A 144,179-nucleotide genomic window follows, 5' to 3' on the forward strand; every position below is an offset into this window, starting at 1 on the left:
TTGCTTTGTTTTGCAGCTTCAATGGTTTCCTCTAAACTTATTGTAAATCAGCATTTAATAGCTCATTTGGAAGCTATTTGAGTGAGGGATTAGATGCTCCCACTTGGTATTCAATGTTAGTAAGCAAATGAGGTAGATATCCTTTAATTCTGAGTGACACAGTAACTGCTGCAGAATTTTCCAGATGATTGAAAACAGGAATAGTTTTTTATGATCCAGTGATTGATTTTGTGTGGATTATAAACAATAATTTAGCTCCAACAAGTGTACTCACCTTGTTCCTTGTGAGATGAGACACACTTTTTCAATTTACTTCACCTTAATCCGATCCCCTGTAGCGATCGCAATGTCCACTCCAATGTGATGCTATTTTTGTGGCTATGGCAGCACAAATTTTTTTTTCTCATAGACTTTTTCCATAGGACTTCAGTCCTCTCAAATGACAACTTGATGAACAATCTTTGATACCATGAAACAAAACAAAGAGAGAGGGACAAAGGTTATGCAAGAAGGAGAGCAGCTATGGTCCCTATCAAACTTCCATTATCTTCCACACTCTAACTTGTGTGCATACAACCAAACATACAAAAGCAAAGTGACCTAGATGCAATCATGGTTGAGTTAGTGTGACCCAAACCTTATTCAACTAAGATAACCAAACCAAACCAAAGGTACATGAACTTGAATCTCAACAAAAAGGATCCAAAGAAGTCCAAGGTTGAAGCATCCACAACATCTATGCCATTGGCCATGCTGGTAGTGACCAACTATAATGAGTATGTGCAAGAGCTCCTAGGCCAACTTGAAAGGATGAAGGAAGACATGAATACCACCATGGAAGAATTGGAAGAGGAAAAGGATGCATTCGCTGCCTACCAACAATAAGAGAAGACAAAGAAAATAACCATCTATTAGAGGTAGGTGAATGACCTAAAGGAGGAATTAGAAGCAAGGAAGAAAATGGAGTGGAGAGGGAAGGCAAATGTGCAAAAGAGCTACAAGATGGAAAATATAGGAGATGAGACAAAACAAACAACTACTGAAGGAGCTGCAAGAGGTTAAGGCCCAAAAAGAGCTACAAGATGGAAAATATAGGAGAGGAGATAAAACAAACAACTATTGAAGGAGCTGCAAGAGGTTAAGGCCCAAAAAGACACTTAATCAACAAAAAATCTATTGGAGGCAAAGAACTGACTCCTCGAGACCCTTCAAGACCAAGAACGGCTAAAAGAAGAGCTAAATCACCACAAACATGGCAAGGAAAAGATGTTGTCAATATGGAAAGAACAAGAAGAGGTGGTGACAACACTGTCATAAGAGCTGCAACAATTGAGTCAAGGTAAGATGGAGAAGAAGACCAAGGCCTGGGAAGAGAGGAACCTTGGAAGAGTCAAGGACCTGGCCAAACACCTTGCCCTAGCAGAAAGCAAGAGAATCATGGAGGAAGCAAGTGCAAAAGCAATGAAAGTAGGTCTTGAGGTTCAACAATCAGCCTTAGTGAACATAGCCCTCCATGTGACTCAAGTCGAGGGTGAAGATACCATGGAAGGGCTACGGAGGAAGCTAGAACTTTACAAGACAAGCACTGAGATATGGCCTTCATGAAAGAGTATTGAAAGAGAGCACTAGCCTAAGCACATAGCAACAACAACAATACATGAGGCATGCTGGGCTCTCGACAAAGGAGCTGGAGGATTTAGGGCTTAGAGAGCCATAAGAACCAACTCAACCACCTATTGTAGCTCCAAAGGAACCAGCAAGAGAAGAAGGGCTAGACTTTGAACAAGGCCAATATGAAGAAGAAGAACAACAAGTGCCAAGCCTAGCACAACAAGTGCAATCACACATGGAAGAGCAAGGTGAGGAAGCTGACCCTGAAAGGGTTGTGGAAAGAAAGCACAGGTAGAGAGAGCAAGTAGATCTAGCATGAAGGAGACTCCAAGCAAGGCTGTAGCAAGTTCCTGAGATCTAGGTCCCACAAAGAGAGGAATGCAACCCTGTAAACTAGGCCCAGGAACTGGCTATTTGGGAGCAATGTGAAAATTAAAGCTGACTCTTCGAGTTCTCTTTTCAATATCCTCTTTCTTTAGGTAGAGTTCTATCTCTAAGGGTGGTGGAGCAAGTGATCAGGCTTGTGCAATGACTAGGAAATAGGTGGATAGAGGAGAGAAGAAGACGCCCCACAAGGTGGCAAAGACAGACTGTAGATTATTGGCAAGACAAGGTTTGGGAGATTTTGAAGACCGTCAGCGGCAACCTTGATGCTTGGATGGCCTTCTGCAGCGCCATACTAGATGAGCACAACAACTCTACCTACATGCCATATCCATGGAGAATAGGGGTAGATTACAACTCAAAAATGCATGGCAAGTATGACTTCCCAAGGATCTACAATGTGAATGTAGAAAGCCCACAGGAGTGCCTAATCTTCACTGAGTGGGACATCCGCCCATCCATTATACGTTTTCTTGACCAATTCTCATCCTGCCCCGACCCTGCCTTTATTATCACATATAATTATCTTAGGATACTTAGGATTTTTCTCAAACAAAAGCCCATGGTAGAAGAGGCCCGACTCCCACCACTCTTTTTTGATCTAAATGCATGTATTGATAGCTACATGATGGCCAATCTAATGATGAGGGCCATGTTCCCACATTCCTTTTGTATGGCCATCTAGAAGATATGAATGATAGCCACTTCACCAGGTGTAGCCCCTTCCTATCAACGACACCGCTAAATGTATGTGTTAATATAAAAGGCTGCTTCCAAAGAGGATCAAGCTTGCTTGAGCTTGCACCTTGGATCATGGAGCTACCGGAGTGCTTAAGGGAGGGGGAAACTCAATCGAGCATGGAGGTAAGCTCACTACACTCGTAGGTGTGAGAGTGTGTATGGTTATGTGAGAGGTAGCCACCATTGCACTTACCTTGAAATGCTTGAAACAATAAGTAGTCATCTGTGGGTCTTGGCGGTCAAGCGAGAAGCTCCCACATTTGTAATAAGGAAGGATGCATGTCTACATCAAACTCATACAATGCCCACTAGCACCATGACAAGGCAAATCCTCTATTTAATCTTCTAGATTCTATAGAGATAAACCTCCTACATTATTCTTTCATATACAACAAACTCATACAATGCCCATCAGCACCATGCCAAGGTGGCTCCTCTATTCAATCGTCTAGATTCCATGCAGATAAACCTCATGAATTATTCTTTCATATCTCACTCTTACCCATTTAGGAATGGCCTCATTTTCCACGTATCAAAGTATGCCATAAGTGCTTTGGGGCCAACAAAATCAGTCTTTATCAAATGCATAATCGCTCCATGAATCATCTGATGTGGAGCTTCCTTAAGGATGGTAAATCCTTCAAAGTATACATCTTATGTGTGCATGTGGCATCTCTGAAATCATCTCTTATTTTCCTTGCCAAACATTTCCATAGCCTTGGATTTTCATTGTATGGTAGTATGAGAACTTCACCCATGAGAGTTGGGGTTAACTCTATAACACTATCTAATCAACCTTTTGACTCTTTGAGAGAATACATTTGCAAAGGTGTGTACAAGTTCCACTACCATTTTACCTAGGGAAGATTGGCATAGCACCAGTAAAAAGACCCATCTTCTTGAGCCATGCTTGGGTCTAAGTGGTAGGTAAATCGACCACATTACCTTAAAATCCTAAAATGATAAACGAATAGAGGGAGAATTAATAACTAGTAGCTCTTGACTTTTTTGAATCCTCCTCATCCTTTGTATTGGAATATGCAGAGGTTGCATCCACATCCTACTCACTCTCCATCTCTTTCACAAGAGGCAGATCCTACCACCTAGCTTTTTCTCGTGGGAGTTGATTCTTCCTCATTTTGGATCATGCACCAAATTCCATAGCCAACATGAGATCTCTTAAGTGATTCAAATGCTTTAAAGACGAAAACACAACCCTATGCAAAGAAGATAATGAGCTATGCTTCATTTGAGAAGATAGGTGACTCAAGACATCATGCAAAAGCACTTTAAAGGAAATCTACCTTGATTTGGAAAAGTTTTTTCTCAATTTGTGACCCCTCACACAATGAGTTGGAATAGATGGTGGGACTACTTTTTTAAGCCCAAATCCGTTAAGAATAGTCTCTAGGAGTCTACCTACAAAATCCTACAAAAGATATGTACCCTAGCCCACATCCTTAGTAATGATATAAGGACAAGAATAATGCAATTAGAGCTTACCAAGATGCTTGCCTAGCTTGGAATTGTACATCACTACACAATGACCCTTCTTAAAGTTTTTCTTCTTAATGTATTGATTCACACAAGCCAACATCTTGCACTACACCACTCTAGACATGCAAGCAAAAATTATCCAATCCTCATCAAGCTGTAGGAGCTTTTTTTTCATGGTCATATACATTCATAGCAATTTTCTTCTCTATAAGTTTGCAACTCTCAAAAGCAATAACAACATATTCATGTAACAATACAACACATATGTCTCTGCCAACTAGCATCACACTATATAGTAAACTCCTTAGAGAAGTTTAGGAAAACTAAAGTAGGAGCAAAAGTGAGTAAATCCTTCAACTCATTGAACCTTTTACCAATGATAATGTCCCAAAAGAAATCTTTCTTCTTCAATATATCAATCCAAGTGGCTACAATGATTGCATAATGCATGATGGATCTGTGATAGAATGATGACAGACCAAAAAATCCTCTAAGGGAAGTAGTATTTATAGGTTATGGCCAATCTCTAACACATGACATATTTTTAGAATCAATCTTAATACCCTCCTCATTGAAAAAGTATCCTAAGTATTCCACCTTTTTTTGCATGAAACAACACTTCTTCTCCTTAGCAAAGAGCCTATGGTGTCTCAACACATCAAATACCTTTGTCATGTGCAATAGATGATTCTCTAATGATTTGCTAGAAACAAGGATATCATCAAAGAATGTTAAGAAAAATTTGAAGAGAAATGGTGGCAAAATCTTATTCATTAAGCTCTAAAAAGTGGCTAGGGTGTTAGTCTATCCAAATAGCATAACCAAGAAATGGTAAAGCATGTAATCAGTCCTAAAGGATGTTTTCACCTCATCACCCTCTCTCATGAAAATCTAGTGCTAGTCTAAACTCAAGTCTATCTTTATGAAGTACTTCACCTCCTTGAGCTCATCCAATAAATCATCCACTCTAGGAATGGGATACCTATTATTCATTGTGATCTTATTAAGATCTGTAAATTCTATGCACATCATGAAAGAACCATCTTTCTTCTTTATCACAACAAGACCAATGAAGTGTAAGGTGAAGAACTAGGTTCAATGACTTCCATCTCCAATAGGTCCTTGATTTTCTTGGCAACCTCTTCATGCTCACATTTAGACCACCTATAGGGTGGCTTATTTACTAGTTTTGAGTGAGGCTCCAAGAGTCAATGGGGTGACCAACTACTCTCTTAGAAAAGATAATGTTGTAGGTAGCTAGATTAAAACCTTATACTCCTCAAGAAGAACTCTTAATGCTGAATTATTTGTCAACTGACTTAATACCTCTTTGTTTAGGTTCAATAATTTAAATATTGTGAGCACTTTTTGAACTCCTTTGTGAGCTAGTTTGTAGTAATAAGCTGAAAGTCACATTTATTATGGATTTCATGTAAATGAACAAGATGTCCATCACTAATAAGCTTCATATATAGCTTTGAGAAATCCACAATAATCTTGCCCAATTTCATTAGCCAATCACATCATAATACCACATCTATGGGTCCCATTTCCAAAGCAATCAAGTTCACTTTTGCCTCATAATTTTCAGCCAACTATATATGTGAAATTGTGAATACATTTGGATGATAATTTCTTAATGGGATGTTGTAAATATGGGAAGACATCTCAACCTATTGATGGCAGATGTATTCACAAAACTATGGGTACTACGATAGTCAATAAAAAAGATTTTTTTCCCCCCATGGATGCTACCCTCCATACCATGTGTATTTGAACTTCTAGAACCTATCCATGCATCCATATAGATAGAACAAAGTGTACTGGTAGTAGGTGCGAGTTTATCCCACACAAATCAAATGGGTACATTCCCACTTGGGTCAAAAGGAAAGCCATCCGATGGTTCATAAAAGTGATCTTGATCAAAATCCTTTTCATGATCTTCATTTTTAACATGCACTACAACATTTGGATCCTCAACTTATTCCTCTTCCACATCCTCAAGGTAAATCATATTATAGTTCTTTGTCTTTGCATTCTTGAAAGTACACTTTGAAGTATAGTCAACCCTATACCTTTCCCTATATTTAAAGCATATGCCATTTTTTTGTCTCTCTAAAGAGATCCATGGGTATGATTTTTTGTCCACCACTTGCAATCTTTCCAACCATTAATCCATTTGTTTTCTTTCTTCATATATCTCCAACATATGAGCAAAGCTCTCTAGGTGAAGAGTAGCAAGGTAAATCTTTTGATCATCTAATCTAGGATGTATATCAAAATAGGACTCAAGTTTGGATGTCCATTCATCTAGAAGATCAAAAGGGGAAGATTAATGCCCACTATACCTAGTCAATAAAATCTTATCACATAATTCTCTTTCGATAAAATATTACTGCCCATTAGAAACTTGGGGATGAGTGTCCAAATAAATTCCATTGGGGATAGGTTTCTCATTTGTATGAGATTGTTCTTCTATTTCATAGTCATCATTTGGTATCCCCTTGTGTCTAATAATTCCTAGACATGAATTCAAATTGGGGGGTTGAAATTGCAATTTTGGTTTAGTTTTTTCCCTAGTTTCTCTATCAACCATTTGCATAGCCACAAGCTATGAAATTTGGGCTATAAGCTTGTCCAAAGCATCCTTGGTGGATTGAGATATGTGTTCGATTTCCTCCTTCATTTGGACACCTGAGTGAACCATTTGCTCCACCATATGATCAAGTTTGGATAATCAATCAAGGTGCTTGAATGAATGCCTTGTTTCATGATTGCATAGAGTGGCATTAAGTATGTTATAAGCTGCATATTCTTGAGACTCACCATCCTCGTGTGGTCTCTTAGTCAATGCATCTCTAGAACATTTTATTTGATCTTGAACATCATCATTAGCTTTAGTTTTCCCTCTATTTCTTGCCATTTTTGGGTGCATCTAGATAGATCCCTACTAGGAAAATAGTGTTATCTTTTGAATCTAATATGTAAATTAATTTTTTATTTAAATCAAAGCCAAGGATGACATCTTTGATATGAGCTAATATATATGTAATTAAAATTAGCAATGAATATTTTGGAAATATTCTTTTGTGGCTATGTAGAATAGTCTAACAATATGTAATAGCCTTGGTTCAAAGATTTAACCACCTATGGGCCATATAAATAGTGTCTAAACCCTATAAGGATTATTGTAGGACCTTGGCGTGCTAAAAGTAACCTTGCATGACTTGTACCCAATATGTATATGCTCAAAAATATCATGTAGCACTTGGAAATGTCTAGAAAATACCCCTAAGAAGGTCTAAAAGGCCATGTTTCACCTATATCTCTTATGACATGTTATCCAAGGTTATGGCAATATGTAAACCACACATACATATTGGAAAAAACCATGTCTCTTCACTTCAACTTGTGTCTTCAATGCTTCTCTTACTATATTTACGTGAGAGACAAAGTAGTACTCAAGGCCTCCCTACAAAGGCATCAAATCATCAAGACATAGGAAAAGTTGCCACCACTAGGCCAGATTGTCATGCCCCTTTGGGTTCTTTGATAGTGAGGCAAGGTCATCTCTCTTTTGTCCAACTATCTTCCCTGTCATCATCCACCTTTTTCCTTGGTGGGTATCTTCCACATGGCAAGAGAATTTGCTTAAAATGAGGATTGGATTAGGGTCTTAATCTTGTAATTTAGTGACTGATTGCATTATTTTACCCTTTATAGTATATTTTGGGATCACACAACATTCCTTGCACTTAGGTTATCAAATCAATGCATAAGAATTTTGAAATGTATCTTAATCCAAATGAAAATGAAGCTAAGAATTGATTTAAAAGGTTTTAACAATCTAAGAAGAGGTATTTCTCTGATTCAATACGAAATCAAAGCCTATGGATGTAACAATACCTCATCATTAAGTGGATTAGGCAATTGGAATTAGAGTGATTTCAGAATTAAATGTATTAGATTATCTCTTCAAAGGATTGATGAACCATAAAGAATCAATCGTAATCCATAAGTATTAAGAAATTTCCCCCAAATTACTCCATATCCTCCATTGCTCTAATGTCAAGTGATCAATGAATCCCATTGCTTGTAGATTTAAAGAACTTCAAGATAGAAAAGTCTCTGGCATTATGGAACCAAGCCAAAAGACTAAAAAATCTTTAAGAAATCAAAGCTTCAAACTATTGACTATAGTTACCTTATTGTGTATTTAGGGTTTGAGAGAGAAATATCTCAAAAGGATGAAGAAAAAAGCTCAAAAGCTTGGAGAATAGGTGTCTTTTGCTTGTTTAATGCCTCAAGAAGCTTGCTTGCTAACTAATTAGAGCTATACTGGACTCACTTATACCTCCTATCCAATGCAAAATGTGCTAAAAACCATGCTGAATTGGCTGCTAGTCAGCTTCATTCAAACACTATAAGATGTGCTATCTACATTTTTAGGATCCTTGAGAATTCTCGCCACAAGGTTTGGAAGGAAGAAGAACCCTCTATTAAGCACAAGAAGAGATTGAAGGATTTCCACCATCAAGGCCACCATGGAAGCTTTGTGAAAAATCTTGAAGAAAGAAGAGAAAGAAACTCTTTCCAAAAAGTAAGTGGGACTTAGACCATTACATTGTAACGGAATACGACCCTAGTGATGGAGGGTCGCAAGACATTTTTCAACATCGCTATGGCTATTGTTATGATCATTGGTATTACCATCGCTATACGCATTGCTATATATAGATGGTGATACTAATTCTCATTCAATATGCATTTTGATGCACATTCCAATAGAAATAGAAATGGCATATAGTGCAAAACAAAAGCACCAAACATAGAGTGTGACAGTTTTAGCTTTGCAAACCGAGCATGAAGAAAAAAAGAAAGAGGGAGAAAGCATGGAAGAAACTAAGGAAGGTTGAGAGAGAGAGAGAGAGAGAGAGAGAGAGAGAGAGAGAGAGAGAGAGAGAGAGAGAGAGAGAGAGAGAGAGAGAGAGAGAGAGAGAGAGAGAGAGAGAGAGAGAGAGAGAGGAGGAGGAGGAGGAGGTGGAGGTGGAGGAGGAGGAGATGACCACAAAGGAGAAAAAGAAGAAAAGGATAAGGAAGGCCACGAAGGAGAAGAAGAAGAAGAATGTGAAGGGGTGCTTCTTTGAAACTTGAGGTAAGTCATTTCCTCTCTTCTTTCTTTTCTTCTCTTTATGCATTGTGCTCAAGGGAGAGAGGAGGAGAAGGGGAGAGGGAAAAGGATATGGAGACGGAAAGAGAAAGAGGGTTTTATGGTGCTTGTGAAAGAGAGCTTCAAAAGGATTGTGATGATGGAGAGAGTGAGAGAGGGTGGAGGGAGAGAAAAACAAAGAAAAATAGATATTGAGAGGGAGAGAGAGAGAGATGAGAGATGAGAGAACTAGAGAGGGAGGAAGAGAGAAATAGATATATATGTAGGGAGAGGGAAGGAGGAAGAAAGAGAAATAGAGATAGATAGATAGATAGATAGATAGATAGAGAGAGAGAGAGAGAGAGAGAGAGAGAGAGAGAGAGAGAGAGAGAGAGAGAGAGAGAGAGAGAGAGGAAGAGAGAGAGAGAGAGAAATAGAAAGAGAGAGGGGGAGGGCAAGAGAGCGGGAGCGGGAGGGAGGGAGAGAAATAGAGAGAGTGAGAGAAAGAGAGAGAGAAATAGAGGAATAGAGAGGGGAAGAGAGAGCGAGAGAAATAAAAAGAGAGAGGGAGAGGGCGAGAGAGGGGGAGGGAGAGAAATAGAGAGAGTGAAAGAAAGAGAGAGAAAGAGAAAGAAATAGAGAGAGAGAGGGTGAGAAATTGAGAAAGAGAAATAAATAGAGAGAGAGATAGAGAGGGGGGAGAGAGGGAGATAAATAGAGGGAGGGAGGGAGGGAGGGAGGGAGGGAGAGAGAAATAGAGAGAGGAGTTGATTACTCATGCATGAGCTTTAGAGGGTGGGGAGTGTGAAGCTAGGAAGTTGTTAACTAACAAGATTGACCAAGGAGATCGATGGAATCGACCAATGGGATCAACCTTAGGTTGAAATTGGGCTTTAGGCTAGAAATTTTGATTTTATCACAGTCCATAAACTAAAAATACTAAAAAATTAAAACACTCACTGGTCTATAAAAGGAAACACCCACTTTTCTATTATTAAATTTGAAAGTTTTTGTTGAAAATCTATTGGATTTCTTGAGTTTTACTTGGTTTAAGATGGATGATCTAATCATTTAAATAATTTATTACTCATAATATAGCAAAATTGACAAACAATGATGGCCATAATGTTGGAGATTGAGAGGCATATCTTAATCAATGTGTCCCATGTCCTTGCACTTAGTACAAGCTTGCAATCCATTGAAAATGTCATTTGCCTAATAGACCATGTGTGACACTATAGCAAGTTGCAACCAAAAATTATTGATCAAGTAATCATGTACTTTGAGTTAGAGGTAAGAAAAGTGTGATTTAATCATGCTTTACAATTAATATTTCATTGAAATAATTTTCAATAATATTATTTTTCTATCAAAAATCTCCATAGGGGGATGTCAGTATATCCCAAGCAATGGATATTTTTCATTTGATAAGAAGAGTTCATGGGCATATAATAGAAGGAGTATCTAAAATGATAAACCCTTTAGAAGTTTCTTCATACAGTGTGCCCTATGTTGGAGAAGATATTGGGGATCTACCTAACCTTCCTCAAATCTTAGAGACTAAGATGGAAGCAATGATTGAGGCATTACTATCCATGGGTGCTAAGTCATTTGATCCATTGAAAGAGGAGGCCTCCATACCATTATTTAATGGATTGTGGGTATCCTGCTGATGATACACACTCGCCTCCTAGTATATATTGTAGAAAAAGTGGGGATTTTAGGATGCCTAATGGATGTTAATTTTTTGAGCACTTCCATGAAAACCCTAAAAGGCTTTGTGTGATAGTGGGCTTGTCCAAAGGGTAGCATGTTTGAATAGACAATAGGATTCTATGGATGTTGAAGTATGATGATAGAATAACTAGTAATGTGGTAGTTGAAAATGGGATAAATAAGAGGATGGATGGAGCCATGGTGAAGAAGAATTTTTTTTGTATGATGTACCACGCATCCATGGACAAGTGGATAAATAGGTAGAATGTCACTAGAAGGCAATGAGAGGCAATGATGGGAGTTTTGATGTAGTATATGTCAACGACGTATTCAATACCTTAAGGGTATGGAGGAGTTTTCGTGGTTCATGCCTCTGAGGTGGTTACATAATATACTAACAACAACTTCACATGAAGGGAGGAAGTTACTAGAGAGAAGTGAGCCTCAAAGGGAGGGATGCAATCAAAAGGTAAACACGTGAAGGAGAGGAAGTCATTGCAGAGAAGTGAGCCTCCAAAGGATGTAGTCAAAAGGTAAACACATGCTTTCATTGTTGTTGTCTATGGCAGCTATAAGTGACATCTAACCCAAAGGTTTCAATGTATAGTACAATGTCATAGTGTAGCATGATTGTGTGGGTGATACTTTTGAGTAGATCGTATCAATCAATTGTGTTCAATGTTGGATTGTGGTGTCTTGGAAAAGTTTGAGTATGAAAGTCTACAGAAGGCCACATATACAAATATTGTAGTGGATGAGATGGAGTACTTTGACAACTTGCAAAGTGTGATTGTAGTAGATTATCATAGCTCCTCCATGATCATATTTGATGTACAATGGTTTAAAGTGGTAATAGAAGGAGTAGGGATAACCATCAATGAGGACGTTCTAGGTTCTTGAATGTAGATTCATAGAAAATATGTAACGATTTGCAAGACATGTTTTTCTTACGAGGTCATTATGAGCAAACACATGGTCTTTCTTAAATTTTAATTTAGCAAAATGAAGACCATAAATACATTTTATTTTGTAACAAGATCTCAATTGATACCAAATAGATGTTCTTCTATCCTAACCCACAACAACCTTATTAGTAGTTACATATTGTGCATGTAACACCACAGATGGCTCAAGTGTATAATAAAAGAAATGTCCCTAGCATGGACATGGAGAGTGTATAGGTAGGGAAGTCATTCTTGCAAGAAGTGGAGGATGAGGAGGGCTTGGGGCATATGGAGGAGACAAGTACAGGAAATCGAACAAAGGAGACAAGCATATAAGAATGCTTCAAGAGAAAAATAGACACTTCTTTTTGGAGACCCTTACATAGACATCCCAATGTATGTTGAGCTATGCCAAGATCTTGTTATGGAGCCATAGAGTTAATCATATTTATGTTCACTTATTATTGGAGTCATTAGCTATTCACTTATGTTGGTACTTTATTATATGTTTTGTAACTTGCCTACAAATCTATGGATATATGCTATTATCATGCTTCACTTTTACCTTTGTATTGCATATCCCAACATATAATTTTGGTTGTGTATGTCACTACAGATATTGTAGAGAGTAGGATGAGCCAATTTGGAGTTGATTTCTCTCAATTGACATCTAGGAATTTTGATAGTAGGATGAGCCCACGCAGATTTGAGTTCTCTTAACTAACATCTAGGAATTTTGAGAGCTCTACCTTAGCATGCTCTAATGCGTCGCTCTCCAATAGGTGGAGTTGATGCTCAAGGTTGGCTATGGAGAGTGGAGGCTTAGGTATGCCCACTCAATTGGTGGAGCTGGTGGCTAATTTGGGGACCCACAAACTCTCTTCTCCTTGTTCTAGTGGTGGTTTTGGGGGATATTACCAAGATACGTATGTTGTGACCCTCCAGCCATTACTCCTCGCTCCTATCACAGTTCCAGAGAGGGTGGCTCTTGTGCTTGCTAAGAAGACACTGATACAATGCCCCCCTCCTATTGATTGAGTGAATGTCCCTATCACCTATTGGGATGGCTACACCTGTAGTTGTTTACGCTCCTGTGATGCTAAGGTTTACACAGTCGCTTGTGGATACCACTCCTATGAGTTATATTCCAGAGGTGCCACTTGTGTAGGTATACTAGATGTACAAGGGTCTCCTAGTTATACTTTAGAAGCATAGTCATAGGTGGGAGATAACATACATTAGACCCACTCCGTCAGGTTACGAGTACTTGGTAGAGTCAAGCACTCATGCCATATACATGATTAATGAGGAGAAGAGATTGATTGAACTTATGCAAAAGTTGTACCGGCAAGTTTTTAGGTACAATACATTGGATCACTGGAAGAATGTACCACAAGATAGCAAGAACTATGTAATAGCATCCTTGCATGAGGAGCTTCTAGTACTTGCAATGACCAATCATTTCTCCACAAAATGTATGATGGAGCTTATGTGCACCTACATGTTCCACAAACAGGATCAAGTGCACAAAGGGAAGTGAAGATGAGTGATGTAAGGAAGCTTGAGTGGCTAGACCAAGAGGACTAGAGAATAATCAAAGAGAAGGTTGCGGACTCTTCAAGGAAATCATGAAAACAATAAGAGACAATAAAGATGCACTCGAAAGTGGGAGTTAAGCACCACCTTGGGAGTGGTAGCCACTAGATCTACCTCGAGGACTTTGCAAGTTCTCTATTAATTATGTTCACTTTCTTATTTTATGTGTTACTTGTAGTAATAACCTAATTTTAACAATGATACTTTGTCTTTTCTTTTTGTAGCACTCCATTATAAATCGTGATCCTATAGGCTTGGAGACACAATATGTAGAAAGACATCCTTTGACTATACTTCTCAACAACAAGCTATATGCACATGATGATGTGGTAAGTCATGTGTCTTAAATATTTCCAATTTTTAGTTCTTGTGAAATAATATCTACTCTAGATTCATCTTTGATTATGTTTCAAAATCCTTTCAATGGTTTGTTGTGTTAGCATGAGCTATTAGTTGTTGGTGAGCTTTGATTCATGAAGAACCCCTCTCTTTTTTGGCCTTGTGCTCCACATATAGTTTTGTGATTGATTGTATCTAGATTTATTCACTATTGTTTGTTCCCCTTTCCTATCATTTGATGTAGTACTATGGAATGTGATGTTATTATTATACTTATTTCTACATCACCTTCTTCATTGAATCCAACTAAGAGGCTTGTCAAAATCCTTAAGCAGTGATAGCAGAAGACTTTGATCTCCAAAACAAAGGTCCATTCCTCTTACTCAATCACTTTATAACCTTTTCTCCACCAAACAAGTCTTCCCTGATAGTATATTTGTTCCAAGTATGGGCATTCTAAATAGGAAATTAGCCACACCATTAACCAACTTTTAATCTCTCTTGTAGATCTCAAATCAATCCATCCTTGACTTGTAAGACAATTATCTCATTAGTATGCCTAAAGATAATAAGGTTTAATCTTATTTAGATTGACCTTGTTTTTAAACTCCACTCCCTGCAAAGCTGCTAATTCTTTGGACTTATTTTTCATGATTCTAAATATTTTGTAGGGACCATCCCACTTAAGCTCTAAATTCAAGAAACATCTCCCTACATGCATCATAATATAAAACTAACTACCCTTTCATGAAGGTATACATCTTCACTTTTAAATCATGAAGCTACTTAATTCAATGCTTAGCTATCTCTTGATGTAATAGGCTTTGTAATTTGAGCTCATCAAGGGTGTGCTAAGTTGTAAAGCACTCAAAGAGTGTATCTCCATTCCCCAAGTAATGATTAATTATAAATCATATAGTCCGTAACTTGATCTCTAGAGGTATTACACACTCCTTGCCTTAAATTAACTTGAATGGGGTATTGCTGGTAGCTTTGCTTAAAGGTCGTATTATACGCCCATACAACTGCACATACCTTCTTGTCACAATCTCTGTTCTTCTTTGATACTATCTTTAATAGAATACCCACCAGTTGTTTATTTTACTTTCAACCTACCCATTTTCCTGTGGATTATAAGGTGTCAATTTATTATGTTTAATCTGCCATGCTTCGATTAAACACTTAATCACTTGATTCAAAAAATGGATTCTGTGGTCCGACCTTAACTCCTTTGGCATACCAAATCCGCATATAATTTGCTCAAGTAAAAAGTTAGGAGTCTCCTTTTCATCGTCCTTCCTTGTCGCTCATGCTTTTGACCACTTTGTAAAATAATCAGTTGTTGCCAGTATGATATACCTCTTCTATGTAGAGGATGTCAGGGTAATAGGACCACAAAATCGATGCCCCACTTCTTGAATGGTAGTATATCCATAATAGGATTTAGTGGGCACTTTCTATTCTCCCTGCTATCATGTCTTTGATATATACCAATATCGGGCTCTTAAATATTTTTGTACACTCAACCGTCTAGTAAAATGTCCTCCACAAGCGAAGTCATGACACTCTTCCAAGTTAAACAAAACCTCATCATGCATAACACATTGGTGATAAATATTAACCACCCCTTGTCGATATAATGTTCCTGCAATCAAGGAAAATTTCAAAGCTTGCTATTTGATTTTCCTCTTCTTATCCTTCAACAAGGTGGCTCCAATCTCTCATGTGGATAGATAGTGCATTATAGCAGCACAACAAGATGGAATGGAGGCCGTATCAATTTTGAATAGACCCTCAAGGTCACTACCTTTAGCTAAAATTTCCTTTGGCTCCCCAAAATCCACAAGACATTCAACGATGCCCTACAACTTTGGTGGCTTACTCTTGGTTTCATAATCAAACTCCTACAAAGTGATTAACCACTTTGTTAGGTGGTCAGGTGGCTGCAACTTATTCATCAATAGTCTCAACCCCTCCACCTTTGTATAAAATCCTACCTTTTCATAGAGAATGTAATGCCTAAATTTCTTTGTCACAAATACTATCCCAAGACACAAATTCTCCATGTAGGTATCAGTAATCTCGGATATCTTCAATTTATGCCTAACAAATGCAATTGGATGATACCGCTTCTCCTCCCAAATCTGGGCTAAAGAGGAGCAGTTGATGCTATGCATTGTGACTATTAAAAATATATAGAAAACCTCCCCTCTTTTGGGTGCTTTCAAGACTAGTGCTTTCACTAGTTCTTGCTTTACATCCTCAAAGGATACTTAGCATGGGTCACTCCAAACAAACCAACAAATAAAAGATAGTAAATTTGTCATTGGCAATGTCCTCTTTCCCAGTGCATTGATAAATATTTGATAGTATCCCATTGATGAGGCAGAAATCTATGTTTTTCTTTAGGAATACATGGCGGACTCATAGCGATAATAACATTTATCTTTTTAGGATCAATCACAATACTAGCCGAGCTAACCACATGGCCTAATAGCAATTCATAGGGCACTTTAAAGACACACTTTCTTGGATTAAGAGTAATGCAAAACTACCTGCAACTCTTGAAACATTTTCTTAAAATAACTTGCTGTCTCTCCCTTGTGGTGGCTGCCCGCATCATCAATATAGTTTTTTAACTGTTCTAGGGAAATATCACCAAAAGTCTTATCAATTCTCTGTTTTCAAGAATTTGGCACATTACATAACCCAATACCATAACATGATATGCAAAGGCTCCAAATATAGTAATAAATATCATTTTTAACTTGTCTTCCTCTGCAATAGCCATTTGGTTACATCCAGCAAGGCAGTCTATGAATGAATAGATATCTCTACCCACTAACTAATCCAAAATCTAGTCAATGAATAGCAGCGGATAGTAATCTTTGACCTATCTATTTATTGAGCTCCCTAAAATCTACGCAAAGCCGGATTTGATTATTCTTCTTTTTCTCGATAACTACCAGTGAACACCACTCTATGTGTTGTACATGAAATATCATGCCGGTCTTACACAATTTTTGCAACTTCTCAAATAGGTCATCCCTTGGCTCAAAAGGCATATGCCTTACTTTTTGTTGCACATGGTAGCTACCTTCCTTTAAGGGAATGGTGTGCACAACTAAACTAGGAGGGATACCCCTTAGGTCATCATAGCTCTAGGCAAAGATATCACAGAAATCTTGGATCAAGGATAGAAAGTCCTTCCTTTCTTCCAGACTGAGCATAGGCCCTAATTTAATTGGTCATGGATCATTCAACGAATCGAGGTTCAACTTGATCACATCCACATCTCCTATTCTATCTTGAGCTTCTATCAGCTCATTTAGAGTCAGCTAGTAGACATCCTCCATAGTAGACCCCTCTTTTAATTCGTCACTTGATGAAGTCCCACTATTAGATGAATCCTCTAATGCATCTAGTTCTGAGAAAGATAAAGGTACTCTTTCATTTTGAGGAGATTCAGGATATTCATCCATTATCACACATCTGGGACCTCTACCAAAAATCAAACAACCAGTGGGTATATTAGCTTGGTAGTCGGATTGCAAGATCCATGGCCTTCCTAACAAGACTTGATAGCTTGGCTGCCCTACAAACCTGATAACCATAAAGTCCACAATGCTTTCCACATTAGCAACAATCACACAAACTTTGGTGATGTAACCTTCATACTGTCTCAAACTATCATCAACCATTCAAAGAATTGTGGAGGCATCCTTTTGAACTCATAATGTTGATGGAGGATCTCGTATCCACAATGGCATATTTCATTAATATGCCATCAACATATATTGCTACCCTTGGGCAATGCTTTTCATCATGTTCAAAACAACCATTTTCCACTCAAGCTATTCCCAAGGGATCAACAATATACCTAGTGCAAAGAATCTTCTTGAACTCTTTACGCACTCCTAGAGATAACCTGATTAACTGCAAGAGATTAACGTCAAGCTTTACCTCACAAAGAGAAATCGCTAAATCAAATTCACGATAGCTAGAAATGGTTCTTTTTTCCCACCAGACCATTCTTTCTCTTGGTTGTTGAATAGGCTTTGGTTCCTCTTTCTTAGCGTTTACCTTCTTCTTTAATAGTACCTTATTGGGATCCACTTTTCCTCAACTACTTTTAATGAACTGGCTTCCACATCAAGGTTAAGGACTTGTGTCCCCTTATCATTCTATTTAGGGTTTGTCTCAATAGGTTTTACATCATCCCTATCACCTTCTTTAACCTTTTTTCCTCTTGTAATGGCTCACGAATTGGAAGCCTCAGTGGCATTAACATGCACAACTTTGATATAAGGCTGATACCGCTACCACTGGGCAACTCCTCTATGGTAGCTTTTCCTCTTTGCAATATTTGTTTTGGTCCTTCATCTTGCTAAAGATTATTCTATTGTGATTCATGGTTCATTGGACATGGCTCCTTACTCCCTTGTTGAAGAGAGTTTATCTTACTTCAACAAGTACTAGCTAAATGGCCAAAATTCTCAAATATGTCACATTTGACATTAGGGCAGTTTCTTGGAAAGTGCTTACTACTACACAACTTACGACTCAATCTTGATGGACCACCCTCTTCAGGGCATCAACTTCCTATCAAGTTCTCTTGTTTCTTTAGGAAATTAACATCTATGGCTATTTATCTCTACTATTCTATTATCATATTAGTATAATGCTCCATCATGTCCTTGACTTCGTCAAGAACATTTGATGCACTAGACTCATAACCATGATCATCTACTTGCTACTCAATTGGTCTAACCAGCTAATTAGGGATCAGCTGCTTTGGTGATTAATTGGAATGTCATTAGGGTTTGTCATTTGACTTCCATTATTTAATGGATCTATCAAGCTAACTATCGGCATAGTCACATTAGAAGGAGCTGGTAACATAGGCACACTGCATTACACTTCCTCTCCCATTCAAATTGGCCATGGGTGTTCCTTAACTTCCACCAACACCATATTAGAGAATTTGGGAATCTCCCAAGTCCTACTTTCAAATAAGGGGTAAAGATTTGGCCATGTGGCTAAATCTTAATCCATGCTTTAAAGTGGGACTTGGAAAGACAATCTATATAGTAATTAGGGTAGACTCCACTTTCAAGTTGTCATGAAGGAAAATACAACATTAATATTTGCACCTTGGATTAATTCCAGCCTTTGTAAATTTAGCCCTAGCCTATGTGTACATGTGTGAACAGCCCTTAAGTTTGGAAAGAGGGTTAGAATAAAAAGGGACTAGAGGCCAAAGGCAAGACATCCTTTGATCATTCAATAATCTTGGCTTTACCATTTTCTTGGAACTAGCTTCTTCTTAGCCTATGAATCACTCAGCCATGGCCGTCATGTATTCTTGAATCCCCAACCATTAATACATGATGAGGATGTCTTGGTGCAATAGATTTGTTAAATTCTTTGTTGTAGCTTAGTTAATTTTCAATGTCAGTTAGATTTCATTCCATGGTTGATTGCTTTCTTACATTGGTATCAGAGCCGTAGCTTAGATCCTTGCAGAAGTCATTTTCAAGTACTAGATTCAGTTTCCTAGGCTAGAGAGAGCAAACCATAGTTAGAAATTTGAGTGACAGGACTTGACAGGACATGAAGGCTTCAAACCGGAGTTACATGTGAAGGTCTGCTACAAACAGGGATGAAGATGGTGATTCTTGGCATTACTAATGGAAGAAATGGAGGGCTCTAGCCAAAATAGCAGGACGTGATCAAGATTTGAGCCAAAAATTGGGGTAAGTGGACAAACTAATGGTTACAAGACACTTTAACTGTGGTTACTTTTGAGAAGGAAGGGTTTCTTCTTCTCTTTCCTCTTTCCTTCAAGCTTCCCTACAAACTACCATGGACATTTCTTCTCAGATCTTCTTCCCATGACCTCTAGTGCTCAAATGGCTTATGTAAGAATGTTGTATGGGTCTTGAGCTACCTATTGAATACCTATATGCTTCATATCCACCTCATTTTCATCACATGATGTAAGAGGACGCATTGCAGCAGTTTGCGCTGTTTTTACAGCCCCCCCTCTTGATCAACAAAACGTGATGCAATGGGAGGTTATACTCTTCATAGGATGATCAAATGGAATGCAACTATGGAGTATACATCATCTTCTACTTGATCTTTCACTCTTTTTGAAGATGGGAGCTTTCTCAAACCCTAGGTATGGAGCTTTATGACAGTTTTGGACAGCACTAAAATTTCTCAAATTTCTTCATCAAGATCAAAGGGTTTTTTCTCTATTATACTCCCTAAGGCTTCTACATACATCCTAGTACCAACATTGATTGATCTTGAAGCTTGAAGCTTTGATGGAGCATGGATATGGAGATTGCAAACCCTATGCATAATAGTTTGGGACAGCATCAAAGATTCCTGAAATTTTTGAAGCAAATCATGGGGCTTTTGTGGGCAAAGCATCTCTGAAGCTTCCTCAACCATTTCCCCTGAAGAATCCATCAACATTGGACCGACATTGAAGGAGATCGAAGCCAATGGAGGTCTAGGTATTCAATGGATAGCATGAAGCTTTTATGCCATTAAATTTTGGCATTCCCTCTCAAATTTCGGGATCTCTTGGACACATTGAAGCCCTCTCTATTACCTATTGCAACCTACTTCAAGTAGAGAAGGTAATCGGTCTTCATCAACCCTCATTTGGAGCATTCATGGAGTCATGGAGCTTTCATGGGATTAATGAAGCTGAAGCTTATCAAGGAAGGGATTATTCTTGAAGATTGAAGATCTCTTGGACTGATTTTAGAAGGATTATCAAGCTCAACTCACCTATGTCAAGCATTATGGATTTAAGGTCATTCCATCAACAATGCTCTTCTCCAATCAATTAAATGAGGTACTCTAATCACTTTTAATTTCTCTTTACATCCAATTGCTGATCTCATTTCCAATTGTTGAAGAGAAATAAGAGGAGTAATGAAGCTTTCATTCATAGCTTAATGCATTACATGAAGCCTATAGGTTATGTCAGTCATTGTCTTTACTAAACCTCTTCAGTTTACTGAAATGGCCATCCCTAAATGTCTCAAACTCTTCCTTAAAGAATGCGCATTACCCATCTACTTTCATTCACTGAAATCAGTAATTTCTTGAGCTTCATTACTCAATCTTTATTGCCTAACCCTGACATGAAATTGATTGCCTATTTTGCCTCTTGATCATAAGAAAATCATTACCCAATTGGTAAGTGAGAAAAGCTTTGTAAGCAGTGAGTCACTGCTGAGGTAAATACCTCTCCATTTCTCATTTACATTTCAGCCTTTTCAATTCCAATCTTGCATACCATGAAAGGGAAAATGAAAGGCAATTGTATTTCCTTCCTATTCCATGCATATCATACTGATTTTTAGAGCTAGAATTCACTTGCCATGTACATGCCCACGAGGAAAAGTGGATGCCGGGCAAGTCGATAGGACAAAAGAGAGGTGACCCTCCCCTACCGACGAGGACCCTGAAGGGGAGTGCAACCCGGCTCGAGAGGGAACTTTGCAAACCCCTCGGGTCTCGGATCCCACGCATTTTCAAATTTAGGTGCAGGTACAAATCTCAAAGGCACTTGAAATCAGCCTACAGCATGAGTTTATGGGCAGTGAGTTCTTGAGATATTTGCAAATGTATGGTACTCATGAATGTATGGCAAATGTATGAAGACATATGGCTACAGTAAAATGTATGCATCCTAAGGTAAAGACACTATGGTTCAACATTAAAAGTTTGGGACAGAGTATGCATGCATTCCCTCATTAAAGATTGCAGTCTACATTGAGTTAGACAGCCATTTTACTGATTATAGAGGTCATTTTCAGTATGGGCAGATGTATGAGACTTTCCTACAGGGTTATGAAGTTGGTACATGCTGGTTATTGATGGTACAAGTCATTAATTGACTAGAATAGGGTATTCACTACCTGCAGGAATTTTCAAACAGCAACAGAAAATCCCTTACAGAAATTTCTATACTCATCCATTTTCTGCACTTGATAGCTCGTTGGATAGAGGACTCTTCAAACTTCGAACATAGCCAAAGACCTCGTAATTTGGAGCTCTAGAAGTGAAGATAATCAAGTTTTTCTACTGCAGGAAATTCAGGACATAAATCAACCCATGGCTAGGAATAAGAAGAGAGACCCTGTTTTGGATACTATCAATGAAGAATTGAAGGAATATCAACAGGAAAGGGGTGAACATCAACAGGAAAAAGGTGAACATGACACTTCTCAAGATGCCATTTACCGAATGCATTATGAGAACGAAGAGATCGATGCAAGTTCCACCCACTCCCCTACCAATCAACCCATAGAGATGTCTCATATCTCAATGAATTCAAACAGTTTTCAACAATTGTAAAATGACATAAAGGATATGAAATCAGGTTTCGAGGGTATGAGGTTGGGTATTGACAAGCTTGTAGCACTTCTTGGTGAGAAAATGTTGCCTACAGCTGGTCTTAATGTCCCATATCCTCATAGGGCTGAAGAACCACCTAAACCACCTACTCCTAAGGTGGTAGGTCAATTTGAAGTTGGAGAGTCATCTAAAGCTAAGGATTTTGTTCAGCCCACTTCACTTCAGCCACAATTCCATCAACAAAAGGGTCACTTTCAGCCACATGGGCAGGATCGTCAAGAGAGAGTGCAAACAAACTCAAAGCATGATGAAGACATCCATGGGTGCAACTCTTTCTACAAGCAATTTTACCCTCAAGTAAATGTTGGTGGCTGTGAGCAAGGGCAAGTTAATTCAGCCCCAAACTCTTATGGGCAGCCACATGGACATGTGAATTCAGCCCCAAATGCTTTTGGACAGCCACAACATAATTTCTCTACTCAAGTGCAGCCCAATGAGCCAAGTCCCATGTCAAATCATGGTTGGAATCAGCAAAATAATGGGCAGCAACCACCTTTCAACTCATCTATGCATGGACAACCTCAAGGGAACCATGGACAACCTCCCAATGTGAGCAACACATACTTTCAGCCTCAAGGACATTATTTCCAGCCACCACAAAGTCATGGTATGCATTATGGACAGCAAACTCCTTATGCACAAGGGCATGGAAATAATGAATATTCTAGGCAAGAACCTTTTGGCAATTCTTTTGGGCCACAACACCATAGTAGGCAGCAGCACCATAATGGACAACCTCCTCAATACGAGAGAGAGTATAAGGAGAAAATAATTATCTCAAACTTCAAGGGAGAGAACCCTTCACCCACGGAGTTGGAGGAGTGGTTTGACAAGTTAGAGATGTATTTTTCCCTTTACCCAAGGCCCGAGAATGCCAAAGTAAAATTTGCAGCCCTTCATCTAGAAGGCTATGCTCACACTTGGTGGAGATATATGGCGAGGATGGGACATGACTTCTTGTCTTGGGATGCATTGAAAAATGCTATGATTAAAGTCTTTGTTTCCCCTATTGAAAAAGAGCGGTTAGAGAAGAAGTGGTATGCACTTGAGCAACGTGGTCTCTCGGTTAGAGAGTACTCAAATCAGTTTTTGAACCTTTCGATGTATGTTCATGGGGTTTCCGATAGTGCCAAGTTGAATAAATACATATTTGGTTTGGAAGCTATTCTTTCTTCTGAAGTTGGAGCCATGAATCCTACATCCCTACAAGCTACCATTCAATTGGCTGAACGTTATGGGCAGAAATACAAGGGTTTTCAGCCAAAAACAGGGCATTCTTTTCAGCCTATGCAGTTCCCAAGGACATCAGGCCATTATGGGCATGCTAAAACTGATTTTCAGCATATTGGGAAGCCATCAAATACTTTCAGCAATACCTACAGCAAGATACCCACTTTTCCTACTGTTTTTGGGTCAAAACAAAGCAGTAATTTCAGACCTAATGCTGAAAATAGATTTGATGGAAAGAGAACTGATATAAGTGCCAAAACTTTAGCCCCTACTCAAGGCAAACATGTATCGAATGACAAGCTCAAAGATATGTATGCTAAAGGACTATGCTACAAATGTGGAGAGAAATGGTCACCCGATCATAAGTCCAAATGCAAGGCAAAAATTTGAAGATTATCATCGAGGATGATTCCGATGTTGAATCTATTGAAGGAAGCTTGGCTCAGCTTGATGTCACAACAACACAAGAAGAGGCGCATGAAAATGAAGAGAATGTCCATGATGAGTTCTATGATCCGATGGATGGGTTTCCTTTTGACCCGGGCGGTCATTATTTGGATGATTCATGGATTGATTTACATCCATCACTATGTGCCATATCAAGTGATGCATGGAGTGGTTCAAGAGGGGATAATACCCTACGCCTTAAAGGTCAAATCAAGGGAAGGACCGCTCATATACTCATTGATACGGGAAGTACACATAGTTTCATTAATGCTAAGTCACTCAATGGGCTGAAATTGAATACGCATGAAATGCCTACATCACTCAAAATCCAAGTGGCAAATGGAAATTTTGAGAAGAGCAATCAATGCTGTCCAAATGTACCTATCACCCTTTCCCCATTGTGCACTACATCGGTGAGCCTAATTGCATTAGAAATGGGTCCCATTGATATAATACTTGGCTGCAACTGGCTGAAATCTTTGGGCAGATTTACCATGGATCTCAACAACATGGAAATGGAGTTTGAATGGTGTGGACAACAAGTAACACTACATGGAGTTGAAAAGAAAAGAATGGAGAAGATCAGTCCCAAGAAGGTTAAGAAAGAGATAAATGCAAAGGCATGTATGTTCACCATTCTTCTTTCCAAGATTGAAGAGGAACAACCCTCTTCTCCTACCAACAATATGGACCCATGTCTTTGTAAATTGCTGAAAGAATATGATGATATTTTTCACCCACCTACCTCTCTTCCTCCCAAAAGAGAAGTGGATCATCCCATTGACTTGCTACCCAATACAAAGCCCATCAACAAACCACCATATCGCCTCTCCAAAGTGGAAAGAGAAGAGGTAGAACGCCAAGTCAAAGAGCTTTTGGAAATGGGTCTCATTAAGGCAAGCCAATCACCTTTTGCTTCTCCAGTCCTTCTTGTGAAGAAGAAAGATGGCTCCTTTCGAATGTGCATTGATTACCGCGATCTCAACAAGGTCACTATGAAGAATAGGTATCCAATACCTAGAATAGATGATCTCTTAGATGAATTGAAGGTTGCCAAGGTGTTCTCCAAAATTGACTTGAGATCGGGATATCATCAAATACGCATGAAAGAAGGGGATGAATTTAAAACAGCCTTCAGGACGGAGAGGGGTCTTTATCAGTTTATGGTTATGCCTTTTGGGTTATCAAATGCTCCAGCCACATTCCAGTCTCTCATGAATAAGATACTTCAGCCATTGCTCTTTAAAACAGTTTTGGTATTCTTTGATGACATTTTGATCTATAGCAAGAATAAAGAAGACCATTTGCAGCATGTAAAAGAGGTCTTTGACATATTGAGGATACACAAACTGTTTGCCAAGGCCACTAAATGCTCTTTTATGACAAAGGAAGTTGAGTACTTGGGTCATATAGTGGGAGAAGATGGAATCAAAGTGGATCCTAAGAAGGTTCAGTGCGTCAAAGAATGGCCTACGCCAACCAATGCCACTTCATTAAGAGGTTTCCTTGGTTTGTCATCCTTTTACCGACGGTTTATGAAGAACTATGCTCATGTTGCAGCTCTTCTTACCGATCGGCTGAAAAAGGAGGCCTTCTTCTGGGATGAGATCGCTGACAAGAGCTTTAATGAGCTGAAGCAATTGCTTGTTTCAGCACCCATACTAGTTTTCCCTGACTTCTCCAAGACTTTTACCATTTATGCAGATGCCAGTGGTAGAGGTTTGGGGGCAGTTTTGGTACAGGAGCATGGTGTCATTGCATTTGAGAGCAGAAAATTTGATGACAAAGAGAGAGAGATGCATGTTTATGAGCAGGAGATGCTTGCTATCTTACATGCAATCAAGAAATGGCACCACTACCTCTATGGGACACACTTCAAAGTCAAAAGCGATCATAGGGTCTTGAGATATTTTCTCTCGCAGCCCAATCTTTCTCCCAAGCAAAAGAGATGGTTGGCCACTTTGCAATCATATGATTTTGAAATATCATACATGGCTGGCAAGGATAATGTGGTGGCTGATGCGTTATCAAGAATGTGGGCATGCAGTCTATCTACTGTGTCTACCATCTATAAGGATTGGATTGAAGACATTCAAGAGGAATATGTAATTGATGAGCATGCTGCCCATATTTTACAGAAATTACAGCAAGGGTGTGATGCTAAATTTCCTAATTTTAAAGTGCATAATGGCCTCTTGTGGTTCAAGGGTAAAGTGTACTTGATTCCCAGCAGTAAATTCAAGCTGAAGGTGCTTCAAGAGATGCATTCGTCGCCAATGGCTGGTCACTTGGGCCTTTTCAAGATGTTTGATAGAGTTCATCAAAGCTTCTATTGGAAAGGTCTATGGAAAGATGTTAAAGAGTATGTATCTCAGTGCTTGGAGTGTCAGCAAAATAAGGATTCCACTCTATTACCAGCCGGCTTGCTTCAGCCTTTACCCATACCTACGGGCAAATGGACAGATATTTCCATGGATTTCATAACGAGATTGCCTACTACCAGTCATGGATGGAACAGTATCTATGTGGTAGTTGATAGATTGACCAAATCAGCCCACTTTATCCCAACTAAAGTCCAATTTTCAGCAAGGCAAGTCGCCGAGCAATTTATGGAAGGTGTGTTCAAACTACATGGTATGCCAATGAGAATAGTATCAGACCGTGATTCGAAGTTTATGGGCAACTTCTAGAAAAGTCTATTCTCATCTATGGGTACTTTCCTCACTCCTAGCACGGCCTATCACCCTCAGACTGATGGGCAAACGGAGAGAGTCAATCATTGGGTGGAAGTGTACCTTAGGCATTATTGTCATGACACACAAGCTTCATGGGATCGTTGGATCCACCTTGCTGAATTTTGCTATAATAACACGCACTACATGAGCATTGGGATGTCTCCGTTTGAAGCTCTTTATGGGTATAAAGTCCAACTTCCATCAGTTTTATTCCATGAAGACATCAACCCACAAGCAAAGGAAGAGTTGGAAAGAATGGAGTTGCTCATGAGGCAATGCAAGGACAGCATAAGGAAAGCACAAGAGGTAATGAAGGTCTATGCAGATGAGAAAAGAAGACATTTAGACTTCAAGGTTGGAGATTGGGTATTTCTCAAAGTGCCCAAGACGCATTATGCTTCATTAAAGGGTGGGAACAATAAGCTTGCTCATAGATTTTATGGGCCATAATTGATCTTGGACAAAATTGGAGAGCTTGCTTATAAACTTCAGCTACCATCTTCTACTAGAATACATGATGTATTCCTTGTTTCACAGCTGAAGAAGTATGTTGGGCCCGATGTGCAAGTATTGGAAGAGTTACCACCATTGGATGAGGCAGGACTGATCATATATGAACCTGAAAGCATTACTGGAAAGAGAGAGAAAGTTCTCAGAAATCGTACTCTCATTGAGTATCTCATTAAGTGGAAGAATTTTCCCATTGAAGAGTCTTCTTGGCAACCATCCACTTATGTCAGTAACTTTCCTTGGTTATTACAGGATGATATATGATGCAGTATGCAGTGACTGTGCAGAGACAGCTTGCTGCATGAAATTTTTGCAGACAATAAAATTGTCCTGACTTCATCAAAATTTGATTTTGATGTTATGGGGTGATGCTTGGGAGTGTATACTTCGTTTCTACACCTCATACACCTCATTTGGACCAATATATCAAAAGTTATGGCAGTTTTAGTGAATCAGCCCTGTTTGGACAGCAGCCAGTTTTCTCACAGTTTGGCATGCAAAAAGGTCTTCTTTTCATGGACAGTGCTTTCTTATCACTTGGAAGATGAATGGGCATGATTACTATCGTCCTTGACTTGGATTTAGTCCATTACTTCTTGGTTTTGAGGACAAAACCATCTTCAGAATGGGATGGTTTGTCATGAAGGAAAATACAACATTAATATTTGCACCTTGGATTAATTCCAGCCTTTGTAAATTTAGCCCTAGCCTATGTGTACATGTGTGAACAGCCCTTAAGTTTGGAAAGAGGGTTAGAATAAAAAGGGACTAGAGGCCAAATGCAAGACATCCTTTGATCATTCAATAATCTTGGCTTTACCATTTTCTTGGAACTAGCTTCTTCTTAGCCTATGAAGCACTCAGCCATGGCCATCATGTATTCTTGAATCCCCAACTATTAATACATGATGAGGATGTCTTAGTGCAATAGATTTGTTAAATTCTTTGTTGTAGCTTAGTTAATTTTCAATTTCAGTTAGATTTCATTCCATGGTTGATTGCTTTCTTACACAAGTAAGCTAACAAGATTTGCTCATGTTGCCAAAAATTAACTATATTGGGAATTCCCAAACTATATGAGAATTCCCAAATTCTCTAATATAGTGTTCATGACCAATAAATTCTATATTATTTCCAAGCCCTACACTCGAATTCAAGTCTACCCAAGAGGCATAGGCCGCTTGTAATCATGAATCTACCTCCTCCGCTCATGTAATAGCCATATCAATGTTGGCAAGAGCAACATGCTCAACTACACCTAGATATTAAAGTTGAGCCCATGCAAAAAGTACTGTAGTTGAGCAAGTTGAAATGGGAACATAAGTCTATAATTTACAAAGTACTTCTTTCAATTTCTTGGCATATCTTTGAACATTCCCATGAGGTTCTTGACATGTTACATTGAGAATACGTAGCCAATACTGAACCACTCCTTTAGGGGCAAACTCTCATACTAAAAACATTATCAAATGTCCTTCATCTAGGATTCGATAGTTGAACATTAACTTTGGAAACTCATTAATGTGGAGGTGTGCATCTTCCTCTGCCAACCCATTAAAAATGGGAAGAGGGAATCCTAAGGCTAGCAAGTTTAGTGTCCCTACTTGTATTGCAATGGGTTGCACCATGATGACAATTGGATTTACTAAAGGTATCTAAACTATTGGAACTTTAACCCCACTTGAAGTGGGCTAACTGACTAGGAGAGGTGAAGTACACCACCACCAATTATTAGCAGCTTCGGACAAACAAACCACCTATCAGGATCAAAAACGGGCCTGACAGTGGCTCTAAGACTCTACTATGACCTCTATGCTCAACCGAAACACCTCGTGGCCTCATGGTCAGGAGCATCTGGAGAATATACACATTGATATGACTTATACACGTGTTTATATCGTTCATAGTCCAATAAATCCCTTCCCAACTCCTCACTGTTAAGAAGTGAACTGGAGAGAGAGAGAAAGAGGAGAGAGAATACTACAAAAGAGATAGGAGTGTAGAAGAGAGAGAAATAGAGTGATGAGGAGAGAGAAACACTAGAAATGGAGATAGAAACACATGAAATAGAAAAAAGCCATTGAAGCTGAGAGCAGCAAGAGGAGAATAGTAATGTATTAATGTATCAAAAGATGAGAAAAATTACATGTCCTCTCCTTTTATACCAATATCAATGTGACATGGCATCAATATTATTTACTCACTAAATCATTATTCTTCCTAGATTCTTACAATCCATCTCATTCCAAATGTTTATGCCCTCAAAAATAAACTTAGAAAGACTAGAAAAGAATGAATAAAATAGAGTACTACTTTGTTTTTCAGCTTTACAAATGGAAAAATGAATGAAAGATGACAAACATATGGACTAAAATGGAAGAACAAAAGTAAGCCTCTACTATATACATGATAAAAAATGCTTCCAAAGTATTTGGAGCCATTAAGTCTTCAACTGATGAGCTCAAAATGAAGTAGACAGCTTGCTATGTAAACAGGCCCTGCTCGATTAAATCTACTATAACTTTTAGTAGAAGTGTCCAAATGAGGTGTGCCACATGTCAAAATGTAGCTTGTGAAGAGTAATTTGACCTTATATAAGTGTCATAATTTTTAAAGTTAGGTAGAATAAAAATTATTCTAAAACAACTTGTTGTCAGGTCCTTGTTGTCTGCACCATAACTAGCTCCATAGTCAGTAGGCTTCAGCCAACCAATGCATCCCTTAGGAAAGGAAACTCATCTAATATAGAATCAGACCCCCAAGAAGCTTACTCTGGTGGTAAACCTCTCCATTTGATCAAATATTCAATGATGGAATGAGATCAAAGCTTCTTCTCACATTGACCTATGACAGCCTCTGGGATGTATGGAATAAGACCTTCCTCATCAATAGGTGGCAACTCATCAACTATATCAATAGGATCACCATAGAAAGACTTGAGCTGACTAACATTGAATATATTATTAATCTTAATAGAAGAGGGTAGCTCCAATCTGTATGACAAGTCTCCAATGTGCTTCAAGATTCGATAAGGCCATAAAATTTGTGAGCAAGCTTGTTACTGGATCCATCCTTCAAAGTAGAGTACCTATACTTGGGCATCTTCAATAAAACCAATTTTCCTTCTTGGAACTCTAAAGGTCACCTCTTCTCATCAGCATATATCTTCATTTGGTATTGATATTTCCTAAGATTCATCTTACACTATTGAAGAAGGGTCTGCATTCTTTCCAACTCTTCCTTCCCATGAGGGTTGATTCTTTCATTAAAGATGACTGTGGGAGGGCACCTTATAGCCATACATAGCCTCAAAATGTAAAACTCCAATGCTAGCATGGGTGAAGTTGTTGTAGGAAAACCCAAACAAGTGTAACCAAGAATCCCATGAATTTTGGACATCATAAATAACAAAAATGGTGAAGATAAGTCTCCAACCAATTATTTACCCTTTTTGTTTGTCCATCACTCTATGGATGATAGGCTATAGAAGGAGCCAATTTAGTGCCCATGGATGTGAATACTGCCTCCCAAAAGTTATTCATGAACTTTGAGTCTGAAATGGGCTACCTTGGTGAGTCTATCCACCACCACATATATACTATTCCATCCCTTTTTGGTAGTAGGCAAGCGAATAATGAAGTCGGTGGTAATGTGCATCCATTTGCCTATAGGAATGGGTAATGGCTGCAACAAACCACGTAGCTTATGGGTGATGTCCTTATTTTTTTGACAAGGCATACACTTCATGACAAAGTCCTTCATATCTTTCCACAGCCCTTTCCAATAGAAGCATTTGTTGATCCTGTCATAGGTCTTGAAAACTCCAAGATGTCTAGCTAAAGGTGAAGGATGCAACTCCTCCATAATTTTCCATGTAAAAGAAGAGGTAGAGGGAATGACAATCTTGCCATTTAACCAGATAAGGCCATTTTTAAGTTGATAATGCGAGTTATCTTCCATGAGACCTTGCTATAATTTCTGAAAAATATGACTGAGCTCTTCATCCAAAAGATAAGCCTCCTGTAATTCTTCAATCCAATCACTATGTAGCTTAATCATTGCTGAAACTTTGCAAGCCCAGATATGAGAAAGAGAATCAGCCACTATCTTCTCTTTGCCCCTCATATGAGTGACGTCAAAATCATAATTTTGCAGTGTAGCTACCCACCTACACTACTTAGGAATAAGATTAGACTGAGTGCGGAAATATTTAAGAACCTTGTGATCACTCTGAACTCTGAATCGACTTCCATACAAATAATGGTGCCATTTCTTTATTGCATGCAAGATAGCTAACATCTCTTGGTCATAAACATTCATGGCCATTTCTTTATCTATAAGATTATAGCTTTCAAAGGCAATCACTCCATGCTCTTGTAACAAAACAGTCCCAATACCTCGGCCACTAGCACCACTCTTTATGGTAAACTCCTTCAATCGGGCATACTAGAATAAGAATAGAAGTAAGTAGTTCCTTTAACTGGTTGTTGAAGCTACTATCTACAAGAGCATCCTAAAAGAAAGCTTCCTTCTTCAGTGTGTCAATCAAAGGAGCTGCAATAGCTGCATAATGCTTGATGAATCGACAATAGAATGAAGATAGACCAAGAAATCCTCTAAGAGAGGTAGTAGTAGTAGGTGTTGGCCAATATTTAATGCACTATACCTTCTTGGATCAGCCTATATCCCTTTTTCACTAACAATATGTCCCAAGTATTCCACTTGAGTCTGCATGAAGGAACATTTCTTCTCTTTAGCAAAGAGTCTATGATGTCTCAATACATCAAAAACCTTCCTCATGTGTGATAGGTGGTCTTGAAGGGTCTTAGTGTAAATCAGAATGTCATTAAAAAAACTAAGACAAACTGAAAGAGGAAAGGCTACAAAATCTTATTCATCAGACTCTGAAAGGTAGATGGAGCATTTGTAAGCCCAAATGGCATCACTAGGAAATGATAGAGCCCTCAATCAATCCTAAAAGCAGTCTTGATCTCATTACATTCTCGCATGCGGATTTGATGATACCATAACCTCAAATCAATCTTCATAAAGAATCTAGCTCTCTTAAGCTCATCAAGCAAATCATCAATCCTGGGTATTGGATACCTACTCTTCAACACTGTGATCTTGTTAAGATCCCTGTAATCAATGCACATCCGGAAAGATCCGTCTTTCTTTTTGACTAACAAGACTGGAGATGCATAGGGTGAAGAACTAGGTTCAATGAATCCCATCTAAAGAAGTTCCTTGATTTACCTGGCTACTTTCTCTTGCTCACACTTGGACAATTTTTAGGGTGGCTTATTGTCTGGCTTTGAGTTGGGCTCCAAATCAATAGGGTGATCTACTGCTCTCTTAGGAGGTAATGAAGTAGGCACCTCAAAAAAATCTCTATAGTCCTTAAGAAGAGCTTTCAAGGCTTGATGACTTGCTAAATTTATGGATTGATATTCAATCTCCTTATTCAAATGCAAAACAAATATCTATGGACGCCTCTTGTACTCCCTTTTGAGTTGTTGAATGGTAAATAAGCTGAAAATTTGATCTACTAGGGATTCTCTATAAATGGATGAGTTGTCCATCAAATATAAACTCCATATATAGCTGTGAGAAATCCATAGTGATTTTGCCTAATATCATCAACCAATCACAACCAAGTACAATATCTATAGGCCCCATTTCCAAGGTAATCAGGTTTACTTTTGATTAAAAAAATTTAGCCAATTGTAAAGAAACCTGTGGGCATATTTGTGTGTTGATTTCTTCTTCACCATTGGCCACTTGAACTCTTATGGGCTGCTATAAGTTAGTGTGAAGACAATTCAGCTTGTCCATAGTGGAATTATTCACAAAACTGTGTGTACTACCACTATCTATCAAAATGAAGACACCCTTTCCATGAATGTTACCCTTCATATGGAGTATATTAGGGCTCTTAGAACCAGTCCAAGCATCCATGGAAATGGAACAACTAGTCGTAGCAAGTGGCTCATGATAAGTCCCATTTGGGTCAAAAGGAACACTCCCACCTAGATCAAAAGGAAGAGAGTTGGTTGGATCATAAAAGTACTCTTGCTCAACTTCTTCCTCAAGATAATCATTTTCAGCATTAGGTGCAATTGCATTAGCCTCATCAATCTCATCTTTAGAATCCTCAAAGACTAACTTACTATGAACCTTGACTTTGGCATTTTTGTATACACACTTTGTGGCATGATCAGGTGTATACCTTTCCCCACACTTGAAGCATAAGCCTTTTTCCTTTCTTTCTTTGTAGAGGTCCATAGGAATAGACTTAGGATTCATATTGGCTGAAATAGATTTAGGCTTTATGTCCACTTGTTTGAAGTCAACTCTAGGATTTTTTGCTATCATGAAATTACTTTGATGTCTTGAAGTATTGAACGGTGGAAAAGTTGGCACCCCGCACCCCTTCGGGATCTTCAATAGCTAGGGAGGGTCACCTCTCTTTTGTCCCACTATCTCCCCCAACATCCACCTTTTTTTCTCGGTGGCATATCAACATGGCAGTAGCATGCTAATCTAACCAATCAACATGAAATGCATTTCTAAAATATTCATTCATTCCCTTTCATGAAATGCAATTGGATGGAATCTTGAAAATTCGAATAAGAAGAGGGTCTTACCAATACAATTCAGTGACTCACTGATTGCTAGTACTTACCCTTTTACAATATTTCAAGCTTGGGTAAAAAATTTCAGCCAATCAATGGATTAGAGTGAGAAACCTCATCAATCAATAGGTTTAATCAATTGAATTAAATGTAATGCTGGAAATTTCAGATTAAAACCTCTAACTCATTGATTAGAACTAATATGCATAGATTGCATTACATATATGAATGGACTAATTCAAGCAATGGTTGGCTGAAATTTGATGAAAATTATTCAATTCTTTAATCTCTCAATCAGGTAGATTAAGCTCACTAGATGGATTAATGAGAGAGATTAAGAATTGAAGATACAGTTGATGATGACTTGATCAATCCCCAAATGCTTGATAGAGCCTCCAGTGGTCCAATGTTGCCAAAATAATCTTCAAGACTTTTGTATTTAATGCTTGAGAGCAATCTTGAAGCTTCAGATACTTAAGATTAAAGCATTACATCCATTTCTCCCAAATTTTGACTCCATGGAATATCTTGAGCTTCAATCTTTGACCAATCATGCTTAATCCTTGCAACTTCTTCAAGAATCCTTACTAAAATGATCCCATGACTGAAATGATGAAGAATACTCAAGAAATTGATGAGAATTAAAAGCTTGGGTTGAAGCTTTCATGGTTGTCCATGGACTGCATAGTTAAGGTTTACAAGAGGGCAGAAGATTCACAAATAGAGTACAATCTTCAAGGATTACTGAGTGTTTTCATTTGCCAATGATAAGAGGAAGTTCCAAAGGCTGAGGATGAAGTAGAAGTAGCAGAGAACAAGCTGGAATCAAACCAAAAATTTTGCCATATTTTTTGGTGTTGTTCTTGGCTCCATAACTAAGTTCATCTCTGATAAATAGATAGTCATTCTAAAGATCTTGAAGCAGGGAAGCTATATCATGTGTTGCTTGGCCAAGAAGAGCAGGGATTTGAGACTTCATGAAACTTGCAGGAAGCTCCAAGAAAGGGGAAAGAGAACCCTCTCTTTTCAAAGTAACCACAGTTTATTCCCAAACTAAGCCCGATTTACTCCCATTTTACCTAGTTACCTCCAAATTGCATGAAAATTTGTTGGACGACATACTATTTTATCCTTCCACCGCCATATTTGACCTTGAAGATCTCCACATATAGTCTCTTGCTTTTGTAGATGGCCTGCAAATCTCTTTTCAAAGTAACCACAATTTATTCCCACCAAACTAAGCCCAGTTAACTCCCATTTTACCTAGTTACCTCCAAATTGCATGAAAATTTGTTGGACAACCTACTATTTTAGCCTTCCACTGACATATTTGACCTTCAAGATCTCCAGATATAGTCTCTTGCGAACTATAGATGGTCTGCAAATCTCTGTTAGTCACTGTCTTTGTCAAGTACCTGTAGCACAAGCTTGTCTGAAATTGATTTTTATAGAGAAAAAGTTGGATTGAAATAGAAGGAAAAATGGATCAAAGACCAATGCTCTGATACCACTTGTCAAGAAGTGAACTGGAGAGAGAGAAAGAGGAGAGAGAAGACCACATAAGAGATAGAACAAGGAGTGTAGAAGAGAGAGAAATAGAGTGATGAGGAGAGAGAAATGTCAAAAATAGAGAGAGAAAGACATGAAAGAGAAAGAATCCATTGAAGCTAAGAGAAAAAGAGGAGAAGAATAGTAATGTGTTAATGTGTCAAAAGATGAGAAAAATTACATGTCCTCTCCTTTTATACCAATGTCAATGTGACATGGCATCAATATTATTTACACACACTAAACTCTTATTCTTCCCAGCTTTTCTTACACTCAAAGTGAGTACCCAAATAGAATGGTGGCTAGCATCTCTCGTAGCACATATACAAGGGGCACCCCTCAACTAATTGCCGCAACCCATTTTGGCTCTCCTACACCTCGAGGACTGACCCCAAGATGCGCGGTTCAAACATATAATATGTACAATACATAGTCCTCTCTTATCATCTATCATTCTAGAAGATAGTTTATTTCCTATTGAATCAGTCCCCCTAAGGAAACAAACGTACTAAACCTAGAGCTTGGGACTCCTCACACTCTCAACATGGGTCAATATTCATAAAACTAGGTGTTATGCATCTAGGATATATATTTTCAATACCATGTAATGAATCTAATGTAAAAGTAGATGATCCGAACCATTTTATTTATTCAAAATAGCATTGTGACAGTGCACAAATAGTTCTCTTTATGCTTTCATAATAACACACTTGCTTCATTGCATAAGGAATAGCACTGAGTATACTCATACTACTCAACCTTTTAACTTTCAAAACAAACATGTCCTATATGTAAAATACCTTGTAAAAATCAAATTTCAACCTATATTCAGTGCTCATAAATCCCCCCCCCCCCTCTACCATTTAATATTATGCTTATGTGTGATAGGTGTAGAGAATGTTTTCATAACATTTTCTTATTTGAAAAGTAATAAATCATGTTCTATAACATAGAAATGGGGCTAAGATAAGGCTAAACCTCATTCCCTAGGCCCATCATGCATCCACAAAGATTTGTATTTTTTTGGTGCATAAAAAGTATTTTCTCTAGTTAAAACATATTTTTTAAATTTTCTCTATTTATTCATTAATTAATCAATATTATTTTTTATTTTTAGATTCAACCTAATTAGGATTACTATGATTTATCATTATATTCCATTTTATTTAATGAGAACATAATTTTCCCACCTAAAATGGAAAAAATCCCTATTTTTTCACTTAAATACCATATTTTGGGATTTAAATTATTATTAATATGACCACATTTAATTAGAAGTTCTACATATTATCACTCACATATCTCAAAGACATGTCAAATAAGATTCATACAAATTTTCATACCATGTGCAAGTATATAGTAGGCCATGCCTCTAGATGTGTTTATTACAAAAATGCCAAAGTTAATAGCATGCTCACCATTGAGAGTTTTGAAGATGAGGTTGAGGACTCAAATATAATCAGTCATACTAAAATTGAAGATTATGAAGCGAATGGTGGTCACGAATAGTTTTATGATCCATCTGATGACTTTCCCGTTGACTTGAATGGGCATGTACCATTTGATCCAGGTAGGTATATTGATTCTTTAGATGTTGCTGCTTCAGTTTATTCTATATGAATAGATGTATGGACTAGTTCTAGGAGTCCAAGTACACTTCAAATCCAAGGAATCATCCATTCGCTTTTATTCTAGTGGATAATGCTAGCACACATGGTTTCATTAAAAATTAGCCATGGATGGATTATAGGGTCTACCAAGAGGTTTGTAGTATCTAATAAAAGTTCAAGCAACCAATGGGGATAAGGAGATTGGCATCTAAATATTCTCAAAGTCTTGCTAAAAATATTGAAGTATTGGTGAACTCGATAATATTAGAAATGATCCCTATTGAAATTTTCTTATGATATGATTGATTGAATCAATTAGGCCAGACCACATTGGACTGCTCTTAGTTGTACATGGATTTTATTAGTGATTTGGATAGCTAGGGAACTTAGAGGGAGTTCAAAGGAAATTAGATTTTTAGTTTATCACTACTTAGCAACTCAAGAAAGAGTTAAAGAAGTGGTCTTAAATCTTTGTACTACATCTTAATAATGAAACTATGTATCATCCCAAGAATCTAGCAAGGGAGAAGACCCTAAAAACAAAACCCTTAGAGAGTATCTCGTCCAGTGGAAAGACTATCCTGAAGAGGATGCCACTTGTTGAATTCAATTCCTCCATCCCTTCTATGATATTCCCCTGTGGAATCAAGACCCTTCTTAATTTCTCTAAATTCTTGGTGATCGCCTTCCACCCCCTCCCCCCTGTCAATCAAAATTTTGCCAATCTAATTATCCCCAAGCTCATTCGCCAAATGTAATATTCCACCGTGAGACTCTCCCCCCCTTTAAGATCAAATTAAAAGGATTTTTTTTCACCCCCTATCCACGCCACCAGTTGGCGCATGGAGGGGGGTTGCAATCAATAGATGGTTGTGATGACAGCATATCAACATGACAAGGGAGAGATGTTGTGGCGACGGTGGAGCTGCCGAGGACATGAAGACAATGACGACAACGATTTCGATGGGGGGGAGAGGCACACGTGTACCACCTCCAAACCCCCCCCCCAACTATTCCTTCCTTCCCCTTAATAGCCATAGGGTGACGAGTAATCTGGGGGTCCTCTGAAGTTAAGGAACACTTAGCACAACATTCCCCCCCTTCCCAAATTAATACATATCTTCTCCCTATATGATCCCCTCCTTAATCAAGGGATAACACGTTATTCTCCTCTTCCCCCCTACTGCCAACTTGTAAAAGAGTGAGAGAGAAAGAGAGAGATAGAGAGAGAAAGAGAGAGAGAGAGAGAGAAGAGGGCTCAAGAAATCTCATTCCTTCCCTCTCTTGAGAAGAGGTTACAACTACCTTCCCTCCCTCGTGATTCCCATAATCTCTCCATCAACTACCCCTCTACATGGCACAAGGTTGCGAAAGTCGAGCAATATAGGAAACACTGGCACAAATGAGTGCTCCAAGAGAAGAGGAGGCCTGCATTCCAAACTCTGAAATGGCCCTGAAGCGTAAACTCTCCCAAGTAATTGGAAAAGCTGTAACCAGAAAAGGAGGATCGGACAAGAATATCACCACTAATACAAATAGGTTTTTGGGTTTAAACACTAATTCGACACTCCAAAACCAGGTACGATTATGATGTCTAGACCTATGAATGGAACAGTAAAGCATAATCATCGTAAAAAGAAATCATACTTTTGCATCGCACAAATTGCTTAACTGGAAAGGTAGTTGTAAAGGCTTAATGACCATGATTTGCCACGAATCAATTAAGCATTTAAGGGTTGTTGCAATACTAAGTTGAGTATTAGGCTCAAATTTTTGCAAGATCCTAGATTGCCGATGTATATAAATATATAGTGTAAGTTGATTGCATCCTATAGACCATTAGAGTGAAGTAACTCGCAATTACATTAGGCATGACAAATTCATGTACCTCGCATTAAAAAAAATATAAGTCACAATTTATGAATTGGATAAGTTCATTGAGATGAATTTCCAAGAACGAAAGCTCCGCATTGCATCATCAACTTAGGAAAGACTTGGATCTGGATTTGCATGGCATCATGGATAGTTTCAGTTACACTACATGATAGGGATTCATCTTAAAATATAGATTTAAGATGCACATGTGAATTGCTAAGCTAAATTGGAAGATGCAGTTTGGTTAATGAAACCCTATATGATAAGTAAGGCTAGGTTTTAAATCGACTTAGTTAGGATTTAATTGTAAATAAGTCAAATTAGTGTTAGGATCATATGTTGACTTAGAGTCAATTAAACATGCTCTTTGGTATCTATCCTAACAACTAGCTGCGATGAGACCAAAACACCCTCGGAGATATCATTTTTAAAATATGATACAAGTCAAAGCCAATACAAGAAAACTCGAGTGTCGTATCCACAAGAAAGAACAACCATTCACCACATGACATTCGGTGCTCGCAACTATTTAAGGAGTGCAAAAGGGCTTAGTTTACTCTTGACTTGCGAGAGGAATGAACAAAAGTTCTTGTTATCTTGAGGGAATGAAACCCTAAGGTAAACTTAGAGACCCTGATAAAGTTCTACAGTGGGAAAAGGATTACCAACTAACCAATAGAAATCCTAATTTGAGTCATCTAATACATGTGACCTTAAGATAAGAACCCTAGACTAAAGATTAGCAAATAAGGGGAGCTACCACCCGAAAACTATCGGATATAGATCCAATCGTGTAATTGCTCACTCCTATCACATAGGATTGAGGTTAGAATGAGAGTATTCTCTATCCCTTAGAAGGTTATGGAAGTTGATATAAAGGCAAGAAAAACCCCAAAAAAGGGTGAATGCTAAGCATTCAAAAATAGGAACTTCACTTTAGCAGATGTCCCAAGTACTCGCCTTCATTATTGTTTGTGCTTGTTTTTTTAGGAACACCATCTGTGAAAGGATTGTATGACCCCAAACTCACAAAAGAAATTGGAACAATGAATCAGGTTAAATAAATGCAGGCCACGCCAACCCTATCCAAGGGGGTTTTAAATAATCATGACGGGAACGAGGACCGAACCTGCCATGAGAGGTCTCTCCATGGGTTAGTTTGAATGTAGGAGGATGATTGGATGCCAGGGGGGCTCTAGCTGTAAATTTCTTACCTCTCCGGGTCCTACTCAAACAATCTACATGACTCGAGATGGATTCTCGGGGCCCTATTACTAGTGCAAGGGCAAAAACTTAGAGGAAATAAGGCGCATCCTCATGGATTGTGGGAATCGTCCTTTTTGGGCAAGACTTGTATCTCAGTTAAAATGCTAATATAAAGTTTACTTCCAAGGAACCTGTTTGAACTGTTTTCGTGTTAGTGCCATAAGTTACGCGAACGAACCCTATTCCTTGAAAGGCTTAATTCAGGAAGTTGATTTTAAATGTCACACATAAATGTAATAAGACCTAATTAGATAACTAAAGAATGCCTCTTGAGGGAAGCGGGTGGTCGAAACCCCTAACAGGTCCGTCCTACGAAAGGGTGGTCCCAGAGGACTGGGAGGCTTCTCATAAGGTTCTACAGTCATTTTCAACCTTTAGGTATTGTTAGGTTAGAACCCAATTCATACCGTTTTAGGGGACCGGAATGGGACTATGCCCTACGGGTAGAGAGGTTGAGTGGTGCATCCCTCTCATTTCCCATTCTCTTTAAACCAAGTGTGGCATGGGTCTGCTTTAGCTTGGGTACCTTTGCATAAAGTAGGATATCCAAGTCCCAATGTTAGAATGCTATTAGGAGACCTTGTCCACTAGGAACCCTATTTTCAGGTTGATCCCAGTGGGTTTAGCCACGAACGTTCCGTTGCGAGGTGGACTCGAGAAACCCTTGGTGACAAACCCCATAATATTCCATGGGAATTTTGGGTAGTGTCTCTTAGAATGGACTACTAAAAACGTGCCTAGATAGTCGATAGGTGGGCACATTACAATTAGTATTAGAGAAAAACAACAAATAAAACAATCAAGACAGGAATAAATCGAAAAGAGCGGAGTGATGTTTTCACTAAGAAACATTTTTTTTCTTTCACTCACTTATGGATTGTTGTTGCTTCTAGACCTACAAGGCATGGAGAATGTTCCTTGTATTTCATATAATGTTTAGGATGGCTATGAACTCTTCAAGTTATCGCAAACGATCTGACATGATGGGGATCTTGGATCGACTCTACAACCCTTCACTGCTATATGTGGAAAGGTGTTGGACTTGGAGCGCGGGTTACTACATAGATCCCAACTGACTCGCCTATCTCCAAAACAATCTAAAGAGGCTAAAATGGTTGGAAGACTTGAATATCATCAATTTATTCATCTTCCATGAGGCACATGTGAACTTGATCCTATACATCAGATGACGACAAGTAGAATAGACTCGCTACATCTCAAAGTCTTGCCAGCAGACATAATAAAAGTAATGGGGTGAAGCGAACGTCACGGCTATAAAAAATGGGGACTTATTGAACTTCCCATGACTTATCGCTTCTTGAGAATCCATTCCCCAAATCCATATTACTATTCTGTCCCTATAGCTAAATTCAGATAACTATTAACTTGGCATTGATGTATCTCTTGAAAAAAAAATCATTCCAACCAATCTCTATCTATTCCTGAATTATTGTACTTGAGGCTTATGTTTCTTTATGGATAAATAAGAATTTTATGTTCATTTGATTTGTTACATAGTATTAATAAAAAATAATATGTGCATTGAGATAAGTTGTGAAGAGATGTGTAAATGCAATCTTAACACGAAGGTTTTAATTAAAAACTAGATACAACCCCAAGCACAGAACCAAAGTCTTGTTTCCACACTAAGCCTAGGGAGGCACAAGAGAATAAGTTTCTTCTCAAACAAATTAAACAACTACAATTTGATGAAAAAGGGAACACTGTTGAAGCCGATGCCGAAGTATGGATTAAATCCATGGAGGATTACTTTAGTGTAGCAAAAAGAGCACTTGTAAATGAGGCTATGATTGCCAAGCTCAAACTTACTAGCAAAGCTAGGCTCTGGTGGAAGTAATGGTGTAAAGTCATGGAAAGCACAATAACTTGGGGCAAGCTAAAGGAAGTAGTGCAGGGAAGGTACATGCCACTTGCATACAGAACTCAAAAAATGAATGAGTTCTTTAAGTTGAAACAATTGGGTGTATTGGGTGTATCTCTGGAGGCGTACTACTCGAGATTTGTCTCCTTGTTGAAATATGCCCCAACAATGAGTATTTTCCAAAAAGTCTCAAAATTTTGTGATGGGCTGAACCCACCAATGAACACTCGGTTGGAATCAATGAGTCGTTCATATTTACAAGATGTATTGATAAGAGTAGGACATATCGCCTAAGAAGTCTAGCCAAATTCCACGAATAATAGACCTTAGTCTCACAAAGACCAAAATCCAGGGATGTTGAAAGCTCAATTTAAAAGGGTGTAAGGATAGAGTCAAGGCCAACGGAAGAAGTTGAGGGCAAATGCAATCAGTGACTTTGTCCCCACTCAAAGAAGTGACCAAATCCTGCGATGTTTTCACTGCAATGAAGCTAGGCACTTCAAAAGGGAATGTCCCAAACTTGGCAAAGATCGTCGTCAAGGAAATTTTAGTGGTGGCCCAAGCCAGAGCTACCCATGGCCGCGACTGTGCAATGGGAAGGGCAAAACTTCCAATATCTCCATTAAGGGAATCAACGAAGAAGAAGACCCATCCATGGAAGCTGAGATTGAGAGGGTATCCATTCATGCTACTCTCAATAAAAAGGGGCCGAACCGCCAATTCTCGTGGATCCAAACACCATCGGATTACCAAGGTAAGAAATTCAAACCCTAATTGACTATGGCAATACTCATTCTTTGATTTCACCATCTTGTGCAAGAAGGTTAGGGATAGCCACTGTAGCTGCACATACTTTGCTCGTCGAACTAGTGAATGGACAAGAAATCACTTGCACTAGAAAAATTGCTAAGGTGGAACTCCTACTAAAAAACGAGCCCACATCCATTAAGTAAATAATGAATCTAGGAGTCCATGAGTGACTGCTCAAGATGGATTGGCTAATCCCCAATGATGCTCACATCCATTATGGAAGGGGTCAAGTCTCCTTTCAAAATACTAAGGGTGAGCAAGTTACAACTCAAGGAGAAGCAAGTAAACCAAAGATCCAGCTAGCTAAGGCAACATGAATAGCCCAAGGAATAAGAAAATGATTACCCATCTATCTGATCAAGTTAAACAAACCAGAATAGGTAGAGGACTCCAATGAAGAACCATCATGGCTAAACGAATATGCAGATGTGTTCCTAGAAGAATTGACAGAATTACTACCACCCAAAGGAAGTGGATCATGAGATTTAGCTAATATCAAGAGTTGCACAAGTTGCAAAAAGACCCTACAAGATGTCCATTAGTGAAGCTATTGAGTTAAAAGAACAACTCAAACAACTATTGGACCAAGGGTACATACGCCCCAGTAGTTCTCCCTGGGGGGCTCTAGTCTTGTTCCAAAAGAAAAAGCATGGTACACTTCGCCTTTGCATCGATTATAGAGGCCTGAATCAAGTAACCATCAAGAATAAATATCCTATCCCAAGGATAGACGAGTTACTTGATCGATTGTAGGGAACAAAAATATTCTCCAATATTGATTTGAGGTCAAGATACTACCAGATCTGCGCTTCAAGGAAGAGGATATTCCTAAGACAGCATTCAACACGAGATATGGTCATTTCAAATTTACACTAATGTCTTTTAGATTTACTAATGCCCTTGCCACCTTTAACAGGCTAATGCATGCCATTTTTAGACCATATCTCGATGATTTTGTACTTGTCTTCTTTGATGACACCTTGGTTTATTCCAAGGAAGAGGAGGATCATGAATCTCAAGTTCGCATCGTCTTTGAGACCATGAGGACTCATAAGCTCTAAGCTAAGAAGAAAAAATGTGCCTTCCTCAAGAGGCAGATTGAATATCTTGGATTTATTGTGTCAAATGAAGGAATCTCTGTAGATCCTACAAAGGTTAAGGATGTCCAAGAGTGGCCTCCACCAACTACTCTTAAAGAAGTGCATAGCTTTATTGGATTAATAGGTTGGTATAGAATCTTCATTAAGGACTATGCCTAAAGCACAACACCCCTCACAAATTTGATGAAAAAGGAGGTTGCCATAGTATGGATGCCCACTGAACAATCAAGTTTTGATCAACTCAAGCATAGCTTAGTGACATCACAAATTTTGAAACTCCCTGACTTGAGCAAGGAATTTGAAGTTGTGAATAATTTGGGAAGCATATGACTCCCCCTTTTTAGGCCATCCCAAATATGTCAACCTCAACATGGTCAAAAAGAGCTACCATTGGGAAAGTCTTAAGAGAGACGTACTCAAATATGTCACCAAATGTTTGTCTTGCCAGTGCATTAAGGCAGAACATGTCAAGATGCTTGGGAAGCTACAACCTCTTGGCATTCCCCAAATGAAGTGGGAATTTATCAGCATGGACTTTGTTGTTGGGTTACCTTCAATTCAAGGAGGATACAATTCAATTATGGTTATAATAGACATGCTCACCAAGGTTGCACACCTCACTCTAGTCAAGAAAAACTATAAAGGTTAATATATTGCCAGATTATTGATAAAGGAGATATTTAGTTCCCATGGGTTTCCTAGAAGGATCGTTAGTTTTAGATCTCACTTTTGGAGAGGGATATTCGAGGCCATTGCGACTCAACTCTATCTTAGTATAGCCTATCACCCTCAAAATGATGGCCAAACAGAGTGGGTCAACCAAGTCATTGAAGATATCCTTAGAGCATATTGTTGTTGCGAACCCAAGAAATGGATACCATTGGTAGAGCTCCCTATAATGCTTCCTACCAACAAAGAATTCAAATGACATCTTTTCAAGCATTGTATGGGCATGATTGTCGTACACCATTGAACTTTTTAAATCCTACCTTAAAGGTAGAAGCTTCTAAGAAAATGCTTGAGGAAATGGATGAGCGGGTCAAGGCCATCAGACAAGACATTAGAGCCACCAAGGATAGACAAAAAGCCTATGTAGACCTAAGAATGACTCTTCAATGAGGGTGATATGGTTTATTTAATTCATGTGCAACCCAAGAAGAGTTCCTTATCATTGGTGGGAAATTTTAAGAAACTGAGTCCAAGGTATTGTAGACCCTACAGGATCCTCAAGTTCCTAGGGTCCAATGGTGCCTACAAACTCCAACTCCCTGAGAACGTAAAGGTTCACAATGCATTTTATGTTAGCCTACTAAAGAAATATGTATCCAATCCTAGCCATGTCCAGTGGAAAGATTATCCCAAAGAGAATGCCACCTGGATGGACGAAGATACTCTCAACCAACAATACCCCCAGGTCCTCTCGAGATGAGGACATCTCGATTCCTCTAAGGGGGAGAGGATGTAACATGCCATAGGAACCCCTCCTTAATTTCAAAAAGAGAGAAATTATTAATGTCTACAGTTCAAAATTCTTTTACTCCCCCCTCTCCCCTCGCCAACAACACGTCTAGGAGAGAGAGAGAGGGAATGATGGTGTTAGGGGGCGTGCAGACCCTAGGTAGGGGGTGGCCATGCCACCTACCTCCTCCCCTCCTCTATATAAGGGGAGGCTGCTCCCCTCCCCCGGTGGTAGACACAGAAGCTAGGCCCTTCCATACGTCGCCAGCCCCCCCCGTCAGCTGTGCTGCGCAGGGCCCTGGGCCTCTGACTGGAGTTCTCTCCCCCTTGGGGCTCTTGGCCGTAACCACCCCCCACCGCCTAGACAGCAAGCGCTGCATCACCCCCCTAGGGCCCTTTCGAACGAAGTCTCCCCCTTGCGACCTGCAGCAATGGCAGCCACTTGTCTGACGTGCTGCTCTGCCACCTTGGCTGACAACTCAGCCCGCTTTTCCCCCATACTAGCTGGTAGCGACACCCTCCTCTGACATGTTCTGCGGGCTGACGTGTGAGGGAGGAAAAGTAGTGTTGAGTGTTGAAATGACTTGTTTTTTGGCTGATTTTTGTTGTTTTTGAGAGCTGAATGGTTGATTTTATGGGATCATTGATTGATTTGGAAGTGGTTTGAGAGTGTTTTAGATGATATTGATTGTGTTTTGGAAGATCATGATGTTTGTTGATGGTTCTGTGATGTTCTGATAGGTTCTGAATGGTTCTGTATACCTTCTGTTTTGTTCTGTTTTGTTCTGATTGTCTTCTGCAAGGAGGGAAGGAGTATTGATTGATGAAGATTGAGATCTTGTGAAAGTTTATTGAATGGTTTGTGAGAGTTTGAAATGGTTTGAGAATGAGTTATGTAGTTTTGATAACCTTCTGTAACCTTCTGTAGGTCTTCTGTAGAGCTTCTGTTCTGTTTCTGTTCTGTTCTGTCTCTGTTCTGTTCTGTAGTGTAGCTGTTCTGGTACTATTCTGTAGACTGTTCTGTATGCTTCTGTAAGTGTTCTGTGAAATGTATATGTGACTTTGGGAAAGTTTTCTAGCCTTGGAAAGAGGTGAATACAAGTGCAAAAGAGCTGAAAGAAGTGGAAGAAGTAGCTGCTGAAGACTCAAGAGAAGACTAGAGTGAAGTGACAGTAGTGAGCTATGAAGAGACACTGTAGTGGCTCTGGTGACCCTTCATATCATACATACCTCTTGGGAGGGGTATCCACGACCTAAGAGTGATTTTTGAGAGATTGTAGTGAGGATATGATGTATTATTGATGGAGTGAGAGAGAGAGAATCAGAGATAGCCAATTCTACCGAAACAGAGTGATTGTATATGAGAGATTGAGAGAGAAGACTATGAAGATATTGAAGATGAATACTATGTGATGTATTTCCATTCAAAGATGGTGTATTTCTTTGCTTTCTTTGTTCTATTGATGGATTTTGTGAAGATATTGAAGAATATGGTTGATTCTATCAAAACCGTGGGAGATCTACATGATGTTGCATGAAGATTTGTTGTGCATGGTGTTCTTTTCTTCATTGTGATCATATAAAACATGATAAACAAGCTTGTTGATGTTACAAGATAGATTTTCTTGCAAGAGAATTCCCTTTTCCTTGGTGTTCCTCTCGGGGCTCCATGTTTTTGGTGCGCAGCCGGGGAAACTTGCCAACAACAAGCACCAAAAGAAGCTGAAAATGAAGGAAATGGCATTGCCAAGAAGAGAAGAATTCAATGGATGTTTGTAAAGTTCCTTCTTCCACTGAAGAGTTGGAATTTCTTATAATCAAAGCCACTTTCCACAAGAAGTTCATCCCACAATGGCGGAAACACATCACCATCATGATGCGTGCTCTATGTGGTGGACAGTTTCCTCTTCCTATTGAAGCAGCAGAAACTTGCATCTTGGTGGCAAACTGTTTGGGAACAAACTGAAGAGCAGAAACAGAGAGAATGAACATCCATGGAAGATTTGGCATTCATTGAAAAGTTTCCAGACAACATCAAGTGGGAGATTGTGAAGAAGCTTCAGGAGTCTTGGTCTGTAGAGGTTCACAAAGACAAGAAAGAGAAGAGTTGGAATTTGTTCGTGGATGCTCAACAGCAAGATACATGGGATGCTTGGTGTACTGATAATCTTCTGTTTGTTCAATTAGCAACCCACTGGAAGTTGGTAGATAGAGTGTTTTTCACAACATACACTGTTGAAACCATCAGAAGTTGGCATTACTATGATGATGGCACCACCACAATGCTTAGACGTATGCATTTTGACACCTTCAAAACCGAATACCTTCCTCTGTGCAGTGGCATGAAAGCAGAATTCAGAGACGTTGAAAAGGAAGAAGTAGAAGAAATGTTGGCAAGAGAGTCCTACAGAGACTGAAGCCTTCTGTTAACCCTCTGTGGAGCACTAACAACATAGTGGAGCCAACCCCCTGATGAATGACACAATAAAGAGGCAAGCGTTAGAACGAGTCCAGAGGTACGTGAGAAGAGAGAAAGCAAGAATTAGAGCCGAGAGCGAGCTCGCACCAGAAGTCGCCTTTGACGCCCTTGCGGAACTCTTTACAGAAGTCCCAATGGCACATCAAGCCCTTCCACCTCCTGCTGGAGGTCCACTTCCAAGCCAGATCCATCCTGGAAATATTGATGACAGGCCAGCGAATGTAGTCCCATTGCCAGTTTTTAAGGGAGAGTACAATGAAGACCCCGATCTCCATGTAGCAGAGTTTATGGTAGCGTGTGTGGCTAACAATGCCAGAACCCCTGAGCATTGGTTGGCAATATTCCCCGCTACTTTCAAGGGCGCGGCGTTTCAGTGGTATGAGAGACAAGCAGCAGGAACTTTTGGCACATGGGACGACCTGAAGTTGGCCTTCCTCACTAAATTCAGGCGTGAAGGTTTTGAAGAGCGGATGAGAGAGGAATTTATGAACCTAAGTCAGTCCTCTGGAGAAAGAGTGGAAGCTTATGTCTCACGAATGGAATCCATCCTGAAGAGATGGACTAACCATAATCTAGATGATGGCATTCAGAAGGGAGTGTTTCTCAGAGGATTACAACCAGAAGTCCGTAAGTTTGTGGAGCTGCAAAGACCAGCCACACTACAAGCTGCAACAGAAGGTGCAAGACTGTACGATGAAGTGGAAGCTCGATTAGCGATGAATACAGGAAGAGGAGTCCTACCTCCTCTGATGCCAGGAATGATGTACCCACCAAATGCAGTTCCAGGGACTGTTCCCTATCCCTACCAACAGATGTCCCCGGTATCACAGTACAGTGCACCAAATCCACAGTGGCCACAATCCCTGCCTCAAATGATGGTTCAACCACAACAACAATGGTCCCAACCAATTTCCTCAACACCAAATCAACAGCAACAGTGGAACCCTACCAACTAGAGCCAACAGCCAACAGTTCAAACAGGAGCACTAAATCAGAACCAGAACAGAGACCCCTCTGTACCAGCCCAACCCGTTTATGCAGTGATTGCCAAGACTCCTCAAAATCCTCCTGCCAGTGCCTCAGGAGGTGAAAGCTTGAAGGACTACTTATCCAACTCAGTTGCAAACATCAAAAAGGAGTTGATGGATGTGATTACAGAGCAACTACGGACGTTGAAAGTGAATACTGCTAGCATATCCAACGTTGCAGAAGCAGGAAGAGATGTGATGCGGTCAAATACTTGGTGTGGTAAGTGTCATCAAGCAGGCCATTTAGCCATTGAATGTACACGGAAACCAACCATCCCTAGAGCCTTCTGTTCCTACTGTTTGCGAAAGAATCATACAGAGGACATTTGCTCTCTGAAGGAGATGCATGATAGGAGAAGAAAGGAAGAAGACGCAAGATTCAACCTGTTGGAATCCAAAATGACAACACAAGATATTGGACCCAAGCCTAGAGAGTTTGGTCCTAACTTCGGACCCAGAAGATTTCCTTCCCAAAGTTACAGAGGCAGACAGTCTGGCGGTGGTCAGAGATCAGAAGTGGAGTGTTACAGATGCGGAGAAAAGGGACACATCTCACCAAATTGTCCAAATCCTCGAAGGTCAGTGGATTACAAGCCCTTATGCAGTCGATGCAAAGGAGAAGGCCACACTGCAAAAGACTGTCCAAGCCCAGTCCCAGTGAAAAACAGTGCTACTGATAGTCCAGCCAAGGCCCAAGAGCCTACCTCCAATTTAGTGGAATTGGAAGTTGCTGCCATCACGCGTGCAAAGCAGAAGGAACCACCTATCCAGAAAGAAAATAACGCCCCTGCCAGAATAGTGAAGTTCAATCTTCCACCAGAAGAACAGAACAGAACAGAGCCTAACAGTGCCTGACAGAGCACTACAGTGCCACAGAGAGTTACAGAGACAGTTACAGAGACAGGACCAGAGGTCCAGGATACAGAAGAGGAGGAAGTGCCACAAGTGGCAGAAGAAGTTCCTGTAATTCCTCTGATGGAAGAAAGAGGGAAAATGAAAATGGGTGTTGCCCCATTCCCTAATCGGTTAGAGAAGCCAGTGGATCCTATTAAGGAATACGATCTAGTTAGAGATCTAGATACCTTTAAACCAAACCTCACATTCCGACAATTATTGATGTTGTCCCCCAGTTGCCGAAAAAGGTTCAAAAGTATATTGACAAAAAGACGTGGTTTAAGGATTGCTCCTTCAACAGTGACAAAGTCCAACAAGGCTCCAGAGCCTGTAAAAGAAGTGGATGTGGCTAATGCTTTTCTAGATCCGGGTACTCCAGAGACTGGCGTGTGGATAGAAGGCTGCTTCATTGCAAATGCACTGATTGATGGAGGTTCATCAGTGAACATTATGACGGATGTGACAATGAAGGATCTAGGCCTACAAGGTGTGCAACCAACCCAATGGCTCATCAGACTGGAGGATCAGAGTAGAATCAAGCCTTTGGGCATTCTTCCATATGTGAAGACTACAGTGGCTGGAAAAGATTATTGGCTAACCTATCTGGTGGTGAAGCCAAACTCTTATGGTACATCCTATCCTCTGTTACTGGGCAGACCATGGCTTTTTGAAGCCCGAGCAAGGACGGATTGGTTCAAAGGAACCTTGACCTTGGGTAGAGGACCCAACAAAGTGGTGCTGAAACTGTATGGTTCTCAAAAAGGACATGGATCCACCTCCTTGGAATTATCTTCTGACTCCCCTAATGAGGCTACAGATGGAACATCAGCAGACGAAGATGCTATCAAACAAATACTTCCCAAGAAAACAGTGGCACATTCCTTAACAGTGGATACTGTAAGCCGACTTCCAACAGATGCAAAGCCATTATCAATGGGTGAATACTTCCTGCTTGAACCAGGAATGACTTCTGAAATCACTTCTGACAATGAGATAGAAGCATGGATGTACTGCTCTCCCTGTTACATGGCCATAGCGGAAACAGAGACAGATACAGGAGAGGAACCAGAGAATCTGTTCTTCTGTTACAGAGCTCCTACAGAAACAAAAACAGAAGCAGAAGCAGAAGCAGAAGCAGAAACAGAAACAGAGGCAGAAGAGGAAACAGAAGCAGAAACAGAGGCAGAAGAGGAAACAGAAACAGAGACAGAGACAGGAGAGGAACCAGAGAATCTATTCTTCTGTTACAGAGCTCCTACAGAAGCAGAAGCAGAAGCAAAAGTAGAAACAGAAATAGAAGCAGAAGCAGAGACAGAGACAGAAGAGGATGGATATGATATGGACGAAGAAGATTATGAAAGTGAAATGGAAGGGTCTATCCCACCTGAAGAGGATACATTTGAGGAAGAAGTTCCAGAAGCATAAAAAACAGACGACCTCATGCTATGGGACAGCATGGTGATGGTACCATTTGGTCTGGTAAATGGATCTTCTCATATGCAAAACCTTTATAAAAGATGGATTAAGAAGAACAAGCCGTCTTTCAAGAGTGGCTCCTGCCGTCCTAACCCATCCTTGCCAAAGAAAGATGATGATGATGCACCGTGCCAACAAGCACCAGTCCCACAAACCCAACAGGCATCAGAGGGTCCCTGTTATGTGACGTTCTTGGATGTGTCATCTTCAGAAGAGGAGTCTTCAAGCCAAGAGGTAGTTAATTTTGAAACCAAACCCGAAACAACTCTAATCACATTTCAACGTCTTAAAGAGCAACCTAAGTCTCCACCAAAAGAAGAAGTGAGTTCTAGTGGGACATCAGACGAGGACACCACTCCCTTGAAGGAGTCGGATCTCTACCCAGAAGCAGTCCGCGGGACCTTCATCCGTGAAGTAGAAGGTGAAAGGCAGTTAACCTTTGTGGATTCAGAAGGCACTGAACGCCACTTGAAGGTGGGTAGCAGTCTTCCAGAAGAGGAGTTGTCAACCTTGTACAACTTGTTGAAAGAGAATTTGGACGTATTTGCATGGTCCTACAAAGACCTAAAGGGGATTGATCCCACAATATGTCAACATCATATTGACTTGGAGCCTGATGCCAAGCCAGTACGGCAGCGACAGAGGCGAATGAACCCGAATTATTCCACATTGGTGAAAGCGGAGCTGCTGAAGCTTCTGGAAGCCGAGTTCATCTATCCAGTGCCAAATAGTGAATGGGTTTCACCCATTGTGGTTGTACCCAAGAAGAATGGTAAATTGCAAATATGTGTGGATTTCAGAAAGCTTAATTCCAAAACAAAGAAGGATCACTTTCCAATCCCTTTCACAGACCAACTGTTGGACACAGTGGCAGGACATGAGCTTTATTCTCTTTTGGATGGATTCAGCGAATACAACCAAGTCCAAATCGCAGAAGAAGACCAATCCAAAACAACCTTCACCACAGAATGGGGGACCTACGCTTACTAAGTGATGCCATTTGGGCTCTGCAATGCCCCTGCTACTTTCCAACGAGTCATGATGGCCGCATTTCAAAATCATCTGCACGACTTTATTGAGGTATATTTGGATGACTTTTGTGTCTATAGTTTGATCAGTGAACACTGGGAACACCTAGAACAATGCTTTGACCGTTGCCGGGAGTATGGGATTTCCCTCAACCCCGACAAATGCATCTTTGGGGTTTCTTCTGGAGTTCTGTTGGGCCACATTGTCTCTGCACAAGGGATATCAACAGACCCTGCAAAGATTGAAAAGATCGCAGCTCTGACAGCACCCACCAACCTCAAACAGTTGAGGGGATTCCTAGGCCATGTGGGTTACTACAGAAGGTTCATAGCTCATTTTGTGACAAAGGCAACCTCCTTGCACAAGCTCCTGAGGAAAGATGCAGAGTTTACTTGGACAGAAGAATGTGATAAAGCCTTCCACATTCTGAAGTAGTGTCTAGTAGAGGCACCCATTCTGAAACCTCCTGATTGGACGAAAGAGTTCCATGTACACACTGATGCATCAATTGAAGGTTTAGGTGCTGTCCTCTGCCAGAAGGGTTCCTCGAAGCTGGATCAACCGATCTATTATGCAAGCCAAAAAGTCACTGATAGGGAACGAAACTATACAGTGACAGAGCTGGAGTGCTTGGCAATGGTGTTTGCCCTAGAGAAGTTCCGCCACTACCTCCTATCTACCCACTTTAAATTTTATGTGAATCATGAGGCCCTGTCCTTCCTGATGAACAAAGCAGATGTGAAAGGACGAATGATGAGATGGCTCCTTCTATTCCAGGAGTTCGACTTTGAGGTGATTACTAAGCCTGGTCGTTCCCATGTTCTGGCTGATCATCTGTCGCGTATCCCACAAACTGCAGACGAGGAGCAGGATGATCCAGACCTCCCTGATGCTTCCCTATTCTTGGTAAAAACTGTAACTCCCTGGTATGTAGATATTGCTAATCTGCTGGCAACCCAACAGTACCCTCCTGGTATTTCTAGTCAGGAAAGGAAGAAGCTCATGCTAGAATCAGCCCCATACACCCTGCTAGGTGGCGCACTGTACAAGAAAGGCAAAGATGAAGTGCTCCGAAGATGTGTTGCAGAAAATGAGATTGGGATTGTTCTGAAGGCTTGCCATGATGAGCCATGTGGAGGTCACTTTGCAGGAGAAGCTATAGCTAGGAAGGCTCTGCTAGCAGGTTATTGTTGGCCTACCATCCACAAAGATTCCTATGATTACTGTAAAAGATGTGATGCTTGTCAAAGAATGGGGAAACCCACGAAGACAAGTGCCATGCCATTGCAACCTATCCTTCCTTTGAAGCCTTTTGAGAAGTGGGGCATTGACTTCGTAGGTCCAATCGATCCTCCTACCAGAAGGAAATAGAACAGATACATCCTCGTCTGTACGGATTATGTTACAAAGTGGTATGAAGCTAAAGCCCTAAAGCGGGACGATGGTAACAGTGTGGCCCTATTCATGTACGAGAATATCATCACCCGTTTTGGTAGTCCCTTAGAGTTGGTAAGTGACAGAGGCACGCATTTCCTCAACAAAGTCATGGAAGAGTTGACAGAGTTGTATAAGATCCGCCATCGCAAGTCCACTCCTTATTACCCCAGAGTCAACGCCCAAGTCGAAGTCACGAATCGTATCCTCTGCTCGATTCTGACAAGAACAATTGCCGCACATCGTCGTGATTGGGATGATCGACTTACAAAGGCCCTCTGGGCGTACAGAACCTCCCATAAAGCAGCAACGGGACAGACACCCTTCCAGCTGGTGTATGGAACAGAAGCTGTTTTTCCTGTTGAATTGGAACTACCCTCTTTGAGAGTGGCTATCAAAGAGCGTTTGGGAGATGATGATTCACTGCAACGCCGTCTCCTGCACCTGGAATGTTTGGACGAAATTTGTAGGATGGCTCGACAGTGCATGGAAGCCACACAAGCTCGACGCAAGGCTTACCATGACAGTTTCATCAAGCACAAGGAGTTCAAAGAAGGTGATTTGGTCCTAGCCTATGATTCACGCTTTGGCAAGTTTCCTGGCAAGCTCCAACAACGGTGGATGGGCCCCTATAAGGTACTTGCAGTCAACCCTAATGGCTCTGTCCAAGTACAGACCGTTGATGCCTCTGATGATCCCTTTCTGATCAATGGATATCGCCTGAAGAAGTACTTCCCTCCTTGGGGATCTTGACAATTACGGACACTTGATCCTTTCCCTCGTTGGCGTGGTACTGTACTTCTTATGATGCTACTTCTGATAGCCGTTCTTCAATCACTCCTGATGAAGTGGACGCAACCCTCTATCCCCTCAAAACCCCCTTTCAGCCTTGATCTCTTATCCTCTATTTTCCATCAGCGACAGTGGCGAGGTTGGTCTTGACACATGGTTTTTCTACCATTCCCTTGCTCAATTTGCAGAAAAACAAAAAGAAAGAAAAAAAAAAACAAAACATATCGGTTATGGGAGAAAAGGACTTAGGTCCTTGTCATGCCGACCTATTCTTCGAGAAAAGGTGGAAACACCCTCGGGAATAGGGGAAAACAAGAAGAAGAAAAAGAAAGAAAAAAAAAAGCAAATCTGTTATGAGAGAAAAGGAAGCAATTCCCTGTTATAGCAGGCCTCGTGCCAAGAAAAGGTGGTAAACACCCTTGGGCGAGAAGCTGGCTGTGGAAAAGGTGGCAACACCCAGCAGTCCAGAAAGTGGATTCATTAATTGATATCCCTAGGATTCAATTCCGAAGCTGCCTCCCTTGGTACGCTGTGTCCTGGGTCCCTCTGCAAAGTGACTACCTGTCCTCTAGCAGACGACATGTTCCTATCCAATACAATGTTCGATTTGATGGCTACCTCCCTGGGTATGCCTCTTCAACAATTGATGACGCGATCTTCATCGACAAACAATCGAGTGATGTGAGCTTTCATCCTAACCGGATGGGGACGTGAGTACAGTTGCCCTCTGTATCTATCAACAGAGAGTGAGACAGAGGGTGGGGCGAGAGACCAGTCTTTTCCCTTCAAATCAAATGAGAGGTGAGAAGTGTGAATGAAGTGTTGCACGCACGGGATGGGCCTCTCAAAGCACAAAGCACAATTTGTTTCTGTGCACTGCACTATAAGGCTCCCTTGCCTTCCTTCTCGCACCGTATGCCGGCACAGGGCGGGATGCACAGTTGCACCATCAAATGCACACAAGGCATACAACCTTTGCACAAGTGACTGTGAGGATTACATCAATGGGTTTCAGGAAAAGGCTGCCCTCCTGTAATTATCAACAGAGCGTGAGACAGAGGGTGGGTTGAGTGTGACTGAAGTTTCTTCAATCAATTACCGAGAGGTGAGATTGAGGGACGTTACGACACTTGGAGTCAGGTATGTTCCCGTTTCCCTATGCACCCACGGGATGGGTCTTTGCTGTCATCACAAGACACATCACCCTGTTCTGTACACTGCACCGTAAGGCTCCCTTGCCTTCCTCCTTGCACTTATGCCAGACGGGTTAGACGCACTAATGCACCATCAACTGTGCACCCTGGCATACTCCCTTTGCACCATTTCCCCCTTGTCGATTCCTCAACCGGGTATGAGATATGGGTTTTAATCATTCTTCCGCGAGTGATATTAGTCATGGGGCGAGTGACTGTTCTTTCATTCCAATTGAGTGATTGTGAGTTGAGTGAAATATCCCTCATCATCGACGCATTTCCTGTGATTCCTTCCATCAGCTACCTCCCGGGGTGCTGCCGCGTGGTCCCTTCCATGACGGACGTGTGCCGAGAAGATGCCTTGGTCCCTCCAGCGCCGACAACAACACTGGACATGCCGTCGACACTCAACCTTGATTCTTGACGAAACGGGCCAAGTTTTTCAAACCCTACAACTTCTGTTTCTTAGTGATGGTCATGTTTTAAGTGTGGGGACGTTAGTGGATGGTCTGTGGCGTGGTCTTAGGTCCCTATTGTTCGGTTAGCCCTATCTGTTAAGGTTTTAAGTGTGGGGACGCGTCCCTGCGCGTCTCCCGGGCATACTTTTCTGCATCTGCCTTAACCTGTTCATGCATGCATACCATGCCTTGCTTTTACCCTAATGGGATCCCTTCCCACCCTTCCGGTTATGTTCCACCTACCCTTGGGGCTGTTCCCTTGCAGTTTTCCTTCATTCCCTGATTTTGAGGTTTGTCCATGTGAATGCACCCTACGTTCACCAAAATCCAAATCCAACCTTACAGCCCTGTTCCTCCCTTTGAATTGACCATTTTTCCTTTTTACCTACCCCTGTTCCGGTGCACGGTTTTTGCGTTATTAATTTTTGAAGCATTTTGTGCAAATTAGCCGGTTTTCCATGTGAACGTGCTTTTCTTGCTTCGAAACTAGGATCTGTCATCATAGCCCTAACAACCACTTTTTCCCTGACATTTTCCCTTTTTACTCCGCATCATTCCGATACACAGTTTGTCCGTTATTAATTTTTCGGGTTTTTAAGACTTTTTCATGCGTATTTTTGACATTTTTCCATGTGAACGTGCCCTATTTGTATCGGAATTCCAATTTGATTTGACAGCCGTGTCCCCTGTGCCTTCCCCTACCTTTTTCCTTTTTTCTCCACCCTCTTTCGACTTCCGGATTTTTACTTATTAATTTTTAAATGAGTTTTCGGGCGTATTTTTGGAGTTTTTCGCATAGGAACCCCTCCTACTTCCACCGGAACTGCGGTTTAACATGATAACCCTGTGCCACTCCTTCTTGTGGACATTTTTCCTTCTTACTGCCTATCTTTCCGGTGAATGGGTTGTCCGATATTAATTTCCGATCCCATTTTCGGGTTTGTTTTTTGGGTTTTTTCCATGAGAACGCGTCTTATCTCCGTCGGAATTATGTTTTGATGTGATAGGATTGTCGGGCACATCTTTCTGCACAGTTTTCCTTTTTCCTGCACCTCATTCCGATGCACGGATTTTTCGATATTAATTTTTAAATTGCGTTTTTGGTTCTTTTTTGTGTTTCTTGCACGTGACTGCCCTTTACCCCTCCCGGAACCCCCGTCCCATATTTTCCTTGTTTTCCCCCTATTGCCCTGCCCACTTTTTGTTTTTACGCTATTTCGTTTTGATGTCCGGATTGGGAGTTATTAATTTTTCTTTATTTTTACGTTTTTTCTCGCGCCCGTTTTGCACGTGAACGCGCCCTTTTTCGATTTTACGAGTCTCCACGCGCCCCGGTCGTGTCCGCATAACCCGTACCATCTTCCCCGCGTCATTTCAATCCCGTCACGGCAAATTTTTTTACCCCGCCCCGCGCATGAGCGCGGGACGGGGGTACGCGCCCTTGCCCCCCACTCCTTCCCCCCACCTGCCCACCCCATGGCCCCCCCCATGGGCCCCCCACCCCTTTCCCCTAACTGCCCACCCCTTCCCCCCACCTGCCCACCCCATGGCCCGCCCCATGGGCCCCCCACCCCTTTCCCCTAACTGCCCACCCCTTCCCCCCAACCGCCCGGTTCTCTCCCTCTCTTTCTTTCTCTCTCTCTCTTTCTTTCTCTTCTCTCTCTCTCTCCTTCCTTCCCCCCGACATCCGTGCCTTCTCCCCCCAGCGCTCCTCCTCTCCCCTTCCCCAGCGGCCATCGCCGCCTCCTCCTCTCCCCTTCCCCAGCGCCATCGCCGCCTCCTCCTCTCCCCTTCCCCAGCGCCATCGCCGCCTCCGTCCCTCTCTCCTTCCTCCAGCCCTCTGCCCCGCCCTTCCTTCCTTCCCTCCTCCCTACCCGCCTACCCGCCGCCTTCCTGCCTACCCCGCCCGTCTCCGTCTCCTGCCTACCCCGCCCGTCTCCGTCTTCTCCCAGCCCCCCCCGTCCGCCGCTGTCTCTCTCCCAGCCCCCCCCCCCTCCCCCTGATTTCCTGCTCCTCCCCCCCCTGCCATCTCCGCCTACCCCCAGCCCCCCCCCCCCCCCCCCCCCCGACTTCCTGTTTCTTCCCCCGCCCTTCCGTCCTTCTTCTTCCTCCCCCCAGCCCGTCGCCGCCCTCCCCCCTCCCTCCTCCTTCTCCTCCTTCCTTTATTTTCCCCTCCTCCTCGTAGCCGCCGCCACTGGACGAAGTCGCCGCCGCCGCCATCGGACAAAGCCGCCTGCCGTCGGACAGTGCCGCCGCTGTGCCGGATTGCTACTGTCGCCGCCCGACGCCGCTGCCACCCTCCTCCTCCTCCTCCTCCTCACCCACCTAACCACCCTATGGTTAGTCTCTCACCCTAGTTAATCACTAACCTAACTGTAGTTAGTACCCCCACTAACCTCCCTAGGGTTAGTTGACCCCTAACCTTACCCCAATTAGTTAACCTCTACCTAACCCTAGTTAACTAGAACCCTAACCCTAGTTAGTTAACTTAATCACCTAACCATAGTTAACCTAGTTAGTTCACCTAACCTAGTTGACTAACCTCTATCTAGCTAACTTAGTTGACTAACCTAGCCTAGTTGACTAACCTAAGCAACCTAGACTAACCTGACTTGCCTTGGGCAGACTAACATGACTTACCCCCACTAACCAGACTTAACTGACTTATGCCTACCTGACTTATCTTATTAATGTGATTTAGGTGACTTAATTAATCACTACATTACTTTTTCCATTAAAAAAATTCAGAAAAATTTATAAAAATTCATTTTGCATTTTGCCAATTTTTGGGAATTTGTCCGCTGGAAATTGCCTACCCTATAATTTTTGAAAATTCAATATTTCCTAATTTCACCTTCAAATTGCCTATAAATGTAGAAAATTCATTTAAAAATCGTAAAAATTTCTAAAAATTTCTAAAAAAATTCTCAAAAATTTCCCTCACCTCCTTCATCATTTTCCCTTTATTTCACCATAAATAATCACAACTTAACACAAAAAAAAACCAAAATAAAAATCAAAATAAACAACCAACACAACCCAAATCCACACATCCACCAAGGTGTTGTCATTGTTGTTTCATCAATGATCTTTACTTTTCCTTTACTAGATTCACTTCTTTTGGTGGACTCTTCCGTGCGCATTCCTGCATTACATACACACCCCTTCCAGGTATTTATTTTATGTGCTTTATTTATTTTTAATTTTCCCCTTAATCACAAATTAATTGTTAAAATGAACCCTTTAATTCACCCACAGTTTCCACGCGCATTCGCGCTATACACACATACTTTTAAAATAAAATAAACCAGCCGTTCACTTAGCACGCGCTACGTGCGCTAAAGAGGCACTTTAATTTTTTTTAATTCAAATGAACCAGCCGTCACATGAGCACGCACTGGCAAAAAAGCGCTCCACATCACTTTAATTTATAATCAATGAATTGCATTTAGAGACCCAGTCGGGAATCGAAGTCCGGGAATCGAATAACTGCACCGGCTTAACCTAATAATTGGTAATTAAATTTATAATAAGGAACCGCCGTTTTCTTGCTAAGGTTTATCACCTAATAAAAATTCACCCATTTTTAATAATTGATTAAAATCAACCCTTCATTAAATTAATTCCCCCCTCAATGCACTTAATTCCCCTTTTTAATGAACCATTTCGTGGGATGGGTATGCGCCGTCATTAGCGTTATTTTCCATGGTCCAGTCTTGGTTTATCACAAATATAGTTTTGATTTGTGTCAGATATGGTATGGATTTGGGTTTCCTGTCTTAGTTACTGTTACGGGTACGGTATGCAGTTTTTTCTTTTATTGCCTGATACGGGGTTCAGGGTGTTTGTCTGATGCATCGCATGAAGCTTTCGGTCGCATTTGTCTCAAGGTCATGTCCAATTTTTTCTAGGATGTGGTTTGCTTGGGGTTAGTAGATCGAGTCACGTTTTATTGGTAATTCTCTTATCCTTGGTTTTTTGTCTGTTGCTTTGCAGGCATTCTCCTTGATTGTCTGTGTTTGTGGTGTGTGTGTAACCATCTGAATGGCGCCTTCTCATGCTCCTCCCCCTATCCAGTACGTCCCATTAGTTAGTAGGGATTACTCTTCCCTACTTACTTTTGAGCCTCTTACGAAGGCGGGACTTGCTGCTTTTGTGGCCACTCCTTTTCCATTGCTTCCAGAGGATCCGTCATTATGTGATGAGTTCCTGGCCTCTTACAGCAAGAAGACAGGAGTAGTCCAAGGCATGTCTATGACTTTAACATCTCGAGGCTTAGGGAAGGCTCTGTCTCTTCCCTTCAAAGGAGAACCTTTTGTGACCACTCGTCAGCTCTTCTCTAATGAAGAGATTCTCAAGCTGTTGCAGAAGTAGACAAGGGAAGTCCTTGATGTTAAGAAGGTGATAAACTCTTCAGGAGTTTCCTTTTCTATGATTACTGATCCCGTATGGAAGACGATCTGTCAGTTCCTTCAGGACAGGTTTATGCCTGCCAAAACGCCATCCCACTATTTGTCCAAAGAGCTTTTCACAGCTTCCAGGATGGTGCTGAAAGGAGTTGCTATTGATTGGAGCACATACCTCCTCACTAAAATGGATCAGCATTTTGTTAAAGTCACCAGGGGTAATGTTACCAATGTTACCTATGGATCATATTTGTCTGCCTTCTTGACCTATTCAGGTTTACAGAAGACTATGCCTCCACCTCCTCCATTAGATCCAGTACCTCCTCCTCCACCTTCAGAAGAGTCAGCACCCATTGGCATTGAGGATGATGATTCTCCGCCTCCCCTGGTCATACAACGCAAACGCTTGAAGAGGGTAGTGGATAAAGCCCCTGCTGTACTTCCCTCAGTGCCTATCCCTGCTACTTCTAGTAGTGAACTCCCTGGGTATCTCACTTGTAATAACCTGTTCAGAGCACATCGAGAAGGATCCTTGGAAATCTCAGTTCCTTCCCTGAACAGTCTCGTCTCAGGAGATGCCATTCCTTTCCTCTGCAAGGATATTCAAAGTTCCATTGAGTTGTCAGTGATAGCCTGTGTTCAACAGCTGTACGCATCTTTCTATGAAGAGCTCATGCAGTCCAAAGACCAGTTGCATAAGGCAACATCTGAGTTAGCTTCTGCTAAGGATACCCTAGCAGATTTATTTAAGCAAATGGAACAGCAAACCCAACTGGTTGCCACCCAAAGCGATGAGATTTCTTCATTGAAGACCCAGTTATTCGAGGCTCAATCCCAGGTTACTAGCCTTTCAGAAGAGAAGGAGAGGATGTCCAGCGAAGCGAAGGAATTCCAAGCTATCTTAGACGACAAGCTTTCAGCTTTACAGATGGCTAATGACACAGTGGCTAACCAAGCCTCACAAATCCAGCAGTTGCAAGATCAGCTTGCAAAGTCCCGCTCTGTTCCTCCAAGCCCTCCTGTTCCATTAATTCCTTCTCTTTCACAGCAGGACTTGGCTGCCCTACAGAGACAGGCTACTTTGTGCCCTCTATTCCAAGATAAAGTGGAAAGATTGCAGTCCAGAATGGACTTATTATGGTCTACCTTTGAGCAGTTTCAGGAATATGTCTTACCAGACCATTCTTTCTTTGTCCACTACCACTTACAGAAGTTGGTCTTCTATATGAAGCTTTCCACGATGGATTTACTTTTCCAAAGGATGGCTGGAGTGGGGCTTGGTCTGCTGAGTTGTTGACAGAGGTAGTCAGAATGGTCTTTGAAGATTCTGTCACGCCAGATACCATGTTGATGTCGTACATGTATCTACGAGGAGATTTGTTAATCCCAAATGAGGTAGATATGGCATGGTATGTGGGGGATGTGGTCTTACAGGCTGTTTTGTATGTCAATCATTTGGAGTTGTGCATAGCTGATATGTTTCAAAGTTATTCCTCCAAAGTGGCTGATTGTCAGGATAATTCGTGGCATCCCATGATTGATTCGGTGGTCCTAAATCAAAGACAAAACACAGCTCCTACCTTTGCCCAGAGTACTAACCAACTAAGGATGGATCTCTTAACCTATCTTTCCAAACATAATCCATTTGATGCTACCTTCTTTGATGCCTATCATAGACGATCTCTCTTAGGACCTTCTGTTCCTACCCTCCTCTATTACCAACAAATGGCTCACCGCTATGCTATATATCTTTCCCTTTGTCAATCTAATTCCATTATTTTACCCCTTCTTTTCCAACCTTCAAATTTCCCTCAAATTCCTATTTTCACTTATTGTTCCTTTATTGAGGATAGGGTATTTTCCCCTTCTCCACCCTGTCCTTCACCCCTCATTAATGTACCCTCTACATTTCCTATTTATCAGTTAACACCTTTCCTTAGTGATTCCTTACAAATTTCTGCCACTCCTTCTTTAACCTTTTCTTCCTTTTATGATTTTTCCTATCCTTCCCTAGATCCACTTTCCCTTATTCCACTACCCTCTCCTAACACTTCCATATCTCAACCACCTCAGTTGGTTAGTGACTGTGATGGGTTTGATAATCAGATTTCCAGAAGAAGGGGATGGAGTTCGGATGATTGCCTTACAGGACCGCAGATTAGTTGGCCAGTAATTCCAGGAGAATGGACAGCTTCTAGTCAAGCTTATCAAAACTATTTTGCCCAACAATATTCATAGTCTGCAGATCCCTCAGTGAGATTAACTGCTCACTTTTCTTGGTACCTGGCGTATATGCATAGGCACTCTCATACTGATTCAAAGCCTATTCCAAAGTTGTGCATGAATGTCAATGTTAGCATTGATTCCCAGCAGTTGGAGATACTGTATTTTCATGCCCTCTGTTTGCCTAGCAGATACTTGGTCCTGTTGGAAAGGATGTGCTGTCTCCAATTTTTCCAAAATCCTCCCAAAAACTTTGTAGATGAATCCTTATCTATGGATCAATTCCGACAACATCAATCTTTTAAGAGGAATCATCTTCATTGATACCTTTCCAATGTATGGTGGAAGCTTTCTAATGAACAACTCTCTTTTTGAAGGAGTCATTCAGATGGTTGTGTTGTGTATTAGTGTTTGTGTTGTGAGTTCATTTATGTCAAACGAACGTGGTAGTTTTCTATTGGATTTCGTGTACGAGCTATGTTTTGGAGATTTGTGGTGATGGGGTCGTGGTTGGAGAGTTGAAGCTCATGCTGATGAAGAAGAAGCAAACTCTTATATCCTTTACAAATTTGTGGAGATTTTTAGTTTGATAAGAGGTGTTAATTTCAAAAGGGTTTTCCTTTCTTTATATTTTTTATATCAGAAACAGGTTATAAGTTGGGGTCGTGGTGGATGGATTCTTTGTGAAAAGATATTGAAGATCAAAGTTGAGATTTTAAATGAACTTGTATTCCCTTTTTCCTGGGTCGCGAGGACCTTCCTTATTAAGTGTGGGGATATGTTGAGTGTTGAAATGACTTGTTTTTTGGCTGATTTTTGTTGTTTTTGAGAGCTGAATGGTTGATTTTATGGGATGATTGATTGATTTGGAAGTGGTTTGAGAGTGTTTTAGATGATATTGATTGTGTTTTGGAAGATCATGATGTTTGTTGATGGTTCTGTGATGTTCTGATAGGTTCTGAATGGTTCTGTATACCTTCTGTTTTGTTCTGTTTTGGTATGTTTTGTTTTGATTGTCTTCTGTAAGGAGGGAAGGAGTATTGATTGATGAAGATTGAGATCTTGTGAAAGTTTATTGAATGGTTTGTGAGAGTTTGAAATGGTTTGAGAATGAGTTATGTAGTTTTGATAACCTTCTGTAACCTTCTGTAGGTCTTCTGTAGAGCTTCTGTTCTGTTTCTGTTCTGTTCTGTCTCTGTTCTGTTCTGTAATGTAGCTGTTCTGATACTGTTCTGTAGACTGTTCTGTATGCTTCTGTAAGTGTTCTGTGAAATGTATATGTGACTTTGGGAAAGTTTTCTAGCCTTGGAAAGAGGTGAATACAAGTGCAAAAGAGCTGAAAGAAGTGGAAGAAGTAGCTGCTGAAGACTCAAGAGAAGACTAGAGTGAAGTGACAGTAGTGAGCTATGAAGAGACACTGTAGTGGCTCTGGTGACCCTTCATATCATACATACCTCTTTGGAGGGGTATCCACGACCTAAGAGTGATTATTGAGAGTGATTTTGAGAGATTGTAGTGAGGATATGATGTATTATTGATGGAGTGAGAGAGAGAGAATCAGAGATAGCCAATTCTACCGAAACAGAGTGATTGTATATGAGAGATTGAGAGAGAAGACTATGAAGATATTGAAGATGAATACTATGTGATGTATTTCCATTCAAAGATGGTGTATTTCTTTGCTTTCTTTGTTCTATTGATGGATTTTGTGAAGATATTGAAGAATATGGTTTATTCTATCAAAACCGTGGGAGATCTACATGATGCTGCATGAAGATTTGTTGTGCCTGGTGTTCTTTTCTTCATTGTGATCATATAAAACATGATAAACAAGCTTGTTGATGTTACAAGATAGATTTTCTTGCAAGAGAATTCCCTTTTCCTTGGTGTTCCTCTCGGGGCTCCAAGTAGGTGAGGAAGTAGGAGGAGAAAGAAGGAGGGAGAGAGAGAGTGAGGGAGAGTGTGAAGAAGGGAAGTAGAGGGAGAGAAGTAGAAGAAGAGAAGGAGTAGGAGAGAGGTAGAGGAAGAAGAAGAAGAGGGAGAGAAGGAGAAGGAGAGAAGAAGAAGGAGTGAGGTGAGAAAAGAAGAGGGAGAGAAGGAGAAGGAGAGAGGAAAAGAAGGAGTGGGAGAGTGAAGAAGAGGGAGAGAAGGAGGAGAGAAAAGGAGTAGGAGAGAGGTAGAGGAAGAAGAAGAAGAGGGAGAGAAGGAGAAGGAGAGAAGAAGAAGGAGTGAGGAGAGAAAAGAAGAGGGAGAGAAGGAGAAGGAGAGAGGAAAAGAAGGAGTGGGAGAGAAGGAGAATAAGAGGGAGAGAAGGAGTGGGAGAGTGAAGAAGAGGGAGACAACGAGAAGGAGAGAAAGGAAGGAGTGGGAGAGTGAAAAGTAGAAGAGGGAGAGAAGGAGAAGGAGAGGAAAGAAGGAGTGGGAGAGAGAAGAGAAGAAGAGGGAGAGAAGGAGAAGGAGAGAAGGAGAAGGAGAGAAGAAGAAGGAGTGAGAAAGAGAAGAGAAGAAGGGGAGATGAGTAGAAGGAGAAGAAGAGAAGGAGAGAAAGAAGTTGAAAGAAGAGAAAAAAAAGGGGTAGAAGAGAGAAGAGGAGAAGAAGAAGGGGAAGGAGAGAGGTAGAAGGAGAAAATAAGAGAAGAGGAAGAGAAAGAGAGGGAAGAAGAAGAGGAGAAAAAGAAGAAGAAGAGAGAAAGAGAGAGAAAGAAGGAGAGGGAGTGAGAGTTGGTGAGGGACTGCAAATAGCCACACTCAAACCACTTCCTTGGCGAAGGACCCCATCAGCGGTCTTTCCCACCCAAACCTGTCAAACCGAAAATGGCTTCCAAGAAGAAAGTCATGAGAAGCGTAGGCGCCCAAGCTACTGGTAATACTGGAGAGGCAAGTGGAGCGACCAACACAACAAAAACAAATCAAACCTAGGTTCTAAGCTTTAAAAAAATTAATTAGGTATTATTTCTCATGGAAGAGATGAAATGGTTTGTGACATGCATGGAACAAGAATGAGTCTTAGGGTTTTGTTTACTCTAAGTACTAAGTTGCATGTGCAAAATGGTAGAGTTTGGAATTCGTATAAGATTTTATGCATGAAATGATAGCTTTTACACACATAAAATAATAAGGTTATCGCCTTACTTCACATAAAATGATAGCTTTTTAACCAGTTCAGTGCATGAATAGTCATTTAGAATTCACGTTTTGCAATCCTAGTTAAAAGAAACACATGAAATGTTAATTTCTATTCATGAGATACACTTGCATCGTTAGACAAACCCTAGACTTTCATAGAGGCAAGTCACATTTTATCCAGTTCATTAGAAATACGTACTCATTGCCAGGAAGAAAGAGAGATAAAAGTCGTTTTTAGGAGGTACAACTATACTAAACACACAATGTGCATGATGATTAAGGTTGATTGGGAAATCCTGCATAGAACCGCGCTAAGAGAATTGGAAGGATCGCATGCATCTAAACTGCATCTTGAAGGTCTAAATGAAGAATCTTGAAGGTCTAAATGAAGAATCATCTTGAAGGTCTAAATGAAGAAAAGTCACGTCCACTGCAAGACCTAAATGAAGAATCTTGAAGGTCTAAATGAAGAAAAGTCATTTAGACCTTCAAAACCTTCAAGACCTTCAAGACCTTCAAGATTCCTCATTTAGACCTTCTTTGTCTTATTATCTCATCATTTGAGAAAAGTTCCCAACTAACCGGGACCACTCTTCTCAAGCTGGGAACTTTTCTCAAATGATGAGATAATAAGACAAAGAAGGCCTAGTGTCAGTAGATATAGAATTTCCAGTTTTAACTGTTTTAGGGGAAAGGAATGGGACTATGCTATATGGTAGAGAGGTTGACCTTCACCACCCTCTCGTTTCCCATTCTCCATGAACCAAGTGCAGCATGAAACCGCTTTGACTCTGTTGTTCCTACGAAAGGAGGTACAACTAGAGCTCGACGCTAGCTTCTTTCTAGAGACCTTGCTTATAGGAAAGGAACCCTGACCTCAGGTCGATCCCAAGTGGGAACAGTCGAACACTTCCGCTTGGGGCAGACTTGGGAAGAGCTAGATCGCAAACCCTATGTCATTCCTTGCGAGTGCCAGGTGTAGCCTTCTAAACCCTCCTCCCAATGGGCTGCTAAGACGTGTTCCACAAATGGACAAGCGGACACGTCACACACAAGAGGTCTCTCTGTGGGTTAGTTTGAACATAGGAGGACGCTTGGATGCTAGGGTAGATCTGGCTATAAATTCCCTACCTCTGGGTCCTACTCAAACGATCTACGTGACTCAAGATGGATTCTGAAGGCCCTATTACTAGTGCAAGGGTGAAAACTTGGAGGAAATAAGGTTCATCCTCACAGATTGCGGGAATCATCCTTTTTGGACAAGACTTGTATCTCAGTTAAAATGCTAATATGAAGTTCACTTCCAAGGAACCCATTTGAACTATTTCGGTGTCAGTGCCATAAGTTATGCGAGCAAACCCTGTTCCCTGAAAGGCTTAATTAAGAAAGCTAATTTTAAATGTCACACATAAATGTGATAGGACCTAATTAGATAACTAAAGAATTCCTATTGAGGGAAGCGGGTGGTCGGAACCCCCAATGGGTCTGTCCTACGAAAGGGTGGTCCCAGAGGACTGGGATGCTTCTCACAAGGTTCTACAATCATTCGACCTTTAGGTATTTTTAGATTAGAATCCAATTCGTGCCAATTTAGGGGTCCGAAATGGGATTATGCCCTTTGGGCAGAGAGGTTGAGTGGCGCATCCCTCTCATTTTTCAATCTCTTTGAACTAAGTGTGGCATGGGTCTACTTTGGCTTAGGTACCTCTGCGTAAAGTAGAATATCCAAGTCCTGAATATCCTAGAATGTTGTCAGGAGACCTTGTCCACTAGGAACCCTAATTTTAGGTCAATCCCAGTGGGTTCAGCCGCAGCAAACATTCCGTTGCAAGGCGGACTAAAGAAAATTGTAGGTGACAAACCCCATAATATTCCATGGGAATTTTGGGCAATGTTGCTTAGATTCATCTCTTGATGGACCACTAAAAACGTGTGTGGACAGCCAATAGGTGGGCACATTACACCAAATTTTCCTTTTTGTGATCTTGCCATTAAAGACCATGGCTGCAAAGAAGAAAGTTATGAAGGTCACGGAGGTAGGAGCTGCCAATAATGCTGCAGATACAATTACTACAAATAGAATGGCAAGTACGAGGATTACAAATGAAGCCTAAATACCATCAACCAAGCACCCATCATGAATCCTCACGTACTATTGTTCTTAAATAAAAATAGCTAGTATGCCTTTATCCCATGAGTAGGCAACAAAAGCTGCATGCGTTAAATATGATTTTATTCGATTCATGTATATGATCTCTTTGAGGAGTTCTCAACTTGCGAATTTTAAGTTGTAACTTGGATTTGTACAAGATGAACCTAAGTGAGTACAAGGAAGGTAGTGTGTCCCTAAATGATTTAACATTTTTTATTTTTGTATTGATCAAATGAAATCTATGATGGGTAATCATGGACAATATTCCTCAGTATATAAGAGACCTTGAGATGAAATTACCAAAGGATATTGTTTGTAATTAAACTAACCAAGATTTACTTTTATTGCGAACAAGGACCCATGAAACTCCAAGGCATGTATTTTCAAGTATGAAATTCTTGTTTAGATTCAGTCCAAACTTGTCTCCATGGAAGGGAAATCCAGGAACACTATTGGAAGGTATTGCCACTTATGCTAATTTGTCTCGATGTTATTAATTTTTGAAAAGAAAATATTTGTCTTGGAAATAAACCTATTAGAAGTTTATGTATAATACATTTGACATGAAGATATTTGTGATTGCAAGCTAGGTATTGATCTTTTCTAAAATCATCAGGCTAAAAGATGGATGACTGAGTATACATCGCCAATTGAGGCAGTATTTCGGCGAACACAGAATACCAATTGAGACAGTGTTCTTAATGGTGCTAGACCTCCCCAAGGCCAACGTGAATAAAACCTACTTCAAGGGGTTTTACTTTTTGTTTCACATTAGTGAGTATAGACCCATCATGAAATGGAAGGTCTTGTGATAGGGAACTCTAGTTGGCAAGAGGAGGGGGTAAAGATACCAGGGAGCTCTGATCACAAACTCCTTAGGCTCTTACGAACTGCCAACTACCCTTCAATTTTCAGACTATGTCCTGGAAGTTTCAATACTAGTTCAATACTAGTTGGGGAGTAGATCTTAGAGAGAATAATACCTTCGAATAAGAAAATATTTGTAAAAGGTCATTTTTCTAAAAGGAACTATTAATAAGGAATTGCTTTACTATGTTTTTGTGTCATAAATTAAGGGCGTGGAATAGATTTGTATCAAGAGATAATTCAAAGAAGCTATTTTTATATGTTGAACCTAAAGTGGTAGGTAATTAGGTAACTAAAACTACTCTCTCTCGGGAAGCGGGAGGATGGACCCCTGACGGCGGATCTAGACCTATGGCTAGGTCGTCTCGATAAGCCGAGAGCTTTCCTAAGAAGGAATAAAAATCCCACTTGATGGACCATTAGAAACCAGAAAGCCTGACTCGCATCACTTTAGAATCCGCTAATACTAATTGGCCGCTAGTAATAGATTTGACCAGAAAAACTCAAATTCGATTCTCATGGGAGTGGCCGAAACTTCCACTGTGGGGTAGACTCAAGCGAGCCTAGTTAGCAAACTCTGAGGGTTTTATCAAATCTCGCACGACACATCCTAAGACATCTCTTGATGGGCTACTAAGAACGTACCACCAAGGAAAGCTCGGGTGGCATGTTACATTATTCTTGACCTCAATATTACTTTAAAGCCAATTCAACCTTGAAAAAACTTTGGAATAATGAAATAATTAGATTTGACTCCATGTCCTATACTTGGAATAATTTGATTTGAACTTTTAAAAAATTATTAAGTGCATCTTGAGAAATATATACTCTTAGAACCTTACATACCCTATGCAACAAAGGATTGATTTCCCTATATTTTGTAGTAGGATAAGATAGCTTCATAGTCTCATTTTTGGTGTTCCATTTCATGTACATATATGTGATTCTCTCCCATAAATTTGGACTAGAGGGAGTAGCTTATGATTATCTTCAAGACAACCTAAAACCTTTCACCCCTCTAAGGTGAGCATCGATGGATGCAAATAGGGATGTGTTGTTTCATTTGACACAAGCCATCTAGCCTCTACCTCAAGACCAACCTTAAGTAAATCCACTAGATATAGGAGCTTAAGTTGGTTAAGATATTATTTTAATAAGTTAGAACAAATACCCTCCTGCACTTTAGAGATTAATGCATTTTCACGGGTTACTCAACTGTTGTCTCTTAATGAAGTTGCAGTGTTGAGACGATCCCAATGCAGCAACTATATCAAGGAGTGACTTCTAGATTTTTAAACTCATTATTGTCTCCTCAATGTTTTCATAGGATTTTGTACCTTTAGTATGATGGATATGAGTGATTGCCACAGTTGAACTTGTTGTATCTTCTTCTTGATATGAACAAAACAACTCTCTGAATTATTCATTATATTTTGATTTGAATAATGAATGTGAAACTTTATTTTTCCTTAGCAAATTGTCTCTTTTATTGCCACTAAAATATGCAAATTTTTTTCTTCTAATGACAAATAATTGAGATACAAGAGGAGCATTTTATTTTGAATAAAGATAAGGCGCTTGAGTTTCATGGCAAGGGCAAGGATATGGAGTCAATGTAGAGTTGTGGATCAAGTCCATGGAGGACTACATTGTAGATACAAGGACATGCATCACTAGTAAAGAAATGATCCACATACTCAAGCTAGTCAAAGAAGCTTGCATATGGTGGAAAAAAAGGTGCAAAGATAGTGGCACCTTTGAAGCTTTAGTTATGTGAATGAACTTCAAAAAATTATACAAGGCAGAAGCCTTGTTACCCTTAAGAAATATGACCTAGTCAACAAACCAAATGATCAAATGGCCAGATTCTTCCAAGCCTTGAATCCTCCATTTAATGCTCAACTTTAATATGGAAAAATCTTATGGACCACAACTATAAGAGGTCACATATAATGTGCATTCAAATGGTATTTAAAAATGTCATTTCTTTATATACTATGACCATAAAATGACCCCTTTTACACCAAGCTTATGGAATTTTTTCAAATTACAATTTAAAAACCATTAAATATAATAATGAAAATTTTACTAAATAAATTACCATTCCTTTTGAACCATCTTATATATTTTATAAGGTGCACCCCCTGAGGGCCAAATGATCTTCGAGTTGCTCTTGTGCAAGTGAATCCACTGACAAGATTTTGAATAAGAAGACAATTGATCAATGTTTTTCGGGATAAAATAATTAGAATAATTGGTGCAATTACTAAAAACCCTTCTTAAATGAGGCCAGTCAAATAAACAATTCAACTTAAGGAAGAAAGAATGGTTCAATCTTGCCAATACTCTACCTTAGACAAATAGGAATAGTGAAGTGTGGAGGTACTACAATTACAATGAAGAAGACCACTTTAGAGCTCAATGTCCTAGAAATACCACTACAAATAGAGCCACCAATAGTCAAGGCAAGGGATATGTAGCAACAGCCCAAGGCTACCTTGAGGAGAATGATGAAGAAGTGGATACATCCATTGAAGTAGAATTAGAGAGAGGAACTATTCACACTAGGCTTGATAATAAAAGGTACAATTAAACAATCCTCAATAATCCAAGAGCTTACAAATCGCAAAGATAATTTATTTATAGTCTTATTGATTATGGTGTTGAGTGACATTTAGAAGAAATTATTAGTGGAATTAGAAAATGGAGAGAGGTTCTATCATGCTAAAAAATTAAGCCAACTAGGATCAAGCTTGGAATTAAAGTGACCAAGGTTAGATTTAGATTCATGAAATTGGGAGCATATGATTATGAAGTAAAACTATCTCAAACCCAAATACAACAAGTCTAATGTATATAACACTAATGAGAGGTTTGGGAGCTCTCAAATGATACCCAAGAGCAAGCACAAATGCTAGACAAGAAGCCAAAGTGTTTATCGAGTGTTGGAGGGCCAAAGCAAGCACTGTAGATGATGTGGATAGTCACAGATAGGAGAGCTAAAAATTGATGCAAATCATATTGGTGTTATTGGTCACTTCCTTGCTCCTACTAGCTACTACTACTAAGCCTCAAATTAGGCTCAATGAAGGCCATGAAACCCCAGGAAGAAGTCTTGATTAGTGGAAATAAGCTAGGAGAAGAAAAATGATTAATGCATATCTCGAGATGAAGGCCGTGAAACCCTAGGAAGAAGTCTTGATTAGTGGAAATAAGCTAGGAGAAGAAAAATGATCAACGCATACCTTGAGATGAAGAAGCAATGGCTGCCATGAAATCTTGACACCAAGCTTTGAATTTGTGCTGAAGAAAATGAAAATGAAACTCCTTGAATGCCTATCTAGTAGTAGTTTAAAGGTGAGTAGAAGGTGGACGCAGAGCAGAAGCAAGAAGAGAGTAGGAGGTATGGAGGTTCAAGCAAGAAGAAGAGAGACTAGTGTGTGGGAACTCCAACAGTCACAATGTGTGGCTTGTGTTCCCTTATTTTATTTTTGTCACTAGAAGAATAAAGTGACAATGATGGGCACTCACTAACTATTGTGTACAAGTGTATGGGTCTATGTACAATAAATGTAGGCAGCTAGGCATAGGAACCCTTTAAACCCCCAACAAGTTGTGCCCACCCTCCCTTTCTCTGATGAAACCTTTTCATTCTTTGACATGCCAATTGAGCTATTGTTTTCTGTGTAGTGCACTTGTGGCTTTCTTTTTCTTCTCATCCTACAATAATGTGCAATCTCCATTCATATCTATATCTAAAACTTCTTCTACCACAACACAATCCTACTCTTTAACATTCTTAGTCTTTGCTGTTGGTTTGATGCCATCTTCTTCTCCTTGCTCTCTAGCATGTGTCCTAGGAGTTGGTGGCTGTTGTACTCCTCTATCACCTATCTTTGTTTTTTTTTAAATACGTAGAGCCAAGAAACCCTTCCAAGGTCTATTAATCCGATTTAACAAACTGAAATTTCTTTGAGACTACTTGCTTCTTAGTAGGAAAATCACGACCAATAGCCTATCTTGAGGTCACAATTGTTTGACCCCTCTCCTGCTTGCACAACAATAAGAAGTCCCCTAAAAATGAGATATTTCAAATAGTTAGAATCTATTAATGAAAGTTGTATATCAAATTTTCTTATTGATATGATCATGCTTACTATTTTTATTGGGGATTGTAGGGACCCATGCTTTTGCAATTTCATGTATTTCCTGGGCCCAACTATAGATACAGGTCTCTTTAGACACACACAAGCTTGCAAAATGTAATGGGTAAAACTTGTTGTACATGCAAGCATGTACATCCCCATGACATTTTTTGCATCTAGAATAAATGTGCACCTTGAAAATTCCGCCCAAAAGAACATTTTCCCTAGAAGTATGTGAGATTTGTGGGCTGGGATCAATGGTTAGCACCACCCCTCTCTTCACATAATATTGCCTCTACAAACTTGAGGTGTTGAGTTGCATCATCAACATTAGTAGATGAGGTTTCATATAATTCCTGCAAGAAAAACCATCAAGCAACTATTACCAATAGTTTTTGTAAAGTAAACACCATAAAACAACTAAGTACAATGTGAACTTCTACGATCACTTTACATATTTCAGAAAATTATTTTGAATCACTTCAAACACTTAAAAAAGTGCTTTAAGATTTAAATCATATGTAAGTGGAAAAATCACTTAAAAATTTTTTAAAAGTATTTTTGGATCACTATAAACATTTGAAAAAATACTTTTTAAATATTCAAAGCAAGTTGAAGTGGAAAATTTACTTGAAATAGTTCAAAAATGTCTTTTTTTCCCTAACGACATTTTAGCAAGCACTTTAATACTCAGAGCATATTGAAGTATGAAAATCACTTTAAATAGTTTGAAAGTGCTTTTTAATCATCACTAAAGACATTTCAAAAAGAACTTTAAGAGTCAAAGCACATCCAAGTGATATTTCAGGCGTAGAAAAACAATTTTGAGATATGCAAAAGCACTATTTCTATATGAAAAGCGTTTCTGTCACATAAAAGTAATTCTCACAATTGAGAAAAAACCTCGATATGCAAAATTTACTTTAACCTATACTTTGCAAATTTTGAGATTTCTCTCTTCAGCCTAACATTTTTTGCATGCATTTAATATTCATTCTTATATTACAAAAGGTACTTCTACTCTATACAAAAGCATTGTTGAGGCCTCGAAGTTACAAAACTAAAAAATTTAAAAAAAACTATTACGAAAGAATAAAGCCATAAATTTGTAACTGTTAATAAAATTAGAAAAGAATTATGAACAAAATATGTAATCGTTTAAAAAAATTAGAAAATAAATATAAGGGCTAGGTTGCACGAGGCTCTAGTACAGGTAGTGGGGGTGGACTAACCCCATTGTAGCCCTTTGACATAGAAATGGATTAGGGGAGTGGAGTTGAAATAAATCCCATTGATGTTAAAAAAACTTGAGAAAAAGATGGAGGTTTGGTTTAACTTTAGTAAGGCTAACCAATGAAAGGAACCCTTGACTATCAACTCAGATGAACAAAGCAATGGGAGTTTGTGATTGAGATATGCAGACATTTATCATGCAAGAAGATATGGAAAACTCAACAATCCACCAACAACATGTGACTCGATGAAACCCTACTCCTAGACTTCATCATCTTAGCCCTACTACCCCTTGGGTGATCTAGCCCTAATTTTGTGTATCCAAGAGTGATTTTCCAAAAAAATAAAAAATATTACATGGTAATGGATAGCCATGCTATTGTCTACATAGAGTGTAATGTGCCTGCCTATTGGTTGTCCAGGCACTCTTTTAGCGGCCCATCAAGAGATGAATCTAAGCGACGTTGCCTGGCACTCCCATGGAAGGTTATGGGGTTTGTCGCCTAGTGTTAATGTTTGCGGCAAAACCCACTATAGGAGAAATTATATGTCCCTTTTGCCATGCCGAAGTAACTAGTCCAAATCACATGGCACCACAATTTCCATCCTTGATCTAGAATAGGATCATCCAATGCCACACATGTTGGGGCCATGGAGGGCTTCAACTCCGTTCCAAACTTGGCAAGGGGTGTCGAGAGCTCCACCTAATACGCAAGCTGCCTAGGAGTGAAAACATTATTCCTATGGTTGGCGTTTTCACCACTCGACCTTCGGCCTGTGAATCGAGTAGTGCCCCTCTCGGGTTGATCCGCGGTGCGAGCTTAGAGGTGATCCACCCATGCAAAGAGACTTTCCTTAGCTAAATCATTTAGGAATCAAGCACAATCAAGGCAGTTAAACCTAATATCATCTTCTAGGAAAACATTCCTTTATTCCCATGGCAAATTGTCATCAGACCCTTGCCATGAATTTATCATCAATCACAAGCACTTGGAATAGTCATCCAAACAAAATCAGTTGAATATAAAAGCATTTAGAATGTTGTCTGATCAACCAACAAAACCAATTGTATTTTTCTCGACAATGCAAGAATAGGCATGATATCATTTACATCCGCATATTCACTCTTCCCCTTGGGATCAAAGAGTGATACTATGCAAAATTTTACTTAGCACTCCCTTCTAAGGCGTATGATGAGGTCTTCTACAGCTGTACAAGATGTAAGTCTTATCATTTCAATGATAGATAATCAATCTGGAAAGAACATTTATGCCTCTTCTCTAAGTGACATTTTTCTTTTAGCATTTCCCTAGCACAATAATATGCAGAATTTTAACTTGACTTTATCTCCCTTTCTCCTAAGGGAAAGAATGTGATACAAATTTGTAATAATTATGATGCAAGTCTCTATCTCAATGTAAAATTATTCCCAAATTATTGTGCAAGTTGTAATCCAAAGACTAATCGAAGACTTATCGATGCTTAATACTTCATTAGAGAGGGTGAAGAACCCTGACCTGAGTGGCTAGTGGTGGGGCGTTGCTCGTAGTTCCTTGCTCATAGTTCCATCAGCTCTTGTCACACCTGCACTTGAGTTTGTAGCGACTCACACAATGCTAGAGCTACATCTTCTTTGTGCCATGGTGTACGTGGTTCTTCAATGGACCACCTTGAATGGCTTGATAGGCTTTCACTTAGATAGGGCAAGCCTCATGGGGGACAAGGGAGCTCTCTCTCTCTCTCTCTCTCTCTCTTTTCTCTCTCTCTCTCTCTCTCTCTCTCTCTCTCTCTCTCTCTCTCTCTCTCTCATTGCCTGCCAGTGTCCCAAGGCCTCTTTTCTCTTCCTTGGGATGGGGGGGTAAGCTTGCGGAGAAGAGCGAAAGAGTAAACATGTGTGGACACCCTCTAAGGAGGGGAAAAGGGAGGAACCTTCTCAAAGGTTCTCTCTCTCTCTCTCTCTCTCTCTCTCTCTCTCTCTCTCTCTCTCTCTCTCTCTCTCTCTCTCATTGCCTGCTAGCGTCCCAAGGCCTCTTTTCTCTTCCTTGGGATGGGGGGTAAGCTTGCGGAGAAGAGGGAAAGAGTTAACACGTGTGGACACCCTCTAAGGAGGGGAAAAGGGAGGAACCTTCTCAAAGGTTCTCTCTCTCTCTCTCTCTCTCTCTCTCTCTCTCTCTCTCTCTCTCCCTGCAATGTGTCTTTCAAGGCCTTCTCTTCTCCCTCTCTCTCTCTCTTTGTCTCTACTATGCCAGGGCGTCAAGGCCTCCTCTTTTGCCTTTTCCTTCATTTCCATGGGGGGGTGGTTTATAGGAGAAAGAGGAGTATTATTGGGGGGGCATGACATTGGACCCCTCCTCTTACCTCCCATTTGGGCGGCCAATTTGGCCACCACCATGTAGTCTACTCCTAGGGGGGGAAGGGATAGTGGGGGGGAGAGAGGTGGCACACGTGTGCCCCTCCTCCCCATCATCATCATCATCATCCTCCTTGTTGTCCCCTTTAGCTCCTTCGTCGTCATAGTCTTCTTCCTCCATGTTATCATCATCCACGTCGTCTCCTTCTTTCTTCCCCTCACCATCTGTTTGGTGATGACAAGGGGGGAGGATAAACTTTTTTTTGAGCTAATTTAATTATTTTAGGAGGGGGGTTGTTCTTATGCAAAGGAGGCGGGCATGGATATTACATCCTCTCCCCCTTAGATAACTCAAGATGTCCTTATCATAGAAGAAACTGGGGATTTCGTTCTAGAACCTGTGGAGTAGGCCCCATCATGTATTCTTTGCGACACTTTGACCACTCATAAGCATGTGGTCTTTTGAAATAATAACTTATTTTATTTGATATATCCGAGTTCGGATTACAAGAGAAAAGTTTATTGTAGTTACATCTCATGAATATCTTTTAGGTTTTTCCTAAGTATTTGATAATTTCCTAGTAGGTTCTGGATCACTAAAGCTTGTATGACTTCATTTCTTGTACGTTTAATTCTCTTTGAGTCCTACTGGGACAATTGACGTGGATATGTTCAATGTTGTGGCACTAGGAGCATTCGTGTTTAGTAGAAACAATGCGGAGCTTTATCACTTGGGGTCACAAGATTCATAGTTGTCTTTGGCAGGATTTTCTTCGTTAGACCAAATTGCCCTAGGATCCTTTTAACAGAACAAAGTGGTCCTTTATCTCAAAAACTTTATTTCCATATTGTCCTCTTTTTAGATCTGGACTGAGGTCCATGGACAATTGGCTTTGTTTGTAATACCAAAGAATACTCCCAAGCTTCGACATTCTAGTAAGACCCAATCTATATTAGTTGAGAAGAACAACTTAAGAGAAATTCAACGCAAGTTATAACTGTCATTCTTACTAAAGTATCTCTGATCACTTGTAAGTTCTAGGCTCAAAATTGATGCAACTCATATTACTCAGGTTAACTGTAGTTCCAAGAGTAAGGTTTATTCCAATACAAGTTGTATTACATGTCAATAAAACTTCTAGGATTTCTAACCATCCTGAAGAGGTGTAGTGGGTTCTAGGTCTTTCTCTTTGTCCGTTTCCTCTATATATCCAAAGACTGCACTTGTGTATCTTCGTTTTCTTGGAGGCTCAATATCTTTTGGACTTAAGTCAGGGAAATCTGCTTGGACATGTCCTTTCTCATTGCAATGGAAGCATTGACGGTTGAGATATCTCCTACTTATAGATGTGCCATGTCTCTTTACACGTGTGGCATCTTTTATCCTGATCTCAAGAATAATCTTTGTCACAATTGCCTGATTTAAGTTCTTGGATGATCGGCTTTGCTCAAAGCAATGCATCTTGCAAGTCCATTGGATGCATTGCTTCAAGATGGTAGTTCAGAGGAGTGTTCAGGCCATGGAAAAACTTGGATACTTGCTGTGCAATATCCATAGGCGGTGTGTATTTTAGTAGGGTTAAAAACTTTGATTAGTAAGCTCCCAAGGTTAATTCCAGTTGCTTTAGCTTGAAGAATTCATTCATCCTCAAATTTTGGTAGGTTGACGGAAGGTATCTTCCGCATACAACATCTTTTAGTTGAACCCAAGTAACAACGGCTTTAGAAATACCTTGGTCTTTGCACCATTGCTTCCACCATATTCGAGCCTGGACCAACTAACTTAAGTTTGGCTATCATTGCCTAATTGGAAGAAGGAATTCCGCAGTAGAGAAATAATCATTCATCAACTCAATCCATATCTACGCCTCCACTGTGATGTCTATTCCTTTTCCACCAAACTCAAGTGCCTTAATCTGCTTGAGAAGGAATTTCTTCTCTTGCATGTCAGTATTCGTGGGTGTCGAAGGTGTCTAACAATCAAGTCATACCACTTAGATTATTCTGTTTAGGATATGTCTATGAACCATACATTAATCAATTACGCATCACTAGGAAGTTTCGCTTTGATACCAACTGTAGCGTGCCTACCTATTGGTTGTCCAGGCATGTTTTTAATGGTCCAATGAGAGATGAATCTAAGCGATGATGTCCAGCACTCCCATGGAATGTTACGGGGTTTGTCGTGTAGTGTTTCTTGAGTTCACCTTGCAACAGAAAGTTCGCGGCAAACCCACTGGGATCGACCTGAAATTCGGGTTCCTAGTTGTCTCCTGACAGCATTCTAGCATTAGGTCTTGGATATCCTAATTTATGTAGAGGTACCTAAGCCAAAGTTTCCATGTTGCACTTGATTCAAAGAGAATGGGAAATAAGAGGAATGTGCCGCTCAACCTCTCTACCCCTAGGGCATAGTCCCCTTTCAGTCCCCTAAAACGGCATGAATGGGGGTTCTAACCTAATAATTCCTAAGGGTCAAACATTGTGAGAAGCCTCCCAATTCTCTGGGACCACCCTGCCATAGGACATACCCATAAGGGGTTCCACCCACCCGCTTCCCTCAATAGTCGTTCTTTAGTTATTTAATAAGGTCCTACCACATTTATGTGTTACATTTAAAATCAGCTTCCTTAATTAATCCTTTTAGAGAACATGGTTCATTTGTGTAATTTATAGCATGGACAGGACACAAATACAAAGCAAGCAGTCCTTTTGATAAACAAGTTCCTTAACTTATCTTTAAGTTAATCTTTTTCTCTTGCCCATACAGGAGAAATTATATGTCCATTCCGCCCTGCAGAAGTAACCGGTCCAAATCACATGGCACCACCATTTTCATCATTTATCTAGAATAGGATCTTTCAATGCCATAGAGTTGGGGCCACGAAGAGCTTCAACTCTGTTTTGGACTTGGCAAGGGGTTTCGAGAGCTCATATGACCCACAAGCTGCCTAGGAGTGAAAAAATTATTCCCGTGGTTGGCCTTTTCACCACTCAACCTTCGGCCCATGAACCGAGCAATACCCTTCTCGGGTTGATCCGCAGTGTGATCTTGGAGGTGATCCACCCATGCAAAGAACCTTTTCTTAATTAAATCATTTAGGAATCAAGTGCACAGTCAAGGCAGTCAGCCCTAATATCATCTTCCAAGAAAACATTCCTTTATTCCCATGGAAATTTGTCATCACAGACCCCAACCATGAATTTACCATCAATCATAAGAACTTGGAATAATCATCCAAATGACAATCCAGCAATGAGTTGAATGTAAAAGCATTTAGAATGTTGTTTGATCAACCAACAAAACCAATTGTATTTTTCCAAACAATGCAAGAATAGGCGTGATAACATTTCCATCCGCATATTCTCTCTTCCCCTTGGGATCAAGGAGCGATACTATGCAAAATTTTACTTAACACTCCCTTCTAAGGAATATGATGAGGTCTCCTACAATTGTACAAGTTTTAAGACTTATCATTTCAATGAGAGATAACCAATCTGGCAAGAGAATTTATGCCTCTTCTCTAAGTCACATTTATCTTTTAGCCTTTCCCGAGCACAATACTATGCAGAATTTTAACTTGAATTTATCTTCCTTTCTCCTAAGGAAAAGAATGAGAGAAAAATTTGTAATAATTATGATGTAAGACTATCTTTCAATCTAAAATAATTCTCGAATTATTGTGCAAGTTGTAAAAAATTCATGGTTTGATAGCACAAGGTAAACTCATTTAACTATTATTAATGCCAAACCTTCATAGGATGGATGCAAGACTTTTAATGCAAGATCATTTCATGTACCATTGATGTATGTGTCATATAATCTTTCCCATGCATGTACCATCTATGTGGAAAACCCTCAAGGTAACCTTGCAAACCTTAAACTATATTGTCCTAAGTAAAGACTAATCGAAGACTTATCAATGCTTAATACTTCATTAGAGAGAGCGAAGAACCTGGACCTGAGTGGCTAGAGGTGGGGTGTTGCTCGTAGTTCCATTAGCTCTTGTCATACCTACACTTGAGTTTGTTGCAACTCCCACAATGCTAGAGTTATGTCTTCTTTGTGCCATGGCAATATGTGGTTCTTCAACGGACCACCTCGAATGGCTGGATAGGCTTTCACTTAGATAGGGCAAGACTTGTCGGGGACAAGGTAGGTCCCCCCCCCCCCCTCTCTCTCTCTCTCTCTCTCTCTCTCTCTCTCTCTCTCTCTCTCTCTCTCTCTCTCTCTCTCTCTCTCTCTTTGTGTGTGTGTGTGTGTGTCTGTCTCTCTCTCTCTCTCTCTCTCTCTCTCTCTTTGCCTGTTAGCATCCCAAGGCCTCTTTTCTCTTCCTTGCGATGGGGGGTTAAGCTTGCGGAGAAGAGGAAAAGAGTAAACATGTGTAGCCACCCTCTAAGGAGGGGAAAAGGGAGAAACCTTCCAGAAGGTTCTCTCTCTCTCTCTCTCTCTCTCTCTCTCTCTCTCTCTCTTTGCCTATCAGCATCCCAAGGCCTCTTTTCTCTTCCTTGCGATGGGGGGGTAAGCTTGCGGAGAAGAGGGAAAGAGTAAACATGTGTAGCCACCCTCTAAGGAGGGGAAAAGGGAGAAACCTTCCAGAAGGTTCTCTCTCTCTCTCTCTCTCTCTCTCTCTCTCTCTCTCTCTCTCTGCCATAAGAGGGCGTCAAGGCCTCCTCTTTGACCTTTTTTTCCATTGCCATGGGGGGGATTTTATAGGAATAAGAGGAAGATTATTGGGGAGGGGCCCTTGACACAGGGCCCCTCCTCTTACCTCTTATCTGGGCAGCCAATTTGGCCACCACCATGCTGTCTACTCCTGGGGGGGAGAGAGAGGTGCCATAGGTGTGCCCCTCCTCCCCATCATCATTGTCATCATCCTTGTTGCCATCGCCTTCAGCTCCTTTGTCGTCATCGTCTTCTTCCTCCATGTTGTCATCATCCACGTCGTCTCCTTCTTCCTCCCCCTGCCACCTATTCAGCGACAACAGGGGGGAGGATTTAAAAAAAAAGAACTAATTTGATTATTTGAGGGGGTAGTTCTTATGAGAAGGAGGTAGGTGGGGATATTACATAGAGATTTGATGAGTCAATACTACATAAGGTAAGTCTAGACTCGTATACCTCAATCTTTGCTTATAGTTTGATGATTTATACACCATTAGGAGCCCTTGGACTAACATTCAATTCAACAAGTGCTAACCTAAGCCTTTGCAATTCATATATGAAACACATTGGATGCTCCATCCTAACACAATATATCATCCTTGGCTTGTTCAAACTATACATTTCTTGAGACCAAAAGGTCTTCCTTCTCTTATAGTTGAGTCTTTGCCTTGTCTTGTAAAGCATTAAAATCTTGCAGCATCTATAGAGACATTAAACTTCTAGCTAGTGCTACCTTTGAATCTAAACACATTGGCTGATATTTTATTCTCTCTTCTTCTACTGATGATGGCTTAGATACACAAGGAATTCCATTTTCTCTCCTCTAGTTATAACAATCTTTCTATCAAGCCCCCCATGATGTTGAGATGGCAAGCTCAACACATGTGGATGTTGAAGATGAACTACTTGGTTAAATGGGTCCATATGTCTATGATTAGCAGGTTAGTGGTCATTATGACACTCACATAGCAACTAACTTACTATATTTGGTTTGTTACACCTATCCACTGTTGGCATAGTTATAGCACCAATTGATTAGTATAGTCCATTATGCATTATTTGACTTAGTAAGACATTTTTATTTCTATTGTATCTTATCTATACTTTGTGTACATTGTATTGTGTGTAAGAAAATAAGGAGAAACAAGTAAGAAAACATTTTTGCCTCTATCTTTCTTCTTGTGTTCTTGAGTGAGCTTCCTCTTATGTGTATGGTGCTTAGAGGGTGCACCTATAATAAACCATCTATATAACATGTGTTCAAAGAGTATTAAGAAATACTTTTTCTTTACATTCTCTAAGGCCATAAAATGTGTGAGGTGCCTCCTCTAACAGATCCGAAGGAGTCCTCTTAGTAGTCGACTGAAATTCATATCCATGCACATCACCATCCCATCTCCCCATGGGAAACCTTGGACTTAGTTGAACATGGAAATCTCAGTTCTACTTCACAAGGGAAGCATGGACAAGTCACCCCTAACAGCATTCTAACAGCCACCTAAGAAAGACCACTTTGTAATCAATCAAAGACAGAAGTGAGGTTAACACCGCACTTGGTTCAAAGAGAGTGAGAGACGGGGGAGAGTGTAACTCGATCCCCCTACCCATAAGATAAAATCTCAGTTCCGACCTCCTAAAATGGTGTTAAACTTGGTAACTAATCCTACTGGTATTGGGAGGGTCATGATTTGATCAGCTCTATCTAATGTTGGAAAGTTACCTAGCTTATCAAGTCCACCTAGCCATAGGCATCCAATCGTTAGGATCGGAGCCTCCCACTTTCCTTGATGGGTTTGCCTAGTTTTCTAATTAGCAAAGCATGCTACCACACTATTTAGATATATAAAATCATCTTCCTTTTATTACTCTATTAAATTGGGTTCATTAAACTCAATCTTTAATACATAACAAACAATTCAAAAATTAGATAATTTATTTCATCATCACTTTGCAGAGTGGTACAATACCGTCTTTCCATAGAAAGACACCGTCCAAATGGGACCTTCCAATCCCTTGAGATTGGGCTGTATGTGATCGCATTCCATCCGCGATCAACATGTAATTTACTAGCTTAGAGCCCCTCTAAGCTTCCTTGAGCCTCTAAAGCCATCCTACATAATAGGGGCACTTACCACTCGGCCCTTTCCCCTCTCAGGTGCTCGAGTGATACAAAATCAAAAACACCTATCTCCCTCAGGAGCATAGGGCCCCCACCCACATGTGAGTTTTTCCACACTCCACAGAGTGTTAGGGAGCATTGGGTTGGGGATTCCAATGTCTTGTGACTGTGCAAGCCCGGAATCATAAGAGCCATAACTCATCATTCACAAATCCAAAAGTAGTCATAACCATAAGACATTTTTCACACACTTGTCAATGTATGCGATGCATGGAATCTGTCCCCTCCATCAATTCTCGTGTTTCTTCCTAAAAATCAATTGATAATACTAATATACTTTTACAAGTTTAAGTGCTTTCTAACTAATCATGATCATTTTCTTATGCACTAACCTAATTATCTTTGCTCGGCCATCCATCGTGATTACGGTTTGTGGCCATGACCACGTTTTGTTGTGGAATAACCTATCCTTTGGGTTGAATGGATTTGAGGTTAACTTCTGCTTGAATTTTAGCAACGACTATTTCTTCACGTTGGGGAGTTCTCTGAGAGTGACCTCACTCAACATCTCGACGTCTCTTGGGAGCCATGGAAGAAGCTGATGGATTCGAGCAACGCTTCCGTGTAGGGGTGGAGAGAGAGAGAGAGAGAGAGAGAGAGAGAGAGAGAGAGAGAGAGAGAGAGAGAGAGAGAGAGAGAGAGAGAGAGAGAGAGAGAGAGAGAGAGAGAGAGAGATTGTAGCAAAGCTTCATTGCGTCAATAGTAGAGAGAGTTCCGCACCACGGATCGTTGTGTATCAGTCTTATCCAACGTGACGCTCCACCCCTGTTTATATAGTAACTAGAGGGAGAGGGGGTAAAAGAGAGGACACTTGCTTTTTAGCTTTCTTTAAAATGATGTCATTGGCGACAAAGAGAGAACACTTTCTTTTAGTGTTTTTTATGATATCATTGATGGCATGAGGGAGTGACTCCATTTTTGTAGTGTGAAGATAAAAATTGACGAATATATGGGTGAGGACGTAATGTGCATTGCCTGGGTGTATAGAGTCGTTGGCTACGCATGAGAAGCTCCCACTAGCTTATAGGAAAATCTTCCCGAGAGGACACCCATCCCGATAGTGTCGTCACCCAAGTGCACTTAATTGCCAAGTGACTATCCACTAGGCTAGTTCTTTTTATTGTTCTATACTACAAACATAGTTTTAATAAGCTAGTCTTGGGAGGGTTTCCCAAGTCTTTCTTCTATGAATCGGCATAGAATACCTCATTAATAATACAAATTCTCTTCATAAGTATAGCCAGTCTCATAATTAGAGCTATTTTTTAAAAACATGCAACATAAATTAATTTTCTTTGGAATGTATACGCATATTGTTTATTAAAATAAACTAAGTAATGGGGACATGTAAGAAGCTGGGAAGAATACAGATTTAGTGTGTAAATAATATTGGTATTACGCCATGTCACACTAATATTGGTATAAAAAGAGAGGACATGTAAATTTTCTCATCTTTTGACACATTAATACAATTATTATCCTTCTCCTCTCTCCTTGCTCACTACTTCTATGGCTTCTTTCTCTTTCATGGCTTTCTCTCTCCTCGTGTCTCTCTTTCTCTCTCTTCTTGCAGTCTTTCTCTCTCTTCTGCACTCTCTCTCTTTCCTCTTTCTCTCTCTCCAGTTCTCTTCTTGACAAGTGGTATCAGAGCATAGGTCTCTTATCCATTTTTCCCTCTATTTTTAGTCCTATTTTTCTCCATCAAAATCAATTTCAGACAAGTACTGGACAAGACAATGACTAGTGGAGGGTTGCATACCATCTACAGTAAGTAAGAGACTACATCTGGAGATCTCCAAGGTTAGATATCGCAGCAGAAGGCTAAAGTAGCAGGTTGTCATCAAAATTTCATGCAATTTGGAGGTAACTAGGATAAAGGAGGGTTAAACGAGCTTAGTTTGGGAACAAACTGTGGTTACTTTGAAAAGAGAAAATTCTCTTTCCCCTTTCTTGGAGTTTCCTGTAGGTTTCATGGAAGTTTACCATCAAAATGTGTTCATCTCTCTCAAATCCCTGATCTTCTTGGCCAAGCACCATATGGAATAGCTTCCCTGCTTCAAGATCTTCAAGTTGATTACCCATTTGTCAAAGAGCAGCTCAGATATGGAGCTAGGAACATCCTTGAAAATTGCAACGCAATTTTTGGGCCGATTCTAGTTTGTTTTTTGCATCATGTGCTTCAGCTTTGACCTCTGGCACTCTCTATGATCTTTGACAAATGAAATCATTCAGCAAACTCTCCAGATTGAACTCCATTTGTGAACTTTCAGCCTTCCTGTAAACCCTAGATAAACAGTCCATGGTAGCCATGAAAGCTTCAGTCCAAGCTTTCATTTCTCAACAATTTCTTGAAGTTTCTTCATCTTTTTAGCCCGTGGGATCATTTCAGTAAGGATTCTTCAACAAATTGCAAGGATTAAGCATGATTGGTCAAAGATTGAAGCTCGAGAGCTTCCATGGAGCCAAAATTTAGGGGAAACGGGTTTAATGCTTCAATCTCAAGCATCTAAAGCTTCAAGATTGTTCTCAAGCATTAAATACACAAGACTTGAAGATTGTTTTGGAAACATTGGACCACTTGAGGCTTTATCAAACATATGAGGATTGATCAGGTCATCATCAACCATGTCAAAGGTACTCTTCTTCAATTTTTAGTCTCTCTCATTAATCCATTTGTTGAGCTTAATCCACTTGATTGAGAGATTAAAGAATTGAATCATCTCCATCAAATTTTAGCCAACCCTTGCTTGAATCAATCCATTCATGTAATGCAATGATTGCTCTAAGCATATTATGTCTAATCAATGAATTAGAGGCTTCAATCTGAAATTTCCAGCATAACACTTGAATCCAATTGATTAAATCTATTGATTGACAAGTTTGCTTACTCTAATCCATTGATTAGCTAAATTATTTTACCCAAGTTGAAATATTATAAAAGGGTAAGTACTAGCAATCAGCGAGTCACTGAATTGCATTGGTAAGACCCTTATCCTATCCAATTTTTCAAGATTCTATCCAATTGCATCTCATGAAAGAGGCTCAATGAATATTTCAAAAATGCATTTCATGCTGATTGATTAGATTAATATGCTACTGCCATGTTGATATACCCACCAAGGAAAAAGGTGGATGCCGGGGGAGATAGTGGGACAAAAGAGAGGTGACCCTCCCTCACTATCGAAGATCCCAAAGGGGTGCAACCAACTAACCCCAGGGGATATTTGCCCACCTCCTGGTGATTCAGAGCCCCTGTAGGGAGCTTGTCATGCCATTTTATCCCTCACACAAGTATAGAGAGTAGAGAATTAAAGATTGAAGAGTTTCCAAAGTCTCAAGTATCTTCATAATCAAAACAGGGTAAAACAGGGATATTACAAGACACTACAAGGCATTTACAGGTCCATATAGGTACAAAATTCATTATTAAAGTACAGGTGCAGGTACTACAGGGTATCCACAAGTCCTACTCAACCTTCTATAGGGTTTGGTAGCCATTTGGGATTACTATTTTACCTTACAGGGTGTAAACATGGCATTTACTAGTTAAAACAAGGTGCAGGTCTAGACAATTTAGACTCAAAGATTGAGTTGCATTTTTTTCTGTCCTAAGCCTATTATAGTGTAGTATAGCTCATCTCAAAGATAGCATTCTTAGCTTTGATTTGAACTAAAAAAAATTATACTGGGAGTTTCCTAGCCCAAGTTATAGCCATTTTTCTGGCAGGGAATACTGCAAGACTACACTATTATGGTAGGGCATAAAGGCAAAAATGAGGTCTAAGATGATTATGCTCAGCAAATTTGAGATTCCATGTTGGATAATGTACCCCAAGAGAGCCCTAAAGAGCCTTAAAAACAAGGGAAAATCAGTGTACTCAATGATACATTGTGTGCACATGAGCGAAGGCATAGAGAATGTCATGAGGCCCTATTATCAAGAATGGAGCTGATGGTTTTATCTACTGATCAAACAAAGTCTTCAATTGAGAAGTTAGTGGATTCAATTACTTAAACAAAGGCTTCTATTGATAAGTTAGTGGAATCAATGCTCAAATTATGGCTCAATTCTCCCAATGGATGCAAATGCAAATGGGATCTAAAGAAGTGCAGGAGAAAGCTTATTCAAACAATGAGCCTTCAATTCCACTTCAGCCACCTAACCAAAATGGTCATGGTCATGGAATTATTGGACAACGAGGCATTCCAAATAGCCAATATGAAGTAGGTGAGACTTCATAAAGGTATGATGACTATTTGGGCAGTTTGAATGGAGCCAACTCTCAAGCTTTTGGGCTGAATACTCAACTTCCTAGGGGTCCTCTACCAATAGGAAGATTGCATAGTGGTTTTCAGCCACCTATTGAGATATTTTCATCTCACTTTGGGGGTTCAATGCCTGGAAATCATGATCAGTCTATTTTGGGATGGCAACCATTCCATGAAAGGAAACTAAAAGACAATATCAATTTGGCCAAGTTCAATGGTTAGTCATCTTTACCATCCGATTCAGAGGAGTGGATCTCTAAAATGGAATCTTACTTTGACACATTTCCTAGAATTGATGACATGAAGATTCATTTTGCTTCCTTGCACTTGGAGGGATTTGCGCATACTTAGTGGAGGTATATTAAAAAAGAGAACATACTTGTAGAGAATTGGGAAGCTTTCAAGACACTCATAGTTGAAGTCTTTGTCTCCCCTCTTGAAAAAGAGAAATTGGCATAGAGATGGTATGGTTTGGAGCAAAGAGGCTTAAATGTAAGAGATTACACTAACCAATTTCTCAACCTAACCATGTATGTAGAGAGCATCAATGATGAGGCTAAGCTCCACAAATATATGTATGGCTTAGAGCCATCTTTATCAACTGATGTCATGGCACAAACCCCTACTTCTCTCTTTAAGGCTATTGAGTTTGTGGAGCACTATGGAAGAAAATATAGAGGAGAATCTTCATTTCAATCTGGTTTTGGACAGCCAAATACTATTTTTAAAGAGGGGCAAGTTGGTAACATTTATGGCAGTAATCATGTGCCAAATGGGGGCTTAAGAGTGCCAACTTATCCAGCGTTAAATGCTTCAAGACCTCAAAGTAAACATGAATCCTAAGTCTATCCCTATGGATCTCTACAAAGAAAGAAAGGAAAAAGGCTTATGTTTCAAGTGTGGGGAAAAGTATACACCTGATCATGTCACAAAGTGTGTATACAAAAATGTCAAACCCAAGCTTCAGAGTATGTTAGTCTTTGGGGATCTTGAAGATGAGATTGATAAAGCTAATGCAATCAAACCTAATGCTAAAAATGATGATATTGAGGAAGACGTTAGGCAAGAGTATTTTTATGATCCAGCGAACTCTTTTCCTTTTGATCCAGGTGGGAGTGTTTCTTTTGACCTAGTGGGACTTGTCATGAGTCACTTACTGCCACTAGTTGTTCCATTTTCATGGATGCTTGGATAGGTTCTAAGAGCCTTAATACACTTTATATGAAGGGTAAAGTGACCAATGATGAAGAAGAAATCAACACACAAATATGCCCACATGTTTCTTTACAGCTGGCTGAAAATTTTAGAAAAAAAGTAAACCTGATTACTTTGGAAATGGGGCCTATAGACATTGTACTCGATTGTGATTGGTCGATGACATTAGGCAAAATCACTATGGATTTCTCATAGTTGTATATGGAGTTTATCTTCAATGGATAGCTCATCCATTTACACGGATTTCCTAGTAGATCAGATTTTCAGCTTATCACCATTCAACTCAAAAGGGAGTACAAGAGGCATTCACAAATATTTGTTTTGCATTTGAATAAAGAGATGGACGATCAGCCTAGTAATTCAACTAGACATCCAGCCTTGATCTTCTTGAGGAGTATAGGGATTTTTTTGAGGTGCCTACTTCATTGCCTCCCAAGAGAGTAGTAGATCACCCTATTGAGATTTGGAACCCAACTCAAAGCCAATCAACAAGCCACCTTACAGATTATCCAAATGTGAGAGGGAGGAAGTGGCTAAGCAAATCAAGGAACTTCTTGAGATGGGATTCATAGAACCAAGTTCACCTTATGCATATCCAGTTTTGTTAGTAAAAAAGAAAGATGGATCTTTTAGGATGTGCATTGATTACAAGGACCTTAATAAGATCATAGTGAAGAACATATATCCGATACCCAAGATTGATGAGTTGCTTTATGAGCTCAAGGGGGATTGATTCTTTACAAAGATTGATTTGAGGTCAAGGTATCATCAGATCCAAGGGTGATGAAGTCAAGACTGCTTTTGAGACTGATCGTGGGCTCTATCATTTCTTAGTGATGCCATTTGGACTTATAAATGCTCCAACTACTTTCCAAAGCTTGATGAATAAGATTTTGCAGCCTTTCCTCTTTCAGTTTGTCTTAGTTTTTTTAAAATAACATTCTGATTTACAGTAAGACTCTACAAGAGCACTTATCACACATGAGGAGGGTTTTTGATGTATTGAGACATCACAGGCTTTTTGCTAAGGAGAAGAAGTGTTCTTTTATGCAGACTGAAGTGGAATACTTGGGACATATTGTTAGTGAATAAGGGATATAAGCTAACCCTAAGAAGGTGCAATGTATAAAAGATTGACCCACTACTACTACTTCTCTTAGAGGATTTCTTGGTCTATCTTCATTCTCTCACCGATTCATCAAGGATTATGCAATTCTTGCAGCTCCTTTGACTGACAAGAAGGAGGCTTTCTTTTGGGATGCTCTTGCCAATAGTAGCTTCAACCAATTAAAGGAACTTCTTACTTCTATTTCTATTTTGGCATGCCCAATTTTCTCGAAAGAATTTACCATACAATGTGATGCCAGTGTGGTAGAGGCATTGGGGTTGTTTTGTTACAAGAGCATGGAGTGATTGCCTTTGAGAGCCTTAAGCTTACAGATAAAGAAATAGCCATGAATGTTTATGACCAAGAGATGTTGGCTATCTTGCATGCAATAAAGAAATGGCACCATTATTTGTATGCTAGCCAATTAAGAGTCCAGAGTGATCATAGGGTTCTTAAGTATTTCCTTACTCAGTCCAATCTTACTCCTAGCAGCGTAGTTTCAGCAATTACTGAACTATATAGTGATTGGATTGAAGAACTACAGGAGGCTTATCTTTTGGATGAAGAGCTCATCCATACTTTTTAGAAATCACAACAAGGTCTCATGGAAGAAAACTCACATTATCAGCTTAAAAATGGCCTTATTTGGTTAAATGGCAATATTATCATTCCTTCTACCTCTTCTTTTACACAAAAATTTATGAAGGAACTACATTCTTCGCCTTTAGCTAGACATCTTGGAGTTTTCAAGACCTATGATAGGATCGGAAAATTTTTTTATTGGAAAGGGGTATGGAAAGATGTCAAGGACTTTCTCATGAAGTGTTTACCTTGTCAACAAAATAAGGATAGTACCCATAAGCCAAGAGGTTTGTTGCAGCCATTACCCATTCCTATAGGAAAATGGATTCACATTACTATATATTTTATTACTGGCTTGCCTACTACCAAGAAGGGATGGAATAGTGTATATGTGGTGGTGCAAAGACTCACCAAGGCAGCCCATTTCATTCCAACCAAGATCCAGTTTATTGCCTCTCAAGTGGCCAGTCAGTTCATGGAGCATATTTTTAGACTACATGGATCACCGCAGGTGATTGTTCATGATAGAGACTCAAAGTTAATGAGTAACCTTTGGCAGGCGGTATTCACATCTATGGGAACTAAATTGGTTCCATCTACGACCTATCATCCACAAACTGATGGACAGACATAAATGGTAAACAAATGGTTAGAGACTTATCTTCGCCATTTCTGCTATGATGTCCAAAATTCATGGGATTCTTGGTTACACTTGGCTGAGTTTGCCAACAATAACTCTACTCATGCTAACACCCTTTGAGGCTATGTATGGCTATAAGGTGCCCTTACCCACAGTCATCTTTAATAAAAGACTCAATCCTCATGGGAAAGAAGAGTTGGAAAGAAGAATGCAAACCCTTCTTTAGTGGTGTAAGATGAATTTGAGGAAAGCTCAAGACCAAATGAAGATATATGCTAATGAGAAGAGACGGCCTTTAGAGTTCCAAGAAGGAGAGTTGTTTTTATTGAAGGTGTCCAAGTCTAGGTACTCTACTTTGAAAGATAGATCTAGTAACAAGCTTGTTCACTGATTTTATGGCCCCTATTGGATCTTAAAGTGCATTGGAGACTTAGCATACAGATTGGAGCTACCCTCTTCCACAAAGATTCATAATTTTTTTCATGTTAGTTAGCTCAAACCTTTCTATGGTGATCCAGTTGATATAATTGATGAGCTGCCACCTATTGATGAAGAGGGTCTTATTCAGTACATCCCAAAGGCTGTTATAGGTCAGCGTGAGAACAAGCTTCAATCTCGTTCCATCATCAAATATTTGATCAAATGGAGAGGTTTGCCACTTGAGGAAGCTTCTTGGAGGCTTGATTCTATATTAGATGAGTTTCCTTTTCTATGGGATACATTGGTGTTTGAAGCCTACTGTTTATGGAGCTAGTTATGGTGCAGACAAGGTTAGGACAACACGTTGTTTTAGAACAGTTTTTATTGTGCCAAATTTTTAGAATTAAGCCACTTACATAGGGTCAAAGTGCTCTTCAAGAGCTATGTTTTGACATGTGGTATGTCTCATTTGGACACTTCTATTAGAAGCTATGGCAGATTTGGTTCAGTAGGGTATGTTTTCACAACAAGCTGTCTACTTCATTTTGAGTTCATTAGTTGAAGATTTTATGGCTCCATATACTTTTGAAGCATTCCTAATCATGTATATAGCTGAGGCTCACTCTTGCTCTTCCATTCTAGTCCATATGTTGGTAATTTTTCATTCATTTTTCTAGTTGTAAAGCTATAAAAACAAAGTAGTACTCTGTTCTATCCATCATTTTCTAGTCTTTTAAGTTTATTTTTTAGGGCAAAAACCTTTGGGACTGGATGGATTGTAAGAACCTGGGAAGAATAAGGATTTAGTGTGTAAATAATATTGATATTATGCCATGTCACACTAACATTGATATGAAGGAGAGGACATATAATTTTTCTCATCTTTTGACACATTAATACAATTATTGTCCTCCTCTCTCCTTGCTCACATATTCTATGGCTTCTTTCTTTTTCATGTATTTCTCTCTCCAATTCTAATATTTCTCTCTTCTCGTCACTCTTTCTCTCTCTTCTACACACTCTTTCTCTTTCCTCTTTCTCTCTCTCCAGTTCTTTTATTGACAGGACATTACAAAATGACCCCTTTTACGTTACTAAAAATACAATTTTTTAAAAAATTATAATTGAAAAAATATTTTTATTAATATAATATTTTAAAATTTATTAAATAAAATACCAATCTTAAACTAATATGGTATCTTACATGTTCTATAAGGTGCGGCCCCTAGGGAACAATGTATGTATGTTTAGCACAATGGCTCAAGCAAGTCTTGTCACTACATAATTCATGACATGCTATTAGAGTTGCATCATAAATAGAGATTAGTTTTGGAGGCTCATGCAAAGGAGAAAAAACAAGGATTTGAGTAAGTAAGCAATGGGTAAGAAGCTCTCTCATTCTCCCACTCTTTCTCTTGGATAGTACTTATGGAGACATCGAAAGCAAGGTAGAGTAAAAATCTTAGATTTCTATGAGATTTGGTGTCAAAGGAGATCACTATATATTCTATAAATGAGCCCTTTAGGTCCTTCAATTGTAATTTTGGCCATTTAAGGCCATTTTGGGTCCCATATTAGACTCGCAAGATAGTGGACCACAATTTCAAGGTATACTATGATTTTAATTATATCAACCAAAAGCAGTTGCACGGGTTGTAAATTTTGAATCTATAAGTTCTGAGGTGTTTGTGAGAAAGCAAACACAAGTTTTATCTGTAGGTTACAAATTACATGTACTAGTGTGAGTAATCACATGAAAAAGGGGTTACTTTGTGTATTACTATGCACTTATTGTGAAATGTTGCAAAATACTTGCTTGTTATTATGTGCCAATTTTATGATAATAAAAGAGAACAATGGGAATCCCATTATTGAGAAGTTAGACTAGATCAATTACCCATTACGAAAATTGTGTATGATGAACTTCCTTATTGAAAAAGGCCTCTTTGATTTTATTTTAGGTGAAGAAAAGGAGCCAAAGTTGGGTGACCCTATGACCATAGACAAATTGAAGGCATGGAAAGAATGGAATACAAAAGATAAAAAGGTGATGCATTGACTATCTACCTATCATTGATAACACTATACTAGGGTATATCAAAAATGTAGAAAGTTCACATGTAGCATGAATCACATTTGAAAATATGTTTTATGTGAATACAAAGGCATGGAAGATTTAGCTCAAGCAGGAGTTGAATTCTTTGAAGAAATGAATATTTTCTATTAATGAGTATGTTTTGAAGGTGACAAGCATTGCAGATGCTAGCAATTGTTGCAATGCCTAATGATAATGATTTAGTATCATTTACTTTAGATAGTCTAAATAATAAAAAGGCTTGAAAATTTTTTGTTACATCTATGTATGTATGTAAGCCATTTTCATATTTTGATGAGTTGGCATCACTCATGATCACTAAATAGATCAATATATAAAGTGAATTATTTGCAAAAAATAGTGAACATGTCCAAGCATTTTACTCAAGTATAGGAAGGGGATATGTTAGATTCTCTTCAAGAGACCATGGTATGGGACATGTCAGTGATAACCAACAAAGTAGATTAAATTAACAATTTGATTATATGTAGTTGTCAACAGACAGTGGCAAGTTTAGAGGCAAGGGGAGCTCTAGAGGAAGAGGTAGATAGCAGAACAAAGATTCTAGTAATTTTGGTATTGTTTGTCATTATTGTGAAAAAATAGGTCATATTGAAATCCATTGTTATGCTAAGAAAGATGATATCCACAATGGTAAATTGCAATAATAATTTTATGCATCATCTTCACGATAGAATGAAGACAAAAATGAGTGTCTGTTTGTTATGTAGCATATAATGAATACTATTACAAGAAAGATAACATGTGATTATATATTATATGTTGATTTAGGTGCATCTATTTATATGACTAGCCATCATGAATGGTTTGGAGAGATGTAGGATTTACAAAATCAAAGTTATGTATAGATGGGTGATGATTCATACCACCCAATTTTACACATTGAAAAAGCTCCCTTATCCTTATATGATGGTCAAACAAAGATTCTATCTGATATATTTCATGATGATAAGATAAAAAGTCTCTCAAATATATTATATATGCCATCTATCACAAATAATTTTGTTTCTATTAGTCAGATGGTTGAGAAAGGGTTGCATGTTCCATTTAATGCAAAATGCATTTTGCGAAATATTTTAATGATAAGGGTAGGTTAGTCACAAAAGAAAGTAGAGTTGGTTACATATTTACTTTAGATGTTAAAACTCCAACTATCTAAGCTAAAGGCAAAGAAGTGATTGCAAACATTGAAATATGGTGCACATGTATTGGACATGAAAATGTGCTGAGATCAAAATTAATGTAGTCTAAAGGATAGGTTACAATGTTGGTTACTTTTAGAGTTCTAAAATTTTGTAAAGTGTGTGAAGTATGTTAGTTTGGTAATCATGAAAGACAATCTTTTTTACATGATAGAGATGTAAGAAAAAATATACTTAATATTGTGCATACAGATATTTGGGGGCCTACACAAAACATATCTCTTAGTGGTAGCAAATATTTTATTATGTTTATTGATTATTATTCAAGAACATTGTCTGTGTATTTTATAAAGGAAAAGAGTGATATGTTTAAGCACTTCAAAACTTTCAAGGATGCTGTTCAAACAAAAATACACTTGAAAGTTAAGTGTTTGAGGTTAAATGGATAGGAAGAGTATCTCTCCAATGAGCTCAATGATTTCTCATGGGATAAAAAGATAGTTTATTTACATGTATGCTCCATAGCAAAATGGGATTCTGAAAAGAGAATTTAGGCACATTATAAAAGTTATAGTGCATTGATGGTTGAAAGGAATTCGCCAAAATAATTTTGTTATGAAGCTATTCATACTACTATCTATATTATAAACAAAACTCCCACAACTACATTTCATAAAATGATCCGCAAAGAACACTTTATAGGCAAGAAGCCCAATTTATCACATTGAAAGTATTTGGTTATATTACATATATTCATGTGCCAAAATGGGCTACAAAAGAAGCTTGATCTAAAGGCTTAAAAATATATTTTCACTAGATACTTTAAAGTAGAAAGGATATCACTATTATAATCCTATCAAAGGTGAATTTAGAGTGAGCAAAGATGTTATGTTTAATGAGATGACCAATTGATATGCATCTAGTGGTGATGCATTGAATGATGATAATGATGATGATAGTCGTGTGCAGAAAGAAAAGCAAGAAGCACAAAGACTTAGTGGACCAAAAACATCAATTGGTACTACATCTAAAGTTAGTCCTGGGAGACTAGAGGAGTAGTCCCACATCTTTAGATGCATCTACTATTAGTGTTGTAGGTAAAGATAAAGGGAATAAGAAATTGTAAGATAGTTTGTAATGATGCCTCTGCTAATCATTTGGGTTGTGATGGAGATTCTAGTAGTTCAGAGAGTTTGGATGATGAGCTTGGGATTCATTCAATCGGGACACTAGGTATATAGAGAGCACATGGTAATGTAACGGCTCCATAAAGTAATCCAATGGCACATAATTCTAGTAGGGTTAGATATCCTACTAAAATATTTTATTTTGCAGGTTATGAAGTTCACTATTATGCTCATATGATAAAGGTGTTTGAGAATATTGAGCCCACTTATTTTGAGGATATTGTTTGTCATACTCATTAGAATGTAGCAATGGATGAGGAAATGCTTGCATTAGAGGTCAAGAAGACTTGGGATCTAGTACCATTGTCTAAGGGGAAGAAAGCTATTGGCTATAAGTGAGTCTACGAAATTAAGCGTAACAAAGATAGTTCTATTAATAGGTAAAAGGCTAGGTTAGTTGCAAAAAGCTATGCTCAAAGATGTGGCATAAATTATAAAGAAACACTTAGTCTAGTTGCTAGGATGACAACTATTAGATATGTGATTGCTTTGGTAGTAGCCAAAGGTTAGAGTTTGTAGCAAATGGATATAAAGAATGCATTCTTGCATAGTGAATTTCAAGAAGAGATATGTATGGAGTAGCTAGTAGCTTATGAGGATTCAGAATCCTGCATATGTGTTCAAGTTAAAGAAGGTGCTCTATGGCCTAAAGCAAGCTCCTAGAGCATGATCTGACAATGTTAGAGAGTATCTTATTAACATTGGATTTTATGTTTCTAATGTTGATCACTCACTTTATTCAAAATTTCCAAAGCTTACTTGGAGTTGTAGAGATCTAGTTGAGGTTACATGGGAGTGTTGAGGTGGCAAGCTCAACATGTGTAGACATTGATGATGGATCACCTAGTTAGATTGGTTTGCACATCTATACTTAGCATGTCGGTATTCATTATGGCTCTTACATAGCCACACATTAACTTATTACTTATTATATTTGGTTTGTTACACATATCTACAACTGGCATAGTTATAGCGCATGTCGATTAGTATAGTCCGTTATGCATTATTTGACTTAGTAGACCACTTTCCTTTATGTTGTATCTTATATATACTTTTTGCATATTGTATTGTGTGTGAAAAAAAGGAGAAACTAGCAAGAAAATGTTTTGGCATCCATCTCTCTTCTTGTGTTATTGGGTGAGCTTCCTCTTGTGTGTATGGTGTGTGTTTGGTGCAATAGCTCAAGTAAGTCCCCCCGCCATGCAATTTGTAATACACTAAATAAAATATACTTCAAGATATTAATTTTTAATTGTGCCTAGAAAATCATGACATGTCCCTCTCAATTCTCCATAGCCAAATCTATTTGCTCATAAATAAAGCATTTCACAAACTTCATGGGTATCTCCCCATTGTTGGGATTGCCCTCATAAACTTTTTGGTACCACAACTTGTATTCATCCACATACTCTAGCCTAAGCATATTTAAAAATAGACTCATGCTTCATTGATGGTTGATCTTGAATATTACTAGCCAATCATTTTCTTGTATAGGAGATATGTCCTAAGAGAGCTTGCTCTCTAGGCTTAACCCATATTCAGCATGTAGATCATCTACAAAGAGGCAAAAGTTGGAAAGATGTAGATGACAGAGTAAATAAAAGCAACACAAAACTAGAGTTGCATATAAATGTAGGGAGAGAGATAGATAAACATCCACAAATGGAAGTGATAGTTGAATTTCATGCCCAAAAAAAAAATTTCTTTTTCTCTTCTCTAGGTCACCTTATCTTTTTCTCTTCTCTAGGTCACCTTATTTTGGCCCATGCATAGCACTTTTCTTAAATCACCAAGATAGCATAATTTTGGTACCACCTAAACATGCTTTCATCCTCTTAAATCCTATATCCAAAACTTGATCATGTGCTAGAAAATTTTTGGCAGCACCTACCCATGCTTTCACCCTCTTAGAGCTTATGTCCAAACCTTGATCATGTGCTACATGAAAATTGCATTACAATGCCTAGGAAAGGTATTCTTGAGATACAACTTGAGAGAATTCTCAACAAACAAGAGATAACCCTCAGAAATAGGACTATCCTATGTAGTGGAAGGACTTCATGAAAAGGATGCCACTTGGATAGACAATCACAAACTAGGACCAACTACCACAACAAGAGAGATATTGGACTGATCTAAGGAAAAAGGATTTGAGAAAGAGTGATGTCCACAATAGGATAAAATTGTGGACTCAATTCTTGAGTGATCTAAACCATTCTACATGTAGCTAACTAATCCAAATTAGCCCTCTAGCAAAAGACAAGCTCTAAATTGAAGTAGATAGTTGAAAGAAGCTCATCGTAGGCACCCTATATAAGAAAAAAAATCATTAATAGCTTAAAACAAGTGAGAGAATCAAACCTATGCTACCCTAATTATCAATCCATATACTGATACTATGGGCCTATCTTATCCAACCTCCAAGATAGTTAAGATGATGCTCTCCTTTGGGACACTAAATTCTTTTATTTTCTCTATTTTAAGTGAGGCTAGAAATTATGCCTTTCATACTAGATTGAAATGAACATAAAATTAGTAAGTTATAAAGATTTTTAGCTATTTGAGCTAATTTCCATATGAGTACATAGACTATAGAAGTATTTGCAATTCACAATCACAATTGTCAAGCCTTATATGACCTATGGAAAAATTTGCCATAGGAAATTGTACTTGGGAGATTAAAATTACCATGGCCCCAAAAACAAGAGAAATTGTAGTTGAGAAAGTCCTAATTCTAATGGGAATGGAGCAAATGGTTACTAGAACAAGGTAGCTCCCTGCCTTTCTCCACTTTCAATTCACCACATGCCATTGTGCAATAGGAAATAATGAAACAAATAGGCAAATAAATGCAAGAAATAGGTGTATGTTATTTCTCTAGTTAACCATTGATATTAAAAATCCTAGATTATAAGTAGCTTTAAAAATCTAGTTTAATCAATACTTTAGATATGCACCTCAAAATTAGCTATCTCTTATTCGATAGTAAACTCAAGTAACTTGATAGTACATTGCAATACATGAATCTTAAATAAGTGACCTTGCCAATTAGCTATAAATTAAATTTTTAATTTATAGAATCAAAATATTTAGCACAATAGAAAGGGCATAGTATCAGCATAGAATATTCTTACCATGTATTCTCCAGTTTGATATGATAATGTAATTGCAAATATGACATTACAATATTTTTTCTTATTATAGTAGATGCAATTAAGAAGGTACTATTTGCTAAGGATTGTTTACAAAAACTATTGAAATCTATAAGAAAACATTGTTTAAAGTGAATACTAATTGCCATGATTTTGGTTTCCCAATGTAAGTATTAATTGGTTATATATATAGATGGTACAATGAATAGTTGTGGCTCTCCCCAAGCAAACCATTGAGCTCCACCACCAAGAACTATTTTTGTTTCAAGTCCTAGGACCAAGTCCATGGGCAAGAGATCTATCTAGAAGTGTGAATAGTTTCCTTTAGAATTGTGATGACTAGAGGGGTCTAAAAAGACTGTTGGGATTTCTAAGAAGGGATTAATGCCTTACAAGCTCAGCCAATATACAAAATATCCCCATACTAGTTAGAGTATTTTGATGGATGCCCAATTTTTGGGTGTTTTGGCTTCATTTTAGTAGATCTTTGGGCATGGTTTATGGGACAAAGTTATGCACATCATCAATAGCCAAAAATAACATTTAATTCATTCTTAATTTCAATGGATAATTGGTTGTGAAGCTTCGTATTTCATTGTATTAATATTTGTGTGCTATTTCATGTAAAAGAACTAATGCTTAATGGGTTGATGAATGAACATGGTTGTAAATGTTCTCATTAAGTGTGATAGGTAATTAGATAACTAAAGAATACCTCTAGTTTGTGAATGGTAATCGGGTGGATGGTTTCCCTAGATGAAAACATTCTAAAATAGGTTCACTCAATTGGTTGAGTACTTATGCAATAGGTTAAATAGCTAGAGTTGTGTAGTTGTGTTTGTGCACTAATTTATGTGAAAGAACTAGTGCTTTAACAAGTTAATGAATGAAGCTATTTATAAGTGTTGTTAATAACTATGCTAGGTAATTAGATAACTAAAGGATACATTTGGTGTATGCATGGGAAGTGGTTGTTGGTTTTCCCAATGAAAACATCCTACATGGGTAGACTCAATTTGTTGAGTGATTCTCAAATAGGTTAAAAGTAATGGTGACCATCATGGAATTTGATCTTAAAACCAACATAGCACCATTTTAGGGGCCTAGGATGAGACTATGCCTTATGGGTAGAGGATTTGATATTCCACTTCCCCCACATTTCTCACTCTTATTGAGCCAAGTGTAGAGCTTGCTAGATTTGAAATTTAATCATCACATAAGTGGATCTTTCAACGCAATGATATATTGCTATTAGGTAACCTTACTTAAGTTATTAGGAACCTTGGCCAAACCTTGGAGTGAAGCTGAGTACTTCCCTTATGAGGTAGACAAAGAAGCAATCAAATTGACCAACATACATGTTCAATGGGATCTAGGTGATATTTCTTAGAATGTGCAATCATTACTCCTTGGAGTTTCATGTAGGTACATATTAGAGAGAGAAGACCTATGAGGCAAAGAGACCTAAAGCATACCACTTAGGGAGCCAAATACTTTAGGGTTTAGCAGTACAATATTTGAAGGCAAGGCTCCCCAAGGTAGAAACTTTGATAAAGGCAAACAAGGAGTCTTTTCCCATGAAATTTCTAGCAAATAGCTAAATTCATTCAAAGATATAAGAAAGGCACAAGAAACCTTCTACTTTTGTTGATGCCTAAATCTCCATTCATGAGGCTTACCAAGGACATCTATCATAAGCATTTGATTAATCTCAAGTAGCAAACAAACTCACTAGCTTACCTTGAAGAGTCTATATATGTAGAGAAATAAATGATAAAATGAAGAAAGTTGACAATGCACTAAAAGTAAAGGTGAAAGAGAAGGAATATAGTAGTGTAGAGAAAGAAAAGGGGAAAGAGAAGGAAGATGACCATGCAAAGAAAGAAAATAATGAAAAGAGATAGAATGAAATGCAAGAGGAGGAGGCCAAAAAAGTACAAGGTGATAAGCTTAAAGAGGAAGAAAAATTTCTTAATAATCGGTAGATCTCAAAAAAGAAAACACCAAGAGAATGAATTGAATTCCAAGCTTAGTAGTGGTGGATATTGGAATTAAGGCAACTCTTAGTATATCAGCATATATTAAGGGGATGCCATATTCCTACATAGAAAGGAAAATGAGATAAATGATACAACAATTTTGGTTCACCAAAGGTACGTTCAAACTTTTAGTGATCCTCTACATAATAATAATAATTCGTAGGGGCAGACTTGTGGGTAATATATAATTTGTACAATTTTTAAAGTTATCTTGATCACTATTAGATATTCGAAATGTTGTGAAAACCTCATACAACCATACAAGAGGCACAAAAGAGGGCGACATGTGACCCATATCCTACAATGGACACAAAGGCAATCCAAAACTATCGCATTGCCTTTGTCCATGTCCTAGGGTTTGGATCCCATTTTTTCCTCTTGTGTGTTCTTTTTGTTATTGTATGAAATTTCCACAAGTGTTAAGGGGTGTTTGAGTAAATATGATACATTTTTATATGATATTTTATAGGAATTGAGTATTATCCCATTTAATTTTGAATTTCTTTTTCAAGATTTTTTTGGGCATAAAGGTGCCTATGCCTATGCTATCCTATATTTACTACACACATTGTGGCTACACACCTATACACTATAGGTGGTAGGCACTCATCATTGTCACTTTATTCTTTATTCTTGTAGTGACTATTGAATAAGGAAAGGCTAGTCACACATTGTGAATATTGGAGTTTCCACATATGATATCTCTCTCTCTTGCTCCCTTGCTCTATCTGCTATAGCTCTTACTTCTACTTGTGTGCTTGCACTCATATTCTATATCTTAATTGGTATCACAATAGGCATTTGAGAAGCTTCTTCATCCTTTTCATCAACTTGAATTCAAAGCTTCATCCCAAGGTTTCATGGTAGCCTTTGTCTCTTTCTCTCGAGGTATGAATTGTGTCTTCTCTTCTCATGGCTTGTTCCAGCTTTCTCTTGGCTTGTTGAGGAGCTCTCTTTTAGCTAACCTTTATTGAGTGCTTGGTGAGATGAGAAGTAGCCATTCTATCCATTTTGAGTGGATACAAAGCATGCTATAGAAGTTGTGGATAGCTATGGTAGCTTGACAATACTTTAATATATTGGCCAAACTTTTGCATAGAATATCAAATTCAGATATTCTATATCTAGAAACAAAAAGTGTGATGAGAGCTAAAAATTTGAGCATCACAAAGTTGATTCTATGAAGTTTTTTAGTTTTCTATCTTACATAGAATAGAATAGTTTTGGTTTAGACAGTAATCATTTAATCATTGGTTTATAATCTATTGATACTTATGGAAAATATTTGCAAAATGCCTGAATGATGTTGTAGCATCCCCCCGTGCATAAGAACACCCCCTTTTAAATTTTCTAAAATTAACTTAATTTTTTTTACCTCTCTCTCTCTCTCCCTGTCGATAGCATGTTGGGGGGAGAGAGAGAGAGGGATTAAGAGAGGGAGAGGGGGGGCATGCACCCCTAGGTGGAGGGGTGGTGGCCGTTAAACAACCGTCTTGCCCCCCCTCGTGGCCTTAGGTAGCGCCCCCCCCCCCCCCCCCTTGATGAGCAACGCCGCCAGCCCCTTCCCTGCTCCACCTACGTGCCATGCCCCCTGCTCTGCCAACGCTCCGCCAGGCCGCCATACACTCGCCACCATCATTTTTTCCATCACAACGTGAATGAGGAGGAGGAGATGATGTCGGGCTCACCTAACAGAAGAAAAAGAAGCTAAAGAAGCTTCTTAGGAAGCTTCCACAAAGAGCCTTCTTAAGGGTGCTTCACCCGCGGAATCGCGTAAGGGACACAGTTGCCTATGAAGGGAGTTTCCTTGCGGGAAGGGAGGACTGCCAACTTGCAAAAAATTTCTACACACCCTCCACCTGCTCGACTTATTCCCAAGTCCTGATTGCGATGGCCCCAAAGCACCACACAAGAGGAGCACACGCGAGAGTAAGAGAAGAACATGTAGGAGTCCCCACCCAAAGCGCAAGAATTGATAATACCCCTCCTGCAGATGTTCACGTTCCATCAAATTCACCCTTTCGTTTTCGCATGATATGGGTGCATTAACTACAAATTCGCATAGGGAAAACTTAAATTGCATTATTAGATCACTTTGTTTTAAAAAGATCATAGGAATGTTTGAAAATTTTTTTAAATTGCATGACAAGGTACTTATATTTCTCGCACCATCATGATGAAAGATTGTTGCATTTTTAAATATATGGATTCAGGGGTAAAAAGATGCACTTATGCAATAAGGTCCGAGTTGCATCTCGCATGTAGGTTAAATATAAATTGTGATGTTCTTGTGCGTTGGAAGGTTTGCATTGGGCAATTTACATTGAAAAGAATGAATTATGTTTACACAATGCATTTGTGCAATAAAAATCCCTTGTAACGATCGTAAATAGGTTAACTCATAGAGGGATGTTCAACTAAAGGTTAGAGAGTTGCTATGGAGAGGAGTAAAAGAGTTATATTTTATTTAGAATTTGCATAAGCAACTGCATTCTTAATCACGTGACTTGCATGGGAAGAGGAAAGATTATGTTTTTATAGCATTATAAATTTACGTAGCATAACTTGCATGCATAAGCAACTTACATGTATGAAAGGAAAAAGGGTTATATTTCATTTGATGAAAAGCATATAGGATGCAATACGCATGTAATGATAGTTACATTTAATATGAAAGATAGGGTAAGTTAAGTTAAAAATGTTGCTTAGTATTGCGCTTGCAGAGTTAATCCATCATTCTCATACTTAGATCGTCCTATGTTGCAAGTAAGAGAGGGTATCAGGCCTTAGGACATGAATACTAGTAATATTGACAAACAAAGGGATGTAATTCATCAAGATAGGCACTGCTACCTATCTCGTGTAACTAGTCTGTAGGGTCAGATGCTATTGCAACTAAATCATAAGATGCTACTACAAGTTAGATTCGTTAAGAAGTCGAGTAGTCGCCAACTAAACTCTCTCTTTTGGGGACCGATTTGTCAAACTTAGGGAAATTGTGAATTGCCAAGAAGCAAATTGACCAACCGAGGACGATGGGGTTGTCCATGATCTATTTTACAAGGAGACCTAAGGTAAGGATAATTGGGGTCGGTAGGGTACAAACCCTAACCCAAAGAAAAAGGGGAAACAAGCAACCTAGCTTGCCAAGCCCTTGGAATCTCGTCAAGTTGTGAACGATTCAGGATAGAATGCTGGGAGTATTCGGGAAAAAGAAATCACACCTTAGCAGTTTGGTCGTATGAACGACCACAGAAATGATAGTGATTGTACACTTAGGTACATTGTTTGAACTTCTTTGCTCAAGGAACTAATTCAAGGCCAAACACTTAATGCTTCAGGTTAATAGCCTGGAGGGAGAGAGGCAGGTTGAGTTACCTCTGACTGCCTACCTAGCCCTATCCAAGGGGGTTTTTAGCTACGCCAGGTACATGAACAGAACCCACTACGAGAGTGCTGCTTGGAGTGGGAGGACACAGGTGCCAGGGGAGGCTCTGGCTATAAATTCCTTGCCTCCGAATCCCGCACAAGAGGCGGATGTGACTTGAGATGGGATCTTGAGGCCCATGTACTAGTTTATGGGCAAAACTTGGAGTAGCAATCCTGTTGATTGCTGGGATATCCTTCGGACATGATACTTGATGTATTCCAAGACTATGATAAATAATGGTCAAATATTTGGAAAAGGAACTTGCTTGACATTGTTTTTTTGTTGTCAGTGCCTAAGTTACATGAAGGAACATGTGTTTAAATTGATTAATTAAGGAAGCTGCCTTTGCATATCAAATATAATGTGGTAGGTAATTAGATAACTAAGCAACCCGAGGAAAGTGAGATGGGATGCAACTTGGGTCCGCCGTCCTATGGAAGGGTGGTCCATGTTAAGCTGGGAACTTTTCTCAAAAGACGTGATAACGAGACTTTGAAGACCTAGAGTCGGTAGAGTTAGAATCCCGATTTATGTTGTTTTAGGGGAGCGGAATGGGACTATGCCTTATGGGCAGAAAGGCTGAGCTTCGCATCCCTCTCGTTTCCCATTCTCCATGAACCAAGTGCAGCATAAATCCGCTTCGACTCTGTTGTTCCTACGCAAAGTGGTTCATTTGGAGCTTGACGCTAGCTACTTCCTAGAGACTTGGTTGTTAGGAAAGAAACCTTGACTTCAAGTCTCCTAAGTGGGAACGGTCGGATACTTTCTCTTCGGGGCAGACTTGGGAAGACCTAGATCGCAAACCCTGTGACATTCCTTGCAAATGCTAGGTGGTGCTTTCAAGACTCTCGTCTCGATGGGTTGCTAAGATGTGTCCCACAAGTGGACAAGCGGACACATTACAGTTGGTATCAGAGCGGACCAACGAGATCTAAAGATTATAAGGGAACTTAATGGAGGAAAATAAAGGGAATAAGGGGGTAAATAGGGGAGGGTGAGTAGAACAAAGTAGTGTTTTCTATTGAAAACATATATTTTCTCACTTATGGATGTTGGGTTGCAGAGTCACGAAGCGTGGAGCAAGTTCTTGGTGTTCTAGGTCATGTTGATGACTTCAATGCATGCTTCAAATTATCGTCAGAGGCTTGACATGATGAATATTCTGGACCGCATCTATAATACTTTGCTCCTGTATGTAGAGTGGAGATGGACGGGAGACTCAGGAATATACTACATTGCAGCCCACTTACTTGCGTACCTTCAAACCAACTTAAAGAGAATCAAGTGGATGGAGGATTTAAAGATCATGAAGTTGTTCATCATTGTCGAAGCTCGCGTAAACGCAGCTTTGCATGTTAGCGGTCAGCAAGTCAAGCAGAGCAAGTATGTCTATGAAGAAGTGACCCGGGTGATCTCTGCTGACAGAATCAAAGTGTTAGGGCGCTATGAGAATAACGGGTATCAAAGGAAGGGATACCCCAAGCTTTCTATGACTTACCGTTTCCTGAAAATCCATGATCCCACTCCATATTATTATTCCGTCCTTGTAGCCGATTGTAACACAATCCTATTTTCCCCAAAATGATGTATCAATCAACCTGTTCTACTTATCCAAAATAAATGCACTGAAAGGGATATGCCTTCATGAATAAATAAGACTTTTTACAATTATCTATCTTGATCATAAATGTTAGCTAAGGTGTTAAGTGATTAAATCACTTAGCTAAAAAGTTGTGCTAGTCATATTAATGTAATATGAGAACGTATGATAGAATCTTATTGTTCAGACGCAACCCCAAGCGCAAGTTCCAAATCTGACTCGTGCACTAAGTCCAGATGTGGCTCAAGTGAAGAAATTCCTTCTCAAACAAATTAAGGCACCCGAGTTTGATAGCAAGGGAAGGACTGTTCAAGCCAACACTGAGATCTAGATTGAGTCCATCGAGGACTATTTTGAGGCAGCAGAAACTGCACCTGCTAACCAAGCCATGCTCGCCAAACTTAAGCTAACAAGTGAAGTGAGACTTTGGTGGAAATAGTGGTGCAAAGACCAAGTGATCTCGGAGGGGACAGTCCCTTGGGATAAGCTTAAGGAAGCTATGCGAGGGAGGTATCTACCACCTGCCTACTGTACACAAAAGATGAATGAATTCTATGACTTGAAGTAGCTAGGATTATCCCTTGAAGCATATTATTCAAAGTTCATTTCACTCTTAAAGTATGCACCCCCAATGGATATGACACAGCAAGTGTCAAAATTCTGTATTGGGTTGAATCCACCCATAAACACTCAATTGGAATCAATGCGCCCAACGGACCTACAAGATGCACTCATTCGAGCTACTCCAATAATACAGGAGGTGCAGACCAAACCAAGGAATAACAGGATTTGGCCTTACAAGGATCAAAATAAGTGCATATCTAAGGCTCAGACCAAGAGAGCACAGGGTCTGAATCAGGGCCAAAGAAAGAAAGCTAGAGTCAATGCTGTCAACAGCTTTGTTCCAACACAAAGCAATGATCACAACCCACGTTGCTTCCATTGCAACGAGCCCGGACACTTCAAGAGAGAGTGTCCTAAGCTTGGCAAAGGGAATCGCCAAGGGCAATTCTAATGTCAAAATAGAGCCGCTCATGGCCAAGGAACCACCATTATGGCCAGAGAGAGAACCTCCAATGCTTCCAACAAGGAGCTGGACAATGAAGAAGATCCATCCATGGATGCTAACATTGAGAGGGCAATGGTTCACACCACTCTTCACAAGAAGGGTCCAAATGGTGATTCAAACTCCATCAAAATATCAAGGTAAAAGCTTCAAAACCTTGATTGACTATGGTAGTACACATTCCTTCATTTTACCAATCTGTGTAAAAGATTAGAGATAGCCACAATTGATGCACCTACTTTACTTGTGGAATTAGCAAATGGTCATGAGGTCACTTGTACTAGGCAAACTGCTAAGGTGAAATTCCTACTAGGTGGGAAGCCAACTTCTGTGAGATTCAGGGTAATGAACCTAGGTATCCACGAATGTTTACTCGGAATAGATTGGCTAATACCCAATGATGCCCACATCCACTATGGGAAGGGCCAAGTCTCCTTCTGCAATTCTGAAGGGGAACTAGTCACGACTCAAGGTGAGGTTGGTAAGCCAAAAATACAGTTGGCAAAAGTAACACGGATAATAAAAGGTGTTCAAAAGGGTCTATCTATCTATCTGGTTAAACTGAATAAGACAGATCAGAATCAGGAATACAGAGATGAACCTTCATGGTTAAAGGAATACGCAGACGTATTCCTTGAAGATCTGACGAAACTTCCTCCCCAAAGGGAAGTCGACCACGAAATCAAACTTGTGCCAGGAGCTGCATCGGTCGTTGTAAAGAGGCCATATAAGATGTCCACCCCAGACGCTATCGAACTGAAAGAGCAACTCAAGCAGCTGACAGATCAAGGCTACATTCGTCCTAGTAGTTCACCATGGGGAGCTCCAGTGTTGTTCCAAAAGAAGAAAGATGGAACGCTTCGCCTATGCATTGGACTACAGAGCGTCTCTAACTTTAGCTGGAATGGCCAACACCAGCTTCGCCTATTCCAGCTGGTATTGGATAGAAGTTGGTGTTGGCCATTCCAACTAAAGTTAGAGACGCTCTAGAATGGCCAACACCAACTTTTGTCAAAGAAATACGTAGTTTTCTTGGGTTGACAGGGTGGTACAAAATTTTCATCAAAGATTATTCTTTGATTGGAGCACCTCTGACTGATCTACTAAAGAAGCAACTGGAAATTGTATGGTCATCTGCTGAACGGACCAGCTTTGACAAACTAAAGCAAAGCTTAGTATTAGCACCCATCCTAAAAACTTCCTAATCTTAGTAAGGAGTTTGAAGTGGTAACTGATGCTAGCACACTTGCTTTAGGATGTGTACTTATGCAAGAAGGTCATCCCGTAGCATATTCTTCAAGAAAATTGAAGAGCCTTGAAAGGAATTATGCTACCCACGACTTGGAGCTATTGGCTGTCATCCATGCTCTCAAACTTTGGAGACATTACTTGCTAGGTAACAAATTTTCCTTAGTAACGGACCACAAGAGTCTTAAATGGATTTTTACCCAGAATGAGCTCAATATGAGGTGATGGATCGAAGTGCTGGAAGAATATGATTTTGAAATCAAATATAGGCCTGGAAAAGAGAATGTAGTTGCCGATGCACTCAGTCATGAGGCATTTCTAAATTCTTTCATTTTGCAAGATCCATCAACAGCAAGGTCTCTAACCACAAAGGTATCAATGCCAAACAACCCGATTCTTGAGCTAGCAAAAGAAGGGGCATATCATGACCCAGACTATCAGAAAAAGCTAAGGGAGATCCCCCATCAAGGATCAAGACCTGAAGCTAAAGACAAAGTATCAAGAATTCTCCATCAGTAGTGAACTTGTCTACTTTAGGACAAGATTATGTATCCATGCAAGCCAAACTCTCAAGCAGAAGATACTTTGGGAAGCCCATGACTCCCCTCTCTCAGGACATCCTGGTTATGCCAATACCCTTAACACAGTCAAGAAGAGCTATTTTTGGGAAAGGCTCAAGGGAGATGTACTCAAATATGTCACGGAATGTTTGTCTTGTCAACGCATTAAGGCAGAACATGTTAAAATGCCTGGGAAATTGCAACCACTTAACATTCCACAAATGAAATGGGAGTTCATTAGTATGGACTTTATTGTTGGCTTACCCCAAGTTCAGGGAGGATATAACTCTATTTTGGTTGTAGTAGATATGCTCACCAAGGTCGCACATCTCATCCCTGTCAAGACGAACTATAAAGCTTCAGACATCGCAAGATTATTCATCAAGGAAATATTAAAACTTCATGGGTTACCTAGAAGAATCATTAGTGATCGTGACTCTCTTTTCATATCACACTTCTAGAGGGCTATCTTTGAGGCTATTGGAACTCAACTCTATTTCAGCACAGCTTACCATCCCCAAACTGATGGACAAACAGAACGAGTCAATCAAGTCATTGAAGATTTGGTTAGGGCATACTGTTGTCGCGAACCTAAAAAGTGGATTCAAATTTTACCCCTGGTTGAGTTTGCCTACAATGCTTCTTACCAACAAAGTATTCAGATGACCCCTTTCCAAGCATCCTATGGGCATGATTGTCGTACCCCTTTGAACTTCTCGGATCCAACTTTGAGGGTAGAAGCTTCAAGACAGATGCTGGAAGACATGGATGATCAAATCAAATCAATAAGACAAGACATTCAAGTTGCCATGGATAGACAAAAGGCTTGCGCTGACTTGAAACGGCAAGACAGATCCTTCATCGAGGGTGATATGGTCTTCATCCGTGTATGCCCTAAAAAGAGTTCACTGTCCTTGGGAGAGTACAAGAAGCTAAGTCCGAGGTATTGTGGACCTTATAAGATCATCAAGTGCCTAGGGCCTAATGCTTATAGACTACAGGTGCTCGCAACTCTAAAGATTCATAATGTATTCCACGTTAGCCTATTGAAAAAGTATCAACCTAATCTGAATCATGTACTTGATGATCAACAAATTGTAATGCCTAGCCAAGGAGTCCTTGAGCTAGGGCCCAATAGAATCCTAGATGTTAGGGAGAGGCATTTGAGATCAAGGACCTTGAGAGAATACCTCATCTAGTGGAAAAATTATCCCAAAGAGGATGCCACCTAGATGGATGAAAATACTCTCGACCAACAATACCCCGAGATCTTCTCGAGATGAGGACATCTCGATTCCTGTAAGAAGAAGAGGGTGTAGCATCCCCCCGTGCATAAGAACGCCCCCCCTTTTAAATTTTTAAAAATTAACTTAATTTTTTTTACCTCTCTCTCTCTCTCCCCACCGACAGCATGTCTGAGAGAGAGAGAGAGGGAGTAAGAGAGGGAGAGGGGGGGCATGCACCCCCCAGGTGGAGGGGTGGCGGCCATTAAACAGCCGTCTCCCCCCCCATAAACCACCCCCTCCCTACTATAAAAGGGGAGCCCCCCCTCGTGGCCTCAGGTAGCGCCCCCCTCCCCGTGATCAGCAGCGTCGCTAGCCCCTTCCCTGCTCTGCCTACGTGCGACGCCCCTTGCTCCGCCAACACTCCGCCAGGCCGCCATACACTCGCCACCACCATTTTTGCCATCACAACGTGAATGAGGAGGAGGAGATGATGTCAGGCTCACCTGACAGAAGGAAAAGAAGCTAAAGAAGCTTCTTAGGAAGCTTCCTAGAAGCTCCCACAAAGAGCCTTCTTAAGGGTGCTTCACCCGCGGAATCGCGTAAGGGACACAATTGTCTATGAAGGGAGTTTCCTTACGGGAAGGGAGGACTGCCAACTTGCAGAAAATTTTCGCACACCCTCCACCTGCCCAACTTATTCCCAAGTCCTAATTGTGATGGCCCCAAAGCGCCACACAAGAGGAGCACACGCGGGAGTAAGAGGAGCACATGTGAGAGTCCCCACCCGAAGTGCAAGAATCGATAATACCCCTCCTGCAGATGTTCACGTTCCATCAAATTCACCCTTTCGTTTTCGCATGATATGGGTGCATTAAGTACAAATTCGCATAGGGAAAACTTAAATTGCATTATTATAGCGTTTTGTTTTAAAAAGGTCATAGGAATGTTCAAAAAAGTTTTTAAATTGCATGACAAGGTACTTATATTTCTCGCACCATCATGATGAAAGATTGTTGCATTTTTAAATATATGGATTCAGGGGTAAAAAGATGCACTTATGCAATAAGGTCCTAGTTGCATCTCGCATGTAGGTTAAATATAAATTGTGATGTTCTTGTGCGTTGGAAGGTTTGCATTGGGCAATTTACGTTGGAAACAATGAATTATGTGCACACAATGCATTTGTGCAATAACAATCCCTTGTAACGACCGTAAATAGGTTAACTCATAGAGGGATGTTTAACTAAAGGTTAGATAGTTGCTATGGAGAGAAGTAAAAGAGTTATATTTTATTTAGAATTCGCATAAGAAACTACATTCTTAATCGCGTGACTTACATGGGAAGAGGAAATATTATGTTTTTATAGCATTATAAATTTACGTAGCATAACTTGCATGCATAAGCAACTTGCATGTATGAAAGGAAAAAGGGTTATATTTCATTTGATGAAAAGCATATAGGATGCAATACGCATGTAATGATAGTTACATTCAATATGAAAGATAGGGTAAGTTAAGTTAAAAATGTTGCTTAGTATTGCGCTTGTAGAGTTAATCCAGCATTCTCGTACTTAGATCGTCTTATATTGCAAGTAAGAGAGGGTACTAGGCCTTAGGACATGAATACTAGTAATATCGACAAACAAAGGGATATAATTTCTCAAGATAGGCACTGCTACCTATCTCGTGCAACTATTCTATAGGGTTAGATGCTATTGCAACTAAATCATAAGATGCTACTACTACATCTTAGGCCAAGAGAGGCGAGATCTAATTACAAGTTAGATTCGTTAAGAAGTCGAGTAGTCGCCCTACTACAACTCTCTCTTTTGGGGACCGATTTGTCAAACTTAGGGAAATTGTGAATTGCCAAGAAGCAAATTGACCAACCGAGGATGACGGGGTTGTCCATGATCTATTTTATAAGGAGACCTAAGGTAAGGATAATTGGGGTTGGGTAGGGTACAAACCCTAACCCAAAGAAAAAGGGGGAAACAAGCAACCTAGCTTGCCAAGCCCTTGGAATCTTGCCAAGTCGCGAACAATCCAGGATCGAATGCTAGGAGTATTTGGGAAAAAGGAATCACACCTTAGCAGTTGATTGTACGAACGACCACATAAATGATCGTGATTGTACACTTAGGTACATTGTTTGAACTTCTTTGCTCAAGGAACTAATTCAAGGCCAAACACTTAATGCTTAAGGTTTATAGCTTGGAGGGAGAGGCAGGTTCAGCTACCTCTAACTACCTGCCTAGCCCTATCTAAGGGGGTTGTTAGCCGCGCCTAGTACATGGACCAAACCCACTGCAAGAGGTCTCCCCGTGGGTGCTACTTGGAGCAGGAGGACGCTTGGGTGCCAGGGGAGGCTCTGGCTGTAAATTCCTTGCCTTCAGATCCCGCACAAGAGGCCGATGTGACTTGAGATGGGATCTCGAGGCTCGAGTACTAGTCTAAGGGCGAAACTTGGAGCAGCAAACCTGTTGATTGTTGGGATAGCCTTCGGGCATGATATTTAATGTATTCCAAGACTATGATAAATAATGGTTAAATATTTGGAAAAGAAACTTGCTTGACATTGTTTTTTTGTTATCATGCCTAAGTTATGTGAAGGAACCTATGTTTAAAAAGATTAATTAAGGAAGCTGCCTTTGCATGTCAAACATAATGTGGTAAGTAATTAGATAACTAAGCAACATGAGGAAAGTGCGATGGACGCGACTTGGGTCCGCCGTCCTACGGAAGGGTGGTCCCCACTAGCCGAGAACTTTTCTCAAAAGACGTGATAACGAGACTGTGAAGACCTAGAGTCAGTAGAGTTAGAATCCCGATTTATGTTGTTTTAGGGGAGTGAAATGGGACTATGCCTTATGAGCAGAAATATTGAGCTTCGCATACCTCTCATTTTCCATTCTCCATGAACCAAGTGCAGCATAAATCAGCTTCGACTCTGTTGTTCCTACGCAAAGTGGTTCATCTGGAGCTTGACGCTAGCTACTTCCTAGAGACTTGGCTGATAGGAAAGAAACCCTGAATTCAGGTCAGTCCTAAGTGGGAACGGCCGGATACTTCTGCTTCGGGGCAGACTCGAGAAGACCTAGATCGCAAACCCTGTGACATTCCTTGCGAGTGCCAGGTGGCACTTTCTAGACTCCCCTACCGATGGGCTGCTAAGACGTGTCCCACAAGTGGACAAGCCAACACATTACAGATGTATTGATACTCCAAAAGGACTTTTGGATTGATTAGAGCTTGATTACCACCACTTACCTCTGTTAGTAGTTTTTCAATGATGTATATGCTTATGGGATGTATGGTTTACTAACACGATGATTTTGTGATAGTCTTTAGTACTAGTGGTCTATGCTTAGTTAGTGCTAGTTGTATTCTTTATATCTCAATTGCTACTCAAATATCCTTGGTAATTGAAGCTGTCTTTCTTTGCTATTTTTCCATCATTGGATTGACATATACTACTGTATTTATTTCAATAGGGCTGTGATAGTTTTGAGCATTATCTCAAAGAGCAACATGATACTTTGGCACTCCATCACTTGGTGGACAACTCTATTATTTTGTATTTCCCCTCCTATTTTGCCTTTGTTTTGGCTGAGTTTTGGGACTATTTTTTAGTCACTTATAGTAGCCCATTATCCTGGATTTTGCATTTGTATACTTCATAATTTATGGTTGCCTCTTTGAATAATATTATTATTTTCAATATTGGAAAACTTGATGGCACAAATTTCACCTATTGCAAGATGCAGATATGGTGGGTATTGGTTCAAAAGAAGCAAGTTAGGCCATTGAAAACCAAGAGTGTAAAGCCCAAAGGCATGGATTGGGATGAATAGGATGAGCTATGTAACTCCACCATTATACTATCATTGTCTAAACAAGTTTACTTTAATAGTGTTGTACCGATCAATAATGCTAGAATTTATGGAAAAGATATGCAATCTTTTGATAAGCAAAGTCCTACATCACATATATATTGGTTTTTTGAAACAATTCATGGAATTTGCATAAAGGAAGAGACTACTATGTCCATGTATTTGAATTACTTTCATTCAGTTTTCAACCAGTTGACTTTGCAAGGCATTAAGTTCCAGGATAGCCTATCTCCCTTGTTCTTACTTGTGATATTTTTCGAGCCATGGGATGCTTTTTGTACATTCAAATGTACTAATATACCTAAGGATGGCTTGAAACTCTAGGATATTGAGGGTGCTTTTTACTCATACAGAAAATAAACAGAAAGAATATGGATGCCTCTTGTACCTCTTAAGCATTTACTATTATGGATAGACATGATGGTAAGAGTGGTAATGACCACTATGGTAGAGACTCACAAAGGTCTCACTCTTGCTGCATGCGGTCTCACAATATTCTACCATAATGTCATAAGATGTGTGATAATACGTGTAAAGAAAAATGCAAGGGTAAAGTGCAAGAAAAGTTTGATGATCACAACATTTTCCCTAGTAAGTCTAATGTAAATATTGAAAAGATAAATGTAGTGTATAGCCAGAGTCAAATGATAAGTACATCTTAGCAACTTCCTCTCTTGATGCTTCTCACTTGGCTCATATTTTGTCTACATATTCTTAGCATTGGGATGCTTGATTCGGGGCTTCTTTTCATGCTATTCGACATAGGGATCGCTTTTTTTTCAACCTATCATAGCATGGCAGGTTTTCTTAGACTAAACTAGGAAATGACTTGGGACCGGATATTATTAGCATTGAGAATACACGGTAACAATTTTCTTTAGGCAACTCCTTTTCTCTGCATAATGTACATCATTATTGGCTTTGATCAAAAGCCTTTAATCTACTAGACACTGTAATAAAATAATGTTTGTACCCTTTAGCTAAGGGAAAAATACCTTAATTGGGGTTGGAGTATAAAAGGCAAGAGTGTGCCATTGTAATCATCTTTTAGCACATTTGCAAACATTCTCCATTTCTTGGAGCTTGAGGGTTCTTGCCTCCCCTACCAACGTTGAGGGTGAATGCTCAATGCTCACCATAGCAAGATGTGGAATTCTTGCAATAGCCTCTCATCCATGAATTTCATGGTACATTTGATATCATTTAGCTATAGCTTCATTGTGCTATAGATTTAATACATTTTTGGAGCTCTTGGAGAAGATCTAAAGAATACTTGGTACAATTTAAACTATGACTAGTGTGGGCTTCCTATAGTTAATATTCACTATTTCTAGAGCTCTTGGTTACAAGACTTGGTACAATTTGAACTATGACTAGTATAGGTTTCCTGCAATTAGTATTTACTATTTCTGGAGCTCTTGGAGAATATCTAAAGAAGAAATGGAGGATATTGGATATTTTGGCAACTCGTGGACAAGAAGAGGCTCATTTTGAAGATTTTAGAACTAACTGAGGTTAATAGAGTTTAGAGAAAGCTTAAATTGGATTACATTTTGCTAATCAAGGGTTTTCATATTCTCTCTTAGCTTGTCCTAAGCTTTCATAACTGAAAGATCGTTCTCCCTTGTCAAGATCTTCTTCCACTAAGTGCACCACTCTATTCTTCACTTTATTTGAAGCACTTGGATCAACTTATTGATCAAAGTTGGAGTAGTTCAAACATGAGAGAAGAGTAGTAAACTCAATGCAATTTTTGAGCTGCATTAGACAATTATCTATGGATTTTCCATCCTTCTCTTGCATCAAGTTTGGCTCCTGGCATCAAATGAATATTCTTTAACAAGCATGTAACATTTTTTTGCAACTTGAAGCTTCACTTTGGTAAAATTTTCCCTTTCTTGCTATGTATTCAGGATAATAGTGAATATTCAACAAATATCTTCAAGATTTCATGGAGTTTTCACTTCTTAAAGCTCTTAGAAGAATTCTCTTACTTTATCCTTCAGAGATTGAGCTATTTTCTCCTCTTAAAGATTCTTCCAAACCCTAGCCATAGAGTTTATGGACAACAAGCTGAATCTTGCACAATCCTTGTACATTTCATGGGACCCTTATTCAAATACCTTTTGAATATCCTTTTTTATCTTCAATAGGTTATGAGGAAGCAAGATTGAAGCATTTGGAGAAGATTTGGGTGATTCTTGGTCTCTAATTCAGAGAAAAATAGGGCAGCCACAAAATTCTTCAAAATTTTGATCAATTTCTATTTTATTCATGGGGATTATGATAAGTTTTACCTTTGACATCAAGTATGAGGACTCTACATTAAGATTCATTCAACATTGGAGCAATAGACATTGACTCATAGCATTTGTTTCTTCTTGAATACCTGACCCACTATGGATTATTGAAATCACTTGGATTCTTGATCTAAACAAGGATTGAGACATCTTTTGAAGCTTTGGACTAATCTTCTATGAGGTATCCATGAGTCTCAATCCACCGCACACCTTTTAGTAGTCCATTAGTAGGTTTTCCAAAAATGATGCCGCCCGGTGCTCCCTTGGAACATCATGGGGTTTGTCACTTAAGCCCTGTTGATTCTACTTCACAACGGGAGAGTTCTGGCCGAACCCACTAGGATCAACCTAAATTTCTAGGTTCCTAAAATCAAAAGAGTCTCCTAATAGCCAGCTAGCGTCCGTAATTTCGAGTTTCCACTTCTACAGGATTACTCGATCTGAAGTGGACTTGCCATTGCACTTGGTTCAAAGAGAATGGGAGATGGAGGGGAGTGCGGTACATCAACCCTCCTGCCCATAAGGAAAAATCTCATTTTGCCCCCCTAAAACAATGCAAGTCGATTCTATCTAATGACTAGTTCATCTTCTCATTTCTATTGCCAATTTAGAAAAGCACCTAGCTAACCAGGACCACCCTACCATTGGAGGGACCTGTCAGGGTCATGCCCACCTGCTTTCCTTTGATGACAGAATCATCTTTAGTTTTTTAATTACCTACTACACATTTATTAGAACATATACAACCAGCTTCCTTAATTAGTTTGTTAAATGACATGTTCTTTCACGTATTTTATCTTATGGACACACATACAATTCAAATAATCCTTGAATAAAACAAACTTATTTATTATATTAGAAGCTTGTTATGATTTTCATATTTCCAACCCTATAGAAGATACACAGAATTCCACGAGGGTATTCTGCCCACCAAGCTTCCACCTATATAACTAGTATTTAGGGTTCTAAGACCCCATCCAGGGTCACAAAGGGGCTCGTCAGATTCTAGGAACAATGTAGGATTTATAGCTAGAGCCCCCCCTAGCACCCACATTTCCTACTACACCTAAGACTATCCCTACTGACAAACCTTTTGCTAATGGAGCCGGTCTAAGCCTCACAAAGCGATAACCATGACCCCCTTGGAGTAGGGTCTCGTAGCTAGTTTGAGGGTAGCCTAGCGCGATCCTTTCTTTTATCCTATTTGTTAATATTTTCAATTAGAGATCTAGATTCTAGCAAACACAAGTAGCACTTTCAAACGTATATCAAATGTTGCAATGACAATCACACCATCATGCAATTCACAGCTTCCACAGCCAAGGTAAACCTTATCCTAAGATAACCTTACATTCTAATGAGGATTCTCCTCCCCATAAAGAAGTGTTGAGTACATCTCTTACCACATGTTAAGCAAGGCATGAATTTTCTGTTTAGGCTATCTTACTCAACATAAGCGAAATTCCTTAAAGAAATATATTGTGCCAATAACTTAATGAGATGACTTACAGATCCTTTAAATAGAGTTTCACCTTCTAAGTGATACCTAACTAAAAAACTGCAAGTAGAGGGAGACTAGGATGGAGAAGAAGAAGAGGTCTGGAGCACCATGCTCACCTCCTATTCATTCACATATCTTCTCAGAGTCAACTACAAGTGTTATCCTCTAGTGCCTCAACTTAGGGACACTTTACACCTGCTTCTAGTTAGATACATACAACCATATGATAAGGCTTAGACTATGCCTTAGACTTATTTCTCAACACTCCCCCTCAAGCTCAGAATGAGCTTGCACACATAAGACTCCAAGTGCACTCCTGAAGTACTCAAACTTATCTTTACCTAATGCTTTGGTAAAGATATCAGCAACTTGGTCATTGGTCTTCACATGGACTAAGTCAATCTCTCCATCAATGACTTTTTCTCTAATGAAATGATAGTGCACTTCTATATGTTTTGTCCTTGCATGATAGACTGGGTTCTTTGCCAACATAATGCTGCTGACATTGTCACAATACATAATAACTCCACCATCAATCTCTGTCCCCATGTCATATAGGATCAATCGCAGCCATGTTTGCTCACATGCTGCCAATGCAATGCCTCTATATTCTACTTCAGTGCTTGATAAAGCAACTGTAGTTTGCTTCTTACTGCTCCAACTTACCATGGCTGATCCAAATGAGAATGCATAGCCACTAGTAGATCTTCTATCCATAGAGCTACCTGCCCAGTCTGCATCTGAGTATCCAACCAGTGTAGGCTTGATTCCTTTTTCATAAAACAATCCAAATCCAACTGTCTTTTTCACATATCTAAGAACTCTTCTTACTACATCCAAATGAGATTTACATGGTTTCTGCATAAACTGACTTACCAATCCAACAGCATAACTCAAGTATGGTCTTGTAATGTTCAAGTAGATAAGATTACCAGCCATCTTTCTGAACATAGTAACATCCTCAACATAAGATCCATCATCCATCAACTTAGCATTTTGATCCAATGGTGTATCGACCGGTTTGCATCCTGTCATGCCATAGTTTTTCAACATCTCCAATGCATATTGCCTTTGTATCAGCCATATACCATGAGGTGTATCAATAACCTCAATACCCAAGAAGTATCTCAACAAACCAAGATCCTTTATATCAAACTCTTTATGTAACCCATACTTGACTTCAGTAATCTCCTTCTCAAGTGTACCTGTAATAATGAGATCGTCAACATAGATGACCACAACAACCATACCATCTTCTGTATGCCTCGCATAAAGTGAATAATCAGCTTTGCTCTACTGAAATCCCATACTGCATAAGAATTTGTTGATTCTATCATACCATGCTCTTGGTGCTTGCTTCAGTCCATATAAAGCCTTCTTCAACCTGCATACATAATGTGGGTATTTTGGATCCACATAGCCCTCTGGTTGATCCATGTACACTTCCTCTTCTAAGTTGCCATTCAAAAATGCATTTTTCACATCCATTTGATAAAGCCTCCAACCATAGATAGAAGCCAAAGCAATTACCGATCTTACTGTCGTCATTTTAGCTACTGGACTGAATGTTTCTTCATAGTCCAAACCATAAGTTTGTGCATATCCTTTTGCAACTAGCCTTGCTTTATACCTTTCAAGAGAACCATCTGACTTACATTTGACCTTATAAACCCATTTACATCCAATGGACTTCTTTCCATAAGGTAGTTTCACCAAATCCCAAGTCTTGTTTTTCCTTAGTGCATCCATCTCTTCATCCATTGCTTGTCTCCACTCTTTGCTCTCTATTGCTTCTTCAAAGCAAGTAGGTTCCACATGTTGTACATAAGAAACCATGTATGCATAATGCATCTTCATGAACCCATTATAAGTCAATCTATCAACTGGATACCTTACTCTTTCTGACCTTCTCAATTGAGGTGCACTACCGTGTGTCTCATCTGATCTAGCATGTGGTGGCACATACTTTCCTGCACTTCTAGAGCCAGGTGTTTTAACATGATGAATGCCATACTCATCATCTATAGATTCATCTTCTGAACTTTCAGTCATTGGTCTCTTACCTTTTGCAACTTCTGCACTCCTTTGTGCATTTCTCAATCTACCACTCCATGGACTGTAGCTACCACTGCTTTCCACATTCTCTTGAGGTCCTGAAGCATCTTCCACATGCTGATTTTCAGCCTTGCTGTTTGCTGAAATTTTTCTTCCATAGCCATTATCATCATTGCTTTCATAAGAATCAACATCCACTACAATTTTGGGCTTGTACCATGATTCATATTCACTGCATTTAACATCCCTGCTTATGTATACTTCCTTACTCACTGGATCATAGCATTTGTATCCCTTCTCCTCATCAGGATATCCAAGGAAAATGCATTTTACAGCCTTAGGTTCCATCTTCTTCCTCAAATCATCCGGAACATGAACATAACAGACACATCCAAAGACTCTAAAGTATGCAACAGTAGGTTTCATGCCATACATTCTCTCATATGGTGACATATTATAAATCAAGGCTGTAGGTGTTCTATTCATAATGTGAACTGCAGTATGCAGTGCTTCTGCCCAATATGACAATGGCATGTTCATTTGGTTCATCATTGCCCTTGCAACCTCTGCAATAATTCGATTCTTCCTTTCAGCCACACCATTTTGTTGAGGTGTATACCTGCATGTCAATTGCCTTTTGATACCATGATCTCTCAAGAAGTCACAAAACTCATATGACGTACTCTCCACCATTATCTGACCTCAAATATTTTATGTAGCATCCAAACTGCTTTTCAGCCATAGATTTAAATTCCAAGAACTTTTCAAACGCTTCACTTTTATGCTGCATAAAGTACACCCAAGTCGTCCTACTGAAATCATCAATGAAAGTGATATAGAATCTGCATTTTCCACTCATGGAAACATTCTGACATGGGCCCCAAATATCCGAGTGTATTATTTCCAAAGGATAGCTACTTATTCTCCCCCTCTTTGGAAATGGCAATCTGGATTGCTTGCCAAATTGACAAGCCTCACATACATGATCAAAATTTACATATCCTAAATGCGGTAGACCACGGACTACTATTTTGATTGCATTTGCTTCAATCTTTGCAAATTAACATGACCAATCCGTCTATGCCATAATTCGACATCCTTATCTTGCCCATGTCCTCTCTCAACATACATAGAGTTTTGAATCACTGGAGTGCCTGCATCCAAGGCAAACAATCTCCCTTTCTTTCTACCATGAGCAATCACCCTGCCAGTTCTCCCATTATGGAACTCTTCAATGAAACATCCAAACTTATTGAATCTCACCTGCAATCCTTGATCCCAACCGAAGCTAGGTTCTTAGTTATTGTGGGCACATAAAGTACATCACCAAGCTTGTTCTCAATCCCATCTTTAGTAACAAGTGGCACACTACCAATATGAGTAATTTTGTGTAAAGTATCATCACCAGTGGCAACATATTCATCATTTTGCACTTGCTCCTTGCTATCAAACCACTCAGCATGATGAGTCATGTGGTTTGTAGCTCCTGAATCCAAAAACCAATCATTTTCACGAGGAGGATGAGTCATGCTTCCAAGCACATGCTCCATAGCAAATAAATGACCTCTAGCACCTTTAGGTCCATAGCCTGTACCACCATAAGTGCCTGCATAGTGGCCATATTGGGTCCTTCCATGACCCCTAGACATAGCATTCTGTTTTTGATAACAATCCCTCTCAAAGTGACCAAAATGCCCACAATAATGACAAGTGCCATCTCTCTGTGAAGAAGGACTAGACCGTCCTCTACCTCTAGGGAAAGATCTCCTCCTGCCTCTATGCATGAAGTCACCACGACCAAAGTTGCCTCTTCCACAAGCAAAACCATAATTACTACGACCAGGTGAAGAGCCTCTAGCTCTAGATGAGCTACCACAACCTCTCTAGTGATAGAAAACACTATCTCCACCTGCATTTTTGCCACTGCTAGATGCATTCAATCCCAACTTGATTTCTTCTGTAAGTAGCAATCCAATAAGCTCCTCAAAGTCAGGCATAGAGCCTCCCCTAACAGAAATAGAGGTATCCAAAGATTTAAAAGCTGGTCCAAGCCCATTTAGTGTTACTGACACAAAATCATCATCATCAACAGGTGCATTAATGGATGCAAGGTCTTCTGCAATTTGCTTGATTTCTGCCACATAGTCACTGATACTGCGATTGCCTCTCCATGCACCATGTAATCTCTGCTTAAGTTGTATCTTACGAGCCTCTGTACATGTTCCATACATTTTTTCTATGATTTCCCATGCCTCCTTACAAGTGCTTGCCTTTTTTATATGAGGAATCAATGTTTCTGAAATACATATGGAGATCCAATGCAAAACCTTCCTATTCTTCCCAGTCCAATCCTTGTACGCTTTCTTTTGCTCTTCAGTTGGATGTTCGGGAACTTCTGGACATTCATCATCACCTATTATGAGGTCCCATAGACCTCTACCCATCAAAAAATTCTCCATCCTATAAGACCACACACTATAGTTGTCTTTGGTCAATTTGTCCCCCACGATCTGAGTGATCTGTGCCGTGTCAGACATTATGACTGCTACAAATTTAGAAGAAAACAACAATACAATTTGTCCAGAAATGGTATTCAGCAATATGCCCCAATGACCAAATCCTGTGATGGAAGCGTATCACACACTTCTCACACTTTTGCAAGCACAACACATGCAGCACCTAGCACAACAGATGTTGTCCATTGTACCGAATTGTATCCCTGCAGTAACCACTCAACTTAGAGCATCATGCTAGTAAAACTCAATTACAAAGCAATTGTTCCACTACATTCCACAGGAACTCCAACTTCCAATCTTCTAAACTCATAAAATAAATTATCACTTCATAACATACAGCACTGCATTTAAGAAAACTTCTTGCAACTTGTTACCCTGAGCCATCCATTCCTGGTCATAACATATGTCGGTGCAATCCTGAGAGAGTGCCAGCTGCAGGGGTCGCCCTTACTGAGGAACCTTCTAGGAGTGCTTCAAATCACTGGCAGTTGAGAGTTTTTTTTTTAATGGCTTTTTTCTGCGGCTTACTGACACACCTTCCAGGGTCATTTGCAGGCGTAGCTTTAAGTCACTGGCGGTTAGAGAGGTTTTATGCTGTTCTCTGTACCTCACTGAAGCACTTTTCAGACTGTGCTGTTATTTCAAGGTCAGGAGGAGGGGCGTGTCTTTCTCCAGGCGAACCGACAACGAAAAATCCCTAACTCTTGACCCGACATCTCTCAATCAATCAGTCGAACAATCACCATGCCTTGCAAACCACTCATTAAAGAAGAGAATTTTTAACACAGGAGTCTCTGTCCCCTCGCAATTCTAGTCCTGCATAGCCTCTCTCTGTCACACTTCTGCTATGCTTCTTTAGGTTACGTTGCCTCAACATGTATAAACCATTCAGCTGGCTTATGCAAATAAGGAAGTGTAAGCCAGAGGCTTTGGTATTCGGGATTGTGGGGGTTTTAATACATTCGCGCTCTACACCAATTTCCTCTTGCTTGGCCTTGATGCTTCTGTGCTCGGACAGGACGGCATCCCTAGATCAGGATTGTTTCAACATTCTAATCCGCGTATGGGGGAGGCCCTTCTTCACTTCCTGCTCTATGTACTGCGTGGTGAGGCATCAAGATAAATGGCAAATCAAGACACAGTTGGAGGAGGTGCTCCCATGGCTTTGGCCTCAACTCCAGCAACACCTGCTACTCGCATATCCGAAACAAGCCGGCAAGCTCTCTCACAAAGATGGCCTTGGGTTGAGCTGGTTGATCGCAGCACCTTTGCCAAGCCAGAATCACTTTCCGAAGCAACCGGCCGAGTGCGTAAGAACTGGGGCTATTTCCGTGTTAGCTACACACTGCTACTGCCATGGTTGCATTCAGCCTCATATCAAATCCTGTATCGCTTTTCCTTCTCTGTGGTTTCCTTGGAGCCTGGATCTATATGTACCTCATCCGAACAGGACCATTGGTCTTATTCAACAGAACGTTGAATGAGAGAGAGGTTGTTGCTGTAATGGGAATACTAATTGTTGTGATAGTATTCTTGATGAATGTTGGATCTATGCTCATATATGCTCTGATACCAATTGAAAAACTGCAAGTAGAGGGAGACTAGGATGGAGAAGAAGAAGAGGTCTGGAGCACCATGCTCACCTCCTATTCATTCACATATCTTCTCAAAGTCAACTACAAGTATTATCCTCCAGTGCCTCAACTTACGGACACTTTACACCTGCTTCTAGTTAGATACATACAACCATATGATAAGGCTTAGACTATGCCTTAGACTTATTTCTCAACACTAACCTTGTTGCATTTGACAATAATCATATCGAGTTATTTTACAAAACTTGAGTGCGTATAAAGTCATATGTGCAATAATCTCTTGTAATTCTTTCCATCATGATTTCATGATTTAGAATCTCACTTAGTCTAACTACAAATCATAGCAATTAATTGTTTATGTGTGTACTAGTATGCTTTTCTAGATGAAACTCTTAATTCGTGTAAGTGTAAAATATAGAAGCTAATATTTTATGTAATTATTTTATGTGGCAAAATAATAACCTAGTAATGAATAACCTAGTTTGGCACGACAACATTGGAAATTTAGTTTATGCCCACACTTGCGTTTGCCATACTCGATGTTCCATTTTGGTAGTGGCAACTCTGACAACCTTGGGCACTTGTGTATCTTTGGCAATACCTGTTCCTTGACCAATTGCAGTGGTTCCCATGGTCCTTCCACCACGTCGCTTTGGAGTCATCATTCAAGTGGATTCAAGAGATAAAGAAGGAGGAATGAATTTGAGATGGGAGAGTGTAAGAGAAGATGGCTTAGTCGAAGGATGACATAGGGGGGAATTGAGCTAACTCTCTCCCTCACAACCTCTCAGAGTAACCCCTCTCTCTCGCTCTCTCTCTCTCTCTCTCTCTCTCTCTCTCTAGATCATTCTCATAGCCTCTTGGAGGGATATCCTTCTACCTCTCTCTCGCAGCCTCTCAGGGTCTCCTTGTGCTTCCATCTCTCTACCTCTCTCTCGCAACCTCTCAGGGTAACTCCTTTGTCTATGTCTCTATCTCTCTCTCTCTCAAGCTCCTTTTCACAGCCTCTTAGAGGGGTATCCTTCTACCTCTATCTCTCTACCTCTTTCTCGTAGCCCCTCAAGGTCTCTTTGTGCCTCTCTAATTGCTCCCCAAGCCTCATATTTATAGTTAAATAAGAAAAGATGGGTTATGGCTAAGAAGAAGAGCTCTTTGTGGAGGGGATCTTGGGGGGGGGAGGGGAGGCAAAACCCCAAGGCACTTGATTAGAGATCTTCGAAATCACTCCTTCTTCTCTTTGTTTGAAGTGATTTTTGCTGCTTGTAAACTGCTATTGCGACCCACATGATTTCTCTAATCATTCTTTTTTTTGTATTAAATCTCCAAAACTAGCTTAAAAAACTACTTGTTTTTCTTGCATGACACCCTGTTCTAGAAATTTTCATATTTACAATAAATAATATCTAAAATATCTAAAATATGCTAGTCTTATCCAAAAATCTAATATTTCTGGATCATCCAAACTATACATATTGACATTAATGACTAATATGGCTCATAACTCTTGTTCACATTGTAACTTCCTTGAAGGGTGCTATAGTCCTTGTCAATCTGAAGAAAATGTGGGGTTACAATTCTCAAATTTTTAAATATTTTTTATTTTTATTTTTAAATTATTAGTTATTAACGTTAGTTAGTTTTTACTTTAGTTAGTAACCTTACTAACTTATTAGTTGACTAACTAACTTTCCAACTAACCAACTAACTTTTAATTGTGTAGAAGTATTACATCCTCCTCCCCTTAGAGAAATTGAGATGTCCTCATCTCGAGAGAAATCATGGGTATTGTTGATGACGCGCATTCATATTTATCCATATAGCATCTTCTTCAAGATAATCCTTTCACTGGACAAGGTATTCTCTTTAAAGGGTTTTACTCCTCAATTTTCTCTCTTTTACGTCAATTACTCTGTCAGGTTGTAGCTCAAAGACTCCTTGGTTAGGTATTACAACTTGTTGATCATCAACGATATGGTTAGGGTTAGCTACGCATGCTTTCAACAAGCTAGCATGAAATACGTTGTGGATTTTTATATTCTCAGTGAGTTGTATCTTGTAAGCACTTGGTCCTAAGTACTTGAGAACCTTATGGGGTCCACAGTATCTTGGAATTAGCTTCTTAAATTCTCCTAAAGATAAAAAACTCTTCTTTGGATGGACACAGATGAAGACCATGTCTCCCTCTTTGAAGATTCGTTCTTGCCTTTTTAGATCAGCATATGAATTTTGTCGGTTCTTGGCAGCTTGAATATCTTGTCTAATAATCTTGATTTGATCATCCATTTCTTTTGACATTTTTCTCGAAGCTTCTATCCTTAGAGAAGGATCGGAAAAATGAACTGGCATATGGTAATCTTGACCATATAGTGCCTGAAATGGAGTCATCTGAATACTTCAATGATAGGAGGCATTATAAGAAAATTCCACCAAGGGTAGATACTGAATCCACCTCTTAGGTTCCTTGCTGCAATATATGCGTAGAATATCATAAATCACTTGATTAACTCGTTCTGTCTGTTCCTTGCTGCAATATGCGCGTAGAATATCCTCAATTACTTGATTAACTCATTTTTTCTATTCCTTCCTGCAATATGCGTGTAGAATATCCTCAATTATTTGATTAACTTGTTCTATGTGCTCATCAGTTTGTGGATAATAAGTAGTACTGAAACAAGGTTGGGTTCCAATGGCTTCAAATAAAATCTTTCAAAAATGTGATGTGAAAAGAGAATCATGATCATTAATGATCCTTTTAGGTAACCCATGTAACCTAAAAAAATCTTTTAAAGAAATTCTTGCAATATCTGAAGCTTTGTGTAATATCCCCCCTCCTGTAACTGCAAGACCCCCCTTTTAAATTAATGCAATTTAAAAAAAATAAAAATAAAAAAGGTCCCTACTCACAGGGAGAGAGAGAGTGAGAGTGAGTGAAAAGAGAGAGAGTGAGAGAGAGAGAGAGAGGAGAGAGAGAAATGGGAATTTCCCTTGGAGGCTTTCAAGCTTTCCCTCTTTTCCCCCCCTCTTTGAGAGGGTTCTCACGGCCGATTTCTTCCACAAGGAGTCAACTCCCTTGCAACATGGGTGCATGTCAAGAATCACGTGATGGGGGGATTTGCTTGAGCTCCTACGCCAAACACACACTGTACACACAAGAGGAAGCTCACTCAAGAACACAAGAAGAGAGATGGAAGCCAAAACGTTTTCTTGTTTATTTTTTCTTCTTCTTCCACACACTATACAATATACATAAAGTATAGATAATAATCAACATAAAGGAAAGTGACCTTCTAAGTCAAATAGTGCATAACTGACTACACTAATCGATTGGCGCTTTATCTTTTGCCAACTTTAGATAGGTGTAACAAACTAAATATAATAAGTGATAAGTCAGTGGCCATGTGAGTATCATAATGACCACCAATGTGCTAATTGTAGATGTGCAGACCCATCTAGCTAGGCGGTCCATCATCAATGTCCGCACATGTTGAGCTTGCCATCTCAACACTCCCCCTTAAGCTCAACTCTATCTCTGCAACTCCAAGTAAGCTTCGGAACTTTTGAAGCTTCTCTACACCCAATGCCTTTGTGAAAATGTCAGCTATCTGATCTTGTATGCTGACATATACCAAGTCAATCTCTCCTACAAGTACCTTCTCTCTCACAAAGTGGTAGTGCACCTCAATGTGTTTTGTCCTAGCATGAAACATTGGATTCCTAGCTAACTGTATGCTACTCATGTTGTCACAATGAATGACAACTGGACCATCTCCCTGCATGTCCAAATCACATAATAACTTTTGCAGCCATACCACCTCACATGCTACCATAGCAGCACCTCTATACTCAACCTCTATACTCGATAGAGCAAATGTACCTTTTTGATGCTCCATGTAACTGCTGCACTACCAAGGGAAAACATGAATCCACTTGCAGATCTTCTGTCTGACATGCTACAAACCCAATCTGCATTTGTGTATCCAAAGACTTATACGTCCTTACCTGCCTCATAAAAAAGTCCATAATGTAAAGTGAACTTCGTGTACCTCAATATACATCTAACTGCATCCAAATGAGGCTCTCTAGGCATCTGCATAAACTGACTGACAAGGCCAACATCATAGCTCAAGTCAGGCCTTGTGATAGTCATGTAAATCAAACTCCCTACTATCCTCCTGAACATAGTACGGTCTTCTATCTCATCCCCAACGTTAGCACTCAATTTCACATTTTGCTCCAATGGTACTGAAAGAGGCTTACATGTTGTCATACCATACTTGGATAACATATCCAAGCCATACTGCCTTTGGGATAGCCATATACCATCATCACATCTGATCACCTCAATACCAAGAAAGTATCTCTGCTCACCCAAATCTTTCATCTCAAACTTCTTCTTCAAGAAGTCCTTAACTTTAGCAATCCCATTTTCACTGTCCCCTGTAATAATCAAGTCATCCACATAGGTGACTATGATAACCAAGCCTGTATCTCCTTTTCTCACATAAAGTGAGTGATCAGCATCAAAAATACAAAATCCAATATTGAAAATATACTCTCCAATCTTGTCAGACCATGCTCTAGGTGCTTGCTTCAGCCCATAGAGCGCCTTCTTTAACATGCACACACATATATGGGATGCTCTAAATCCTCATAACATGTTGGCTGCTCCATATACACTTCTTCTTGCAATTCACCGTGCAAGAAGGCATTCTTAACATCCATTTATTGCAAAATCCAACCTTTGGCTACTACCAAGGCAATCACACACCTAACAGTTTTCATCCTAGTAACTGGATTGAATGTCTCTTCATAATCTATGCCATATGTTTGAGCATAGCCTTTTGCAACTAGCCTAGCCTTTTATCTACTAACTGAACCATCTGCATTATGCTTGAATTTGTAAACCCACTTACAACCAATAGCTTTCTTACCGTTAGATAAGGGTACCAAATCCCAAGTCTTATTGGCTTCTAATATGTAGCCATCTCCTCATCCATTGGTGCATCCCAATGAGCATGACCTATAGCATCCTCAAAACAAGTGGGCTCAACATCGTCAACTAGTTTCACCATATAAGTATAATGGTGAGCTACATAACCTTCAAAACCAAATCTTTTAACAGGGTATTTGATCCTGCTAGATCTGCGTACCACTGGATCACTCAATGGAGACTTTACATTTCTATGAGCTCTTTGTACAACTGGTGTCCTGACACAAGGAATACCAAGCTCATCATCCAGACTCTCTAAACCACTAGAATCTCCATCAAATCCCAAATGACTAGTAGATGCATCATTACCATCCAGCACTTTCTTCTTTCCTTTGTCCTTCCATGCAACACTTATAGATCCACCTGAAGATGTGGGGCTACTCCTTAGTCTCCCAGACCAAGGGCTTACTGTAGGTATAGTACGAGATGATGTTTCTGGTCCACTAAGACTTCGTGATTCTTATTTTTCTTTTTGCACATAGCTATCCTGATCATTATCATCATCTAATACATCACCATCAAGTGCATACCAACTGCCCATCTCATCAAAGATAGCATCCATGCTCACTCTGAACTCACTTGTGACAGGGTTATAACAGCGATACCTCTTTTTCTCTATAGAGTATCCAAAAAAAATATATTTTTCTGCCTTTGGATCAAGCTTCTTTCGTAGCTCATCTGGCACATGAACATATGCAACACATCAAAATACCTTCAAGTGCGATACATCGGGCTTCTTGCCAGTAAAGCATTCTTCAGGAGTCATCCCATGAACTGCATCTGTGGGAGTTCTGTTCATAACAGTATGAACAGCCTCAGACCAAAAATGTTTGGGCATATTCTTTTCAGCCATCAATGCCCATGTGACTTCTGCAATATGCTTATTTTTTCTTTCTACAACCCCATTTTGTTGTGGGATATACTTGTAAGTAAATGGCCTCTTTATCCCATGAGTCCTCAAAAAGCCACTAAACTCATTAGAGAGGTATTCTCCCCCTCCATCTGATCTCAAGCACTTCACTTTTAAGCCTTTTTCTATTTCAACAGCTGCCTTAAAAGATTTGAAGTGCTTAAACACATCACTCTTTTCCTTCATGAAGTATACCCATAACTTCCTTGAACAGTCATCAATAAATGTGACAAAGTATTTGCTGCCACCAAGAGATACATTTTGTGTGGGCCCCCAAACATCTGTATGCACTACATTAAGTATTTTTCTACTCACTTCTTTGTCATGCAAGAAGGGTTGTCTTTCTTGCTTGCCAAACTGGCATACTTCACAGACTTTATGCAATTCTGCAACTCTAAAAGAAGGCAACCATGTAATCAATCCTCTGGATTGTATTAATTTTAGCCTTTGTACATTTGCATGTCCAATATGTTTATTGGCATTTCAATATCTACAACTACTTCTTTTCCTTTAGCATACATAGCAGCATCCATTGCAAGAATTCTAGCATCTAAATTGAACATGCAGCCAGCTCTACTTCCTTTTGTGACCAACATGCACTTATCATTAAGGTCTTCTACAAAACAACCTTTTGTATTGAATCGGACTTGCAACCCCTGCTCTACCATTTGGCCAACAAACACTAGATTCTTTGTGATTGATGGCACATGTAATATATCTGTCAGACTCTTTGTCTGGCCATCATACAAGGACAAAGAAACCTTTCCAATGTGTGAAATTGGGTGGCATGAATCATCACCCGTCTGCACATAACCTAGATTTTGTAAGTCCTGTATCTCTCCAAACCATTCAACATGATTGGTCATATGATTAGATGTACTTGAATTGACATACCACCCCTTTTCTGTAACTGCATTCATCATATGCTTCATAACAAACAAGTACTCATTTTTCTCTTCATTCTGTCGTGAAGACGATGCATAGTTTCCTTACTGCAATTTACCACTACGAATGTCATCCTTCTTAGTATAGCAATGGGCTCCAATATGACCTATTTTTCCATAATAATGGCAAACAATAGCAAATTTCCAGAACCTCTATTATGCCATCCACCTCTTCCTATAGAGCTCCCCTACCTCTAAAGTTTTCTTGGCCTCTTGAAACCTGTATTTCACCAAATTGCATATTGAACCTGTTTTGCTAGTTATCGCCAGCACGTTCTATACCGCGGCCTCTCGAAGAGGATCTACCATGTCCCCTTCCTAAACTTGAGTAAAATGCTTGAACCTATTCACCATTTTTTTCAGATGAGTCACCCTGCATATTAATCTCTTTAGTAATCATGAGAGAGATTAGCTTATCAAAATTTGGAAATGGCCTCTGTATGTATATTGAAATAACAAACGATTTTCATGCCTTCTTATTATTAAGGCCACTCAAAGTGGATGAAACCAAATCATCATCATCAGGCATTGCATCAATCACAGCTAAAGCATTTGCAATGCTCCTCACCTTCAACACATACTCATTGACATACATTTTTCCTTTCTTCAAGGCATTCAACTCTTGCTTGAGTTGAATCTTTTGTGCCTTTGTATTTACTAAAAACATGTTCTCAAAAATTATCCAAGTTGCATGTGAAGTTTCTGCATTCTTGATATGTCCCAAAATCGTATTATCAATGACTACAGATAACTAGTACATCACCTTTTTGTCTTTCACGTTCCATTCTTTCCATGCTTTTAATTCATGTGTAGTCGGAGGGATACCCAGCTCTGGCTCCTTTTCTTCACCTGAAACAAACTCATAAAGGCCCTTTCCAATGAGGAAGTTTGTCACACGGAACTTCCATGAAGGGTAGTTGTTCTTGTCGAGCTTCTCAATAATGGAACTTCCATGGTTCTCTGCCATTATCACAAACAAGGATACAACACAGCAAGCTAGTCTTTTGCAATCTTTCACACCACGAGCACAGCAATACACCAAGCAACCTTTTTCATTGATTGCTCAATAATACATGTAATCTGCAACCTGTTTGCAAATAAACCTTATGTTTTCTTTCTGGAAACACCTTAAAAATTACAGATTCGCAATCTGTAACTTGTGCTTGTCCCCGACCTTGCGGCTCTAAAATGGAGCCTGAAACGGTCTTGGATGCCCAAAATAACTGCGGGTGGGCATGTCTACAAAATATACAGTGCTCTGCGCTCACACACCAAATCTCATAGCAATCTGAGATTTTCACTCTACCCTACTTTTGGTGCCTCCATATGCACTATCCAAGAGAAAGAGTGAAAGAATGGGAGAGCTTCTTACCCGTTGCTTGCTTGCTCGAACCTTGATTCTTCTCCTTCACTTTAGCCTTCAAAATCAGCCTCTCTCAATGGCACAGCTCTGATACCATGTCAAGAATCGCATCATGGGGGGATTTACTTGAGCTGCTACGCCAAACACACACTGTATACACAAGAGGAAGCCCACTCAAGAACACAATAAGAGAGATGGAGGCCAAAACGTTTTCTTGTTGATTTTTTCTTCTTCTTCCACACACTATACAATATACACAAAGTATAGATAAGATACAACATAAAGGAAAGTGACCTTCTAAGTCAAACAGTGTATAACCGACTACACTAATCGACTGGCGCTATATCTTTTGCCAACTTTAGGTAGGTGTAACAAACTAAATATAATAAGTGATAAGTCAGTGGCCATGTGAGTATCATAATGACCACCAATGTTCCAAGTGTAGACGTGCCGACCCATCTAGCCAAGTGGTCCATCATCAATGTCCACACATGTTGAGCTTGCCATCTCAACAGTGTATAGCCGCAAAGGAAAAGTCAAACTATATGATACCTCACAAGTGAAGTAAGGTCCAAATGAGTATGAATCCCGCATCAACCGATGGAGTTGTGGGTCAAGGAACCGTGACATTGGGTAACTAGGTGCATTGCATAAATCTTACTCTAGTAGGGATCTTTTAAAAATGTAGATCGACTATATTAGGAGGAGTATCCATGCAAAAGTCTACGATAGCTAACCACCAACAAAGCTGTATTATAAAATCATGTTCAGTATTGTGTTTTATTGCACTCTAGCATGTTTTAGAATGAACAACTTGCACAAAAGATTACACATTGGTACACATTAAAATCAAGGACTTTATTAATTGTGTTCGTAGAGCATTAGATTTATGCACTAGCATTGGCATGCTTGAGAGGTAAAAGCAACTGAAAAATGGGTTATCAGGATAACAAAGCATAGTCATCATTAGAAGGAAATCATGCTTTTGCATCGCGAAATTTGCAAATATGCAAGACCGTGGAAGATGATGGCATCCGATAAACCCTTAATGAGAGGCGACTCGCATATGCATTAGGCGGCGTGATGATTTCATGTTCCTCGCACAAAGAAAAAATAAATCCAATTACTATTTATGATTTTCATGAGCGCATTGAAATGAATTCCCAAGAATAGAAGAGCCGCATGGCATCATCAACTTAGGAAGGACTCGCATCTCAATTTGTGTGGGATCTATGGACAATTTCAGTTACACTACATGCTAGGGATTCATATTAAAGATATATATAAGATGCGCACATGAATTGCCAAACTTAATTGTGTGAGGAAAATTGATAAATGAAACCCTATATGTTATGTAGGACTAGGATTCAATTCAAGGTAATTAGGGTTTAGTTGTAAAGAAGCCAAGCTATTGTTATAAAAATAGGCTGACCTAGTGACAAATAAACCCCTCATTAGTTTTTATCTTGTATCTCGTTGCGATAAATCCAAAAAAACCTTGGAGATATCACCTTTAACCATGATACATCTCGATGTTAATACAAGAAAACTCGAGTGTCGTATTCCCAAGACAAGAACCCTGGACTTAAGGCTAGCAAGCTAGGGCAGCTACCATCTGAGAACTATCGGATATGGATCCAAGTGCATAAATTCTCTCTCCTATCACATAGGAATAGGGTCGGGAAGGGGTATTCTCTATCCCTTAGAGGAGACTAGAAGTTAACACCAAGGCAAGAAAGACCCAAGAAGGGCGAATGCTAAGTGTCCAAGATAGGGACTCCACCTTAGTAGATGTCCCGAGAACTTGCCCTCACTATTGTTTGTGCTTGTAAATTTAGAAACACTGTCTATGAAAGCATTGTATGACCCAAAGCTCACAAGAAATTCAAATAATGAATCAGGTTGTACTCTTGGAGGATGCGCTGAGCCACCCCCAGCTGGCCGCCAACCCTAACCAAGGGGGTTCTAAATAACAATGTCGGGAACATGGACTGACCCCGTACAAGAGGTCTCTCTGTGATAGTTTGAATGTGGGATGATCCTTGGATGCAAGGGCATGCTCTGGTTGTAAATTCCCTGCCTCTTGGTCCTACTCAAGTGATCTACATGACTCGAGATGGACTCTCGAGGCCCTGTTACTAGTGCAAGGGCAAAAATTTGGAAGGAATGAGACGCATCCTCATGGATTGCGGTAAATGTCCTTTTTGGACAAGATTTGTATCTCAGTTAAAAATGATAATATAAAGTTGTTTCCAAGGAACATATTTGAATTGTTTTCATGTCAATGCCATAAGTTACGTAAACGAACCCTATTTTCTAAAGGGCTTAATTAAGGGAGCTGATTTTAAATGTCACATTTAAATGTGGTAGGACCTATTTAGATAAGTAAATAATGCCTATTATGGGAAGCAGGTGGGCGACATAACGGGTCTGTCCTATGGAAGGGTGGTCCCAAAGAATATGGAGGCTTCTTAGAAGATTCTACAATCATACAAGATTTAGATAATATTAGGTTAAAGCCCGATTCATACCGTTTTAGGGGACCAGAATGGGACTATGCCAATGGCAAAGAGGTTGAGCAGTATATCCCTCTCGCTTCCCATTCTCTTTGGACTAAGTGCGGCATTGATCTGCTTTGTCTTGGGTATCTCTACGTAAAGTAGGATGTCCAGGAACCGATGCTAGGATACTTTCAAGAGACATTGACAACAAGGAACCTGAATTTTTGGTCGATACTAGTGGGTTCGGCCGTGAACGTTCCATTGCGAGGTGGACTCAGGAAACCCTAGGAAACAAAATGCGGAACATTCAATGGGAGTGCCGGGTAGCGACGATTAGACCTGTTTGTCGATGGACCACAAAAACATACTTGGAAGATCATTAGGTGGGCATGTTAGAGTTGGTATCAGAGCCAACCAATGAATAAAACAATTAGGATAGATTGGGAAGAGTAAAGTGATGTTTTCACTAGAAAATATTTTTCATTTTACTCACTTGTGGATTGTTTCCGATTCCAGACTTACGAGGCGTCGAGCAAGTTCTTGTATTTTAGATCACATTCATGATAGCTATGAACTCCTCAAGCTATCACAGACGATTTGACATGGTGGGGATCGTGGATCAACTCTACAACCCCTCACTACTATATGTGGGAAGCATTGGACTTGGAGTGCAGGATATTGCTACATAGATCCCAACCGACTTTCCTATCTTCAAACAATCTGAAGAGGCTAAAGTGGTTGGAGGACTTGAAGATTATCAAGTTATTCATCTTCCATGAGGCACGTGTGAACTCAACCCTACATATCAGACACGAGAAAGTAGAACTAAATCGCTATATCTATGAGGAGGTGGTCAAATGCTTGCTAGCATACAGAATTAAAGTCATGGGGCGAAACGAATGTCATGGCTATTAAAAACAGGGATTTTTGAAACTTCCCATGACTTATCGCTTCCTGAGAATCCATTCCCCCAATCCATATTACTATTCTATCCCTATAGTTGAATCCAACAGCGAATTATTAACCTGGCACTGATGTATCACTTGAAAAGAAAATAATCACAGTCAATCTCTACATATTCCCAAATAATTGTACTTGAGGCTTACACTTCTCTATGGATAAATAAGAATTTTATGTTCATTTGATTTGTTGCACAGTAGCAATGGAAAATCATATGCACGTTGATTTATGTTGTGTAGGGATGTGTAAATGCAATGTTAACATGGAAAGTTTAAATTGGTAACCAGATACAACCCCAAGCACAAAACGAGAATCATGTTTCCACACTAAGCCTGACAAAGGCACAAGAGAAGAAGTTTCTTCTCAAACAAATTAAACCACCGAAATATGAAGGGAAAGGGAAGACTGTTGAAGCCAATGCCAAAATATGGATTGAATCCATGGAGGATTATTTCAGTGCGGCAGCAACAGCACTTGTGAACCAGGCCATGATTTCCAAGCTTAAGCTCATTGAGAAAGCTAGATTGTGGTTGAAGCAATGGTGTAAAGACCAAGCAGTCACATAGAAAGCACAATAACCTGGGATAAACTAAAGAAAGTAGTGCACGAATGGTACATGCCATGTGCATACAAAACTCAGAAGATGAGTGAGTTCATCAAGTTGAAATAGTTGGACATGTCTCTAAAGGCGTACTACTTGAGATTTGTCTCCTTGCTAAAATATGCCCTATTAATGAGTATTTTTGAACAAGGCTCAAAGTTTTGTGATAGGCTGAATCCACCAATGAATACTCAGTTGGAATCAATGCATCCTTGAATTTGCAAGATGCATTGATAAGAGCAGGAACTCTTGATCGAGAAGTGCAGCCAAAGTCCCCAGACCTTGGTCTTACAAAGACCAAAATCTAGGGATATTGAAAGCTCAAATTAAAAGGGCGCGAAGACAGAGTCAAGGCCAAAAAAAGAAGCCGAGAGAAAATGCAATCAATTACTCTAACCCCACTTAAAGAAGTGATCAAAGCCTACGTTGTTTTCACTGCAATGAACTTGGACACTTCAAAAGGGAATGTCCCAAACTTGGAGGAGGCTGTCGTCAAGAGAAATTCGGTGGCCAAGCCAAGGCTACCCGTGGCCGCGGTTGTGCAGCAAGGGCAAAAACTTCCAATATTACCACTAAAGGAATCAACGAAGAAGAAGATCCGTCCATGGAAGCTGAGATTGAGAGGGAAACCATTCATGCAGCTCTCCATAAAAAGGGTCCGAACTGCTGATTTTCGGTGATTCAAACGTCATTTGACTACCAGGGTAAGAAATTCAAAACCTTGATTGACTGTGGCAGCATTCATTCTTTCATTTCACCAGCATGTGCAAGAATGTAAGGGATAACCACTATAGTTGCACCCACTTTGCTTGTCGAACTAGCAAATGGGTGAGAAATCACTTGCACTAGATAAACTGCTAAGGTGGAGTTCCTACTCAGAAACGAGCCCACATCTATTAAGTTCAAGGTAATGAATCTAGGAGTCCATGAGTGCCTACTTGAGATAGATTGTCTAATCCCCAATGATGCTCACATCCATTGTGAAAAGCGTCAAGTCTCCTTTCGGAATCCTAAGGGTGAGCTAGTTGCAAGACATGGAGAAAAAGGTAAACCAAAGATCAACCAAAGATCGAGCTAGCTAAGGCAACGCGAATAGTTCAAGGATTAAGGAAAGGATTACCCATCTACCTGATCAAGCTAAACAAACCAAAACAAGTAGAGGACACCAATGAAGAACCATCATGGTTAAAATAATATGTGGATGTGTTCCTGAAAGAATTGATTGAATTACCACCGCCTAGGAAAGCGGATCATGAGATTAAGCTAATGCTAGGAGTTGTACCAATTGCAAAAATGCCCTACAAGATGTCCATTCCTGAAGCTATTGAGTTAAAGGAACAACTCAAACAGCTGTTGGACCAAGGGTACCTACGCCCCAGTAGTTCTCCTTGGGGGGCTCCAATCATGTTTCAAAAGAAGAAGGATGGTACACTTTGACTTTGGATCGATTATAGAGGCTTGAACCAAGTAACCATCAAGATTAAATACCCCATTCCAAGGATAGATGAGTTACTCAATCGATTGTAGGGAGTAAAAATATTCTCCAAGATTGATTTGAGGTTAGGATACTATCAGATCCGCATCAAAGAAGAGGATATTCCTAAGACAACATTCAATACCAGTTATGGTCATTTTGAGTTCACAATAATGTCTTTTGAATTGACTAATGTCCTTGCCACCTTCAACAGGCTAATGCAGGATATTTTTAGACCATATCTTGATGATTTTGTACTTGTCTTCTTTTATGACACCTTGTTTATTCCAAGGAAGAGGAGGATCATGAATCCCAAGTTTGCATCGTCCTTGAGACCATGAGGACTCATAAGCTCTATGCTAAGAAGAAAAAGTGTGTCTTCCTCAGGAGGCAGATCAAATATCTTGGATTTATTGTGCCAAATGAAGGTATCTTTGTAGACCCTACAAAGATTAAGGATGTCCAAGAGTAGTCTCCACCAACTACTGTGAAGGAAGTGCGTAGCTTCCTTGTATTAACCTGTTGGTACAGGATCTTCATTAAGGACTAAAAAAGCAAGTTTTCATAGTGTGGACGCCCACACTGAACAATCAAGCTTTGATCAACTCAAGCATAGCTTAGTGATAGCACCGATTCTGAAACTCCCTGACTTGAGCAAGGAATTTGAAGTTGTCATGGATGCTAGCTCACTTGCACTAGGCTGTGTACTAATGCAAGAAAGTCATCTTATAGTCTACTCGAGGAAGCTAAAAACCCATGAAAGAAATTATGCAACCCATGATCTGGAGCTACTAGCAGTTATTCATGCTCTCAAACTTTGGTGACATTATTAGCTTGGTAGCAAGTTCTCTTTGATCATGGGACATAAAAGTCTCAAATGGATCTTTACACAAACTGACCTCAATATGAGGCAACGCGGTTGGATTAAGGTTTTGCAAGAATATGACGTTGAGATCAGGTATTGACACGGTAAAGAGAATGTGGTTGCTCATGCCTAAAGTTGCAAGGCATTCCTCAACTGTCTTATCATGGAGGAACCCTCAATGTCGGAATCATTGGCAACTATGGTGTCAATGCCTAGCAATCCTATCCTTGAACTAGCTAAGGAAGAAGCTGGCCATGACCCAAAATATCTGAAGATGCTGATGGAGATTTTTGAAAAGCACCAAAACCCTAGACTTAAGGTCAAGTATCAAGAATTCTTTGTCAATGAGGGACTAGTCTACTTTAGAACTAGATTATGCATACCCTCAAGCAAGAAACTCAAACAGAGAATACTTTGGGAAGCACATGACTCCCTCTTTTTGGGCCATCTTGGATACATCAAGACCCTCAACATGGTTCACAAAAGGCTACCATTGGGAGATGTACTCAAATATGTCAAGGAATGTTTGTCTTGCCAATGCATTAAGGAAGAACATGTCAAGATGCATCTGAAGCTGCAACCCCTTGACATTCCCCAAATGAAGTGGAAATTTATCAGCGTGGACTTTGTTGTTGGGTTACCTTTAGTGCAAGGAGGCTACAATTTAATTATGGTTATAGTAGACATGCTCACCAAGGGTGCACACCTTGTTTCAGTCAACACAAACTATAAAGCTTTAGATATTGCCAAATTGTTCATCAAGGAGATATTTAGACTCCATGGGTTGCCTAGAAGGATTGTTAGTGATTGTAACTCCCTCTTCACATCTCATTTCTGGAGAGGGATATTCGAGGCCGTTGGGACTCAACTCTATGTCAGTACAACCTATCACCCTCAAAATGATGGCCAAACGGAGAGAGTCAACCAAGTCATTGAAGATATTTTTAGGGCATATTGTTGTCGCGAGCCCAAGAGATGCATCCAATATCTACCATTGGTAGAGTTCGCCTATAATGCTTCCTACCAAAAAAGCATTCAAAAGCATTGTATGGGCATGATTGCCGTACTCCGTTGAACTTTTTAGATCCTACTTTAAGGGTTGAAGCTTCCAAGGAAATTCTTGAGGAAATGGATGAGCAAGTCAAAGCCATGAGACAAGACATTAAAGCCGCCAAGGATAGGCAAAAAGCCTATGTAGATCTAAATAAACAAGAGCGACTCTTCAATGAGGGAGATATGGTTTTTATTCGTGTACGACCTAAGAGGAGTTCCTCATCCTTGGGAGAATTTAAGAAATTGAGTCCAAGGTATTGCAGACCCTATAGGATCCTCAAGTGCCTAGGGCCCAATGCCTACAAACTCTAACTCCCTGAGAACATAAAGGTTCACAATGTATTTCATGTTAGTCTACCAAAGAAATATGTATCCAATCCTAGTCATGTACTCAATGATCAACAAGTTTTAATGCCAAGCCAAGGAGTCCTTGAGCTTTAGCCCTAGACATTCGAGGAAAGAGATTGAGTAGAATAATCAAGGAGTACCTCATCCAGTGGAAGGACTATCCAAAAGAAGATGCCACATAGATTGACGAGAGAACTCTGAACCAGCAATACCCCCAATTCCTTTTGAGATGAGGACATCTTGATTCCTTTATGCACTAGCATTGGCATGCTTGAGAGGTAAAAGAAACTGAAAAATTGATTATCGGGATGACAACGCATAGTCATCATTAGAAAGAAATCATTCTTTTGCATCCCGAAATTTGCAAATAGGCAAGACCGTACATGACGATGGCATCCCATAAACCCTTAATGAGAGGCGACTTGCATTTGCATTAGGCATGATGATTTCATGTTCTGTGCACAAATAAAAAAATTTACAATCACTATTTTTGATTTTCATGAGCACATTGAAATGAATTCCCAAGAATAGAAGAGCCACATTGCATCATCAACTTAGGAAGGACTCGCATCTCAATTTGCGTGGCATCCATGGACAGTTTCAGTTACACTACTTGCTAGGGATTCATCTTAAAGATAGATATAAGATGCACACATGAATTGCCAAACTTATTGTCTAAGGCAAATCAATAAATGAAATCCTATATATTATATAAGGCTAGGGTTCAATTCGACATAATTAGGGTTTAGTTATAAGTAGGCCAAGCTATTGTTATAAACATAGGCTGACCTAGAGACAAATAAACCCCTCATTGGTTTCTATCTTGCATTTTCCCATGATAAATCCAAAGCAACCTTGGAGATATCACCTTTAACCATGATACATCTTGATGTTTATAGAAGAAAACTCGAGTGTCATATTCCCAAGACAAGAACCCTGGAGTAAAGGCTACCATCATCTGAGAACTATCAGATATGGATCCCATTGCATAATTGCTCGCTCCTATCACATAGTAGTGGAGTCAGAAAGGGGGTATTCTCTATCCCTCAGAGGATAATGGAAGTTAACACCAAGGCAAGAAAGACCCAAGAGAAGGGCAATGCTAAGTGTCAGAGATAGGGACTGCACCTTAGCAAATGTCCCGAACACTCGCCTCCTTCACTATTGTTTGTGCTTGTAGATTTAGGAACATCATCTGTGAAAGGATTGTATGACCCAAAGCTCATAAGAAATTGGAATAGTGAATCAGGTTGTACTCATGAGGGGCGTGCCAAGCCACCCCCAGCTGGCCGCCAACCCTAACCAAGGGGATTCTAAATAATCATGAATGTGGACCAAACCTGCCATGAGAGGTCTCTTTGTGGAATAGTTTGAATATGGGAGGATGCTTGGATGGCAGGGGGCTCAAGCTGTAAATTCCCTGCCTCTGACTCCTACTCAAACAATATACATGACTCAAGATGGACTCTCGAGGCCCTGCTACTACTGCAAGGGCAGAAACTTGGAAGGAATAAGACTCATCCTCATGGATTGTGGTAAACGTCCTTTTTGGACAAGATTTGTATCTCAGTTAAAAATGCTAATATAAAGTTGTTTCCAAGGAACCTATTTGAACTATTTTCATGTGAATGCCGTAAGTTACGTAAATGAACCCTATTCTCTAAAGGGCTTAATTAAGGAGTCTTATTTAAATGTCACACTTAAATGTGGTAGGATCAAATTAGATAACTAAAGAACGCCTATTGAGGGAAATGGGTGGGCGAAACCCCCGATGGGTCCATCCTACAGAAGAGTGGTCCTAGAGAACTAGGAGGCTTCTCAGAAGATTCTACAATCATACGAGCTTTAGATAATATTAGGTTAGAACTCGATTCATACCGTTCTAGGGGACTGAAATGGGACTATGCCCACGGCAGAGAGGTTGAGCAGCGCATCCCTCTCGTTTCCCATTCTCATTGGACCAAGTGTGGCATGGATTAAATCCCCGTGCCTCTCATTGATAGAGATAAACAAAAAAAGAAGGGTTATGATTGAGAAGAAGAGCTCTTTGTGGAGAAGATCTTGGAAAAATCAACAATCTAAAACTTCTAAGATGCAGTGTCTGACGCTCAAATCACAAATTTGATAGTTTTGTTGGCTCCAAAAGGGGGTAAAACCCTAGGACACTTTATTAGAAATCTTCCAGATCACTCCTTCCTTTTCTCCCTGTTCGAAATGTTGTTTTCTGCTTATAAGCTGCGATCGCAACACACGCGATTTTGCCAATCATTCTTTTTTTCATATTAAATCTCCAAAAACTACCTAAAAAAACTACTTGCTTTTCTTACATGACATCTTGTTCTAGAAATTTCCATATCTTTTTAGGATATTTATAATAAATAATATCTAGAATATCGAAAATATGCTAGTCTTGTCCAAAAAGCTAATATTTTTGGATCATCCAAACTATACATATTGACATTAATGACTAATATGGCTTAGTAACTCTCGTTCACGTTGTAACTTTCTTGAAGGGTGCTACAATCCTTGTCAATCTGAAAAAAGTGTGGGGTTACAATTCTTGATTTTTAAAATATTTTTTATTTTAATTTAATTTTATTTTTTAAAATTGTTAGTTATTAACGTTACTTAGTTTTTACTTTAGTTAGTAACCTTACTAATTTATTAATTGACTAACTAACTTTCGAACTAACCAACTAACTTTTAATTGCGTAGAAGTATTGCATCCTCCTCCCCTTAGAGAAATCGAGATGTCCTCATCTCGAGAGCAACCATGGGTATTGTTGATGAAGAGCATTCTCATCTATCCATATAGCATCTTCTTCTGGATAATCCTTCCACTGGACAATGTATTCTCTTTAAAGGGTTCTACTCCTCAATTTTCTCTCCCTTACATCAATTACTCTGTCAAGTTGTAGCTCAAGGACTCCTTGGTTAGGTATTACAACTTGTTGATAATCAAGGATATGATTAGGGTTAGCTACATATGCTTTCAACAAGCTAACATGAAATACATTGTGGATTTTAATATTCTTAGGGAGTTGTATGTTATAAGTGCTTGGTCCTAAGCACTTGAGAACCTTATAGGGTCCACAGTATCTTGGACTTAGCTTCTTGAATTCTCCTAAAGATAAAGAACTCTTCTTTAGATGGACACGATGAAGACCATGTCTCCGTCTTTGAAAATTCGTTCTTGCCTTTTTAGATCAGCATATGACTTTTGTCAGTCCTTGGTAGCTTGAATTTCTTGTCTAATAATCTTGATTTGGACATCCATTTCTTCTACCATTTTTCTTGAAGCTTCTACCCTTAGAGTTGGATCCGAAAAATTAAGTGGCATACGGTAATCTTGACCATATAGTGCCTGAAATGGAGTATTTGAATACTTCGATGATAGGAGGCATTATAAGCAAATTCCACCAAGGTCTTAAAGATATATATAAGATGCACACATGAATTGCCAAACTTAATTGTCTAACGAAAATCAATAATGAAACCCTATATGTTACGTAAGGCTAGGGTTCAATTTGACATAATTAGGGTTTAGTTGTAAATAGGCCAAGCTATTGTTATAAACATAGGTTGACCTAAAGACAAATAAACCCCTCTTTGGTTTTTATCTTGCATCTGGACATGATAAATCCAAAACAAC

Source organism: Lygodium microphyllum, chromosome 5 (assembly GCF_053477565.2).
Source record: "Lygodium microphyllum isolate KBCC chromosome 5, Lygodium_microphyllum_v1.1.10, whole genome shotgun sequence".
In the NCBI taxonomy this organism is placed as follows: domain Eukaryota; kingdom Viridiplantae; phylum Streptophyta; class Polypodiopsida; order Schizaeales; family Lygodiaceae; genus Lygodium; species Lygodium microphyllum.